We start from the raw sequence: 127,473 nt of genomic DNA on the forward strand, positions 1-127,473 counted from the left end.
GCCCCTAAAACTAGAGAGGTAGATAGATTCTCTCCTTCACTCACTCATTTGTTCATTCATTCAATATACTGTACCTGACTACAACCATACCACCCTGAATGCACCCGATCTTGTCAATATACTATACCTTATTCTCCACCAGAAACTCTTCTTAAAAAGGATTTCAGCAACAAATTAGACCAAGGAAATAGATGAGACCAGGCTATACAGTCGGGGCTTTCTTCTGTCAGCAACAGGGAGAGGATGGCTTCTGAGAAGGCAGATTGCCCCTCCCCACTGAGGTACCCCCTGTCCCCCAGGGCAGGGAGGGTCATTGTTCTCATTTCAGGGAGCATTCTGCCACAGGCAGCAGTTTCTTAGAAGCAAATTGGTGTTGAGTAAACCTCTACCTTCTGCCATCATTTGTTCTCTCGAGCCCACAGTATCTGGAACTCTTGGGGAACAAGGAAGCAGATTTCCTAGTGGCAGAAAGAACACTCCACCCACTGTGGCTGCAATCCCCCTGCACTGTGAGCTAAGTGAGAGCAGGGAGCTCTCCTGTTCACCCTGGATCCCCACTGAGCCTAGCACAGTGCCTGGCCATAGGAGGTGCTCAATTAAGATTGGTAGAATGAATGAATATTTAAAGAGAGAGAAAGGGAAATATGAGGAAACTTATGTCCAAGATCTGAAGGCCACTCTGTGACCTCAATGAAGAGGAGTTGGCCATATACTTGAATCCTTTCCTACTGATTCAGGGTCTCAAAGGGCCTTGGCTTACTCAAATATCCCGGGGAAAAGAACTGGAAAGAGGAAAGGAGAAAGGAGTTACTATTCCTTCAATATTAGCGCACGGTAGGCTTTCCATTTGTTATCTCTTTTAATTGTCCTGACAACCCTGAGAAGTTGATGGCCTTCCTCTATTTGGGAGAAAACAAGACTCAGAAGGGGGAAAGGGAGCTTGTTCTAGGTCTCTAGCTAGTAAATGCAGGCCTGGAGTTTAGAATCAGGGCTCTTTCCAAAGACACTGCATCTGAAGATGTCAGAGGCATTCTAACCAGAGTGACTCCATCTTGAATAGAGGCTGGATAAAACGAAGCTGAGACCTGGCTGGGATGCATTCCCACAAGGTGAAACATTCTTAGTCACAAAATGTTTACAGTTAAGAGTTAAGGGAACAGGTTAATAATTTACTAAACAGACATTTCTTTACTTCTCTAATAAACTTGCTTTTACTTTATTCTGCAGATTTGCCCCGAATTCTTTCTTGTGTGAGATGCAAGAACTCTCTCTTGGGGTCTGGAATGGGACCCCTTTCTGGTAACAAAGACACCATGGACCAAGGGCATAAAAAGAAGGGATGCCTAAGACTTGCTGGTTCTATGGCAGGCAGAGGCAGAAAGAGCCCCACTATCATTCCCAGCAAATGGGAAAAGTTCCCAGTTGCAGATATTAGGGGTGGGATGGGGTGGGGGTAGTCAGCATCCATAGACTTAGACCCTGAAGAGGCAAAAAAGGAGGGCCATGTTCTTGGGTCAGCAGAGCTTCTACTCAGCTTCTTCAGCCTCTAGCTCTTTCCTGGTGCTAGTAGCACATTCTCTAGTGGAGGCATCCAGATGGCAGGGAGGGTCCAGGAAACAGCTGAACATGCTGAGCAGGCCTCCCTTGTCCCCGCTCCCCATGGCCCCATGGATCATCCGGTGCTGCAGCTCATCTCATTGGCTGGCTTCTGGTTACTCATCTCTCCTCTTCTCCATCTTCCCAGCCTGTGGTTGCCGTGGAAACATAGAACAGTGACCTCACCATAGGATGAGGGCTGGGGAGATGCTGTTCTTGGCAGGCGCTGGTCTTGCTGCCTGCCAGATGTTATATCCACATCTGGATCTGCCAAGGGCAAGACAGAGGAGTACAAAAAGGGACAGGGCTCACATTCTTCCCCAAATGTAGTCAGCATAACAGAGGAAGAGGATGCAGGTAACTCAGAGGGATGAGGAGAGAACTGTACATACTTAGAAGGGAGAAGGGTGTAAACCAGGAGGAAAGGAGATGGGGTGTGGCTTATGGGTTAACCTCGGTGACCCAGGTCTGAGCACCATGGCGAGGTGAGGGAAGGGCAGTGAGGGTAGTTGGTCTGAGGTTTGTCGAGTAGAGCTCCTCAAAGCCCCGTGCTGCTCAATTTGGACAGGCCCAAGAGAGGGAGCAAATGGATTTTCTGGCAGTGACCCCACCCCAACCCATTCTGAAAAACCTCTATAGCCCCTTTTTCACAGTTGAAGCCGTTTCTAATCCTGTCCCAGAAATAATAAAACTGAGGATTAAAGAAGCAAAGCAATCTGCCTCGGGTAACTAACTCAGTAGGTAGTGGCAGAGCTCAGACTAGGTCTTAGGTGTCTGCACTATCCCTGGAGACAATAACAATAGCAGCAGGAGGAGCAGCAGCAGTGAACTTTCGTAAGTCAACCATGCTTAGCATTTAAATGTATTATCTCGGGCCAGGTGTCGTGGCTCGCCAGGTGTCGTGGCTCACACCTGTAGTCTCAGCACTTTGGAAGCCGAGGCAAGCAGAATGCTTGAGGCCAGGAGTCCAAGACCAGCCTGGGCAACACGGCAAAACCCTGTCTCTACCAAAAAAATGCACAAAAAATTAGCTAGGCATGGTGCCATGCACCTGTAGTCCTAACTACTCAGGAGGCTGAAGTGGGAGGATCCCTTGAGTCTGGGAGGTCAAGGCTGCCATGAGCTGAGATCATGCCACTACACTCCAGCCTGAGGGACAGAGTGAGACTCTCTCCAAATAAATAAATAGGCCAGGCGTGGTGGCTCATGCCTGTAATCCCAGCACTTTGGGAGGCCGAGGCAGGCGGATCACTTGAGGTCAGGAGTTCAAGGCCAGCCTGGCCAATGTGGTGAAACCCCGTCTCTACTAAAAATATAAAAATTAGCCAGGCGTGGTGGCCTGCGCCTGTAGTCCCAGCTACTTGGGAGGCTGAGGCAGGAGAATCACTTGAACCTGGGAGGCTGAGGCAGGAGAATCACTTGAACCTGGGAGGCAGAGGTTGCAGTGAGCTGAGATAACAAGATTGCACTCCAGCCTGGGCGACAGAGTGCAAGACTCCATCTCCAAAAAAAAAATCCCTTCATTTTAAAGATGAAACTGAAGCTGGCGTGGTGGCTCATGCCTATAATCCCAGAACTTTAGGAGGTCCAGGTGGGCAGATCACCTGAGGTCAGGAGTTTAAGACCAGCCTGGCCAACATGGTGAAACCCCGTCTCTACTAAAAATACAAAAATTATCCAGGTGTGGTGGCAGTTGCCTGTAATCCCAGCTACTCGGGAGGCTGAGGCAGGAGAATTGCTTGAACCCAGGAGGTGGAGGTTGCAGTGAGCCAAGATCACACCACTGCACTTCAGCCTGGGCAATGAGACTCCTTCTCAAAAAAAAAAAAAAAAAGGGAGACTCAGAATGGCTTAAGTGAATTGCCCAAGGCCACACAGCTAGTACCCAACAAAATTCAGATCAGAACGCAGATCTGCCAGCAGCCATTAGCCCAACCCCAGCTCTCCATCATTGCATTATAAGGGCCACATAAGGAGTCAGTTCTAGTTCCTGGCCACACAGTCCTTGAGAGGAGGCCCTATGTGTGAGGGCTGCGACCTTGAGTCAAAAATCATCTTTTCCCCCTCCTCCTCTCCCGGCACCTGTTCCAACAGTGAGATCACCAACGCTCCATGCCCAGCCCTGAGGCCTGTCCCTATAGCTTTGGCAGAAATGAGCCTCTGAGTCTTCTGGCAACTGGACCGTCCAAATGAATCAAGATCTTAGGGTGGGGAGAGGGCTCTTCCTCCCTGGCCTTGTTCTCAGAACAGTCCAGGGAAGGGAGGCAGGGTTTGCACATGGAGAAACAGAGTCCCAGGAAGGAGGGCCTGCCATACTCTACGCACGTGGCAGGCCTCAGGGCTCCTGTGTTGGCTCCTGCAGGCCCACCCTGGACAGACTGCTGCTGGCTGAAATTCAGTTCGGCACTACTCCTTGGTGTGCAGGGCCTCCTGCCATCCCTCAGAAACTCATTTATACCTCACTCCCTTTGAGAAGTCTACATTGGGCCCTCAGGTCAGGACAGGACAGGACTCCCTTTAGAGTCACCACGCTAGTTTTGTGTCTGGCTGCCCAGAGGTGAATATGTGTCTTGTTCCCTGTTGTCTCTCTCCAAAGCAGGGCCTGGCACAAAGTAGGTGCTTTATTAACTGCTGAATTAATGAGTGAGCTCCTCAGAGCTTCAACTTGTTCACCTTTTTAAAAAGAGAAAATAATACAGTAACACCTACTTCATGGATTTTGCTTTAAAAGTTCAATGAGGCCAGGTGTGGTGGCATGTGCCTATAGTCCCAGCTGCTGGGGAGGCTAAGGTAGGAGCATCCCTTGAGCCCCGGAGTTTGAGGCTGCAGTGAGCTATGATGGCGTCACAGTACTCCAGCCTGGGAGACACAGCGAGAGACTTTGTCTCTAAAAAATAATAATAAAATAAAAAGTTCAATGAAACAATACACCTAAAGCCCTCAGCATGCAATAAATAGCAAGACAAGGCAGGTCTTATTTTTACTGAAAGTGCTTAGTAAACTATACAGTGACAAACCACCGCACAACAGGCTCTCGAAAGGAGGCAGCAAATTACCCAAAAGTGCAGGCGGCTTGCTAGTGTGCACAGGTCAAAGAAAGGGCGGCAGGTGGGGAAGGCAGCCATGGGCCTTGAAGAGCTGACCGAATTGGCAGAATTTCTGAAGGAGGGGAGCTGGGAACGACCTGAGCTAAAGCTCGGAGCTGTGCGAAGAAACCGGAAAAGCCCGGAGCACTTGCAGGGGCGGGTGGGGAGCTAGATGGTGGGGTGGGGTGGGGACGGAGGAGGGCCAGCAGGAGACATTCCGCAGGGAGGGGCAAGCACGTGTGAGGCGGGCGGGGCGCGAAGGGTCAGGCTTTTGCTCAAAACAGGCAGAGGACAAGGTCAGCTCAGCCGCAGACCGAGCCGCTGGTGACTGTCTCCGCCACCAGGCAGTGAGAGTGAAGGGAGAGCGCGAGCTCTGAAGCCCGCTAGACTAAGCTTGCAATCTGAGCTCCATTCACCCCCTCCTATTTCTTGAGACCTTGTCAGTTCCCCTCTGAGCCTCGGACTCCTCACTTGTAAAACGAGGACAGATGCCCGTGCCAGAAGTCAACCAGAGCTTTCCCCGGCGTGGGCACCAGCCCAAGGGCGTTTTACTTTTCTAGTCTCATCTCTGCTCTGACGCTAAGCTCAAAGAGGGACTGGGGGACGGAAGATATCCACCATGGCATGCGCCCTAGCTCTCGGGCTGGTGTCGGCTGCTTCCTTCTCAGATTCCAGAGTGCCTAGAGGCCAGGAAAGGGAGAAGGTCCTGCCAGCCTGGGGTAGGGACTCGGGGGCCAGGCACTGGCGCTGACGCAGGCTAGCAGGGCGCCACTGGCTGGTCCCCACCCACCTCGGTGGGTTGGGGGATGGGCGGACCAGCCCCTCCTGGGTGAGCCCTAGCCTGGGGCTTCCTATTTCGGGAGCCGGGGGCGTGGGCCACGTCTCCTCATGTGATGCGAGGGCTATTTAAAGCGGCAGCCCGGGCAGGGAGCCGCCGTCGGAGCCCTTGCACGCCTGCTCTCTCGTAGCTTCTCTCAGCCTAGCCCAGCATCACTATGGTGGACGCTTTCCTGGGCACCTGGAAGCTAGTGGACAGCAAGAATTTCGATGACTACATGAAGTCACTCGGTGAGCAAGCCGCGGGGCTCAGGATGCTGGCTTGGGGACTGGCTGGTGGCGTGCCTAGCCCCACGCAGCACTCCTGCCGCATCCCTCCTGGTTAAGACTGGGGAATAGGGGAGCGCAGAGATGGCAGCCTGGCCTAGAGCAGGTGGGGCCTGTTCGGAGGGGGCTTTGGTGGTCCAAATCTGGTTAGAGACCACGGTAGGGAGGTGGTGGAAGGAGGCAGCTGTGTGGGAGGCTCTTTCCAGGAAGAGGGATATGTGATTTGGAGGTAGGAGGAGGGTTTGGATAAAGAACACTGATCACAGGAAGGGGAGTCTAGCCAGGGGAGAAAAAGAACAAGGGCATGGGTAGTTTAGAAATTGGAGGAGACTGAACCCAGAAAGGGAATGGGGCAGCCAGGGAGTGTACTATGACGTAAACAAGTAGGAAATACGTAGGAGGAAAAAGATTAGTGGGGAAAAAACTGTGGATCAGTGAATCAGATATGAGAAGGACGTAAGACAAGAACCTGCAGTAAGCAGCAATCCCCATCTCTCCATGTTGGTTAGGGAAGAGAATTCTTGCTGGAGAATGCCCTTTCTCACCAGCCAGTCTGACCTTGTCCTGCAGTCTATGTATCCAGGCCTTCATCACTGTCTGTGAGCCTCGTGGTAGGGTGGGGCAAGAGGCCCATGATCAGCTGGGCCTTTCCTGCAACCCAAGGCTCACCTATCTGTGCGAGGGGTAGGCAGAGAAAGCCATTGGACTTCTGATGTGCAGTAGAGGGTCCCAAGGCAAGGTCAAGACCTAGGAGGGAGGATCACTGGTTTAGGAGGATGTGGAGAACTGCTGTGGTGTTGGGATGGAGAAGAATCAGGATTCAAAGAATCTCACAGGTGAGGAACTTGGAGGTTCAACAGGGAAACTGAAACCAGGAGAGTAGAAATGTATTATAACAATTCCACAGCAGAGCCAATATGAAAACCTAAGGTTTCTAGATCTGTAACCCAGAGCTCTTCCCACTACCCTACAGGCCCTGCGAGTGGGAGGAAAAGTAGAAACTGCTTAGCTAATGATTGACCTCAGCCCTTCTTCTACTGCTTTGGGCTTAGATGGAGAGGTCAAAGCTCTCAACGGCCTCTACCCTATCTTGGGCGCTATGCCCAGTAATTCCAGGCAGGCAGTCATTCTTAGAGGAGCACCCCCCAGCCCCCACGAACACAGCCCAGCAGCTATTGGGAAGTTGGAATGCCCAGATTTAGTTCCTCCTTCCAAAGCTGGGCCAGAGCTGAGTCTTGAACTGAGCTGCAACAACTTTACCATTCTTGTTCCCTTATTCTGCCCCGAGTTGGGTCGGCGGGCTGGTCTCCCTGAAGTCCTGTTATCTTTCAGCAGCTTATGTTAAGGCAGCCAGCATTCTCATCGTAGGAATGGAAAGCCTGGGAAAATACCCTCCTCAGCTCTCAGTAAGTAGTGCTGGCTTCATTTCTAAGTAGAACCCAGATCTTCCTGAGTCTCCTAAATTCTGTCAGCTCAATATTCTTAGTTTCTCTTGATTCAGACCCTCACTCATCCCGCAGTGGTTTCCTTTTCAAACACTCCATACCTCTGGGTAGATCCTAAGTGAACAGAGCTCCCAGTGCCGTGACAAGGTCCTGCTCTGTGCAGGGGAGTGTGATTGGCCTGACTCATCCTGATACCAAGGGGCAATGCCAAGTTCCTCACTGGCCAAGCAAGGGTGGGCTGATAGCATAATGGCAGAGGCAGCCCCTGCCCCTCCTGCTGTAGACCTAGGGCTCTCAAGGGGCAAAGAGGTCCAGTCTAGTACCAGTGACCACAGGCACAACTGCTGGCCTGGATTGAGTATGTGCTGGACAGAATCGCCCAGTGAAAATAGTCAACAGTTTTGGAGCCGAGGTTCAAATCTATGTCAGTAGTTTATTCTCTTTGAATTTAGAGAAGACACTTCGCACTCTTCATTGTAAACTGGGGATAATCTATGCTTCAAGGCTGTTACAAGCATTAAGTAAAACAACCCATGTAGGGCATGTGCAGAGTACCTAGCTTCCAGCAAGCACTATGTAGCCAGGTACATTTGGAGACTTTACACACACCACCTCACTACACTGGGCTGCCTCCTGCCTCACCTTTGCCTTGGAGGACAGTTCAACGTTAAGCTGCTGGGGGGAGAGGGGGCAGTCATGATTAGTTCTTTGTTCTTTACTTGGTTGCAGGACACTTAGGACTTTGCCCAGTACCCAAGGAAGCCATGCTTGGGTCAGGAAGAGAGTCTCCGTAAAGCCTTAGACTGGGAGTCAGGAGACGGGTTTGAGTCTAACTCATTGTTGCTACCGCTTTAGGCTCCTCCTGAATCTGTACAATAGGACAAATACTTCCTTTGTACCTAACTCCTAGATCATAGATAACAGGCTTTGAAAGTGATGGGTTGCCATGTATAAGGGACAAGAGCACTAACACTTCTTAGTTTCAGGGTAAAAACTTCCAAAGTTGGAAAACTCTTATGCCTAAGGCTTTGGAAGGGAAAGTCTATGTTTCTCTTCTTTCCTCAGCCTTATTCCTAAGGCTTTGAGAGCTTTTCAGGTGCCCTGGAAGGCAGCCTTATGCTCCAGCCTTGGGAGGTAGTATAGCTGAGCACTTAAGCAAGCCCTGGACTCAGACAATTCTGGGCTTCAATCTCAGATTTGTGACCCTGGGCTTTACCTCTGTTTTTGCATCTGTAACGTGGAAACAGTCTTCAGAAGAACAGGAAGAACTAAATGAGATAACATGTACAGTTCTTACTACACAAAAAGCTCATAGTACTTAATAGTAGCTTTTTTTTTTGAGATGGAATCTCACTCTGTTGGCCAGGCTGGAGTGCAGTGGCACAATCTCGACTCACTGCAACCTCCACCTCCTAAGTTCAAGCAATTCTCAGCCTCAGCCTCCTGAGTAGCTGGGATTACAGGCACATACCACCACATCTGGCTAATTTTTTGTATTTTTAGTAGAGACGGGTTTCACCATATTGGCCAGGCTGGTCTTAAACTCTTGGCCTCATGTGATCCGCCTGCCTTGGCCTCCCAAAGTGTTGTGATTACAGGCGTGAGCCACCACACTCAGCCCAATAGTAGCTTATTCTAATCCCAGCTCTGCCACTGACTTGCTATGGCACTGCTGTTCCTTAAGTATCTCTCATCTAATGGGATCAGTAATCTGTGTTCACCAAACAGAACTAAGCACAAGACTGAATTTTAAAATTCCCATGCAAAGGCTTTGAAAGATACAGTCCTCCACCTCCCCATACCCAGGCTTGAGAGTTATTCATTGAATTTCTTGTACACTGCTTCTCTACCCCAGCTCGTATACTCATAACCTTCCCCCTATCCTCAGGTGTGGGTTTTGCTACCAGGCAGGTGGCCAGCATGACCAAGCCTACCACAATCATCGAAAAGAATGGGGACATTCTCACCCTAAAAACACACAGCACCTTCAAGAACACAGAGATCAGCTTTAAGTTGGGGGTGGAGTTCGATGAGACAACAGCAGATGACAGGAAGGTCAAGGTAAGTCAGGGAAACAGGGGTGGGGAATGGAGAGTGCTGAGACTCTAAAAGAGAATAGGCTGGTAGTCTTGGCTCCCTGGTATTGCACCCTGAGGGGCAGACTATCATGGGGAATTTAAATGAAACAAGATTCATAAAGCCTGTGTAGTGCTGGAATGCCACTGATGCTAAATACATGTCAGTTCTGTCCTCTTGTTTTCTTCCCTCCCTTCTTGGGATTCATCTATTGTCTGCCTCGGAATGGGCAGCACAGAGCCAGGATGTTCTTCTGACCTCAGTATCTACTCCAGCTCCAGCTGGGTGACCCTGTGCAAGGTATGCAGTAGCTTTAGGTTTCTTTCCCCTTCCATAGATGGTGGAGTTATGTGGCCAGGGCTGTGACCTGAAGTGCTTTAGGAATGATGCCCGGAAGTCAGGGCCCTCCACTGAGTGAGGTCATTGTGACCTCCAGCAGCAAAAAAGGCAGCCAGGAACTAGAAGCACTTACTCAGATGCCGCTTCAACTTCTAACTCCCAGACATGGCCAATGACCCTGACAAACTATTTCCAGTGTTGCCAGCTGACAGGCAGGAAGAGCTATGTTCCGTGATAGGGCATTCACCTTGTCATGAATGTGTATGCAGTGTCTTCCCACCAAGCCTTAGCCCCTCCTCCCAGGGTTCTATCACCCTGCAGTGGCTGTCTTGGCAGCTTGCCTCAGCCTTCCAGGCCAGGCATGGGAGCGAGAGAACTTAGGGGCTTTGACCTCTATAGGGTGTCCCTATAGCAGTGTTCTATCATGACACTATCATTCAGCCCCATCAGCTGTTTCCTCTTCCTCATAGCTGTCCCCAGAAAGAACAGGATCACACAGGTGGCTGGCAGCAGAGCTGGGTATGGTGCCCAAAGATGGCAGTCTACCTTGGATAAAGGTGGCTGCCCCACCACCTGCTCATACCTCCTTGGACTTGCCTACTTTCTCAAGGGGCAAGAACCCCAATTAAACACAATAGCCCTGTGGAATGCCTAGGGCAAAAATATCTACTGTGAGTAGGCAAAAAAACTAGGGGAATGAGAACAAGGAATAAGGTAAGGATAAAAAAAGAGCACACTAAGAGACAGGCCTCATACTCCTTATCACCTAAACAATACACAGAACCTTCTCAGATTCTCCTACTGAACCACCTTGCTCATCAGGATCCCTTAGCCTGGCCTTGTGACCCCCAAACTCCTAGGAAAGAGACCTGGAAGAGCTGCCAAATGAGAACCAGCTGATGTATGTATGCTGGCAGCACCCAGAGCTGAGGAACACTTCAAGGGCATCCAGTCACAGGACTTTGTGGTTGCTGCCCTCTTGTCGGCTAAAGAGGTCACATGATGTGGACCAAGAAAAGGTGTAGGAATACAGGGCAGGAAGTCTAATTATCCAATACTTCCTATCACTAAGGGTCTTTTAGACATTATGTGGACTAACCACAAGGCTGGAGAAAGATTCTCAGTACTCCTCCTCCTCCTCAGTCAGTCTTTCCCAGGGATAGACTAGTAAATCTCACCTGTATCTGAGGGGACCAGGCTATGGGAATCACCTAGAGTACAGATAAGTGTCTGTCTTGAAGGCTTGTGGTACTTCTCAGAGCCAGGCTCTCTGGCTCCACCATACTGCCTGCCTCTCCCTCCTTGCCTAATATCTGAAGGCCTCTTCCCCAGCAAGGCAGTAGTGGAGCAGAGGCTGGAGGTGAACTAGATGTCCTGCAGGGATAGCTGGGAGGCGGACTGCCTGAGCTCTTGTCCTCACACCATCACTAGTTTGGGTCAAAGGCTGTGTCCTCTGTGGCCCAGTGTCCAGACCCCACCCTGCCCCTCAATTCCTAAGATCACAGCTCAGGCCTCTACCCTCTTTCCACAGTCCATTGTGACACTGGATGGAGGGAAACTTGTTCACCTGCAGAAATGGGACGGGCAAGAGACCACACTTGTGCGGGAGCTAATTGATGGAAAACTCATCCTGGTAAGATGGGCAACTTTGGAGCTGTATCTGATTGGTTATTACTACTGCTCTTTCAGCCAAGCCTGTTCTAAAAAGCCAAGTCCTCCCCTGAGAGCCGTAGAAGCTGGGACAAGAGAGTGGTTGTGGGTCAGGGTGGTATCAGGTGGGAATTTTCTGTGTAGTGGCTTTGGACTCACACAGGCCGGAACTCAAATCTTACCTTATAGGCTACATGACTGTGGGCAAATCACCTTCTCCAAGTGCAACTGTAAAACGGGTATTAATAATACCAACCTTGTAGGGCTGCTGGGAAGCCTGTAAGAGACAGTGTATGCACAGCACAAAGCATCACTGATTGAGGAACACAGCAGGTGCTCCATGTCCTTTGTTTGCTCTTCCTGTGTTTCTACCTTGCCTCACCTCAGGAAGAAGTAGAAAACAGGGCCAAATCTGATCCCAGGCCCTCTAGGAGGGGCTCCCATTGCCTATCTCAGCATTGCCTTTCCTCTCCTCCCTAGGACTGCATTGTCACTTGCAGGGACAGGCTCTTGACTGGTGGGGACACTGAATGACAGTACAGTCCTTTCTTCCCCATTCTAGTCCTACCCCATTTTCATGCTTTCTATGTCTGGCCTACTGAAACTACTTGACTACTGCTTGGGTAGGAAGTACCACAGCCAGGCTGGCAGATCTGTTCAAGCTTGGGGACTTCACTTGGAGAATCTAGCCTTGACTGAATTCCCCCCAGACCCAGGGAGAGCAGCCAACTGTGGATTCTGCCTAACCACAGGGCCTCAGGTTTTCACCTAGGCATCTTCACTGCACACCTTCTTGGGTCAGCATAACCTGTTAACTGCATTCTTGTACTCATGTGGGACAGGGGTCCCCTTGAAGTTTGGAATGAGGTGCCTAGCTTTGGTGGGGATGTGATATGCAGGACCAAATTCTCAGTGGCAGCTGAACTATGGTGAGGCCATGGGTCTGGGTCTATGATGCCAGACCGGATAGTGGGAGGTACAGGGCTCTGGCCCTGGCACTACCCTAAGTTAGGGAAGGATTGGAGTTAGTAGCCAAACACAGTCGTTTCCTGAGTCTCTGGATATTTTTCCTATTTGTCAACTATATGCCAGGCACCATCTTAGACACTAAGGATGAAGGAAGCCAAATGGTATAAGGGAAGGAAAAACACTCAGGATCTTGACCAAATTACTTCCTCTCTACAGGCTCGTTTTTTCCAAATCTCTAAAATAAGAATTACAATGCCTGTCTTAAGGATTTGCTGTACATATCAGAAAAAAAAAATTATATATGTATACACACACACACATACATATAGCCGGCACATAGTAGGTACTCAAGTGACAATTATCAGGAGGAAGGGAGGGTAGAATGCTCGCAATGGCCTTCCTGGCTCCACCCCCCATCTCACTCTGTCTTTCCTTCCAGACACTCACCCATGGCACTGCAGTTTGCACTCGCACTTATGAGAAAGAGGCATGACCTGACTGCACTGTTGCTGACTACTACTCTGCCAATCGGCTACCCCTCGACTCAGCACCACATTGCCTCATTTCTTCCTCTGCATTTTGTACAAATCCACGAATTCTTCTGGGGTCAGGTGCCACTGACCGGGATCCAGTTCCAGTTCCCATGGTGTATGTGGGTTTTTTTGTTTTTTTTTTTTAACTGCACTCATAGGGTGCTCTGAGGTCAATAAAGCAGAGCCAAGGCCACCCAGTTGCCTTTTTGCCTTTGGTAACATAACTCTGGGAGTCTTGGTTTATCCTGTGTGTCAGAGAGTGGGCAGAAATAACGGCCCAAAGGTTACTGAGGAAGAAGCACTGGATGGGAGACTGAAATGGACAGTCTCGGAGCCTGTTAATCAGCTGATCACCTTACACATTTAATAATAAAACAGCTGTACCTACACGTTGCCTTTACACTGCCCCCCCCCCCATGGTCAAATGACCTAGTTCAGTCAGTGATGGGGCTTCCCCAGGTTTGGCTATTGAACTGTCACTTCAGGCCCCTCCTACACTGAAAGCTCTTGGGTCTGGCTGTTCTCTGTGAAATGCTGTAGTCTCTCCCTTTCCAGAATTCAGGTTCAGGGCACAGAACCCAGGCTTGTACCATGGTGGTGGGAGAAAATGACCACTGGCCAAGAGGACTGCTGACCTGTGCACCAGGCTAGTACTTATGACTACAAATTCTTACTGCTTCTCTAATCAACTCTGACGGCAGAGGGCATCTGATCATTACAAAAGGGAGGGCTTATAAGTGATCTCCCAAGAAGGCAGTGATCTGCTAGTGCCTTTGGCTCTGTACCTCTGCTGGGCATCTCTCCAAGGTCTAAGGTAACATATTAAATGTTTTTGTCAGCTAATGCAGGCTCAGTGACTTTAAGTCTGTAAGTTACCCAGGAAGAAGGATTATAGGAAAAATAACTCAGTAAGTTTAAAACCAAACACATTTCCATTTAGTGACAGGAATTTAAGCAAGGACCTGAAGTAGAATCAACTGATTCACACAGTAGTAAATACAAAGTAGAACAATGATCTTGGCTTCGCTGTCTGGTTCAGTGGTCTGCTGGAATGCAATACACAAGTTAAGTCACACTGCAGACTGTTTTCTAGCTGTGGCCGCTGGATGCCACTTCTAGCATAGTAGAACTATGTTAGGAGGAATGGGAAAAGTGAGCACCACTTCTCACCATGTTCCCCCCTCCTGCTGCCAGTCTCTCTGCTCCCATGTTGGATGCAGCAGAGATCACCCACCAGTTGGCCCAGGACAGACCAATAGGAAGGGTCCAATCACTCTAACTACAGCCGAACTCACCTCCACAACAGTCTCTGTGGCTCTAGCCTGGACTCCTTTACAGGAATCCAGCTCTGGCAGTGGCAGCTGGAGAGGGTAATAGGACCTCCTGCTAAATGAAGGAAGTTGGGTGAATGAATGGGTGAGCTGCAGGGTTCACTTGCAAAGGGACCAGGAGTGATAAGGAAACAACAACTCATTCAGGCAGCTGCTTTTGACCTCTAACTCCCAAACCTGCCTGTTGCATGAGGGGAAGCCATCTCCCATGGGAGCGAAGTTAATGGGGTGGGAGGCTATATTCTCACTATTGAGTCTTTCCAGGAGTCTCAAGGCACAAGGCTCCTGGTTTCTTACTCTCAACCACCCCCTACACTCTTTATACTCTCACTCCTTGTGCTTCTTCTTGTGCTTCTTCTTCTTTTTCTTCTTCTTTGCTGCCTTGCTGTCTTTTGATGTGTGCCTTGCCCTCTTGCCTGTATCACTCTCAGAGTCTGAGCTGTCAGAGTCAGATGACTTCCTATCTCTATGTTTCTTTTTCTTCTTCTCCTGAAAAGAAAATTTTAAAAATCAACATTGTATGTGTATATTTGCTTTTAACAATCATAGCACATAATTGGCCAGGTGCAGTGGCTCACACCTGTAATCCTAGTACTTTGGGAAGCCGAGGTGGGAGGAATGCTTGAGGCCAGGAGTTCAAGATCAACCTGGCTAACATAGCGAGATCTCATCTCTAAAAAGAGAAAAAAAGAAAAATTATAGCACACAATCAATAGGGGACCACTTAATTTTCTTTTAGACAGTCTCGCTCTGTTGCCCAGGCTAGAGTGCAGTGCAGTGGCACGATCACAGCTCACTGCAACCTCAACCTCTTGGGCTCAAGCAATCCTCCCACCTCAGCCTCCCAAGTAGCTGGGACCACAGGTATGCACCACCACACCCTGCTAATTTTTATGGAGTTGGGTTTCTCCATGTTGCCCAGGCTGGCCTCAAACTCCTAAGCTCAAGCAATCTGCCCACCTTGGCCTCCCGAAGTGCTGTGATTACAGGTGTGAGACACCATGTCCAGCCAACACTTAATAAAGTATAAGACGTTGTGGCCAGGCACGGTGGCTCACGCCTGTAATCCCAGCACTTTGGGAGGCCAAGGCAGGTGGATCACGAGGTCAGGAGATCGAGACCATCCTGGCTAACATGGTGAAACCCCGTCTCTACTAAAAATACAAAATATTAGCCAGGCGTGGTGGCAGGCGCTTGTAGTCCCAGCTACTCGGGAGGCTGAGACAGGAGAACGGTGTGAACCCAGGAGGCAGAGCTTGCAGTGAGCTAAGATTGTGCCACTGCACTCCAGCCTTGGCGACAGAGCGAGACTCCGTCTCAAAAAAAAAAAAAAGTATAAGACATTGAAAACAATAAAGTAAATCTTTAAGTACCAACAAGAAAAAAACAGCTAAAACATGTTAAGTAAAAGAACCAAGACATAATATGTATTGTAGGTTCCAGTGTGTATAACATATACATGTGTATTTATATATACATGCACATGATATAAAGTGTGTATGTTACACATACTTGTGTATATTTAGTATACACAGAGAACACTGAAAAGGATACATCAAACTGGTAATAAGTGTTACACATTGGGAATGAACTGAATGGGGGAAAGGATATGGGTCTTTCACTTTTTCCTTCAAATACTTCTGTCCAATTTGATTTTTTTTAAACAAGTATCTTATTACTTTCATTTTTTAAAGTGCAGGATATTAAAGCTGAAAGGGGCCCCTAAAGACTAGCCAGTCTATCTAGAAACAGTGACTCACATATCCAAGGTCAAAGAATAGGAGTAAAAGATTTAGAACTCCTGACTGCTATTCTGGTTTCTATTAGATCCTGGTGCCAGGGGAAATAACTGCCATCAAATAATAAGCCTGTCCTTGCTACCCTTGAATATTCATCATCTCTAACTTTACAGCCACCTCACAAGATTATACTCATAAAGAAAAGAGCTGAGAAAGAACATTCCCAAAACTATACTCACCACACCATGCTACCAAAGTAACAGTACAAACCCATACAAAAGACGAGAGGCAGATTCCCAGGTGTCTAATGGGGCAGTACGAGCAGATTTTAAGCACGGCATAAATCTCTTCTTTGAATTTCAAATACCTATATTGCCTCTGTAAGGTTTCTAAGAAGAGGGAGAAAGTATGGGAGGAGAAAGAGAGCAGAAAAGGATGCCAGCTTCCAACCAGCACCCTCAGAACTATAAATCTAACTGAATGATACACCAGGTCTTAGAAGCTGGCTGTGAAAAATGGTGGAAAGAACACTGAAGCAGGTGTTAGATAGACCTGGACCTGAGTTCTGGCTCTGCCATTTACTATTCTGCATCCGTGGGCAAGTCATCTGAACTCACTGAGGCCTGTTCCCTTCAAATGTAAACTGGAGATAAGAATAACATCTACTGGCTGGGCGCGGTGGCTCATGCCTGTAATCCCAGCACTCTGGGAGGCCAAGGCAGGTGGATCATGAGGTCAGGAGATCGAGACCATCCTGGCCAACATGGTGAAACCCTGTCTCTACTAAAAATACAAAAATTGGCCGGGTGTGGTCACGCGGGCCTGTAGTCCCAGCTACTCAGGAAGCTGAGGTGGGAGGATCACTTGAGCCCAAGAGCTGGAAGTTGCAGTGAGCCATAATCCTGCCACTGCACTCCAGGCTGGGCAACTGAGCAAGACCTTGTCTCAAAATAAATAAATAAATAAATAATCTCCCCCTCCCCCCCCAAAAAAACACCTATGGTGACAAGTTAATGAGATAGTATCTAAGGCTTGGACAAGTTGAAAGCCACTTGTCCCAGATCGCATAGGCGCAGTTGGGATCTTCATGTAGATCATATGAATGGAAATCTCCGGAGTTTTCCTATGTAGCACATGGCCCCTCTTTCTGTATAGTAACAGGAGGCCTCATGGTATGGTCATTAGAACAACAAATTTTGGGATAGAATTAAGTTCAAATTCTAGCTCTGCAACTTAACTCACTATGTGACTTAGAACAAGGGATTTAACTTTTTTGAACCTCAGTTTTCTTTTCAGTAAACTGGAAATAATAAGTACCTATTTCAAAGGATGCTATGAGGTTTAAACAAGATAAGCACTAACTATAGTGCCTGACACATTATAGGCACTTAGTGGGAGCTATATGTATTTTTCTCTCATTAACTCCCAGGATGTTCTGACAGCCTGGCCAAGCATCTACAGGAGACAAGTCAAAGTTTTAAGAGAAGATAAAATAACAATTCTTCCTTGGCATCTCCAATGGAGTAGAGAGAAGGCAACAATGCTTCTTAGACCCACATTACCAAGCTATAACAACCATGGCTGGGAGGAGCTGAGAGTTGGCAAATCAATAGTTTAGCTATGTTGCTGAACCTTCCTGGATGGCAAGACCATGGAAGTCCATCACAAGATATTATGGGGTCAGGAGCCTCACTGGGTTCTGCCCCTCACATAGGTGAATATCCTGGGAAAGTAAAAATGAAAATACAGAGTCTGGCACCAGTTCCCTGCAAGCCTGGTCCAGCCTGGATAAAGAAGTGAGGAGAGTAATAATACTGCCTTACACCTAAACAGTGCTTTAGTTTATCAAGCTTTTTGCATCCTTATCTTACAATAATAGTCTGTAGAGTCAAAATTCATGAGTTATTATTCCCATTTTACAGATGGAAAAACTGCAACTCAGAAATGTAAAGTGAGTCGACCAAGGCTAAAGCGGCAAAACCACTATACTTTATAACACAGAGTTTGGCACTGTTTCCACTTTGTTCTCTCTCAAAGATGAAGGCTCAGGAGGAGGGAAGATAAAAACAAATCACTAGAGTCCTGGCATGCTGGAACATGGACTCTAGCTAGCAAGAAGGGCTCAAGGAGGTGGCCTTCTCCTAGACCTCAACTTTGATGCAAAAGCTGTTTTGCAGCCTGAACAAAGACAATCCAATCCTCCAGCAAATGGCGTCATTTTCCCTATGTGTCTAGCCTTGAGCTACAGAACAAAAGAACAATCACATCCGAAGTTGCAGTTCGCCCGGTTGCGGTGGCTCACGCCTGTGATCCCAGCACTTTGGGAGGCCAAGGTGAGTGGATCACCTGAGGTCGGGAGGTCGAGACTAGCCTGACCAACATGAAGAAACCCCATCTCTACTAAAAATACAAAATTAGCTGGGCGTGGTGGCACATGCCTGTAATCCCAGCTACTCGGGAGGCTGAGGCAGGAGAATCGCTTGAGCGTGGGAGGCGGAGGTTTTGGTGAGCCAAGATCGTGCCACTGCACTCCAGCCTGGGCAACAAGAGCGAAACTCTGTCTCAAAAAAAACAAAACAAAACATGCACACACAAAAACAAAATTAGCCGGGCGTGGTGGCGCATGCCTGTAATCCCAGCTACTCGGGAGGCTGAGGCAGGAGAATTGCTTGAACCTGGAGGCAGAGGTTGGGGTGAGCCAAGATTGTGCCATTGCACTCCAGCCTGGGCAACAAGATGGAAACTCCGTCTCAAAAAAAAAAAAAAAAAAAAGGTTGTAGTTCAAAAGCAAAGTTGGGAGTTGGGGTGGGGGAAGACTGAGAGCCAGAAGATGAACCAAGCTTCTGCTCTCGCAACTTCATTCAAGTGAGAAGGGAAACAGAAGATAATGGGTTAAAAAAAAATGACATGGATTCAAGTATCAGATGGAAATAGAAAATTAAAAATAAAAAAGTTTTTAAACGGCATAGGAGTGTGAGCCCATGGCGCAGGTCAAGGGGGCACTGGAAAGAAGCCACTGCTCAAACATCTCAAAGACTGCTCTCTAGGAAAAGCACATATCCCTTGCTAGAGCAACTAGTCTACCCATTTTCACTATAGTTCTGAAACAGGATAGCAGCAGCCCAGTGTGACAGAAAAACAAAAATAAAAGCAAAAACTGAAAAAAGAGAATACAGCAGTGAACATTTATCGAGTACTTAATTTTCTATTTTATTTATTTACTTATTTTTAGGATGGAGTCTTGCTTTGTCACTCAGGCTGGAGTGCAGTGGTGTGATCTTGGCTCACTGGAGCATCTGGCTCCTGGGTTCAGGCAATTCTCCTTGAATCGCTTGTAGTCCCAAGTAGCTGGGACTACAGGCGCATGCCACCACATCCGGCTAAGTTTTGTATTTTTTTTTAACTAGAGTCGGGGTTTCACCATATGAGCCAGGCTGGTCTCAAACTCCTGACCTCAAGTGATCCACCTGCCTCATCCTCCCAAAGTGCTGGGATTACAGGCATGAGCCACCACACCCAGCCAGTACTTAACTTTCTGAAGGCAGGTGGATCTCTTGAGCCTAGGAGTTCAAGACCAGCCTGGAAAACATAGTGAGACCCTGTCTCTACAAAAACAAACAAACAAAATTACCAGTAACCTCCACGTGGCCAAATCTAGTGGTCAATTATTGGGTCTTATTTACTTGGTCAGTCAAGATGGATACAGACCATCTTACCTAGAACACATTCCTCATGTTATTTCTACCACATTCTCTTACTTTTCTACAAACTTCCTTGGCTGTTGCTTTCCTGTCTTCTTTGTTAGTTCATCCTCATCTCCATAACCTCTAAGTGTTGAGCACTCTGGGGCTCAGTCTCTTCCCTATATTTACTCTGCAGGTGATCTCATGAACATAAATACCATCTATATGTAGATGACTCCCAAATTTATATATCTTACCTGGGCCTCTCCCTTGAACTCCAAACTATATATCCACTGTCTACTCTATGGTCTACTTGAATATCTGATAGGCAACTCCATTTCTATGCCCCGCCCCCTCCCAAACCTAGACTCTCCCAGCTATCTTTCCATCTGTGTAGACAGCAACTCAAACTAAACTCCTGACTGCTCCCTACTCCCACACTTACTTCTCCTGCATTCCTTCTCTTAACTCAAATCTTCCAGTTACACAGTCCAAAAATTTTGATGCCATCCTCACCTGCTCTTATATCTTCAAAATATATACACGCTTCAACTCCTTTCTCATCATTTTTGCCACTGTCATTCTAGTCCAAGCCACCATCATCTGGATTATCTATCAACTCACTGCTTCTACTCTTGCTTTCTGACCATCTAAGTTTCTACATAGCAGCCAGAATGATTCTCTTAAAAGGAAGTCAGATCATGTCATTCCTCTGCTCAAAACCTCTAATAACATCCATCTCACTCAAGTGAAAGAGGAAATCCTCCCAATCACCTATAAGGCCCCAGTGATCTGGGTTCCTTCTGATCTAACTTCCTCTCCTACCACTCTCTATTCATTCATTTCACTGTAGCCACACTGGCGTCCTTAATGTTCTTTAATCATGCCACACTCTTTCTCAACATCAGCTGTTACATTTGCTGAAATGCTCTCTCTCCACTTACCTGAATAGCTTGTGTCCTCACTTCCTTCTGATATCCACTCAAACAACACTTTATGAGAAAGGCCTGGCCTAGGCCAGGCGTGGTGGCTCACGCCTGTAATCCCAGCATTTTGGGAGGCCGAGGTGGGTGGATCACCCGAAGTCGGGAGTTCAAGACCAGCCTGAACAACATGGAGAAACCCGTCTCTACTAAAAATAGAAAATCAGCTGGGCATGGTGGTGCATGCCTGTAATCCCAGCTACTCGGGAGGCTGAGGCAGAAGAATTGCTTGAACCCAGGAGGCAGAGGTTGCAGTGAGCTGAGATCGCACCATTGCACTCCAGCCTGGGCAACAAGAGTGAAACTCCGTCTCAAAAAAAAAAAAAAAAAAAAGCCTGGCCTTACCATCCTATCTAAAATGAAAGTCACCTGCTCCCCACATCCTCATTCTAGGACTCCCTATATCCCTTAATCAAATTAATTTTTCTCTATAGCACTTATCACTACTTGATACATTATTTTTACTATTTTGTATTTGTTTACCAGTTTATTATCTGTGTCAATCAACCCCATCCATTAGAATCTAAGTGCCATGAAGATAGGGATTTTACCTGTTTTGTTCACTACTTTACCTGCAATGGCCAGAACAGAGCTTAGCACATAGTAGAAGCTCTATTAATGAATGAAGCTGGAGTATAGTGTGTGGGAAGAGACTGGTGGGAAATGATGCTAGGAAGCTGGGCAGATTGTGAAGAGTCTTAAAGGAACTTAGACTTTATGTCATAGAAGAAAGCGAACCACTGAAGGCTTCTGAGTAGGCAACACTGGGCAACGCTCTCTGCTGTATCTGAATAGGCAGAGAATGTGTCCCTGAGTGGGCTCAGGACTGGCAACCTTTCTCTATATAGGCACCAGAAGAAGTTCTCTGAACAGTAGGACAGAGCCAACACTGCAGCCAAAGAATGACATTCCTATTTCTTGTTCTTCTATATATGGTACAGCAGAAAATCATACGGTAAAATCAAAAGAAAATTATAATCTGAATCAAGTATATCTAAAGTTTACTATAATCAGTGGGCAGCTTGGTCCCCAAGGCACTTACTTCTTCATAACATAACACTGATTCAGAAAGACCTACGATGGCATATGATTAATGAAAGAGGCCAGTAAAGCACAGACCACAAGTTCATCAGAAGATTATCCAGGGATTCACTACAAAACCTCCATTCCTATTTTACCAACCACTTCATAGCCCATTTTCAATTGCAACACACAGTTTCCTTTTATCCTAATTATGCCCAACAAAAATTACTTATAACATTCAGTCACTGGGACAAAAATTGTTCATGGTGCCAGATGCACACAACTAAATCAATGCATCCTGGACTTGTGGGAAAAGGCATTCAATACATGTATGTTTTAATGAAAAGAGGTGGGAAGGCTCAAGGTTAGGAAGATCTGTTATTCTTACTCCTGCCCCTGCTCCTTTCATTATCGCCCACTGCCAGCAGCAGGAGTCAATACCTATTACTCTGCAATCTGAGGGCAGGTTTCACTGAGTGAAGACACCCAAGGAATGACAGAGAGCACAGACTATGAAGTCTATCTATTCACAGGTAGTTAGTGCATGTATTCCTATTAAGCACCAGGCATTATTTGTAAAAGGTGACATCCTTTCCTTATCCTGGGCTATTTCTGGTGGTTCCTCAACAGGTCTACCATTTTCTGTCTTAGAGGCTTTGCATTGTCTTCCACTAGACTATAAAAAGTGAGGTAATGAAACAGACTTGTGAAGAAACGGAGATGAGAACCTAATGAGACTTTCCAGTTCTAGTCCTAGGTGGCCTGACTACACTGCATTTCCTGTCCTTGGACGTCCATAAAATCAAATAACCTCCTTGGAATGTGTTTCTATCCTTTACCACCACACATAGCTTGGCTGCTTATCTTTCTCCTTATATGATTAGCCGCTTGAGTGTAGGTACCATATGATCTTTATTTCATGAGTTACTTTTTTAACTGTTAGAAATGCATTAACTGAACTTACATGAGTTACTATCATATATGCCCTTCCACACGCCAGGCATTCCTACTCTCCACTGTCCAACTCAGGAGCATGGACTGCTAAAGGCATGTTCCTTCACAAATCTACTCAGTTCCATATTTGGCTCCCAGAGCTGACTAGTCCTGAAACAAGTGTCCAAATCTGCCATTCACACACCAAAAAAGCCATCTCAGACAGATTTTACTGTTAAGGAAAACCAACCTCCTGCTGGAATCCAAGATTTAGAAGGTAAAAGGAAACAGGAGGGCTGGAATCTTGACTTACAGTTGTGAGCAGAAACAAATCAATAGATAACATCACATGATGGCTAACGGTAGCTGGGAACAAAACAAAAACCCACCAAAAACTGACTTGATGAGTCCTGATATGTCAAGTACCTAACACAATGCTAGATACCTATGAAGCAGATAATACATATTTGTTCAGTAAATGAATAATTGAAGAGTTAAATAAATGGTTGAAGTGTGATATACAGAAAAGAATATTGTTAGTAATCTGAAGACATGGGTTATTTTTTCAGCATTATCTCTTATATTTGTGTGACTTCCGGGGAGTTACGTCAATTTCTCTGAAGCTCCATTTTACTCATGTGTAAAATGGTGGGATAATAATTCCTGTTCTGGCTATCTCATAGCATTGTATAATGATAAAAAGAAACAAAAACAGGAATGTATTTTATAAACTGTAAGCACTAAACAAATATGAGGCATAAAAGATAATGACGGGATTAACAATGAGGTGAAAAGACAACGATGCTAAATACTATCTTGGTAGAAATAGTGGACATCAAGAGGTAAGTTTTACCCTTCTACACTCCCTAGAAAACTTTTTAATCAAAGAGGACTCATGAGTTAGAAGTTCATATACACAAAGATACTTTTTTTTTTTTTTTAATTGAGATGGAGTCTCACTCTGTCGCCCAGGCTGGAGTGCAGTGGCGCAATCTCGGCTCACTGCACCCTCCGCCTCCTGGGTTCAAGCAATTCTCCTGCCTCAGCCTCCCAAGTAGCTAGGATTACAGGCCCTCGCCACCACGCCTGGCTAATTTCTGTATTTTTAGTAGAGACGGGGTTTTGCCACGTTGGCCAGGCTGGTCTCAAACTCCTGATCTCAAGTGATCCACCCGCCTTGGCCTCCCAAAGTGCTGGGATTACAGGCATGAGCCACCGTGCCCGGCCAAAGATACTTTTAAGAAATAATAATGTATAATGATTATTACTGCCATTGTTCATCAGACCATTCCTCTACTAAGTGAAAGGCAATGGAGGGCTGGGTAGTAGGTTGACTAAGCAGGTCATAAAAAGCCTCATACCTAGCAGATAAAGCCTCAGTAATTGGTTTTGTGAACTGAAATACATATCTCAAAGCAGCTTTAGAAACAAAGGAATAACAAATTATACTCAATATATTCAGCAAAAAGAACTCAACCAAAGACCCACAGAAGTGAGATATCCATATAACCACTTTAGGAATGTAACAAGTACCATTTACCTCTAAAAGGTTAAAAGAGAAAGAATAATGCTTGGAACATACAAATAGAATCACAGTTAAAAATCTAGATCTGGCTTGAGCCCAGGACGTCAAGGCAGCAGTGAGCCACGATCATGTGACTGTACTCCAGCCTGGGTGATACAGCAAGACTCTGCCTCAAAAGAAAAAAAAAACTAAATCTGCAAGAAAATTATTTCTGTTTACAGATGGCATGATCTTCTATGTAGAAAACCCTAAAGATTCCACAAAAAAATCCTGTTAGAACGAATAAGTGAATTTAGCAAAGTTGCAGAATACAAAACGAACATGCTAAAATCAGTTGTGTTTCTATACAGTAGCAAGGAGCAATCAGAAAAAAAATTAAGAAAACAATTCACACAGTAGCATCAAAAAGAATAAAATACTTAGGAAGAAACTTAACCAAGGAGATGAAAGACATGTATACAGAAAATTATAAAATGTTGCTGAAATTAAAGAAGATACAAATAGATATCCAATTTTCATGGATTGGAAGATTTAATACAGTTGAAATGTCCATACTATCCAAAGCAATCTACAGATTAAATGCAATCTCTATCAGAATTTGCAAAAATATAAAAATCTATCTTAAAATTCATATGAAATCTTTCAAAGGACCCCAAATAGCCCAAACAATCTTGAAAAAGAACAAAGCTGGAGGATCCACAATTCCCAACTTCAAAGCTTACTAAAAAGCTACAGTAGTCAAAACAGTGTGGTACTGACATAAAGACATATAGACCAGTGATAGAATAAATCCTCACTTATTTGGTCAAATGATTTTCAACAGGGTGCCAAGACCATTCAGTGGGGAAAAGGACAGTCTTTTCAACCTATGGTGTTTTAAAAACTAGAGATCTACATGCAAAGAAATTTTGGACCCTTTCTGTACACCATATACAAAAATAAACTCAAAATGGATCAAAGACCTAAACGTAAGAGCTAAAGCTATAAAACTCTTAGAAAAATATAAGGGAAAAGCTTCATGACATTGGATTTGGCAATGATTTCTTGAGTATGACATTAAAAGCATCAGCAATAAGGGAAAAAAAGGTAAGTTTAACTTAACCAAGATTAAAATTTTTTTGTGCAATGAATACTATCATGAACATACTCAACATTACTGAACTGTACACTTAAAAATAGTTAAGATGGTAAATGTTATATGTTCTTTACCACTATTTTAAAAAGTCTAAATCTGATAGGGAAAAAAGGGACACTATCAACAGAGTAAAAAGACAATCCACAGATTAGAAGAAAATATTTGCAAACCATATATCTGATGGGATTGATATCCAGAACATATAAAAAATTCCTACATATCAACAACAACAACAAAATAAACAAGCTTATGCAAAATAGGCAAAGAACTTAAATAGCCATTTCTCCAAGGAAAATATACATATGGCCAATAAGCACATGAAAAGATATTCAATATCACTAATCATTAGGGAAATGCAAATCAAAACCACAATGAGATGTCACTTTACATGCATTAGGATGGCTACTCTCCAAAAAACACAAAACCCAGAAAATAAGTGTTGGCAAGGATGTAGTGACACTGGAACCCTTGTGCATTATTGATGGGAATGTACAATGGGAAACAGAGTGCTTCCTCAAAATATTAAAAACAGAATATATGATCCAGCAATTCTACTATTAGGTATATACCAAAAAGAAAGAAGAGTGGGATCTCAGAGATATTTATACATCCATGTTCACAGCAGCATTATTTATAATAGCCAGAATATGGAAGCAGCCCAAGTGTTCACCAAAAATAAATGGATAAGCAAAATGTGGTATATACATAAAATGGGGCTCGATGTGGTGGCTCATGCCTGTAATCCCAGCACTTTAGGAGGCCAAGGTGGGAAGACTGCTTGAGGCCAGGAGTTCAAGATCAGCCTGAGCAACATAGCAAGACTCCATCTCTACAAAAACTAAATTAGCTGGGTGTGGTGGCACACTCCTGGATCACTTGAGCCCAGGAGGTTGAGGCTGCAGTGAGACATAATTGTGCCACTGCACTCCAGCCTGGGCAACAGCACAAGACCCTGCTTCAAAAAATAAATACATAGAACAGAATATTATTTGGGCTTAAAAAGGAAGAAAATTCTAACATATGCTATGATGCAGATGAACTTTAAGGACATTATGCTAAGTGAAATAAGCCAGTCACAAAAACAAATACCACATGGTTTCAAGACAGAAAGTAGAACAGTGGTTGCAAGTGCAGAGGGGAGGGGTGAATGGGGGGCGTTATTGTTTAATGAGTATAGAGAGTTCTCGAGATCAAAGACAGTGATGGTTGTACAACAATATGAATGTATTTAATGCCAATGAACAGTACACTTCTATAATGGTAAATTTTATGTTATGTGTATTTTACCATAAAGACAAACAAAAAATACTATACAAAAAGGCTGCAGATTTTGGCTTATCAAATGGGTCAATGAGTTCCAATCACTGAGACAGGGCCAAATGTGGAAAGAACAGCTTTGGCTAGGAAAATTAAGTTTTGGAGGTATGTTAAACTTGATGCTAACTAGACAACCAGATGTAGACGTCAAGTAGGCAGTCTATTAACTAAATTTGGAGTTCCAGAGAAAAAGTCAAGAATAGCAATGCAGATTTGGATAAAATACAGACACAAGCACTTAATTTGGGGGTTATGAGTACAGGGATGATATTTAAAACCATAGGACAGGATGAGATTCCCTTGGAACACTCCAACATTCAGAGTTAAAGCATAGGGTGAGAAATCAACAATGAACAGAAGTGGGCAGTGACATAAAGTAGGTGGTTTTGTTGTTGTCGTTTTGAGGCAGGGTCTCGCTCTGTTGCCCGGACAGGAGCGCAGTGGCATAATCACAGCTCACTGCTGCCTTGACCCCTGGGCCCAAGCGATCCTCCCACCTCAGCCTCCTGAGTAGCTGAGACCACAGTCCATGCCCCACCATGCCCAGCTAATTTTCTCTATGTTTTATAGAGACAGGGTCTCCCTATGTTGCTTAGGTTGGTCTCAAACTCCTGGACTTGGGCTATCCTCCAGCCTCAGCTGGGATTACAGGCATGAGCCACCATGCCCAGCCAAAAAAGGTGCTTTAAAAAAAAAATAAAATGCCCAGACCTAGGCCCTGTAAACATGGTACCTAAGAGGTAGAGGGCAAATATGTCTTTTTTAAAACTCCCTAGGCTACAGCGTTCAATAGTCTGACTGTAAGAGAAGTGAGGGGATAAACTGTACAGTAGCAGTGGGAATGGGAATGGGATAAACAATTTTGAGATATGCACTTAAAAGGCACCACTGCCAGGACTTGGTGACTGACTAGATGTGGGATGGAAAAGGAGAGGAAAATAAATGACATTGGTTTCTTTCTTGGGAGACTGGGAGAGTATTGCTGCCATTAATAGGTAATATATGATAGAAAGGTAGAAACAAGGGTTTTGGTGGTACTGGTGATGGTGGTAGTGTGTGTGTGTATGTTTAGGAAGGAGGACTAAAAAAGATAATTAGGGCTGTCACAACAGCCAACGCTAATTAGGAACTTACTTGTCAGTGCTTTATATCTTATTTTTGGGAGTCAGGCATCCCTCTGCAAGAACATTGTCATCAAAGATCACAAGAATCCCACTTTGAAAATGAAAAAACAGAAGTTTGCCAGGCGCGGAGGCTCACGCCTGTAATCCCAACACTTTGGGAGGCCAAGGCAGGCGGATCACTTGAGGTCAGGAGTTTGAGACCACCCTGGCCAACATGGTGAAACCCTGTCTCTACTAAAAAAATTCAAAAATTAGCCGGGCATGGTGGCTTGCGCCTGTAGTCCCAGCTACTCAGGAGGCTGAGGCAGGAGAATTGCTGGAACCCGGGAGGCGGAAGCTGCAGTGAGCCGAGATCACACCACTGCACTCCAGCTTGGGAGACAGAATGACACTCCATCTCAAAAAACAAAAAGAAAATCAAAAATAAAGCCCCAAATTAACAGCTAGTAAATAGCGCAGAAGAGCCTCAAGTCTGGATTTGACTGATTCCAGCCAAAGTTTGAGGTACCCATGGCATCCTAGTTAAGGATGTGGAAGTCAATAATGCAGCTAAAATCTCAGGAGGGATCGGATCACCGAGAAAGAGAATATATAGATTGGGAAATTATTATTCATATACTTGGCTAATTCTTGTAATGGTATAGAGAACTTTTCCTCACCCAGAAAATTAAGATAGTACTTAATCTATAGATAATAACCACTGAGGGCAAGGACCTCATCAGTTTTTGTATTCCTAGAGTTACAATGCCTGGTACAAAATGACCCCTCAACAAAAGTTTGCCAAAGATTTAAAAATGAAACAAAAGTCAATATACTGGCCATAGTTAGAAAAATCCTACACGATAGAAGAAATATTTCCTGATCAACCTACAGAATAGTTTTTATTGTCTGTGTAGCATGCTACAAATGCACTTTCTTTCTGGACCACAATAATATCTGTTTTATGAATTGCTCTGCCATAAGTAGTAGATATAGGAGATGGAATTCAGTGAGACAGGTGCTCTGATACACTGCTAGGGACAGATAAGTATTTTCTGGAAGGCAATTTGATAAAATGTATCAAGAGCGTTAAAGCCCTAACTCAGTAATCTTACTTAGGAATTTATCCAAGAAAACAATAAGAGATGTGGCCATAAATTTAGGTTGGAAGTAATAAAAAAATCCAGTAATATGAAAATAATTAAATATATCATCATACAGCCATAGGGTAGAATATTATGTTGCTCTTAAATCAAGTTTTTGAACACTTAAGGATACTAGGAAATGCTTTTGATAAGTGAAATGAAAAAAAGGTATAAACTATACCTAGTATGACCACAATTTTGTATTTACATGTATGTGTAGCTATATATATCTGTATTTATTATTACCTAGAAAAAAGTGGACGGGTGTCGTGGCTCATGCCTGTAATCCCAGCACTTTCAGAGGCCGAGGTGGGTAGATCACTTGAGGCCAGGAGTTTGAGATCAGCCTGGCCCACAAGGCAAAACCCCCATCTCTACTAAAAATACAAAAATTAGCCGGGCATGGTGGCGCATGCCTGTAGTTCCAGCTACTCAGGTGGCTGAGGCGTGAGAATCGCTTGAACCTGGGAGGCAGAGGTTACAGTGAGCCAAGATCATACCACTGCAAGAGACCCTGTCTCGAAAAAAGAAAAAAGATTAGAATATACCACAAAATGCTAATAAGAGTCTCTTTGGGTAGAAAGGTTACAGAAGATCTTGGTTTGCTTCATTATGTTTTTCAGTATTTCTAAAATTTCTGCAAAAAGCACATTTTCATTTTTCTTTTTTTTTTAACAAAAAAAAATTTCTTTTTAGAGATTGGGTCTCACTATGTTGTTCAGAGTGGAATGCAGTGGCTATTCACAGGCATAATCATAGCGCACCGCAGCCTTAAACTTCTGGCCTCGAGCAATCCTCCCACCTTACCCTCCCAAGTAGCTGGGACTACAGGTGTGTACTGCTGCATGAGGCTTTTCAGATTTTCATCTTAAGACTTGAAAAAGACATGATAAAATAAAAGCAAAGTAGCATTCACCTTCTTTCTTTTTCTAGAAGGATTCCTTGTAGGGTCAGGCTTCTCAAACTCTGCTGACTTTGCCTCTTCCTTTTCCTCTTCCTCATCAGGTATCAGAGAGTATTTGGTCCCACCTGGTTGCATGAAACAATCTTTTGCAAAGTGGCCTGCAGAAGAAAAGTAGCAAAGGTATAGAAAAAGGAAGTAGTCTCTCTTCTCAGCAAGTGAATCTTTCCCCAAGTCTCCTGAAATGGGCTAGCTGGCTCAGGAAATATTGTTGAGTTCATTCAAAGCAGCTGTTTGATTCAGGGTAGATTTTCTACCACCTCAACATGACACTGCTCACTCAACCACAGCCAGACTAGCAGCTGGTCTCAGGGCTGTGGGGAACACTGGTACTGTTCTCGAAATGGCAAAGGATATGAGGATGCAGGTTTTTACTGCCCTCCATTAGCAATGGGGCTTATTAATTTTTTAAGATCTATTTTGGAACATATTCCTGACAATCAAAGACTGCTCCAGAGAGCAGGATGTTTAGCAGAAGGAGCTGAGTGGCAGGCCAAGCCCTAAAGGAAGATAGCTTGTAGGCAGCTGGTAGCAAGTGGGCACTCACATCTAAGCTAACACAGAGAGAAATAGGCACAGTCACCTAGGGGCACTGAACATTTACAGACTGTCAGGTCTGGCAAGCACCTTAGAGATCATTAAATCCATCCTACATTTGTAGAAGATGAAAGCCCAGATTTGAGAAGTAGCTCAAGGTCATATAGACAGAAGCAGAGTTCAAACTTATCCTGGGTCTCATGCCTCCCTGCCCTGTGCTTTCTGCTGCACCAAAACCAACTACCTTTGACCTGACCTTTACTAACTGGGACAAAAAATCCACCTCCCATTATTCTTCTCTTCTTTATGTAATGCCTGTTGGACACGGTTAAGGTTAAAAGACCCCCACCTTCACTGAGCCTATAGTGGTATTGAGGGGCCCTTTAACAGATGCAATGCTCTACACTGCTAGCTGTGTCTGAGTTTGTGGTAGATCCTGTCTTAGGGGCACAGAGGAATTGTATGAGATAATCAAAAAGCTATGTGTGGGCTGGGCACAGTGGCTTATGCCTGTAATCTCAGTACTTTGGGAGGCTGAGGCAGGAGGATCACTGGAGCCCAGGGAGACCAGCCTGGGCAGCACAGGGAAACCCCGTCTCTACAAAAAATTTTTAAAAATTAGCTGGACATGATGATACACACCTGTGGTCCCAGCTACTCAGGAGGCTGAGGTAGGATTGCTTGAGCCCAGGAGGTCAAAGATGCAGTGAGCCAAGATCATAACACTACACTCCAGCCTGGGTGACCCTACCTTAAAAACAACAAAAAAAGCTATCTGTAAAGTACTCTGTACCTCTGGGTCCAACAGCTGGGTGGCACCTGGCAGGGAAATATAGCAGAGTTTTCCAAATACCTGGAATGTTCCCACAGTTTTCCTGAGGAGGTATTCTTTCTCTCAATTTTATTTTTTCCTTCTCCCCTCTATGCTAATGATAAATAGGGGCTTAAAACCCCACAACTTCAACCAGGGCACAAATCTGCTACCAGTTATTGTAGAAAAATCACACAGTAGGGTACACGGAAGACTAGGGAGAAGGGGTGACAATTGAGGTCACCCTGAAAATGAGAAGCTGGCAATCTCTCTCATTATAGCTCCAACTAGGGATCAGGCTGAAAGACCTTTTAATATTTGAGTAAGAGTAGAGGAAACCTGAGGAAATAGAGCTAAAAAGAAGTGACTATCCTGTATCCTTTATTCAATATCCTGTAAAAGGATATTGTATTCAGAACTCTGACATTAAAGAGATAAAGATGATCACGCCTGTAATCCCAGCACTTTGGGAGGCCGAGGCGGGCGGATCACGAGGTCAGGAGATCGAGACCATCCTGGCTAACACGGTGAAACCCCGTCTCTACTAAAAATACAAAAAATTAGCCGGGCGTGGTAGCGGGCGCCTGTAGTCCCAGCTACTCGGGAGGCTGAGGCAGGAGAATGGCGTGAACCCGGGAGGCGGAGCTTGCAGTGAGCCGAGATCGCGCCACTGCACTCCAGCCTGGGCGACAGAGCGAGACTCCGTCTCAAAAAAAAAAAAAAAAAAAAAAAGAGATAAAGATGAGAGTCTGACTTGGATCTTTAAGTTATATATGTCTAAGTTGCTTAATTTTTGCAGAATCATCATCCTTGGAGATAAAATTAGAGTGTTAATCATAATCCAACACTCTTACTCCTCCTGGCATAGTTCATGGGGGTCTTGCCCAGACAAGGCATATGCTGTGGGTGGGGTGGGAGGAGTGGTGGTAGTGGTATAGTATCTGGTAGGGCCAGCACTCAGAAAAGAAAACAGAAAATGTATCACCCCATGAACTCTGATGTGAGTCTGGTGGAAAAAACAGCAAAGGCCATCACTTGGCTAAAAAACAGGGTAAACTAAACTCACACTGGGCTGCCTCCTTCTTCCAGAAAAGGGTCCATCCACAAGGAGAGAAACGTGGAAAGGGCAGAGGCTTCACCCTACCTTTACAGCCACACTTCTTGCAGGTAGTGTTCAAGACAGCCTCAAGGGTGATCTTCTGCCCAGTGTAATCCTGGAAGGATCGCCTCCGCCTCTCTTCTTGCCTATAATGAAAAAGATACCGACTGCCTGCCCCCTTAAGAGATATGGCCAGAGATACTACAAGGTAAGGTTGTATGTTGGTTTTTTGTTTTTGGCAGGGAAAGGGGAGAAAGAAAGAAAGTTTTTGGCAGAACGAGACAGGCAGTAAATGCAATGATGTGAAATAGCCCTAAATTAACAATTACGAATGAGACTAACCTTCATCTCACTAATGCACAGAGGATGAAAATATATAATTACTCAACATGCTAAACACCCTACAACCCTTACCAGGTCACTCATAGGTTTAAAAGACCTTCAAAGGCTTTCTAGAAAATCAGCTCCAAATTCTTTACCTTGGCATTCAAGGTCTTTCACAGTCTGTCTCTAAACTACTTTTCCAGCCTCATCTTTACTCACACAATATGCTCTGGCCAAAGAAGTCTATTTTCTCTTATCCATGTGGCTCAGTGCTTTTGCTCAGGCAGTTCTTCCCCTCTCTGAAATGCTCTGTTTCCCCATTTGACTCTCACCTCACCACTTCACTATACCTAGACATTTCATGGCTCAGTTCAGTTACTAGCTCTCCTTCTATCAAGTCTTTTCCTCTGAGCTCCTCAGACAGAATTAATCTCTTTGTTGCATTTCTTATAGCCTTTTAAAACATTTTTAAACTTCTTACCAAAATATAATATATATGTTGATGTGATTTGGCTCTGTGTTCCCCCACACACAAAAATCTCATGTTACATTGTAATTCCCAGTGTTGGGGGAAGGACCTTGTGGGAGGTGATTGGATAATGGGGTCAGATTTCCCCCATGTGATAGTGAGGGAGTTCTCATGAGATCTGATGGTTTAAAAGTGTGTGGCACTTTCCCCTTTGCTCTCTCTCTCTTTCTCTCCTGCCGCCATATGAAGATATGCTTGCTTCCCCCTTCACCCTTCAGCCATGACTGTAAGTTTCCTGAGGCCTTCCCAGCCATGCCTCCTATACAGGCAGTGGAACTATAAGTCAATTAAACCTCTTTTCTTTATAAATTACCCAGTCTCAGGTAGTTCTTATAGCAGTGTGAGAACAAACTAATATATATATATATATATATATATAATATATATAAACGTCTGTCATAAGTATACAGCTCACTTGATTTTTCATAATTTGAACATACCAAAGTAACCAGTACTCAGATCAAAAAACAGAACATTAAGGCCGGGTGTGGTGGCTTATGCCTGTAATCCCAGCACTTTGGGAGGCCAAGGCGGGTGGATCATAAGGTCAGGAGATCGAGACCATCCTGGCTAACACAGTGAAACCCTGTCTCTACTAAAAATACAAAAAATTAGCCGGGCGAGGTGGCGGGCGCCTGTAGTCCCAGCTACTCGGGAGGCTGAGGCAGGAGAATGGCATGAACCTGGGAAGCAGAGCTTGCAGTGAGCCGAGATTGCGCCACTGCACTCCAGCCTGGGTGACAGAGCAAGACTCTGTCTCAAAACAAACAAACAAACAAACAAACAGAACATTGCCAGCATCTCAGAAGCCCATCTCATGCTCCCTTCTAGTCACCTGCCTCCCCCAAGGGTAATCACAATTCTAATTTCTAACAGTACAGATTCCTTTTACTTAAAAAAAAAAAAAAAAAAAAAAATAGCCAGGCATGGTGGCTTGTGTTTGTAGTCCCAGCAACTCGAGAGGCTGAGGCAGGAGGATCACTTAAGCCTGCAAGATTGAGGTTGCAGTGAGCAGACTGCACCACTGTACTCCAGCCTGGGTGACAGAGCAAGACCCTGTCTCCAAAACAAACAAACAAACAACAAAAAAAAAACCCATAACAAAGGCAGAAACTTGAGGACATAACTCAAGGAACTCACAAACATGGTTTTTGCTTTCACCTATCTATTTGTAGAGATGGGTTTCAAGTGGCTGTGAGTTGCAGCTTAAGCAACCCCCATGACAATCAGTTCCAATACTCTGTGGCTTCTAACAGACTACAAACCAAATCATACTTCCCACTTAACACTCAATTCAACAAATGTGTCAGTCACCCACATCTCTCTTTTTGTCCTCATTGCCATCATTCTAGTTTAGGCTCCCATCATGTTTCATCTAGAGTAATAACTCCCTCACTGGTCTCCCTGCCTCCAGTTTTCTTCCTCCAATCCATCCCAGCACAGATTCTGAGATTAATCTCATTTTTTCAGTACAGCTAGTAAGTGGATAACGCCAGTGCTAATACTAGTGATAGTAATAATTATGTATACCAAAACGAACAAAACATGATTCTTTTCTGGAATGAACTAATAGTCTGGCAATGGAGGGAGACATACAAATGAAAAATTTTAACACAGTTAAGTCATATGTGCTTTTTCTAAAGACTACCCTATGGACCAGGAGTTGTGGCTCACACCTATAATCTCTCAGCACTTTGGAAGGCCAAGGTGGGAGTATCACTTGAGACCAGGAGTTCAAGATCAGCCTGGGCAACACAGCAAGACGTCATCTCTACAAAAAATTTAAAAATTAGGCCAGGCATGGTGGCTCATGTCTGTAATCCTAGCACTTTGGGAGGCCGAGACAGGAAGATCACCCGAAGTTAGGAGTTCAAGACCAACCTGACCAACATGGAGAAACCCCGTCTCTACTAAAAAAACAAAAATTAGCCGAGCATAGTGGTACATGCCTGTAATCCCAGCTACTCGGGAGGCTGAGGCAGGAGAATTGCTTGAACCCAGGAGGTGGAGGTTGCAGTGAGCCGAGATCGTGCCACTGCCTCCAGCCTGGGCAACAAGAGTGAAACTCTTGTCTCAAAAAAAAAAAAAAATTAGTGGGGCATGCTGGCATGGACCTATAGTCTTGGCTACTTGGGAGGCTGAGGGAGGAGGATCACTTGAGCCCAGGAATTTGAGGTTGCAGTGAGCTATGATCACTACACTCCAGCCTGGGAGACAAAGACCCTGTCTCAAAAAAAAAAAAAAAATTATATACTACACTCAATTCTGATCTTGATCATAATAAAAAAGAAAAAGACTGTACTTTGCGGGCTACGCCTAATTGGAAACTGCTTTTAGCCCCTTTCCATTTACAGAGTCACTTATTAGATTATCTCATTAACACTTTGGGACCTGAGGGGATGAATATAAGAGTTAGATTTTTATGGAAAATGAAAGGTGGCTGACAAACTATGGATGGCTGAAGACAGGATGAGAATACTGAGCATAACAGGGCAAGGCCAGACAATGGGATTCCTGGGGAGGTTAATCTGACGAGAAGCCTCTCTGTCCAAAGGCTTTTTTAAAAAAATTCATGGGCTGGGTGCGATGGCTCACGCCTGCAATCCCAGCACTTTGGGAGGCCAAGGCAGGCGGATTACTTGAGGCCAGGAGTTCAAGACCAGCCTGGCCAACATGGTGAAACCCCGTCTCTACTAAAAATACAAAAATTAGCCGGGCGCAGTAGTGGGCACCTGTAATCCCAGCTACTCAGGAGGCTGAGGCAGGAGAATTGCTTGAACCTGGGAGGCGGAGATCATGCCACTGTACTCCAGCCTGGGTAACACAGCAAGAGTCTATCTCAAAAAATAAATAAATAAAAATTCATATTCTTTAACTGATATTCATGGCTCTCCACAATCTGACCCTAAATTATCTTTCAAGCCTTCCATTCTAGTACTTGACCATATCCTCTTCTTTCCTTAAACAAGGTTCCCAAATGTACTATGTGCTTTCCTGCCTCATTCCTTTCCTCAAACCATTTCTTTTGCCTGAAATACCATTCCTTCCCCTGCTGTCTGACAAGATCTTATCTGTTCTTCAAAACCTAACTCAAATACCACCTATTCTCTGACCATCAAGGCCTGAAGTAAACTATTCCTCCTCAAGTAAATTCCTAGAACCCTTTCTTTAAACAGGGAGTCCCTAACCCCCAGGCCACAGACTGCTACTGGTCCATGGCCTGTTAGGAACCAAGCTGCATAGCAGGAGGTGAGCAGCAGGTGAAGGAGCATTACCACCTGAGCTCCGCCTCCTATCAGATCAGCAGCAGCATTACATTCTCATAGGAGTGCAAACCCTATTGTGACCTGCACATGTGAGGGATCTAGGTTGCGCACCCTCTATGAGAATTTAATGCCTGATGATCTAAGGTGGAACAGTTTCATCCCAAAACCATTCCAGCCCCCTATCCATGGAAAAATTGGTCTTCCACAAAAGTAGTCCTTGGTGACAAAAAGGTCGGGGACAACTGCTTTAAACTACGCTTTTAGTATTTATTACAAGTTGCCTTATATTTGTTGAACAAATGAGTAAATGAAAGTACTAACTAGGGCCGAGCGGTAGTGGCTCATGCCTGTAATCCCAGCACTTTGGGAGGCTGAGGCGGGGGATCATTTGAGGTCAGGAGTTTGACACCTGCCTGGTCAACATGGTGAAACCCCGTCTCTACTAAAAATACAAAAATTAGCCAGGCATGATGGCCTATGCCTGTAATCCCAGCTACTCGGGAGGCTGAGGAATGAGAATTGCTTGAACCCAGGAGGCAGAGTTGCAGTGAGCCACGATTGTACCACTACACTCCAGCCTGGGTAACAGAGTGAGACTCCATCTCAAAAAAACTAAATGAATACTATGGATGCTATACATCAGGCACAATGGCAGACAAGTCATGGTCTCTGTTTTTGTGGGTCTTACACACACATTCTTTCAAAAGCAAAGGTGTGGTTCCATACACCATAGTATGAGGAAAAAAGAAAAGGTGCTATAATCTCAGATATTAGAGGATAAAACAAAGCGGCATTTAAAACAATAACTACAAGTAGCTACATATATGTCTACCATAGACTAGACATGAAGCTGGCTCCTTACAAATAAGATTTTACTTAAATCACTCAAGCATTCCTTAGATATATGTTACTGTCTCCTTTTATAGTAAAGAAGCTAAGATTCAGATAGACTAATTAATCTGCTCAAAGTCATATATTAGTTTGGAGCAGAACCAGTACTCTTTCTGATTCAAGTCTAGCTCTAAATCCTCTAATCATTCCATTATGCCATGCTTCCTTCCTGGATGCAGCTATAGACATAATTTACAACAAAAGTTACTGTTTCAGCCACTTGATTATTACTAAAAATAGTTCTACACAGAGACAGCCCAAAACCAGGGAGCCCTTTCCCTTCCCTACCCATTTTCTGAGAAACAGGGTTAGCTCTTTTATCTTACATGTTTTATATTTTATCACTGTAAGGGTGGCTTTGGGAAATTTCACTACTTTTTAATGAGTCCATATAGCATTGGATTTTTTGGAGCAGAAGCAATTTATTACAATGCAATCATCAGAATTTTTTCTTTTTTCTTTTCCAAACACTAACTTGAACCACAGCCAGATTTAAACACTTCTGCACTCTGAGTTATAAAAGATTCCTACTATTACTGACAGTATTTTGTCAATAATCAGCCTTACAAACATGTTAATATTTAGAGACTAAACTACAGAAATATGAAAAGTTCTGTAAGTCACATGCAAGAGTGAGAAGCATTATGTGGTGAAAAGGGCATTAGCTTTAAGGTCAGAGAGACCGAGTTTTGAGTCCCTGATAATTTGCTATGTAACCACAGGTAAGTTACTTATCACCAGGCACCAAGCTATAAAGTAGGAATATAAGGTAAAATGGAGATAACGTCCACTTTGCAGGTTGTTATGTACCCAAGAATGTACATAAAATGCCTGGCACTGCAGTATGTATTCAATATCATTTCCCTTACTTCCAGATAAAATTCCTTCAAATTCAAAGTGATTTTGCTCAGAACTATAAACATAAGGCTTTCCAAACTTTTCACCAATAAGATCCCACTCAAATAACATTCTATCATTTTTCTTGTCTTTTAAATTCATCAATGACATAACTGTCATTGAGCATACCTAATTAACATAAGACAAACAATGTGATATTTTATCATCAAAAGCAACAAAATAACAGCATGGTTAACCTGAGGACACACATAGAATTTTGGATGGCTTTCTAAAACACTAAAAACAGTTAATAAACCCTCCAAGGGCCGGGCACGGTGGCTCACGCCTGTAATCCCAGCACTTTGGGAGGCCGAGACGGGCAGATCACCTGAGGTCGGGAGTTCAAGACCAGCCCGACCAACATAGAGAAACCTCATCTCTACTAAAAATACAAAATTAGCCGGGCATGGTGGCACATGCCTGTAATCCCAGCTACTGTGGAGGCTGAGGCAGGAGAATCACTTGAACCTGGGAGGCGGAGGTTGCGGTGAGCCGAGATTGTGCCATTGCACTCCAGCCTGGGCAATAAGAGCGAAACTTGTCTCAAAAAAAAAAAAAAAACCCTCCAAGATCCCCCTTTAAGAGACTTTAGGGATCCAAGAACCTCCGATGAGAAATTTAAGAAAGAAGCCGGGGCATGGTGGCTAACAACTGTAATCCCAGCACTTTGGAGACCAAGGTGGGAGGATCGCTTGAGCCTAGGTGTCCAAGAACAACCTGGGCAACATAGGGAGACCCTGTCTCTACAAAATAAAAATTAGGTGTGGTGGCGCATGCCTGTAGTCCCAGCTACTCGGTAGGCTGAGGTGGGAGGATAGCTTGGGCTTGGGAGGTCAAGACTGCAGTAAGCTGTGATTATGGCACTGCACTCCAACCTGGGCAACCCCATCTCAAAAAAAAAAAAAAAAGAAAGAAATCCAAGAAAGACTTGAGACAGATAGAACATTCCTTGTATTGCCAGACATTGTCCTACATAGATAATTTCCCATTCCTAAATGAAAGGTCAGAAGAGCCAACGAAAGTAAGATGTTGTTTTCAGAGCACAGTGTATCCCAAGATGTGGGAGTCTAAACCCCGCTGGAGTTGTTCCTGGATTACTCTACCCTTCCACGTGGTCTCTATGTGGAAGAGACCCACGTAACCCCACTGCAGAAATCACTGAGAGAGAGGTAAAGAATAGTTCTTCATGAATGCTTATTAGCTAACTCGTTAAAGGGCAGAATCAGAAAGAGGTTAAGGGAAAGGAAACAAAACCATTGATGGAGCACTCCAATGCCAGGAGCTTGGTACGTTAACGTTTCATCTTAGAACTCTATGCAGCAAGGTGTTAACTATTTTTATTTTATTACTTTATTTTATTTTTTGAGACCGAGTCTCACTCTGTCATCCAGGCTGGAGTGCAGTGGCATGATCTCAGCTCACTGCAACCTCTGCCTCCTGGGTTCAAGAGACTCTAGTGCATGACTCAGTCTCCCAGGTAGCTGGGACTAGAGGCACGCACAACCACATCCAGCAAATTTCCAGTTTTGTATTTTTAGTAGAGACGGGGTTTCGCCATGTTGGCCAGGCTGGTCTCAAACTCCTGACCTCTTAGGTGATCCGCCCACCTCAGCTTCCCAAAGTGTTGGGATTACAGGCGTGAGCCACCACGCCTGGTCTAACTTCATTTTACATTTCTAAAAACCAAAGATTGCAAAGGTTACGTAACTCATCAATATCACAAAGTCCATAAATGGTAGAGTTACCAGTTCAGTCTGATTTACTAAACCATTTTATGCTTTGGGAGGCAGAAGAATTTTCACCTTTCCAAACCTTTTACTTACTCAATGATAACGTTGTTGGGATCAAGGTCTTTCCCAGTCCCTTGATTGACAACCTTCATGGAGAGGGATACTTTTATTCTATCATTTTTCATCTGAAAGAGACCAAAAAAAGTCACCGAAAACTTTAAATACATCATTTAGATGGCCAGTCTAAAATTAAGAGTCAACATTTTCATCATAACATTGAGCTTCTTTAATGGACCAGGTACTGTGCTAGGAACATTGCAGATACAAATACGCCTAACAGGTAGACCCTGTGGCAGAAGAATTTTAGGAAACAGTCTTAATCTCATTCTTGTCCCTCCGAGGGAAAGACAAAAATGGTAGCTCAAAAAATCCATGGCTTGTGGAAGTAACCAGGCAGAAAATAAAAGTTTTTCTTCCAGGTAAGTTCAGCATAGTGATTTGTTCAGATATCCCTAAGTCCAGAATAGGTTTTTGAACACTTCAAGAGACTAGATCTCCTTCTGGACTTGGTCTAGAGCTTCTTTAAGCATGAAGACATTTGTCACATTGGTCTTCTTTTGCTTCCCGCAGCACATGAAGCATTTCTTCACTTCAGGGTCTTTGCATCAGTTATTCTCTCTGCCTGGAATGTTCCTATCCCAAGTCTTCCATGACTAGTTCCTTTTCTTTAAGGTCTCAGCTCATATTCTATCTCCTCAAAGAGTCCTTTCCTGACAACTAGAAATCTTCCAATAGTGTTTGAACCCAATATAGCACTTAATATAACTTGCAATTATTTTATGTATATTTGTCTTGGTCAGGCATGGAAATTCATGCCTGTAATTCCAGCACTTGGGGAGGCAAACGCAGGAGGATCACTTGAGCCCAGGAGTTTGAACCAGCCTGGGTAGTAACACAGTGAGACCCCATCTTGACAAAAAAATTAAAAAAAAAAAAAAAAAAAAAAGGCCAGGTTTAGTGGTGCGTGCCTGTAGTCCCAGATACTCAGGAGGCTGAGGTGGCAAGATCAGTTGAGCCCAGGAGGCTGAGGTTGCAGTGAGCCGTGATGGCACCACTGCACTCCAGCCTGGGTGACAAAGAGAGACCCTGTCTCAAAAAAGAAAGAAAAATTGTCTCTACTTATATTCTATATTAACTCCATAATAGCTGGGATCATTTTTGTCTGGTTCGCTCTTATATCTCCCAAACCTAGCACATATTAAGCACTTAAATATTGTTGAATAATAGTTCTTTCATGCCTATCTCCCGTGCTGTCTCTGGTAGAACAGGACTCAGCGTATGCTCTTATTTCTCCTGTGGTCGGCCCACACCCACAGCCCTCATACCCTCAAGTGAGTAACAGGGTCCTTCAGATTTTTTTCACTTTCTGCACATTGCATGGTGCCAGATATTAGGGAAAATGACTGTAAACTATCTGTGTTCTTTTTGTTTTGTCCCAAATTGAAGTGTATCTGGCAGGTATTCTTTGAAGTCTGTGATAAACACTTGTCCCATAGGTCAACTTTCCTTCTCTCTTTTTGGTTCTTTTTTTTCTCTTCCAGCCCACCCTATGGGTAAACTTCAGGGAGGGAAGTTTTACAAACGTGCACTTATTGCACCACACTTTTATAGCTCATATCATTCCTTCTGAGTTTGCAGGACAGTCTACCAGAAGGTTTGAATTCAGAATAGATTCTAATGGCAGGATTTAAAAATAAGATTATCAGCACAATTAACAAAATTTACACACTCACTATCATAAAATATCAAAAATCCCAGCTCTTCCTAATCCTTTCTAACCACAAGGGAGCCGCACAGAACTTTACCTCTCGGCCAATAAGCTTCACCCACACTTTATCTCCAACATCTACTATCTCAGAGGGCTTATCCACCCGACAGGATGACATATGAGTTCGATGGACCAGACCTGGGCACAAGAAGAAGAAATAACGTAAAGCAGAGGGCATATCTGGTATTTATACTCTAAACTGGATAAGAAGGTAAGAGTTGGGGAATGCAAGGGAAAAATGAAAATTTTTACTGAAAAGCGTGAAACTTAAAACTGCAAATTGAGACTGCTTTTTATACCCAATCAACCAACAAACATTCTTAAAATAATGCTCAAAGTGGCCAGGCACAGTGGCTCATGCCTGTAATCCCAGAACTTTGGAAGGCTGAGGCGGGCAGATTGCCTGAGCTCAGGAGTTCAAGACCAGCCTGGGAAACATGCCAAAACCCAGTCTCTACAAAAAATACAAAAAAAAAAAAAACCTGGCCAGGCATGGTGGCACGTGACTAGCTCTAGCTACTTAGGAGGCTGAGATGGGAGGATCGCATGAGCCCAGGAGGCTGAAACTGCAGTGAGCTGCAACTGCACCACTGCACTCCAGCCCAGGTGACAGAGTGAGACCTTGGTTCAAAAAAATAAGTAAATAAAATAGGCCAGGCACAGTGGCTCACGCCTGTAATCCCAACACTTTGCAAGGCCAAGATGGGAGAATACCTTGAGGCAAGGAGTTTGAGACCAGCCTGGTCAACATAACGAGACCCCATCTCTATTTTTCAAATATTGTAAATCTTATTTTAAAAATAAAAAACAAAAAATTAAAAAAACGTAATGCTCCATATTAGGAAAGATGGGATAAAATATCTGTAGTTACACAATACTGATAGAAATATAAGTTGGTAAAATTATTTGAAAGCAAAAAGATAAAGATGTTTATCTTTGATGCAAGAATATCATCAATAGAATTTTTTCAAAGGAAAAACTCACAGGGGCAAAAAAACTTACAGAGCTGAAATAACTTGCAGTCTAGCCTGGGCAACATGATAAAACCCCATCTCTACCAAAAATACAAAAATTACCTGGGCGTGGTGGTGCAAACCTGTGATCCTAGCTACTCAAGAGGCTGAGGTGGGAGCACTGCTTGAGCCCAGGAGGCAGAGGTTGGAGTGAGCTGAGATTGCGCCACTGCACTCCAGCCTGGGTGACAGAGCAAGACCCCCATCTCACAAATAAATACATACATACATACATACATAAATACATAAATAACCTGCAGTATTATTACCTACAGAGGTTAAAAAATATATAAGAACCATAAAACAACCCTAATGAACAATAACTGGAAAACAGCATGGCAAACACAGTAAATCTGTGGAATAAAAAAGTAAACAGCCATTTAAATTAATTACAAAAAATATTTATGATAGACGTTAAGTTAAAAAAGGAAATATAAACAAGCTACTATTTTTAATCCATTAAATTAGCAAAGTATTTGGAAAATAATATTCAATGTGGTGAAAGGATAGTAAAATAAGAACTATTACTAAGGCTAGAATAAACTTTTGGAAGTCACTATCAATGGCTATCAAGAATGATAAAATACTAATAAACTATTACACATTTAATAAAAATAATTTAAAATGAAATAATTGCTGGGCATGGAAGCTCAGGCCTGTAATCCCAGCACTTTGGGAGGACTGCTTGAGCCCAGGTATTCAGGACTAGTCTGGGCAATACAGTGAGACCCCATCTCTAGAAAAATTACAGAAAAATTAATAGGATGTGGTGGTGCATGCTTGTAGTCCTAGATACTCAGGAGGCTGAGGTGGGAGGATGGCTTGAGCCCAGGAAGTCAAGGCTACAGTAAGCTGTGATGGCACCACTGCACTCCAGCCTAGGTGACAGAGCGAGACTTTGTCTCAAAAATAAATCAAATCAAATAATAATTTAATAACATTTACTAAAACACTTATAGCAGACATCCTTTTCCTGTCTGTCCAAAATCCTTTCCTTGGGAGAACCACCTTGCTTATTACATTTTACATATACAAATCAGGATTGTAAACTACAAAAAATTGCCAATGCCAATCTTTACCACCAGATGGCAAGAGTCTGCCAGAGAAAAGCAAAGAAGAGCACTGGTAAACAAGAAACAAAGCCCTGGGAGTATAAACTGAGCACCCAATACAGCAAAGGCTGAAGTCCCAGCAATAGAGGAAAGAGACAAGGGGCAGAAACATAACTGAGAAACATAACTGAGAGTTATCCTGGAAGCCCCTGACAAGATTGGCCAAAATGTTTCCCAATTAAGTTTCTGCCCCTTGCAACCAAGAGTTCTAATACTTTATTTGACCCCAATTGCTTCTGGGAACCTGTCCTAAGAAAATAACTTTATACATAGGAAAAACTATATGCTTCAGGAAAAGTGATTTACATCAAAATATTCTATGTATTTTTAAGACAGGAAAATTTAGAAACAACAAAGGGTAACAATTAGGTCAATTATGGTATAGTCGCTTGATGGTCCATTCAAAAGATTTTTAAGCAAGTCAATAATTCCTTCTTTAGTAAATAGTTATTGAGTGCCTATTATGTATCAAGTACTGTAGGTATCTAGCATTTTCCCATACTAAATAACAAAAGCATAATGCAAAATTATACACTATGATTACAAATGCTTTAAAAACATTTTAAAAATTAGAAAGAAATGACTTGAAATGCCAACAATGGTTATAGTATTACAAGTTAACCTTTTCATTTATTTTCGATAATAAATAATAATAGAGGATTACTTCGATTCTGGAGAAAATGAACATAAATAATTACTCTGAATGAATAAAAATCAGTCATCCTGTCTAAAATAACTGCCCTCCCTAAAGTTGCTTGGGAAATTTATCCACCTCTATTCTCATTCTCCCACTCTCTCTTTCACACACCCACCCACCCACCCACACACACACACACACACACACACACACACACACACAGAGAGAGAGAGAGATGCACATGGATGCCTGCACATGCCTGAAACTCAAAGTACCTGCCCTTTCTGTTTAGAGCTCCTACTGGGAGCCACTAGTTTCTCTATCCATCATCACTACATCCCTCATACCTACATAAGCTGATTCTGGAGGTTGATAGCCTACCTACTACCTATCTAAACAACTCTGGGGCCTCTAAAATGTTTTATATACATTATGTTTTTAATTTTACATCAACACATAATCTCCAAATTTGGTGAAATTCATGCAAATGGGGTTTATTTTTTTCCCCTATGATGTAATGAGCCAACTAGCCTAATTTTAAAGTTTGAAGAGGAAATTCAGATCCCATAAAGGGGAAGCCCTTCATCTTGACTTGTTTTTGGCTGCAACTGTCCTCTACTGGTTAAAATTCATCTCTTTCCTCTATTGCTAATGAAAGTTATGAAGGAAATTAATGTTGAACCTAATATACTTGAGAGAACACTATTCTTCTTCCCTAAAACAGAAAGTCTATTTACTGGAGTACCACATAGAAATAATGGCATCAAAACTTGTCCTTCTCTCACCTGATTCCATATAACCAGTGAAAAAATGACAAAAGATTTCAAATGAACTTTTTTTGTCTTTAAGTAGCTTAAGCAAGTTAATTTGAAATATTTTGCTCTTTTATGCTATAAATGTATTTATTTTATGCTACAACTGAATTTCCATGGGTGTTCAGAGTATATGTAAGAGTTAGTGAGAGTAAACTATATATATACACACACATACACACACACATATGTATTTTATTTTATTTTTTATTTTTTTGAGATGGAGTCTCACTCTGTCACCCAGGCTGGAGTGCAGTGGCACAATCTCTGCTCACTGCAACCTCCACCTCCTGGGTTCAAGTGATTCTCCTGCCTCAGCCTCCCGAGTAGCTGCGATTACAGGTGCCTGCCACCACGCCCGGCTAATTTTTTGTATTTTTAGTAGAGACAGGGTTTCACTATGTTGGCCAGGCTGGTCTTGAACTCCTGATCTCGTGATCCACCCGCCCTGGCCTCCCAAAGTGCTGGGATTACAGGTGTGAGCCACTGCACCCGGCATTTTTTTTTATTCTATTTTATTATTTTATTGTACTTATTTTATTTTATTTTTGGTACAGGTAGCTCTCTCCTGGATAAACATGACCAGTCTAGAAGCGTTAGCAGTGAAAAACTGGAAACAACTTAAAATGATTATGTGGTACATCTGAATGACAGAATAAAGCCATTAAATGTTTATAGAAAATATTTTTTTAATGGGGAAATGTTTAAGGTCCATTACGTGCAAAAAACTACAAATTTTAAATATACAGTATAATCTTAATCTCAACATATTAAATTGTGTACACATATGTGAATATACAGAAATACACCAAAATGTTGGCCAAGCGTGGTGGCTCATGCTTGTGATCCCAGCACCTTCGGAGGCTGAGCCGGGCGGATCACTTGAGGTCAGGAGTTCAAGACCAGCCTGGCCAACATGGTGAAACTCCATCTCTACTAAAAATACAAAAATTAGCCAGGTGTGGTGGCAGGAGTCTCAGCTACTTGGGAGGCTAAGGCAGGAGAATCGCCTGAACCCAGGATCGTGCCACTACACTCCAGCCTGGTGACAAAGCAAGACTCCATCTCAAAAAAAAAAAGAAATACACCAAAATGTTAACAGTGCCTATCTCTGTATGGTAGTAACAGCACATAATGATCATTTTCCATTGTGTGTTTTTCCCTCTATTTTTCTATGATGAGCATGCATTATTTCCAATCATAAAAATTTATATATTTTTATAATTAAATAATATATACACTATGAAATAATGTGAAACTATGTCTCATATGGACATAGACCAAAAGGAAACATAAAAATAGTTATAACGGGGTACAGGATTATTAAAGTTGAGACATTAATGGCTTATTACCAAAAGGCCTTAGCTTATGCAGTGAATTAAACAAAAGACACGGTCTAGCCCTCGCCCTCGATCTTGAATGCAAATGTCAGGTAGGCAGTTGCATATCCAAGTCTGTAGCTCAAGGGAAAGGTATGAACTGTAGATATAAGTGCAGGAGTCTTTAGCATGCAGATGCTTATATACTAAAATACATTAACCAGATTGTCAGTTTAGTGACGGTTCAGAGAGAGACACACACCAGTTTATTAATTTACAATACAAGATATACTTTCCTTATACCTGGAAGGTTCTCAGTCCTCATCTAGGTAAACTAGCTGCTGCCTTCAGATTAAATACCTGAACAATTACATTAGTGATCAGAAATTGCTTCCACATGGAATCAGAACAAAAGGGAGACAACTATTTTGAGATACTTTTTTTGTCCATGAAGGTTTAGTGTACTATCACTTCCTCATTAAAAAATCCATCTCGGCCGGGCGTGGTGGCTTACGCTTGTAATCCCAGCACTTTGGGAGGCTGAGGCAGGCGGATCAGGAGGTCAAGAGATCGAGAGCATCCTGCCCAACATGGTGAAACCCCATCTCTACTAAAAATACAAAAATTAGTTGGGCATGGTGGTGCACACCTGTAGTCCCAGCTATTCGGGAGGCTAAGGCAGGAGAATTGCCTGAACCCGGGAGGCAGAGGTTGCAGTGACCCGAGATCGAGCCATTGCATTCCAGCCCGGCAACAGAGCGAGACTCCGTCTCAAAGAAAAAAAAAAAAATCCATCTCTACAGTTCCTATCATTAGATTCATTTCTGCCCTAAATAAGGCAAGATAAACTCTGCCAACTTCAAGCACTCAGCCTGTCTTTTACTATGTTTACCATGTTTTAAGCTGACAACCCCCTGCTTGTTCCCATAATCTCTCCCTCAGTAGAATATTATGATACAGGACGGGCACGGTGGCTCACGCCTGTAATCCCAGCACTTTGGGAGGCTGAGGTGGGCAGATCACTTGAAGTCAGGAGTTCTAGACCAGCCTGACCAACATGGTGAAACCCCGTCTCTACTAAAAAAAAAATACAAAAATTAGCCAGGCATGGTGGCACTTGCCTGTAGTCCCAACTACTAGGGAGGCTGAGGCACAAGAATCACTTGAACCGGAGACGGAGGTTGCAGTGAGCTGATAATCGTGCAAATGCACTCCAGCCAGGGCGACAGAGCAAGACTCCGTCTCAAGAGAAAAAAAAAAAAAAGAATATTATGATACAATCAACTAGATTTCAGTCTCCTAAATTACAATTTCATTCCAATCCCTTTTCCCTGGAATTACACCCAGATTATCTTGTTTGCATCTTGAGTGCTCCCATCTCTTCAGTCTGTTTTATAGGCAATTACCTGGTTTATTTCTATCTATGGCTGAAACTATACTCTGTATGGGAGGGATTCATGACTAGATTCATTCTCAGAAAGCAGTCTGAATTCTTGGGAGAGACTTCATTGTTAACATGGACACACCACCAAAAGTCAGATGACGTGTATGCAGTAGAGGACACCATATAAAATATTTGAGGCCCCTTCCCTTTGTGCTGAGTACCTCACTATATATACTACATCCATCCATTCATTTAATCCTCTTTGACAAAGGTACATGGGAAAAAATCATCTAGAAATCATATAAATTATCCAGGATCACAAGGCTGATAAATAACAGAAGTGCAATTCAAATATGAGTTTATCAGGTCTCCTACATCATACCAATATTTTCCCCATTTTTATTATTAATCTATATTATCCTTACAATTAAAAAAAGGAGAAAGATGAACTTACCTACAAATAGAGGAAAGTACATCTAATTCTGTTCTAGCATATGCTCCAAAATCAAACAGAAACAAACAAAAATGCTTTGCTTGCCACGCCACACCAAAGGGAGCTCTTCAGAGCAATCTGTGCATGGATTTCTGACATCAAGCCATAAATAAATGCCCAAGAGGCATATCAAGTCCATCATCAAGTTCAATAAACCCAACATGACACTTAAACAGAATTAGTCCCATCTGAGTGTCTGCTGGTAAAAACAGGAAAAAAACCAAACCTGACAACTTGGAAAGGGCTAGCTCCTCAATCACCACATGAGAGTAACAGAGTGAGCCCATTATAGTCCCCTTAAAACCGTTACCCCAACTGCGTTAGGTTCAACATTAATTTCTTCCACAACTTCCACTGGCAATAAAGGAAAGAAGTGAAAATCTCAAATCATTAGAGGACAGCTGCAGCCAAAAAAATGTCAAAACAAAAGGTCACTGTTACCCTTGGGTAATCTTAATTCCCTCTCCACAGTTTAAGTCAATTCATCTCCCAATCAATGGTATATGACAATAATATAAGCACATTCGTGAAAGTGTTTTAAACACCCTTTATTCTTGTTGGGATTAAGGATTCACTAAAACATTTACTAAACGCTTAAACTATATTATAGGCAAAAATATATCCAAGCGTTAATGAAACATGGTCCTCCCAGTCAAAACAACTCAAGACCCTAAAATATGCACATCATTCCCATTTCAGGGATAAGGAAATTAAGGCTCAAAGACTAGGAGACTTGCCAAGAAGCCAGTTAATGGTAGAACTGAGGCTATAATTCATTCATTCATTCAGTGAGATTTACTGAACACCCACCCACTATACCTCAGGTATTGTACTATGCCCTGACTCATCCAAACAGCCTAACTGTTCCACAATTCCATGGACTAAGTGCAACAACACTCATTTTTATTACACGCCACTCTAATTTGTTTACATCACTAGACTGTAAGCAATCTGAGGGCAGCAAGGGATTATGTTTCTCTTACCTCTGTGTTCCCACCAAAAAAGCTAATCAGAAAATAGAACTCAATAATTATTTGCTAAACTGAATCCACTGCTAAATATATTTGAGCTTCTATCATAAGCAAGAAACTCTGAAAGTATAATGTTGAAAAATCTGTTCTCAAAATTTCATAGTTTAGTGCTGGACGGCAGAAGACAGTAGGAAAAAAAAAAGAACTTTATAATTGTATAGGGTTGCACTGCCTAATAAGATAGTCACTAGTCATGTAGCTGTTTTAAGTTTCAATTTCAATTAGTTGAAATAAATAAAATGAAAAAGTCATGTATCAGCACAGATGTAGTATAATACAAAAATACATTTGTCCATTTTCCTGTCAAAGAACTTCTAAAACTCCTGGGATTTACTAAGCGATAGGAGTGTATTCTGTTATTCATAGTAAGCCCCTTTTGATTATACCTGAGTTTATGTTAATGAGGTGACAGAGTGGGATCCCTAGATAGCCTCAGGATGGACTAGTCACCAGAAAGACCAAGCGATCAGAGGGCTGGAACTTTTTCTATTTTGAGACAGGATCTTGCCATATTGCCCAGGCTGGACTCAAACTCCTGGACGGCTCAACTGATCCCCGTCTCAGTCTCCCAAGCAGCTGGAACTACAGGTGCTCACCACCATGCTGGCTTAGAGGACTGGAATTTTCAATCCCACCCACCAATCTCCTACTTCTAGGAAGAAAGAGGAGGGTTGGGAGCTAGAGACTGAGCTCTATAAAAACTCCCATACATGAGATTTGTAGTTTCTGGGTTGGCAAACACATCCTAGTGCTGGGAGGGTGGCATACCAGAGAGCATGAAAGCTCCCCACCACACCTTACCCGATCCCACTCCACTCCAGCCATATCCTACCCCATGTATCTCTTCAATTATTTGGCTGTTCCTAAGTTGTATCCTTTATAATAAACTGGCAAAGAATAGTACCGAATCCTATACATACTATGTTTTTCCTATACATACACACCTAAGATAAAGTTTAATTTTTATTTATTTATTTATTTATTTTTTTGAGACAGGGTCTTGTTCTGTCACCCAGGCTGGAGTGCAGTGGCATGATCTCGGCTCACTGCAACCTCTGCCTCCCAGGCTCAAACAACCCCCTCGGCCCCCTCAAGTAGCTTGGACTACAGGCACACACCACCATGACCAGTACATTTTTGTATTTTTGTAGAGATGGGGTTTCACCATGTTACCCAGGCTGGTCTCAAACTCCTGAGCTCAAGCGATCCACCCACCTCGCCTCCCAAAGTGCTGAAATTACATGCGTGAGCCACCATGCCTGGCTGTGAAGCTTAATTTATAAATTAAGCACAGAAATAGATTAACAATAATAACATAACAACATACTGTAAGAACAGTTATCACACACTGTTGCTGTAACTTTTGCAGTTAGAAATTCGACAGCAAAACTAGTATGAATTTTTCCTTCTTCACAATTTCACACACAGAAGATTCATTCTTAGGGTAGATCTTAGCAACCACAGGATAGGATTACGTTTTCTTTCCTTAATCTTTTTTTTAACCTTTATTTTAGATTCTGGGGGTACATATGTTCAAGTTTCTTATCTGTGTACACTGCATGATGCTGAGGTTTGGGATATTAATCATCCCGTTACAGAAGTACTGAGCATAGTACTCAAAGTTAAATTTTTCAACCATTCTCCCCCTTCCTCAGTCCCCCCTCTAGGGGTCCCTGTTTTTCCCTTATTAAGTCGAGAACTTTTACCTTTTGACTTAAAGGAAGCCCTTTATGGCTTCTCTCTGGCATATCAAAATTGCCAGCATCAGTATTACACTTTGGGGCCATTAAGTAAAATAAGGGTTACTTGGAACACAAGCACTGCAACAGCAGTCGATCTGATCACTGAGAAGGCTACTAAGGGACTAATGGGTGGGTAGCGTACACAGTGTGGATGGACAAAGGGATGATTCACGTCCCAGATGGAATGCGGCAAGACAGCACAAGATTTCATCACACTGCAACTGCAACTTAAAGCTTATGAATTGTTTCTAGAATTTTCCCTTTAATATTTTCAAACCTCAGTTGACCTAGGGTAACTGAAACCGTGGAAAGTAAAGGCACAGATGAGTGGGGACTACTGTAAAGTGTTTTCCTGACTTCTGTAAGCCATTCTGGCAAAGTCTCAAACCTAAGTAGGTGGTCATGGAACCCCTGTTTACAGCTGATTGGTCAGAAGTACAAGTGGCCCAGGACTTGCAGCTGGCATCTGAAATGGGGGAAATTTTGTGGGACTGAGTCCCTTAAATTTGTGAGATCTAACACAAGCTCCAGATAAATAATGTCAGAATTGAACTGAGTCATTGGACACCCAGTTGGTGTCCAGAGAATTGGGGAGTTGGTTGATGTCAGGAAACAAATCAGAGAACATAAGGAATATTTTCATCATCACAGAAAGTTATATTGGATAATACTATGAGAGGGGAAAGAAAATCTAGCTTAGGTTTGAATAGTAGGAAGGGGTCTTCAACTCAGTGGTGGCTGAAGTATTCTGAGAACATGACATCTGGGAAACCAGCTCAAATTAGAATCTATCTACCTGAGCCAAAGATGTTAAGACCTGATCAGACCAGAGTTATTTTCTAACTCAGTCCTTTCAGGCTGAGACTTAATAATCTTCCCTCTTTATGGGCAGAGAAACTAAGATACACTGTAAGGAAGTCAATTGCTCAAGTTATCCAATAAACCTATAGATCTCAGGATTAAAACTCACAGAGTTTCCACCTAATTATTTGGCTCCCTGAGCTTTCCCTCTGAGGCTTGCCTCAGCCCAGCTGTCAGACTGACAGATTCACTTGTAAGCTGTCAGCCACAATCAGAGGCATCACCTGACAGGGTATGGATAAAATGAGTTGAAGATTGACTGCTGGAAGGTCACAGGCCTTTAATCCCACACAGTCCCCAAAGTGTCACATATGCCCAAATTAGAATGGGACTTTCAGGCACTGGCAGCTATGGCAAGTATACTAACAAGAAAACCTGTGCTCAGACAGAAAGAGATGAATGTCCTATGGGGTGGGGAAGAGTTCGATGTCATTAAATCCCAGACAACATAAAATGAGAAACTTAATTACAGACTGCTGACTGCCAGCTTGAAAACTGCTGGTAAACCATTTCTTAAGCAAAGATGCAAGTTGCAGAATAGTAGTCTACAAGGTTAGAGGTATGGATTTATTATCCAAAGATCACCTCTTGGATTTTTTTTTAACAGAAAAAACTTAAAAAAAATTTCCAGAAGTCAAAGTCCCTCTTCCATGTACATCCCTTCCTTAGCAAAACCAACTCCCCAGAAGTGACCATTGTTAATCTGTTGAATATTCCTCCAGCCTTTCTTCTAAACATAGGCAGTAAACTATATAAAGAAAAAAGATATATAAAGGCATATGCACACTTGCTTTAAAAGGGGAAGAGAGATGCTATACAAAGTCTTCTGCAACATGTTTTTAAATTTTATTATCTTAGACTTCTTTCCATGTCAGATTTTTTCTGTTGTTTTTTTTTTTTAAGGGACAGGGTCTCACTCTTACCCAGGCTGGGGTGCGGTGGCACAATCATAGCTCACTGCAGCCTCTAACTTCTGGGCCCAAGTGATCCTCCTGCCACCACACCCAGCTAACTTTTTTGTAAAGATGGTGTCACAAGATTCTTCAGGTGTCACTTTTCCAGCCAGAAGCTGCTGTGGCCAGCAGCACCTTTGCCCGAGTTTTGCTTGGACCTGCTGGGCTCGTTCTGCCCACTTGGCCTGGCAGGCTGCATTCAGCTTTGCTTGGGGCCACTAGGCCTGTTCCATCCACTTGGTCTAATGGGCTGCGCTTGGCTCATGCTGCCGTCCCAGATCCCACACCTGCCAAGGGTGAGCCAGGCTTGGAGTGGCGAGGGGTGCATGAGTGAGTGAGCATGGGGTCCAGCCACTGTGCACAGCCAGGCACACTGGCTGCTGTGGTTGGGCAGGCAGCTCCAGGTGCTGGCACAGGCACCAGCTCCATGTGAGGCTGTGGATGGACCAGGCATACCACAAGCGGCTTCCACTGTGAACTCTGGGGAACATGGTGGTGCCCAGAAGCTTGGAGATGCCAGGAACCATAAAGCCCCAAAGAGGTGTCACAGCTCTGGCTCAGGGAGCCCTTGGATCTGTTACAGCTCTTTCAGTCCCGCCATTCAACGGGTCCCAAGTTCTTGTCTTGCATCCAGGAAGAATGAGGTATGCAAACAACTGGAGGGTAAGCAAGGCAAAGAGTTGCTTTATTGAGTGATGGTACAGCTCTCAGGAGACCCAAAGTAGGTAGCTCCTTTCCACAGGCAGGTCAACCTGTTGAGTGCAGCTCTTAGCAGAGAGGAGACCCAGAATGGGCAGCTCTTATCTGCAGGCAGGTCATCCCAACATCTGCAGCCCTCGACGGAGAGGAGACCCAGTGTGGGTAACCCATTTCCACAGGCAAGTCCTCCCAGTGTCTGCCCAAGTCTGGCTGAGTCCAGGGTTTTTACAGTCTCCAGAAGTGTGTGCTGACTGGTCCGTGGGCAGGCCCAGGAAAAGCACCTTAAGTTCTCACTCTGGGCCACAGACTCCACCTGGAACTGACAGCCTGGCCCCTATGCTTCAGGCCATCCCTGGCTTGAAGGTGCGGCTTCACCGAGACCTGCCCCTTTCCACCCAGGAGCCTGTCTGCCTCTTGTCACCATCAATCATGTTGTCCATGACGCCCAGTTGTTCTGTGCCCGGGGGCACCTGCAGGCCCATGCTGAGCCACCCTCAGCACCCCTTTGGCCTCCCTCCTGTGCTCACTGGCACCCAAAGTCCAGAAGGGGCCAAGGTGGTAGGAAGCTGGCATGTCAGCACCACCCCAAGGTGTGCAAACCCAGCCAGGTTGCAATAGAGCCCAGGCTCAGCTTCGACTTTGCTCCAAAATCAGAGCAGGAGCCGGGAGCTGGGAGAGTCCAGGCAGTGGGAGCAGGCACTTCTGAGACTGTGGGGGAAAGGGGTCTTCCCGGACCTCCAAGAGTGCAGGGATGCCTGGGTCTGCAGCCAGGGCTGGGTGGCGGCAGCTGCACCCATGAGGGTGGGCTCCCACCCCACTAACTCATAAGGGGGCAGGGCTCCTGCCAGCTCCATGGAACATGCAGCCCTGGCCGCACAGCCCCCACTATGGCTGGCATCTTTGCAGCAGCCACTCTAGACAGGCCTCCATCGCCATCAGTGGGGTCTTGCTATGTTGCCCAGCCTGGCCTCGAACTCTTGGCCTCAAGTGATCTTACTACTTCAGCCTCCCAAGTAGCTGGAATTACAGGTGCATGCCACCACTCCTGGCTCATGTCAGTAAACTGACATTTATTGTGTTTCATTGATTCTAAGATGCACTTTCTTTTCCTCTCACTTTAATATCTCTGAAATTGGAGTGCTTCTCATAATCAATGATGTTTTACAACTGTTATCAGTCAGGTAGCAGTGTGATGGAATTGTATGAAAACCTTCCATGGCATCTTTCTGGTAAGATGAGGCATAATTATGTCTTAGAAATACAGTCATTCTTTTAATCATCTGCATAGTCTACAAAACAGATGCACATAATTTATGTAATTCTCTACTTACACTAAATTCTTCAAAGAATTTCTGGATTAAAGGGTAATAAGCACATTAAAGATGTTAATAGGCACTGCCAAAGTCTGTGAAATTATGCTCCTGATAGAGAGTAAAAGTATCCATTTCTAACACTGGGTATTAACAGCAATCTTTTAAAATATTTGTTAATCTCAAAGATTTTAGGAGTGTTTTAAATCGTTTTTTAAAAATATGTGATAACTTTGCTGCCCTATGTGAAAAAAAAATTTTTGAGATAATTGTACATTCATCTGCACTCAAAAGAAATAATACAGAGGTCTAGGCCGGGCTTGGTGGCTCACGCCTGGAATCCCAGCACTTTGGGAGGCTGAGGCAGGCAGATCACGAGGTCAGGAGATGGAGACCATCCTGGCTAACACAGTGAAACCCTGTCTCTACTAAAAATACAAAAAAATAGCCAGGCATGGTGGCGGGTGCCTGTAGTCCCAGCTACTTGGGAGGCTGAGACAGGAGAATGGCGTGAACCCAGGAGGCGGAGCTTGCAGTGAGCCGAGATTGTGCCACTGCACTCCAGCCTGGGCAACAGAGCGAGACTCCGTCTCAAAAAAAAAAAAAAGAAAGAAAGAATACAGAGGTTTTATGTACACTTTATCCAGTTTTCTCCAATGGTGACATTTTGGAAAACTATAGTACACTAACACAACCAGGATGCTGGCATTGATACTGTGGTATAAGAAATACATATTCGATCTTTGTCCCTAGTTCCTGGCAGAGTTCCTAAAACCCTTGGACTATTCTGAGTGATAGAAGTGTCTTTTGTTATTCATTAAGTCCCTTAATGAGGTGACTACTGTGGGTCCCTAGATAGCTTCAGAAACAGAGAAATCAACGATGTGATTAGATAGGGTTAGAAATTTCAGCCTGGGCTGGGCATGGTGGCTCACACCTGTAATCCCAGCACTTTGGGAGGCCAAGACGGGCAGGTCACAAGGAAAGGAGTTTGAGACCATCCTAGCCAACATAGTGAAACCCCTTCTCTACCAAAAATACAAAAATTAGCCAGGCATGGTGGTGCACACCTGTAGTCCCAGCTACTCGGGAGGCTGAGGCAGGAGAAATGCTTGAACCCGGAAGGCAGAGGTTGCCGTGAGCTGATATTGCACCACTGCACTCCAGCCTGGGCAACAGAGCTAGATTCCCTCTCAAAAAAAAAAAGAAATTTCAGCCCTACCCTCTGACTTCCGGGAAGGGGAGAGGGGCTGGAGACTGAGCTCTATCACTGAAGGCCAAAAATTTAATCAACCATGTCTATATAACAGATCCTCCATATAAACCCCTAAGCAATGGAGTTTGGAGAGTTGGTGAACACATCCATGTGCCAAGAGGGTGACACACCCCAACTCCATGGGGACAGAGGCTTTGTACTCGGAACACTTTGGGTCTCACCCTGTGTACTTCTTCATCTGACTGCTCATTTTTATCCTTTAAAATAAACTAATAGTAACTATAGCATTTTTCTGAGTTCTGTGAGTCACTCTAGCAAATTACCAACTTTGGGGGGAAGTGCTGGGAATCCCAAAAATTGTAGCCAAGTGAGACAAAAGTGTAGGTAATCTGAGGATTCAATATTGGGGCTGGCATCTGAAGTGAGGGTAGTCATGTGGGACTGAGCCCTTAAGTATGTGGAATCTGACACTAATTCCCAGGTAGTTAGTGTCAGAATTGAACTGAATTGTTGGGACATCCAGTTGATGTTAGAGAATCAGAGAACTGGAGAATTGGTTGGTGTAGGGAAAAATATCTCAGATAAAATCGACTGGCTCTTGTTCAGATTTCCCCAGTTTTACCTGTACTCATTTGTGTTTCTGTATGTGTATGTATTTAGTTCCATGTAATTTTACCACATGTGTAGATTCATGTATACACTGCCACAGTTAAGATACAGAACAGGTCCCTCACCACAAGGATCCTTCATATTGCTACTTCCTTCCCCTTCTTAATCCTTGTGAATCATTAAATAATTTGTTCTCCATTTAAATAACTTTGTCATTTCAAGTATGTTACATAAAAATCTTTGCAAATCATATATTTGATATGGGACTAGTATCCAGAACATATGAGAAACACCTAACTCAACAATAAAAACAAAAATAACCCTATTTTTAAAAGGGAAAAAGCAGGTGTGGTGGCTCACACCTTTAATCCCAGCACTCTGGGAAGCTGAGGAGGGCAGATTACTGGAGGACAGGAGTTCAAGACCAGTCTGGCCAACATGGCAAAACCCTGCCTCTACTAAAAATTAGCCGGGTGTGGTGGCACATGCCTGTAATCCCAGCTACTCAGGAAGCTGAGGCATGAAAATCACTTGAACTCAGGAGGCAGAGGTTGCAGTGAGCCAAGATTGCACCATTGCACTCTAGCCTGGGCAACAGAGCAACTCTGTCTCAAAAAAAGAAAAGGATTTTATATTAGTCTGTTCTTACACTGCTAATAAAGACATACGAGACTGGGTAATTTACCAAGGAAAGAGATTTAACTGACTCACAGTTCAGCATGGCTGGGGAAGCCTCAAGAAACTTAACAACCATGGGGAAAGGGGAAGCAAACACATCCTTCTTCACAGGGCAGCAGGAAGGAGAATAAGTGCCCAGCGAATGATGGTTTTATAAGGGAAGCCCCTTATAAAACCATCAGATCTTGTGTTACTATGATGAGAACAGGATGGGGCAAACCACCCCCATGATTCAATTATCTCCACCTGGTCCCTACCACAACACATGGGGATTATGAGAACTACAATTCAAGATGAGATTTGGGTGAGGACACAGCCAAAATATATCAGATTTGAATAGACATTTCCCCAAAAAAGATATACAAATGGCCAATAAACCCAAGAAAAGAGACTTAACATCATTAGCTATTAGGGAAATTCAAACCACAATGAGATGTCCGGGCACATCCATTAGGATGGCCATACCCAGAAAGATAATAACAAGTGTTAACAAAGATGTAAAGAAAATAGAACCCTCATACATTGCTGGTAGGAATGTAAAATGGCGTGGTCACTTTGGAAAAACAGTTTGGCAGTTTCTCAAAAAGTTGAACATAGAGTTATCATATGACCCAGTATTTCCACTCATAGGTATATACCCAATGAAAGCAAATATCCACACAAAAAGTTGTACACAAATATTTATAGCAACATTATTCATAATACTAAAGAAGTGGAAACAACCCAAATATCCATCAACTGATGGAATTGCAATAAATTTGTAATGGCAATAAAAAAGAATTAAGTACATATCATAAAACAGATGAACCTTGAAAACGTGCTAAGTGAAAGAAGTCAGTCACAAAAGACTATATACTGCATTATTCCATTTACAAAAAATGTACAAAATAAGCAACTATACAGAGACAAAGTAGAATAATGATTGCCTAAAGCTGGGGGCATAGAGAGAATCTGGAGTGATGGCTAATAGGTACAGGGTTTCTTTTTGGGGTGACAACAATGTTCTCAAAGTAGATCGTGGTGATGGTCACAAAACTCTGAATATACCAAAGAAACCACTGAATTGTACACTTTAAGCAGGTGAAATGTGTGGTATGTGAATCATATCTCAAGTAAAACATAAGAATGTTATATAAATGGAATCATAAAGTGTATAACCTTTTGAGATTAGCTTTTTTCACTCAGTATAATTTCTGGAGAGGGATGATCCAGGTTGCTGCATGTATGAATATTTTATTCTCATTCCTTTGTATTGTTGAGTAATATCCCATTATATGAATCTACCAGTCTAAGTTACTTTTTAGTCATACGGAGAATGAGTATCTTTTACTATAGTACCAAGTAATATTTTTTTATCCTGTGAGTTGTTTTTTCATATCCTTGGCACCTTTTCCTAATACCCCCTTTGTATTAGCTCTTTATCATATGTACTACAAATTCTTTTTCCAAACTTAACTCTGATTACAATGATTTTTGCAGTTAAGTTTTTAATTTTCATGTAGTGAAATATTCTTCTAGATTTTCTTCTAGTATTCTTATGGTTGCCTTTTTTAAAAATGTTAAAATCTTTAATTAAACCTTATTTTAGCATAAGAAGTTAGCAAGTTGAATCTTTGGATCCACCAGCAGTGTGATATAGTAGAAAGATCCAGGGGCTAGGAATCAGAAGGATTGGGTTCTAGTCTTGGCTATGCCACTACCTAGCCAAATCACTCTGGGCAGACAACCGGTCTGTGGAACCTGCCTTTTCGGCTTAACATAGTTTTGGTAAATAAATAAGATTATAGACTTATAACAGGATTCTCAAAAAAATGTTCAACAGATGCCTCTTTATGAAAAAAACTTAAAATATTATATATATTATATATGTTTGTATCACTTGCAATACTAATCCCATTTCATGCGCTATCTACTAGAAAACTCACACTGTCAGCCTCAGACAGAGGTAGCTTGCCCTCCCGCAAATCCTGTGTCTAAAGAAGTCAAGTGATTTGCCTAGGGTCACAGGTGAAGTCTAAGGAGGAGCTGGTTTCAGAAGTAAACCCAATTAGCTATACCCCAGTCTTCCTCCTGAGTCAGAGACCACAATTCTCTGCCCACTAAAAATGAACTGTCATCTTGTATTCATATCTATACATTAAAAAGAAAACAAAGGAATGAAAAACTACTGTCTGAAAAATGTACAGCCTATAATTAGGAGGTGGTGGGGTGTTAGCAGAGAGTAGAATCAGAGGGCTGAATTTCAAGTTATAAACTCCTACCTTGCTTCCGACAGCCTGGGATTTTGATAAAGGCCCCATAGTCTGTCACCATAGCAACCTATAAAGATGGGGGAAAAAAATCAATGTCACATACATGAGAATCTTTCTTCTGTAGCATTTAACCTAGTCTCCCCAAATTTGTACTTCATATTGACTGCCTCTGTATGCTACAAAACTGCCTAAAAATGATGCTCTGTCAAACATTCTTTCTGGGTTTTTTTTGAAATTTAGACTGACAGGTATGTGTGTACACATTAAAAACACTGGGAGATCAGAGTGTTATCACACGGTGTGATGATACTGAGGAATACCCAAATCCTATACCTAGTAAAATCACCAACAGAGTTTCATGAACAAAGGGAACATATTGATATTACCAGAGGAGTTTCATGAACAAAAGGAACAAAAAGCAAAAAACCAGGTAATAAAGTTATACTTTATATTAGCTAGGACTGAGGCCTCCAAACCCAATACAGAGAACTTTAATAAATTTGGGATGGATCACGCAGGGCATTCCTCCCCTCATACCTGAACTTCAAATCAAACCAGAGCATACAGCCTGTTACATTTAACTCCAAGTCTGAGTCTTGGGTTTCATCAAGACAACTAGATAAAAAGCCAATACATACACATCTGACAGAACCTGAAAAGATCTAATCAGAGAGAAAGAGTTGTCCCCTCAGTCTTCTGCAGAGTTGTCTAAGATGAAGTTAGAGGCTTGATGGGTCTATGTAATAGGCAACCAATAAATGTTAGTGATGAAAGGCCCAGAACCCTTGCCAGATAAATCATTAACCTAGGCTCTAGCTCTCTCTTCCCCCTGTAGCCTACCCCATCCCCCAACCTGTGGATCGAGGGTAATGTTGTCACTATATGCTGAATTTAACACTAAATGATTATTTGTAAAATATTCAATATAATCTTACATACATAAACTTTATTCTTTTCAGTGTCTTCAATTAGCTGCTTCATCTTGAGCACTGTTTCAGCTTCACCATAACTAAAACAAGGGGAGTAAATAAAACAATCCTGACTGCACTGCTATTTACTAATATATACTGAATACTCACTATATGCAAAATAATATTCAAAATGCTTTGCATAATCCTTATGTCACTGTACGGAGTTGGTACTATTATTCCTATCCAATAGATGACAAAAAGATGCATGAAGAGATTAAGTAACATATCGGAGGTCCAAAGCTAAATAAGTAGCAGAGCTGAGATTTGAATCCGGAGTCTTAATTACACTAGAGCTGCTCATAGGTCCCCTCTAACTATAAAATTCTAATGGCCAAAAGCAATGTGGTATCTGATATCCTATCTATTCCTAGCAACAATCCTAGAAAGCATATACAGTAGATCCTTATGTTGCAAATGAAGTGGAATAGTATAGGTGTATCTGGGTGCTGTGCCACGTGCCTGTAGTCCTAGCTACTCCAGAGGCTGAGGCTGGAGGGTGGCCTGAGGCCAGGAGTTGAATCCAGCCTGGATAACATAGCAAGACCCCATCTCTAAAAAAGCTTTAAAAAAAAAAAAAAAAACAGTATAGGTATAGAAAGTGAACATGCTTTGGAGTGAAAGATGTGGCTTCTAATCCTAGCTCTGCCATTTCCCACCTGTAGGATCTTGCACACAACTTGCCTTTCAGGGCCTAAGTTCCCATTTGTTCTCACTTTGCTGCTGCAGATAATAAATGATGTACATAAAGTGACTGACATAGGTATGTGGCACATAATGGACATTCAACAAAGTGTAGCTTTTCAATAATTTACAGTCTAAGACACTGAAGCACAAAAAGATTAGTGACTGGTAGGAAGGCACACAACTACTTGAGAGTTAGGGAGGCCAGGCACAGAGGCTCATGCCTGTAATCCTAGCACTTTGAAAGGGCAAGGCAGGTGGATCACCTGAGGTCAGGAGTTCAAGACCAGCCTGGCCAACATGGTGAAACCCCGTCTCTAATAAAAATACAAAAATTAGCTGGGTCTGGTGGTGGGCGTCTGTAATCCCAGCTACTCGGGAGGCTGAGACAGAAAAATCACTTGAACCTGGGAAGCAGAGGTTGCAGTGAGCCAAGATGGCGCCATTGTACTCCAGCCTGGGCAACAAGAATGATACTTCATCTCAAAAAAAAAAAAAAGAAAAAGAAAAAAAGTTAGGGATAGAACCTCGGTCCCTTGACTCCCTAGTCCAGTGCCTTATACTTAACCAAATATCATCATTACTCACTTCAATGTTAGGATGGAAATAGATAAAAACTTCCATTCTCATTTTTTAATGGAGACATCGGACGGAGCACTTGAATTAACTCTCCAAGACAAAACATGAAGAATGGGTTATGAACCAAAAGTTCTAAACTCATGTTCTATACTAATGAACATGTTATGCTGGGTTAGGAACCAGAGAGTCCCAAAGAAACAGTACAATCACACAGATGCTTAAAATTAAGGCAAGGTAGAGCCAACGAAATGACTTTAGAGATTAGCTGGTCCAGTTCTACCATGTTTCAAATGAGGAATGTAGAGATCAGAGATACAAAGTGCTTACCTGAGTTTACAAAGCAATTTGTTCTTTGTAAAAGAGGGCCACATAATAAAGATAAGTCTCCCAATTTTTAATTGAAATAAAAGCAAATCACTTCTTTCTGGACCAAGTGAAGGCACTTGGCTTTTGTTCCACAGTTCTAGAAAGAGGGCTGAAAAGTCTCATACTGTGTAACAACATTATTAAAGAGCATAATCATCCAACAAACTTAAAAGTAGCATCTGGGTCAGGCGCAGTGACTCACACCTATAATCCCAGCACTTTGGGAGGCTGAGGCAGGTGGATCACTTGAGGCCAGGAGTTCGAGACCAGCCTGGCCAACATGGTGAAACCCCATCTCTACTAAAAATACAAAATTTAGCTGGGCATGGCGGCACATGCCTGTAATCCCAGCTACTTGGGTAGCTGAGGCACGAAAATCGTTTGAACACAGGAGGTCACGGTTGCAGTGAGCCAAGATCATGCTACCGCACTCCAGCCTGGGTGACAGAGCAAGATTCTGTCAATAAATAAATAAATAAGTGAATAAATAAATAAATAAATCTGGAAGTTAGAGCCAAATTCACCTCACTGCTATAAATTAAGACAATCTCACTTTTCAATCCTGAAGCTCCAGTGTCACATTATGGTCTTTAGAGGTAATATAATAGACCTTAATTTGGCCTCTCCCAAAAGGAAAGGTTAATATGCTCCAGAATGGATGCACTCAACTGTTTAGGCATTGTTTCAGATTTCTAGCACCAGGTGTTTTCATCACTGTGTCTCCTAGGGTGCAATCACACCTGCCACAGATGATCACGCAGTCTGCCTGGTGTCCCAAGAATAATTAGTCAAATAGCTCAGGGGAAAAAATTCAGTAACTATCTCAACTGAATTCATTAGAGCTTGGGTAAAGTAAATTTCCCATCTTCAGATTATAGGTGGCAAATGGCCTTGAAACTTGTTATCACCATAATGTAAATGAAGAATTTGAGGCTCAGGGGCATAAGTTACTTGTTAAAAGTCACAAAGTTAGATAGTAGCACAGCCAAGTACAACACAGACTTTTTTTTTACTTCTAATCCAATGCTATTTCGACCTTACCAACATGAATCTCCCCTCAGCATTTCTTGGGCTATGGCAAGCCTAAGCCAAATCCCAAGTCTCATTGCTATGCTCGTACCCCCTACCATGTATTAATATAATGCACTCTGCTACCAACATGCTTCTCAGAGGATGACAGGATGAATATTGGCTTCTCAGCTATTTAATTACTAGGTCCCAAATCCCTGCTAAGTTCACCAAGAGAAGAGCTGGGACATGGGCTGAAACACCACCTTCTTCAAGGACAACTAGTCCTGTGAGTCTTGGGCTCCATTTTAAGCACCTATCTACTATGTACAAGATACCATGTCAGGTACTGTGAAATAAAGACAACTTTAAAAAAGGGATGCCCAGTCATTTTAAATAAATTTGAAGTAGTTACCAAGACATATGAGACAATCATGGCCTCTGCTCTACAGTCACTCACGATCTAGTAGTGGAGAGAGACACATACAAGTAATAGTAATACAAGACAGACCAGGATAAATGCTGTAACAGAGTTGTACCAACAAATGACTGTAGAACCACCAAATTTATCTATATTCCTCCTATAACTCAATTCAGTCAAAAGAATTCTCTTGGCTGGGTGCGGTGGCTCACATCTATAATCCCAGCACTTTGGGAGGCCAAGGCAGATGGATCACTTGAGGTCAGGAGTTCGAGACCAGCCTGGTCAACATGGTGAAAACCCATCTCTACTAAAAATACAAAAATTAGCCAGGTGTGGTGGCACGCGCCTGTAATCCCAGCTATTCAGGAGGTTGAGGCATGAGAATCGCTTGAACCCACTGCACTCCAGCCTGAGCGACAGAGGAAGACTCCATCTTAAAAAAAAAAAAGTATTCTCATGGGTCTTTTGGTTCCTCCACACATTTATGTACAATTGCACAACCCCAGCTGCAGTTTAGCAGAAAGTAAACTTGGAAAGAGGACCTGATTTAGAATCCTAGCTTTGCCATTTATTAATCCCTGGGCGATTACTTAACTTCTGAGAAGAGTCTCCTTATCTATCAAATAGAGTTAACAATTTCTTTGGAGAGATTCAATAAGACAGAATGTGTGAAAGTGCTAGCATAGATTAGGCTTACACCTTTTTTTTTTTCAATTTTAATGTAACTCCTCTTCTTTGTAAATATTGGGTACTCATTAAATGTTTATTGGATGAATATTCTGAAAAGTTTCTTCTTTCCAATTTATCATATTTCTCTTTCCCTAACTCCAAGTCACTTCTAAACCATCCCTTTTCAAAATATGCTGCTGAAATAGTAAGTTAGAACCATAAAGTTCTCTCTGAACATTCCTAAAGACCATCCATCCTTGATAGTAATATATAAAACCTACACTAATTCAAGCTCCATCTCATATAAGAAAGGTGTAGGTGGCCAGGCACAGTGGCTCACACCTGTAATCCCAGCACTTTGGGAGGCCGAGGTGGGCGGATCACCTGAGGTCAGGAGTTTGAAGTCAGCCTGGCCAACATGGCGAAACTCTGTCTCTACTAAAAATACAAAAAATTAGCCGGGCGTGGTGGCTGATGCCTCTAGTCCCTGCTACTCTGGAGGCTTAGGCAGCAGAATCACTTGAACCCGGAGGCGGAGGTTGCAGTGAGCCGAGATTGCACCACTGCACTCCAGCCTGAGTGACAGAGCGAGACTTTGTCCAAAAAAAAAAAAAAAGAGAAAGAAGAGAAGAGAAGAGAAAAGAAAAGAGCGAGCTGTAGGTTAGGATCCACTTTAGAAATCCGAGTTATTCTGTGGAGGGCAGAGTGTTCTTCCCTTTCTTTTGGGCAGCACCTGATGAGTGAGGGCTTCATGATCAGAAAAATCAGTTTCACCTCCAGTGCTACACTTCCTTCTTCTGAGCTCCGGTACCTTACTAACCTTTGGGGATACCATGAGCCATAAAGAAAAAGGACAGAGGCTTTAAAGAGCAGAGCTGTTTGCTATGTGTTAAAATGGTATTATACTTTGTATCTTGACTGTTATATTACAAGTTGGGATCAACTTAACAGAAGTCAAGAGCCACAATTACCTATAACTGACTGATAGTCACAAAGTCTGCCCTCCAAGACCTCACATTATTAGGATGTAAAACTTTTGTCAACCATATAAAGCAAGTATGAATGCCAAGTATGAATATCAAGTATAAATGATACCATTAAAATACTATAGGCTCAGGCCAGGTGCGATGGCTCACGCCTGATCCCAGCACTTTGGGAGGCTGAGGTGGGCAGATCACTTGAGCTCAGGAGTTCAAAAGACCAGCCTGGGCAACATAGTGAGACCTTGTCTCTGCAGAAAAATTAGCCAGGTGTTGTGGTGTGTGCCTGTAGTCCCAGCTACCTCGGGGGCTGAGTGGGACTCCGATCACTTAAAACCCAGGAGGTGGAAGTTGCAATTAGCCAAATCACACCATTGCAGTCCAGCCTGGGCAACAGAGTGAGATCTTGTCTCAAAAAAAGAAAAAAAAAAAAAAAAAAGAGGCCCAGTGTGGTGGCTCACACCTGTAATCCCAGCACTTTGGGAGGCCGAGGCGGGTGGATCACCTGAGGTCAGGAGACTAGCCTGGCCAACATGGTGAAACCTTGTCTCTACTAAAAGTACAAAATTTAGCTGGGTGTGGTGGTGGGCGCCTGTAATCCCAGCTACTTAGGAGGCTGAGGCAGGAGAATTGCTTGAACCTGGGAGGTGGAGGTTGCAGTGAGCAGTTGCAGTGAGCTGAGATCACACCATTGCACTCCAACCTGGGCAACAAGAGCAAAACTCCGTCTCAAACAAACAAACAAGCAAACTACATGCTCTTGTAAGACACTGAAAACAATTTTTTGGCTTTACTTTCACTTCAAGAGGAGGGAGCCAACATTAATTAATTCCTACTATGTCTCAGGCATTGTATTCTTATAGATGATAGCTTATTTAACCATCACAGTAATTCTATGGAAGAGAATTACTGTGAATAAATGGAACCTCCATTTAACAAATAAGAAAACTGAGGTTCAAAGAGATTAAGTGACACCCTAAAGGCTCACATAGCAAGCAAAAGAGCTGGGACTAGAATCCCGATTTTGTCTGGTTTCAAAGCCTCTGCTCTTGAAACAAATATGCCTTCTCTACCAAAGGTTGATAATTCATTCGGTCATCAAAAATGTATCAAGCACTTACTATTTTCTACCCATCCACCTAAGACTGAGATATACAACAAAACAGACAGAACTCAGCCCTCATGGAGCTTAGTGTCTTGTGAGGAAGATAGACATTAAACAAGTATATAATTAAATACAGTGTGAACCTATTTATTTATGATGGGTAAAAAAAATTCTGAGGAGACATTAGGGCTGAGACCTAAAGGATGAATACAAGATGATGGGAAAGTGGGTAGTTAAAAGGAAGAGTGTCTTAGTCTGTTTGTGCTGCTATAACAAAATACCATAGAAATTTATTTCTCACAATTCTGGAGGCTGGGAAGTTCAAGATCAAGGTGCCAGCAGATTTTGTGTTTGATAAGGGCTCACTGTCTGCTTCCAAGATGGCACCTTATTCCTGTGTCCTTTGGAGGTGACAAATGCTGTGTCTTCACACAGCAGAAGGAATGGAGGGGCCAGGCAGCTCCCTGTAGCCTCTTCTATAAGGGCATTAATCACATTTACAAGGGTAGAGCCTTCATGACTTAACCACTTCCCAAGTGATTAATACTTCTTAATACCACCTCTTAATACCCCCACATGGGGGACTAAAGTTCAACATGAACTTTGGTATTTCTCCAATATTCACTTTGAAGCCTAATCCCCAATTCAATGGTATCAAGAGGTGGGGCCCTTAGGCCCCTCATGAATGGATGAGTGCCTCATAAAAGGGCTCGAAAGGGTGAGTTCGCTCCTTCTGTCCCTTCCGTCATGTGAGGACACAGCATTTCTTCCCTCCAGAGGATGCAGCAGGAAGGTGCCATCTTGGAAACAGAGTAGTCTTCACTAGACACCAAATCTGCTGACAACTTGATCTTAGATTTCCCAGCCTCCAGAACTGTGAGAAATAAATTTCTGTTCTTTATAAATTACCCAATCTCAGGTATTTTGTTATAGCAGCACAGACTAAAAAGAAAACAGCATGTGCAAAAATCCTAAAGAGAGAGCAAGAACTCAGACTGTTCAAAGCTATTAAGGAGGCCAGTGTGTCTTGACTACGAGCACGGTAGAACAAACAACATTGTGAGAGCACCCAGCGGCAAGCTGTGGAAGGTCCATGTCTGTATTCAATTGTAATGAGAAGCTTCTGAAGAGCCGTGAGAAAGCAACATGTCCAACCTACTTTAAAAATCTTATTCTAGGCCAAGCACAGTGGCTCATGCCTGTAACCCCAGGACTTTGGGAGGCTGAAGTGGGAGTATCACTTAAGCCCAGGAGTTTGAGACCAGCCTGGGCAACATAGTGAGACCCCAGCTCAATTTTTAAAAAAGAATTAAAAAACAAAAACAAAAACAAAAATCTTATGCTAGCTACAATGTGAAGAACAGACTGGAGAGGAGCTACGATGAAGCAGGGATCCCAGTAAAGACCAGGCAAGAGATAGTGAGTTTTAACTAATAGGGTGTCAAGGGGATAAAGAAGTACATAGACCAGAGATATAATTAGGACTTGCAAATAGACTGGAGTGGGAGGGAAAATCAAAATCAAATCAAGAAGAGAAATCAAGGATGATGGCCAGATGCGTAGTCTGGCAACCTGCAGGATAGTGGTTCTATTCGTTGAGGTGAAAACATCTAGAAGAGAAACAATTTTTTGAGTGTCTCAGTATGTTCTGTGTTACTTTAACAGAATACCAGAGACTGGATAATTTATAAAGAAATGAAATTTATTTGGCTCATAGTTCTGGAGGTTGGAAAGTCCAAGAGCAAGGTGCCAGCATCTGGCAAGAATCTTCTTGTTGTGTCATCCCATGGTGGAAGGTAAGAGGGTAAGAAGGAGAGAAAGAGATCAAACTCACAGCCTCAAGCCTTTCAATAATTGGCATTAATCCATTCAGGAGGGTGGAGCCCTCAAGAACTAAATACCTCCTACTAGGCCCTACCTCCCAACGTTGATGCACTGGAGATTAAGTTTCCAAAACATGCTTTTTAGGGGACACATTCAAACCACAGCAGTGAAAAAATAAATTTATTTTAAAACATAAATTACACATGCTGGTATTCCAATGACGATGTCAACTACGCACTTAAATATCTGGAGCTTAGAGAAGGCACATGTGATTGCCAGATGTTCCGCTGGCCCTTCCCATTTAAGCTGTAATGCTCAAGACAGACTTAAGTGGACAGGAACAACAAACCCAGTTGTCACCCTTAATCTATTTTAACATAAATGGTGGGTTTTCAAAGCACAAAAGAATATACCTCTCCTTGGAAAATAGTGTAGAGAGCAGGCAAGTTTTCCATGGTCTCAGGCCTTCCTGAATTCATCCTTAATATTCTATGGCTCCTCCATTTCTCTTCTATTAAAGCTAATACAAGTGTCCTGTCATAAAGAAATCAGACACCAATTAGAGAGATATCTGCGTTAAAGAAATGAATATGCAGACAATCCACAGCTATTCTCTACAGAATAATACCACTAGATTTAACACCATATACTTTTATCCAAATCTCTTTTGTTTATTCTAATTGTGGGGAGTTTTGGAAACCTTGATCCTATTTCTCAACAATTTGTTACTTACCCAAGGCCATTAGGCTACTAATTTTGTTGTGTTTGGTTTTTTTAAATTGCTATTTTTGCTATTTTTTTGCCGGGGAAGAATTTTGGGGGAGGGTGGGAAAAGATGTTAAGTATGTTTGACCGGATCTCGAAAAAATGGAATAACAGAAATAAAAACATTAATGCAGCACTTACTATGTCCAGGCACTGTGCTAAGCACTAGACATGCAATCTCATTTAATTCTCAAAACTCAGGCTGGGTATGGTGGCTCACACCTGTAATCCCAGCACTGTGGGAGCTGAGGTTGGACGATCTCAGGATCAGGAGTTCGTGATCCTGTTGGCCAGCCTGGCCAACATGGCGAAATCCCATCTCTACTAAAAATACAAAAATTAGCCAGGCATACTGGCAGGAGCCTGTAAGTCCCAGCTACTTGGGAGGCTGAGGGAGGAGAATCACTTGAACCTGGGAGGCAGAGGCTGCAGTGAGAGATCACACCACTGCACCCCAGACTAAGGAACAGAGCGAACTCCATCTCAAAAACAAAACAAAACAATTCTCAAAACTCTTAAAATGTAAGTTCTATTACTATTATATTATACAGATGAGAGAACAAAGGCTTCCAGAAGTCAAATTACTAAGCATGTCAAAAAGCCAGGAAATGGGGAGTCAAACTGGCTGACTCCAGAGTCCATTCTCTTAACTACTATGCTAGGTATTAAATCTGAAGTGACTTCAAAGAGAAAAGGGCTTACTTTTTTTTTCTTGATAAAATTAAAACACATACACACTGTGAAAGTTCAGATAATAAAAAAATTCAGATAATACATTAATAATAAAGAAAATGAAATCACCTGTAATTCAATTTGATCTATATTCTTACAGTTTTTTTATATGTAGAAGTGGTTTTTTAATGGAATCATGAAATCATTTTCTTATTACAGCAATTCATACGCATACACAACTTTTTGTTAACACGCACCTAATAATCCATTGTTGGATGTACCAAATTCATTTAACTATTTCTGAATTATGTGAAAATGCAGATTGCAGTTCAGTAGGTCTGAGGTGTTACCCGAGATAATGCATTTTCAACCAGCTACTAGGTGACACTGATGCTGCCTAAGTAGCAAAACTTACAGCTTTGGATACTTACCTTAGAGATAATCTTGCTCAGCCTCCTGATCTTAAACAGAGGGGAAACCAGCAATCTAGCGGCTCTTAAACATGCCTCTTTACTCTGTTGGATAAATCACTGCCAAGATAAATCTAATGGTACTATCCTCAGTTCTCTTTCCTCCCAATTATATTTGACACCAGTAAGACCTGAAATTATTTTTCTTGTGTTTTCACAGGTAAATACTTTCTTCTCTCCTCAACCCCCACTGCTTCCTTTCACTTTCAGAGGATGACTTGATGTCCTGATTTTGGTAAGTATTCCTGATTTACAATGACCATCCATTAAATTGACAGCTTCACTTGAAACAGAAATGAAAGAAAATCCTTTCAGGACATCCAAATCCTTGTTCTAGTATTATCCCACAGCTCAGGAGCATCCCTGTCCTCAAGCTCCCTAAGATAATCTTATATCCTTATAATAAACTTGCCCTTTTCTGCTTCGGTCAGCCAAAGTGTCTTTTTATTACTGTACTAAAAGTACACAGAGCTAATACAGGCAGATTTGTCAGTTCTCAAGACATAGCTCATAAACAGGTTAATTCCAAGTTTTACATTCTGGTTAAATCCTGCCTCTTCCATTTCATAGCAATACAATCTCATCTCTAGCCTGTCCTTTCCCTCTGTCCAGTATCCCTCACCTCACATGCTAGAACAGGAGTTACTAATCTATCAGGTTCTATCAGGAGACTTTTATTATCCCTCCAACACTTGAAACGTATTAGTGAGGTACAGAATCCATAGGGGCACCAGCAGCTGAAACATCTAAATTAACTTCAAACATCTTAATCTATCATCTGTTACTCTACACACAAAGGTCATAGGCCAGGTGCAGTGGCTCATGCCTGTAATCCCAGCACTTTGGGAGGCCAAGGCGGGTGGATCATCTGAGGTCAGGAGTTCGAGACCAGCCTGGCCAACACGGTGAAACCCCATCTCTACTAAAATACAAAAAATGAGCCGGGCATGGTGGTGCACACCTGTGGTCCCAACTACTTGGGAGGCTGAGGCAGGGGAATTGCTTGAACCCAGGAGGCAGAGGTTGCAGTGAGCCGAGATTGAGCCACTGCACTCCAGCCTGATGACACAGTGAGACTCCGTCTCCAAAAAAAAAAAACAACAAAAATCAGCCAGGCGTGATGGCAGGCGCCTGTAATCCCAGCTACTCTGGAGGCAGGAGAATCGCTTGAACTGGTGAGGTAGAGGCTGCAGTGGGCCGAGATCAGGCCACTGCACTCCAGCCTGGGCAACAGAGCAAGATTCCATCTCAAAAAAAAAAAAAAAAAAAGTCTAAAGCAGAAATGAATTTACATTGTTGCTTACAGACTTCTGCTGTGATAAGCATATAAAAAGCTAGGTTTAATGCTCCCAGATTTATACCTCCTGTAGAACAGTGGCCTAAGAAACCCCATGCAATTCTTCAAGAAGGAAACTGGGGCCAGGTGCAGTGGCTCACGACTGTAATCGTGGGAAGCTAAGGCGGGAGGATCACTTGAGGCCAGGAGTTCAAGGCCAGCCTGGACAACACAGTGAGACTCTATCTCTACTTAAAAAAAAAAAAAAATCAGCCAGGCACAGTGGCTCACGCCTGTAATCCCAGTGCTTTGGGAGGCCGAGGCGGGCGGATCACAAGGTCAAGAGTTCGAGACCATCCCGGCCAACATAGTGAAACCCCATCTCTACTAAAAATACAAAAATTAGCTAGGCGTGGTGGTGCGCACCTGTAGTCCCAGCTACTTGGGAGGCTGAGGCAGGAGAATTGCTTGAACCCGGGAGGCGGAGACTGCAGTGAGCCGAGATCGCCCCACTACAGTCTAGCCTGGTGACAGAGCGAGACTCCGTCTCAAAAAAAAAAAAAAAAGAAAAAAAGAAAAAAAATCAGCCAGGTGTGGTGACACCAGCCTATAATCCCAGCTACTTGGGAGGCTGAAGCAAGAGGATCGCTTGAGCCAAGGAGATCAAGGCTGCAGTGAGGTACGATCATGCCAATGCAATCCAGCCTGGGCGACACAGTGAGACCTTATCTCAAAAAAAAACTGGCATGCATTTTTGAGGGAAAGCCTGAAATATAACAGTACAGTAGTCCTCCCATCCACAGTTGTACTTTCCACAGTTGCAGTTACTCACAGTCTACCACAGTCCAAAAACACCAAATGAAAAATTCCAGAAATAAACAATTCATAAGCTTAAAACTGTTATGTTGTTCTTATTAGTGTGATGAAATCTTGTGCCATCCCACTCTGTTCCATCTGGGATATGAATCATCCCCTTTATCCAGCGTATCCATGCTGCATACACTAGTCACTCAGTGTATATTAAGTGCCCATTAGTCACATAGTAGCCATCTTGGTTATCAGACTGACTGTTGAAGTATCTCTGCTTGTGTTCAAATAATTCTTTCTTTACTTAATAATGGCCACGAAGCAGAGTAGTAATGCTGGCAATTTTGGTATGCCAAAGAGAAGCTGTAAACTGCTTCCTTTAAGTGAAAGGGTGAAAGTTCTCAAGGGGAAAAAAAAATTGTATGCTAAGGTTGCTAAGATCTATAGTAAGAATGAATCTTCGATGTCTGAAATTGTGAGGAAGAAAAAAACATTCATGTTAGTTTTGCTGTTGCACCTCAAACTGCTAAAGTTATAGCCACAGTGTATGATAAGTGCTTAGTTAAGATGGAGAAGGCATTAAATTTGTGGGTAGAAAATACAAACAGAAACGTCTTCCAATTGATAGCAACTTGGTTCAGCAGTGCCCACAATTTTAGGGATCCAATGGGGGTCTTGGAATGTATCCCCCATGAACAAGGGAGTATGACTATAACAGGTTTACAATTTCAGGAAAGTAAATGGTTGTCATTTTTTAAACATGGAATATAAAACTTTTTTTCAAATTCTGTAGAAACTGAGGGTTCTATTGCGGTTACTCAGAGGCTCCTTAGTTAATCCAAATTTATTTTTAAAAAGTCAACTTCCAGGCCAGGTACAGTAGCTCACACCTGTAATTCCAGCACTTTGGAAGGCGGAGGTGGAAGGAATGCTTAAGCCCAGAAGTTCGAGGCCAGCCTGGGCAACACAGCGACACCCCATCTCCACAAAATATTTTTTAAAAAAAAGAAAAGAAAATTATGGCTGGGCATGGTGGCTCACGCCTGTATCCCAGCACTTTGGAAGGCCAAGGTGGGTGGATCGCTTGAGGTCAGGAGTTCAAGACCAGCCTGGACAACACGGTAAAACCCTATCTCTACTAAAAATACAAAAAATAAAATAAATTAGCTCGGCATAGTGGCACCTGCCTATTGTCCCAGCTACTCAGGAGGCTGAGGCAGGAGGATCACTTGAGCCCAAGAGATGGAGAGTGCACTGAGCCGTGATCATACCACTGCACTCCAGCCTAGAAGACAAAATGAAACCCTGTCTCAAAAAAAAGAAATTAAAAAAAAAAGTCAACTCTGAAATATCTAGGTCACCACAAGGTCCCAGACCAGTGAGGCTGCCTCTAAGTCAACCAACCAGAGGTGAGCCTCCATACCAAAGGCTGAGGGAGTAGAACCCCCAAAAAAACTAGAGCTGGGAGAAGTCCCACTCAGAGCAGTTGGGTAGAAGCCTCTCCTCAGTAATTAGGCAAGGTCAATTATTACTGATTCACAGTTAATCTCCCAACCTTATGGTGGGCCACAGTGAAAGGGGGAGTGAGTGAGAATTACTGCAAGGGTGCCTACTGTAACAACGTATTCTGCTTTGATCCAGTTTACATATTAAAATTCTGTGTAAGATTTCACTTGGAAAAAAAAAGAGTTCTGCTACTTTTAAAGAGTATACAGCTGTGCGCGGTGGCTCACGCCTGTAATCCCAGCACTTTGGGAGGCTGAGGCAGGTGGATCACGAGGTCAGGAGATCAAGACCATCCTGGCTAACACAGTGAAACTCCATCTCTACTAAAAATACAAATAATTAGCCGGGCGTGGCAGCGGGCACCTGTAATCCCAGCTACTTGGCAGGCTGAGGCAGGAGAATGGCGTGAACCTGGGAGGTGGAGCTTGCAGTGAACCAAGATCGTACCATTGTACTCCAGCCTGGGCGACAGAGCGAGAGTCCGTCTAAAAAAAAAAATAAGAGTATATAACATTGAGCCAGGCACGGTGGCTCACACCTGTTAATACCAGCACTTTGGGAGGCCATGGCGGGTGGATCACTAGAGTCCAGGAGTTCGAGAACAGCCTGGGCAACACGATGAAACCCCACCTCTACTAAAAATACGAAAATTAGCTGGGCATTGTGGTGGGCACCTGTAATCCCAGCTACTCAGGAGACTGAGACAGGAGAACCACTTGAACATGGGAGGTGGAGGTTGCAGCGAGCCGAGATCATGCCACTGCACTCCACCCTGGGCAACTCCACCCTGGGCAACAGAGACTCTGTCTCAGAAAGAAAAAAAAAAAGAGTATATAACATTAAGATAGATACAGTCAGTCAGACAGGACCACATTCATACACTTAAAAGAGCCAGTAAGTTGACAAGGATTGAGGTACACCATTTGGAGTTGCCTTGCAATAGCTCTGAATGCAGAACAAAGCATTTTGCTTGCATGTTTTAAACAACTGTGTTACATAGGGAAGCAACAGGGGACCAATTACTAGCCACTCTCTTTCCAAAACAAGGGACAGAGAAAGGAAAGTATGGGATGGAAGTAAAGGATACAGGAGAAGAAATGGTGGCCCAGAGTGAGGTCAGAGTCTATGCTGGGTGAGGAGGAAATCTACAAAGAGAACTGCAATATAGGGAAGAGTAGGGTGATGAAGGCACACACTGGAGCAGCCCAGAATGGGTAGTCAGAGCTCGAACATCAAGAGGTGGGGCCTGAGGATCAAAGAAGTAATGCAATGTTAATTTCATAATGTTGGTAATTACACTGTGGCTATAGAGGAGAATGTCCTTGTTTGTAGGAAAAAAAGTTTTCAGGGCTGTTGGGGTATTGGGTCAGCAATTTAACTCAAATAATTCAGAAAAATGTTATCTGTACATGCTTCCATAATTTTGTGATAGTTTCAAAAAAAAATTTTTAAGTACACATGCAACTGGGAAAAAAACCCTACACATCCTGTCCTCCTATCCCCCAAGCAATGAAAAGTTTAAAGAACAATATTAAATTGGCCAGACATTTTATAGCCTTTTTGGAACTTCATTTAATGTGTCACCTTACTGACCTGGTCAAGATTTTTGTTATCATTTTCCAGCTTGTTTGGATTTAGATTTTTTTGTTACTTGAGTACTAATTGACTAGAACCCTAAGAATTTGAAGGAATTTTAGTTTATCTTTAAGCTGTGCTGGAATTGTGAGCAAAGTAAGCTAACTAAAACTACTAGGATATGAACAGAGACAGAATAATGACTCCAGAGCCTGCACTGTTTGCTTTGTTTTTTGTTTTGAGGCAGGGTCTCACTCTGTTGTCCAGGCTGGAGTACAATGGTCCAAACATGGCTCCCTGCAGCCTTGACCTCCTGGGCTCAAGCTATCCTCCCGCCCCAGCCTCCCAAGTAGCTGGGACAGAAACACACCAACGAGCTTGGCTGATTTTTTTTTTGGCGGGGGGGGCTAGAGACTGGATCTCATTATGTTGCCCAGTCTGGTCTTGAACTCCTGGCTCAAGCAATCCTCCTACCTCAGCCTCCCAAAGTGCTGAGATTACAGGCATGAGCCATGGCACCCGGCCAAGAGCCTGCATTCTTAAGCACTATACCTCAAAAAGAATTCACAATCGAATATGGTTTGGCTTTGTGTCCTCACCCAAATTTCATCTTGAACTGTAATCCCCACATGTTGGGGGAGGGACCTAGTGGGAGGTGACTGGATCATGGCGGTTTCCCACAGTCTGTTCTCATGATAGTGAGGGAGTTTTCACGAGATCTGATGGTTTAAATGTGGCAGTTTCTCTTGCTCTCTCTCTCTCTCCTCTGACACCACTTAAGACGTGCCTTGCTTCCCCTTCACCTTCTGCCATGAGTTATAAGTTTCCTGAGGACTCCCCAGCAATTCAGAACTGTGAGTCAATTAAACCTTTCTCCTTTATAATTACCCAGTCTCAGGGAGTTCTTTAGAGCAGTGTGAAAATGGGCTAATACACGGTCTAAATCTAAACTTTGTAGAGTATAGCTCTAACACTAACTAGGTCCCAACATCAGAGGAATCAATGTGGATATCATTCATGGAAGAGCTAGGATGAACAAGGTCTGGATCCATTCATTCAAACATGAAACCAAGGACCATTTCTTATTTGATTTTGTGTTCCTCGGGTCTGGTATACTACAAGTACTGAGTTTTTTTTAAATGAGTGAACTGAGCCTCACTATATGCCAAGCACAGGTAGAGAAAGAGGGGGGAACACGTTCTGGTCTAAAGGATATAGAAGAAGAAGGAGCTAGGTCCCATTTAATATGTTGGACAGATCAACAGATGGAACACTTTATTTTTTATTTTTTATTTTTTTTTAAGATGGAGTCTCACTCTGTTGCCCAGGCTGGAGTGCAGTGGTGCGATCTCGACTCACTGCAACCTCTGCTTCCCGGGTTCAAGTGATTCTCTCACCTCTGCCTCCCAAGTAGCTGGGACTACAGGCATGCAACACCATGCCCAGCTAATTTGTGTACTTTTAGTAGAGACATGGTTTCACCATGTTGGCCAGGTTGGTCTCAAACTCCTGACCTCAAGTGATCTGCTCGCCTCGGCCTCCCAAAGTGTTAGGATTACAGGTGTGAACCACCGCACCCAGCCGGGACACTTTCAAATGTCAAACTGGCGGTCCAACTTTCCTCCCTCCCACCAATTTCTAGAGTGACCATGTAAGATAGATGCTTCTCGCTTTCAAATTCCAGTCATGGACCTGTTGAGAAAATAGCCAAAAGCAGGAAAGAGGAATAGTAAAATGCCAGGAAAAACACAAAAGGTGAACTCAGAAAATGTAAAAACTTAAAGGAATTATGGAAATAATTAAACCTATTACTTTTATGCCACTGAAAATGAAGCCAAGTGATGTGACAAAGGCTGCTCACAGTTAGCAACATTGGTACAAGACCCCAGGATCAGCACTTATTCTACCACTCGACACTACACTTTCAGTCAATTATTCCTAAGATCCCTTCAAAGTCTTATAATAGCTAATATTTGAGTGCTTCATATCTGCCACGTATTAATCTAAGAGCTTTACTTCTCTTAACTAATTTTTCTTTTTAAAATTTTATCTTCATGACATTCAATAATTCTCTTCTTGACTATCCCATAAAACAGGCAATTATCATTGCCATTTTAAAAATGAGGACACAAGAGAAGCTAAGTAAACTCGCTCAAGATTGCAAAATATGAATGCTGGAGATGGGATTCAAATCATTTTTAGGGACATTTTTTTCCTCCCTTTGTAGAATGTGGAATTCTTGTAAGCATGCCTTTGTCTTGCACATCATCATATACTTCCTCCCCAAATCTCCAGTGCCTAGCACAGTGTAACACACATGGAAATTGTCTACTAAAATAGTGAAGTATTTAATTTTACCCCATTTAAATTGTTAATTCATCAATTCAGTATGCTATTGATTGATGTTTATATATAAGGTACTTTATAAACCTGCTTTCAATCCTTAAAACTCCTCTACAAAGCAAGTAATCCTATTTTACAAGAATGAAATAACTTGTCCAAAACCACATAGCAAGAAAGAGACAAATCTTAGGCCACTCCAAGGGCCACACACACTTGCCACTAAACCACTCTTTTTTTTCTTTTTTTTTTTTTGAGACAGAATTTCGTTCTTGTCACCCAGGCTAGAGTGCAATGGCGCGATCTTAGCTCACTGCAACCTCCTCCCAGGTTCAAGCGATTCTCCTGCCTCAGCCTCCCGAGTAGCTGGGATTACAGGCACACACCACCATGCCCAGCTAATTTTTGTATTTTTAGTAGAGACAGGGTTTCACCATGTTGGTCAGGATGGTCTCGAACTCCTGACCTCAGGTGATCCACCTGCCTCGGCCTCCCAAAGTGCTGGGATTATAGGAGTGAGCCACGGCACCCAGCCTAAACCACCCTTTTCAACACAGTCCCTGTTCTCAAAGACCTCCTATCTGATAGGTATATCAGATATCATCATTCCAACAACACTCTAAACTCCCTTTAACTCTGTCTTTATATTTAACTATCTGGCAGTACGTCTAACCTAGCCCGGGACAGTTGCAGACAACAGAACCCACTTAAGCAGAAAGGGATGTATTGCAATAACGGACTTTGGCGGAACTTCCAGGAACAACACGTAACCCACAAAATAACACCAATTACACTGCAATGTGATAAGTGCTAAAGCAGAAGCTTGGGGGCCAGGCATGGTGGCTTATGCCTATAATCGTAGCAATTTGGGAGACCAAGGCAGCAAGATCGCTTGAGGCCAGGAGTTTGAGACCAGCCTGGACAACATGGCAAGACCTTATCTCTATAAAAAATACAATTAGCCAGGCATGGTGGCACATACCTGTTGTCTCACCTACTGGAGAGGCTGAGGTGGGAAGATCACTGGAGCCTGGGAGGTCGAGACTACAGTGAGCCATAATCATGCCACTGCAATCAGCCTGGGCAACAGAGTAAGACTCTCTCTCAAAACAAACAAACAAAAGTAGTAGCTAGGAAGAGAAAGAGAGTCTGGGGGAAGTAGAGAAGTTAAACAGATAACTGAGTAAGCCTTTTAGGATAAACAGAAATCCTCTAGCAGAGAATACTGTTCTTTGACCTCATTAGAACCCTGATTTATTGGCCTCTATTTTCTTCCAATCTATCAGCCCTCCGCTTTTTCTTCAGTTTTCTTCCAATCCAGCTTAGATTCCATAGCCCATCATTCCAACAACACCCTAAACTCCCTTTAACTCTGTCTTTATATTTAACTCTCTGGCAGTACCTCTAACCTGGTCAGGGACAGTTGCAGACAACAGAACCCACTTAAGCAGTAACGGATGTATTGCAATAAAAGACTTTGGCAGAACTTCCAGGAACAACACCTAACCCACAAAATAATACCACCTTTGCCACAATCCAGGAAAGTTATGGCTATCACTGCAGCAAGCCACCAAACCAGGGAGCTATTGACTGGAGAAATTTACTGCCATGACTGGCAGCAAAACTGGATGACTCACACCCTCCTTCTTTCCACATTTAACTCAGTTCCAAATTCAATTTTCACCTTAGGTGCAAGGGAGTCAAGAAAATGGTTTTTAGTTTTCCAGATTTTTCAGTAAGAGAAGACATATTAGAGGTTAGAATGTGTCTTGAGCAAGCGATGTCCTTGCCATACCCAGAAAGGTTTTCTCCATGCATGCACTAAACCGCCGGATATGCTGGAAAAAAATTTTTTTTTTCCTTGCATCCTACATTTCTCTAGTAACCTCATTCTCCCACACTCCACAGTGACTTTCAAATCTTCTACAATATTCTCAAATTTCTCACAACTGGATCCTCAACTGGATCCTGGATAATCCCTTATCCCCATCGGTTAGCACATCCTCTCCTCCTCTTTACAATCATATCTATGAAAAATACTGTGTAGGTTCACTACCTACATTTTCTTGTCCAAATTCTTGCCTCATATCTGGCTTTTGGCCCAATCACACCAACAAAATAACTCTTGCTAAGGTTACTGTGACCTCCATGATGATAAAAGCCAAAATATGTTTTTCAATCTTCATGTTATTTAAATTCTAGAAATTTCTATCACAAATCATTCTTTTGCTTCTGAGACATTCTTCCAGTCCTCCTTCCTTCCTTCTGTATCTCCTGTAGGTTAATTCACCTGTTCTTCACCATTAAATGTTGGAACTAGTCAAGGTTCTGACTTAGCTGACCTTACCCACACCTATGGCTCAATTCATGTATATACAAATTATGCCCAATTTTATATTCCCAACACAAATCTCTCTTCTGAGCACAAAGCTGTATTTCAAACTGCCTCTTGGATGTCATGAATGACCCCACACAATCAATCAATCAATCAATCAATCAAAACTGGTCTCAGCTGGGAGCAGTGGCTCAGGCCTGTAATCCCAGAATTTTGGGAGGCTGAGGCAGGTGGATCACTTGAGGCCAGGAGTTGGAGACCAGCCTGGCCAATATGGTGGAACCCCATCTCCACCAAAAATACAAAAATTGGCCGGGCACAGTGGAGGCGCCTGTAATCCCAGCTACTGGGGAGGCTAAGGCAGGAGAATTGCTTGAACCTGGGAGGTGGAGGTTGCAGTGAGCCAAGATTGCACCACCACACTCCAGCCTGGACGACAGAGCAAGAACCTGTCTCAAAAAAAAAAAAAAAAAAAACTGGTCTCTAATCATCTTCTAGTGTTCCCTATCCAGCTTGAGGGATTCCGTGATAGTGAGTGAATGGTACCACCATCTATTCAACTACATAAGCCAGAAACCTAGGAGTTACCTTTGATTCCTCTCTTCACCCCCTAAAATCAACCCATCACCAAGTCCCACCCATTTTACCTCCTATATACCTCTAGAATCTGTCCAATTCTCTGCAGTTCCACCCATATCTCAGTCCTCACTGACATCTCTGACCAGGATTACTGCATATCCCAAGTGGTCCACATACATCCACTAGGGCTTCCCCAACCCCAGTCTGTTCACACCACTGTGCCTGAGGGATCAAGCCCCCTCCTCCACCACACCCCACTGGGGGAAGACGGCTCAGTGGTATCTCATCCGTTTTAAAATAAAAGCTACAAATTCCTGCAAGGTCTGACCGCTATCACGTACAGCTTCATCTTGTACCATACTCCCTTCATTCTCTTTGTACCAGCCACACTGGCTCTTTGTGCTTTTAGTCATTTTCCTCCCAAGTGCCTCAGGGCTCTGAACAAGTAGTTCTCTATGGAAGGTTCTGCCTTCACCTCTTCACCTAATTAATTACAATACTTCCTGCAGCTACCAGCGCAGGCATCTTTTCCTCTGAAAAACCTTCCTGCTTATTTCAGGCACTCATAGCATCAGGCAGCAGTAGGAGGCATTTCCATGTATTAGTGAGGTCATTGTTTAACGTTTTCCCCACCAGAGTTAAACGCCCTGAGAGTAGGGACCGTGTCCGGTTCACAACATACCCCCAACGCGCTGCTAAATAAATATCAGCAGAACGACTGAGGCAATGACCACGTTCATGGGCACGAGTCTCAAATTTCTCAACAAGACTGTGCTCTGGAGAAGGAGTCGGACATTTCCTTCATCACTGTCTCTCTCAGGGGGGCATACAGTAGGCCCTGATCAAAAACTGCAAAATCAGTGGCAGAAACAAGTCAGCCTCCTCGGCCAAGTGGGGCACCGGAGGAGGCTGGGACGCAGGCCTTTCTCCCTGGGAATGCCCGGCACAGGACTGGCCACGATGGGCGCTCTTGAAGAAGGGAGCCGCAGGGGCTGGGTCTTGCCGACAGAGACCCCAAGGCTCCGCTCCTGCCCCGAAAGGGAGCCCAGGCTACTACTTACCACAGCTGGGGACTCGGGGCCCGCCTCCCACCCCTTGCTATCAGCACCCTCAGCTGAGAAGGGCAGGTTCAGACTGCGCAACCGAGGCGTCGCCTCCAGACTCAGGCAGCCACCCACCCCGTTCTTCCTCATACGTACTAGGCGTCAGCTCCAGGTCCCCGAGTCGCGGCGCTGAACTAAACGCCGACCCCAGTCAGCCAGCGCGTTTCCACCCACAAGACCCAGCGCGCCTAGGGCGGTCGCCAGCTCCGTCCACCAATCCTGGTATCGCACTCTCATGACGTCAGAAAGATATGCCCAATAACAAGAGACTATCCGAGGGCGGTGCAAATGGGAATATTGAAAGCCGATTGGTTCTTCCAAGCTGGAAGTTGTGGAGGAAGGACTAAGTTGGAACCAATTGCGTGGCGCCTGAGAGCGGCCCCGCGGTCAGTGGCGGCGCTGAAGAGACCGGTTGCCGCCATGATAGAACAGCAGAAGCGTAAGGGCCCAGAGTTGCCGCTGGTTCCAGTTAAGCGGCAGCGGCATGAGTTGCTGTTGGGAGCGGGGTCTGGCCCAGGAGCCGGGCAGCAGCAGGCGACGCCGGGAGCTTTGCTGCAAGCGGTAAGTGAAGAAGCAGGCGGCCTTTGGCCCTCAACTCATCTTCCTCCCCTCAGAGCGCTGATCCCCGACACTTTCCCGCATTGCGGGGGCAGAACGAGAGTTTCTACGCAGAGTTAAAGCACATAAACACTGTAAAAGCTCCCCATAGCCTGCGAATGCTGCATACGTGTTCCCCCGTTTGGCGCCCGTTTTCAGCCTCTCGACTGCCCTGAGATAGCATTAGAATTAGAGTTGAGGACCTTGGGCTCAAAACCCTGACCCGGGTTTAAGCATCCTGACTCTAACATGGATCTGGCATAGAATAAAAATTCCGAAGAGTTTGTAGAATGAATGAATGAGGGAGGGAAGAAAAAAGGGAAATGATTTGTGTTGGCTCGTTTTGGGACTTTGGGCAAGTTGCTTTTCCCTTTATTTCTCTGCAGTAGTATTATTAGCAACTAAATAGCAGCTAACATTCATTGACTCTTGTACTAAAGTGTTTCGTATATGAAATTTCCATTGATCTTGGTAGCAGCTTGTTAGGAACGTTATTAACCCATTTTGCAGATGGAAAAACAGACTTACCAAGTACGTGATAGAAGCAGATTTCGAACTGAGAAACCATGCTCCTAACTACATTTTTTGTAAGATAGAAATAGTGATCACACTTCTAATGTCCTGTTTAGGCTCAGACGAGGAAATACGAGTGTCCTCACATCTCCTCAATAAATCCTGCTGGCACCGTCCTCAAAATAGGTCTAGAATTGCTACTTCTACCATCTCCATCATTGCCTCATGGCCTAAGCCATTATTATCTCATCTGGCATTTTTGTAGTGGGACCCTAACTGGTCTTCCACTTTCTGCCTTTGTATCAGCGCCTGTTACCAAGCCAATAACCAGAGGAATCCTTCTAAACATCAGATCACATTACACTCTGCAGAAAACTTTCTGGTGGCTTTGTACTTCATCCAGAGTAAAAACCAAAATTCTTGTAATTATTTGCCCTCTTTCCCTTTACCTCTCTGACCAATTTCTTATTGCTCACCTGGCTTCAGTTACACTCTCTTCCAAGCCTCTGCCTCAGGACCTTTGCATTTGCTGTCCTCTCTGTGGGATTGCTCTTCACAAATGTTTACATGGTTTACTATTCAGCTCCTGTGAATATTTGCCCAAATGTAATTTTTTCAGTGAGGATTTTCCTGACCACCCTATTTTAAATTGCAGTACCACATACTGTGGAACCCACATTGCTTCTCTCTCTCTCTCTTTTTTTGTTTTTTTGTTTTTAGACAATCTCTCTGTGTTGACCACTGGCTCAGTGCAGCCTCCACCACCTGGGCTCAAGTGATCCTCCTGCCTCAGCCTCCTGAGTAGCTGGGACCACAGACACACACCACCACATCTAACTAATTGTATTTTTTTGTAGAGACAGGATTTCACTCCTGAGCTCAAGCAATCCGCACACCTTGGCCTCCCAAAATGCTGAGATTACAGGCATGAGCCACCGTGCCCATCCCTTCTTTTGCTCTATAGCACATGACACCACATAAATAGTTTGCTTGTTTTCTCTCACCTTCCCTTCTCCCTTCCCCCTTTCCCACTGGAACAGCGAGCTCCATTGTTTATTTTGTTCATTGCTGTTTGCCCAGTGCCTAGCACGTAACTTCTTTTTTTTTTTTTAAGATGGAATTTTGCTCTTGTCGCCCAGGCTGGAGTGGAGTGGCGCAATCTCGGTGCACCACAACCTCCGCCTCCCGGGTTCAAGCGATTCTCCTGCCTCAGCCTCCTGAGTGGCTGGAATTACAGGCGCCCGCCACCATGCCTGGCTAATTTTTGTATATTTTTAGTAGAGACGGAGTTTCACCATGTTGGTCAGGCTGGTCTCAAACTCTTGACCTCAAGTGATCCGCCCACCTCAGCCTCCCAAAGTGCTGGGATTACAGGTGTGAGCCACCGCGCCCAGCCTGCACATAACATTTTTTAAAACTAAATGAATGTGGCCAGGCTTGGTGGTGGGTGCCTGTAATCCCAGCTACTCGGGAGGCTGATGCAGGAGAATCGCTTGAACCCAGGAGGCGGAGTTTGCGATGAGACGAGATCACGCCATTGTACTCCAGCCTGGGCAACAGAGCAAGACTCCTTCCCAAAAAATAAATAAATAAATATGAAAATGCTGGAAAGTACTGAAGAGATTTGGGGATTATGGGTAGTATACTTCTCCCATTTGACAAGTGAGCATATCAGCCCATGTTTAGATGAATTGCCCAAGTGTCATCTTGGTGTCCAAGACCATAATCAAAACTACTTCACCCATGCTGAGGATCCCTTTGCTATGAAAAAATAAGAAATAAAAATAGGCCAGGTGCAGTGGCTCATGCCTATAATCCCAGCACTCTGGGAGGCCAAGGCAGACAGATCACATGAGGCCAGGAGTTTGAGACCAGCCTGGCCAACATGGTGAAACCCCATCTCTACTAAAAATACAAAAATTAGCCAGGCGTGGTTGTGCATGCCTGTAATCTTGGCTGCTCAGGAGGCTGAGGCACCAGATCCCTTGAACCCAGAAAGCATAGGTTGCAGTGAGCCGAGATCACACCACTGCACTCCAGCCTGGGTGACAGAGCAAAACTCTGTCTCAAAACACACAAAAAAAATTTAAAATAAAACAAAACTATTTCACCCAGTACTCCATACCAAGCAGAGTTGTTGGGAAAGTCAGTTCCATCATTTGTTAAATGAGCCAGGCCAAATGTGGTGGCTCATTCCTATAATCTTAGTGCTTTGGGAGGCCAAGGAGGGAGGCCAGGAGTTTGAGACCAGCCTAGGCAACGTAGCAAGACCTCATCTCCACAAAAACTAAAAAAATTAGCATGGCATGCTAGTTCATGCCTGTAGTCCTGGCTACTCAGGAGGCTGAGGCAGGAGGATCACTTGAGCCAAGGAGTTTGAAGCTGCAGTGAACCATGATCACACTACTGCAGTCCAGCCTAGGTGACAGAGTGAGACCCTATCTCCAAAAAAAAGTTGGTCGTACAACAAGAGCTGAGAGAGTGAACAAGAGAGTCATTATAACAGGTAGATAATGGAAAGTTTCAGAGAGTATCAAGTTGGAGGCATTCATGTGAGAAGAGCTGCCATTCTGTAAGTCAGATGAAACCCACTTAATCATTGTTTTCTTGGTCTTTTCCCTCCACTCCCCACCCCCTAATTTTGTAGCCTCCTTTGCCTGTATGCAGTAGTTACCTTGTGCTTCTCTTTTGTTTAGGGACCTCCAAGGTGTTCCTCCCTTCAAGCCCCAATCATGCTGCTCTCTGGACATGAAGGGGAAGTATACTGCTGCAAGTTCCACCCCAACGGATCCACCTTAGCATCTGCAGGATTTGACCGACTGATATGTGAGGCATAGTTTTTGAATCTGGAATAATTTTTCCTGCCAGATACTGATTTTTTTTTTAAATCTTGGGTGCCACAGAAGGTATCACTCTATGATGGCAACATAACAGGCTACATGGCTAATATGCTAAAATTGGGGCATGAACATGCTGAATGATCTTGGGTGTAGAACCTGGAGTCCATGGGGTAAATACAGAAGCCATTATTTTACTAGTTGGAAAGTGAGTTGTTCTGGTTTGAGAATGTCTTCCTCATAGAGGCAAATCTCCAGCTAATTTACCAAGGCACTTAGCAATCTAGACATAACAGGTTAATGGCAGTAATGAGGAGAGAAATAACTTTTATTTTCCCAAAGGTATAAGGTCCTCTTAATTCACACCCAGAATCCTAGCTAGCATATGGGAAGGAAGGAATCCTAAAGTGGTAACTCCCTTAAATAATCTACCTGTACATCATTAGGATCTACTACCAGATTTCCATTTTTGAGAAATAAGAATTTCTCATACCCATTTTTGAGAAGTAAGTAGAAAAAGTCATTTTATTTATACTCCAGCAAATGAAGCCAGAAGGAAAAAAAATCAGATACTTCTGTTGCTACTCTCTTGCCAGATTATGAGATGAAATGAGTTATTTGGCTCTTTTCTGTTAACTCTTTTCCTCGGTGCCGGGTGGATGATACCCGTCTTCACTGCCCATTTTGATTTGGATGTTCCGGCTCTATGATGCTTAAGCTTACTAGTGGCCAAACGTCTGGATTGCTTAGGGATCTTTGCAGAACATATACGAATTATTGATAGGCTTAATTTCATCAGACAAACTACATAGTTTTTTTTGTTTGGTTGGTCGGTTGGTTTTTTAGAGACAGAGTCTCACTCTGTCACCCAGGTTGGAGTGTGGTGGCGTGATCTCGGCTCACTGCATCCTCCGTCTCCTGGGTTCAAGTGATTCTCCTGCCTCAGTCTCCCAAGAGCTGGGATTGTAGGCGTCTGCCACTACACCCGGCTGATTTTTTTATTTTTAGTAGAGATGGGGTTTCGCCGTATCAGCCATGCTGGTCTCGAACTCCTGACCTCAAGTGATCCACCCACCTCGGCCTCCCAAAGTGCTGGGATTACAGGTGTGAGCCACCGTGCCTGGCCTGAGAACTGTTGTTCTGATAAATTTATAAGTACCCTTTGCCTAGTAATGCTCACAGAACCCGTCTCCCTAACAGTACTGTGGAATGTCTATGGTGACTGTGATAACTATGCCACACTGAAGGGACACAGTGGAGCAGTGATGGAATTGCATTACAACACAGATGGCAGGTGAGTATTCTGCATAATGGAATGACAGCTTCTTATACTAATTCTTCTTGGCGTCCTTTCACCTTTCATCCTTTCTCAGGAGACCCTGCTATCAAAAACTACTAATTTTGGGTAGCTACTTTAGTATCCGATTTATCACTGTCACCCCAAGTGAGGTGTTTATAGTCTGTGTATGCAAATATAAAGATGTTATATCTGTCATTTCAACAACCCAGACAAATTTTTCTTTTTTTAAGACATAAAATAAATGTGATTTTTATGTGTAGGCTGGAGTGCAGTGACACAAACATGGCTCACTGCAGCCTCAACCTCCTGCTCGAGGGATCCTCCCACTTCATCCTCCCAAATAGCTGGGGCCACAAGCCCACGCCTCCATGCCCAGCTAATTTTTAAAAATCATTTGTGGAGACATGGTCTTGCTATATTGCTCCTGAGCTCAAGCAGTCCACCTGCCTTAGCCTCCCAAAAATGCTGTGATTACAATAATTAACCACCACGCCTGGCCTGAAATCAGCTATTTCTATTATAAAAATCATTTCTTTTGAGAAACCAAAAAAAGCAGAAAGATGAAAAAATAGTCTATATTTCTACCACTCCAAAGATAATCAGTGTTATTTTTTTTTTTTTTTTTTTTAATTTGAGACGGAATTTCACTCTTGTAGCCCAGGCTGGAGTGCAATGGCACGATCTCGGCTCACTGCAACCTCCGCCTCCCAGGTTCACGTGATTCTCTTGCCTCAGCCTCCAGAGTAGCTGGGATTACAGGGATGCATCACCATGCCTGGCTAATTTTGTATTTTTTGTAGAGACTGGGTTTCTCCATGTTGGTCAGGCTGGTCTTGAACTCCCAACCTCAGGTGATCCGCCCACCTCAGCCTCCCAAAGTGCTGGGATTACAGGCATGAGCCACCGCGCCTGGCCAATCACTGTTAATTTTATACATTTTTCTAATGCCTTTTTTTCTACTCAGAACTGTTTAGTTTTTGCATATTTGTTAGAACTATGTGTACAATCTTTTTTATTTATTTATTTTATTTTATTTTTTTGAGACGGAGTCTTGCTCTGTCGCCCAGGCTGGAGTGCAGTGGTGCGATCTCAGCTCACTGCAAGCTCCGTCTCCTGGGTTTACACCATTCTCCTGCCTCAGCCTCCTGAGTAGCTGGGATTACAGGTGCCCGCCACCACGCCCGGCTAATTTTTTTGTATTTTTAATAGAGATGGGGTTTCACCGTGTTAGCCAGGATGGTCTCGATCTCCTGACCTTGTGATCCGCCCGCCTTGGCCTCCCAAAATGCTGGGATTACAAGCGTGAGCCACCACACCTGGCCAGAACTGTGTGTACAATCTTATTTGCTGCTTTTTTCTCTTAACATTGCTCAGCCAACATCTGATGTCATAAACGTTATTTTAATGACTATATTATTTTAGAATATATTATAGATAATATAGAAATCTGGCTATACAAAAGTAATTACATTGTTAGGTAGTCTGGTAAACATTCATTGTTTTACATTTCTGACCTCTAAAATCTTAGGGTGCTCCATCAATTGATACATAGCATTGTATACATTTTAAATAAAGCATTAGAAAGCTGGGCCCGGTGGCATGTGCTTATAATCCCAGCTATTTGGGAGGCTGAGGCAGGAGGATTCCTGGAGCCCAAGAGTTCAAAACCAGCCTGGGCAACACAGTGAGACTCCATCTCAAAAAAATGAAAAAAGAAAGCATTACAAGATCAGTTATAACCTAGAAAGCATCCTCAGAGGCTGGGCGTGGTTGCTTACGCCTGTAACCCTAGCACTGTAGGAGGCTGAGGCAGGAAGATTGCTTGAGCCCAGTTCAAGACCAGCCTGGGCAACATAGTGAGACCTTGCCTCTACAAATGATTTTTAAAAATTAACTGAGCATGGTGGCACAGACCTGTGGTCCCAGCTACTCAGGAGGCTGAGGTGGGAGGATCACTTGAGCCCAGGAGGTCAAGGCTGCAGTGAGCCATGATTCCAACCCGGGTGACAGAGCAAGATCTCATCTCAAAAAAAAAATGAAAGAAAGAAATTGTCCTCAGAGACAAAAGAAAAACTTTGGTAAAGAGAAAAGATTGGAGTCACTCAGCTGTCAGGTCGGTACCACAGTCTGTCTGATCTCTGCAGCACCAGGGAGTTATTAAACATTTCCAAGTGAGAGGGTGTCTTATGTTTAAAATGTTACCTATCACAAAAGAGGAAAAGATAGAGCAAACTGCTACATTAGATGTATGTCATGGGGACTCAAAGAAGGGGAATTTTTTAAACTTCACAGGGGTAGATCTTTTATCTGGGCCATCTGGGCCTAGAGCACAAATAGGATTTTGGTAGGGTGAGGCATTCCAGCATCATGGGCAAACTGGCGTAGCACAACAGGTCAGTGATCTTGAAAAATTTGGCACCTTTTGGCAAGTAGGAAAGATAGATTGTTACCGTTTATCTTCACTTATTTCTTTTTTATTCTTTCTCTTACTTTCTAGTATGCTTTTCTCAGCATCCACAGATAAAACCGTGGCTGTGTGGGATAGTGAAACAGGTGAGAGGGTTAAAAGGCTAAAGGGACATACTTCCTTTGTGAATTCCTGTTACCCAGCCAGGAGAGGCCCTCAGCTTGTCTGCACTGGCAGTGACGATGGCACAGTTAAGGTGGGTATTGTCTCTCCGTGTTCCAGTTTCTGAGGTGATGTGATGTGAACCTTATCTTGCCTTGCCACTGGTACTCTAGCTTCCTGTGCAAAACTTAATTTTAGCAGTCATTTCCCATAACACACTTGAAATTTTTCCCCATTTAAAATAAAACATTTAATACATGTTTTAATTACCCTACAGAATAATAATAGAACCATAGAATAAATTGTTACTTGAAATAGGCCGGGCGCTGTGGCTCACGCCTGTAATCCCAGCACTTTGGGAGGCCGAGGCGAGTGGATCACGAGGTCAGGAGATCAAGACCATCCTGGCTAACACGGTGAAACCCCGTCTCTACTAAAAATACAAAAAATAAGCCGGGCGTGATGGCGGGCACCTGTAGTTCCAGTTGCTCGGGAGGCTGAGGCAGGAGAATGGTGTGAACCCGGGAGGCGGAGCTTGCAGAGATCGCACCACTGCACTCCAGCCTGGGCGACAGAGCAAGACTCCGTCTCAAAAAAAGAAAAGAACTGTGACAGTAATATACGTGTCTTTCAAGGCTGTTATGAGTATCCCCACCAACAGGGAGGCAGCAAAAAAAAAAAAAAAAAAGAAAGGCTGTTCTGAGATTATAGACAATATATAAAAAGTTCAGTGAATAGTTTTAGTATGGCACAAGATGGGAACTTAAACATCGTTTAGTCAGATGGTTGCCAGCCTATCTTTATATCATCATCACCTGAAGAACCTGTTAAAAATACCCAAAGAATCTGGTTCAGTGGATCTGCAATGGGAATCAGATATTTTAATGTGTCCTTCAAGTGATTCAGTGTAGCCAGTCTCACATTCTGGGAGCCACTGATCTCACTGAGCATCCTCATTTTATAAATAAGGAAACTGAGGCCTAGAAATAATAATTTATCTCAGAGGCACACAAGGACACAGTACATCATAGTACCAACCATTTGATTCTCTCTTTGACACGAATTTTGGACTCTGGTTTATATTTTAATTGTTAAACAGTGAGGGACTTCAAAAGAGTACATCTGGGAAACTACACCCCCATACTTCTTATTGCTTTTTAAATGAATTAATGAATTTGCTTTTTTTTTTTTCTTTGAGACAGGGTCTTGCTCTATCGCCCAGGCTGGAGTGCAGTGGCACAATCTTGGCTCACTGTAACCTCCACCTCCCAGGTTCAAGTGATTCCCCAGCCTCAGCCTCTTGAGTAGCTGGGATTACAGGTGCGCACCACCATACCTGCCTAATTTTTGTATTTTTGGTAGAGATGGGGTTTCACCATGTTGCCCAGGCTGGAGTGCAGTGGCGCAATCTGGGTTCAAGCAGTTCCCCTGCCTCAGCCTCCCTAGTAGCTGAGACTACAGGGACCCATACCACGCCCAGCTAGTTTTTGTATTTTCAGTAGAGGCAGGGGTTCATCATATTGGCCAGGCTGGTCTCAAACTCCTGACCTTGTGATCCACCCCCCTCAGCCTCCCAAAGTGCTGGGATTACGGGCGTGAGCCACCACACTTGGCTGAGACGTTTTTCTACTGAGTGGTTTTCTTATACCTAATCACTTGGGGCCCCTTGATGGTTGGATGGGAGGAGAGTCTGTGGTTTAAGATTGGTTTCTAAACCAGAGCTCTGACCTAGATGTCACTGTAGTTGGAGAGTCTTAACAGTAGCTGATTTACTAATTGTCATTTCACAAGATAGTAAGAGGTGGAAATGCCCCAGTGAATTTTGTTAACATTATTATTGAGGGCCTGCTGTAATAAACATCTAGAAACTATTTAGGTAGTAGAAAAAGAGTATATGTCCTTTCTGTCTTCCTTTTGGTTTTTTGCTTCTCTTCTGCCTTAATTAAACATGATTTGGAATAGTTATTTTTACCTTATTACTCAAGTTAATACTTTTTTTAATGAGCAGTATGTCACATCACCTAAAGATGACTGCTTTTTAACCAGCTCCGATTTTTAATGTCAGTATATTTATATTTAAGGCATCATTAAACAGCTTTTTGCAATGTACTTTTCAGTTACTTGTGAAGTTGGAATGCTTTGTGTTATTGTATTTTTGTTACTAGGTTGCAAGTACAGGAATTGAATAACTTCAGTTTAAGAGGGAAAAAAGTCATGTTGCTTTTTACATGTCAGAGTTCTTAACAGAAAGCAAGGGTTTCCAACAGCACTTGCATTTTTAGTCTAAAAGCATTCTGGGCATTATTCATACAGATCGTTTTCAAACTTTTTATCAAGTGCATTCTTCTAATAAAATTAAGTGAAATACTGCTGTATGTGTGTATGTACTCATATATATATAAATTTCCCTTTCATGAGCAGTTCAGTCCTAAAGCCAGTTATATAGGCCAAAGCAGGGAAGGTGCTCTAGTTAGAGATGGGCCAAGGTGGCCCAGAGTAGGGTGTCAGAGCACAAGTGTGGTAAGGAGAGCATCCACACTGGGCAGGGCAGTACATTGTAGGGAGTAGTCAGAGAGTGAGGAAGGCATCCATACAACACAGGGTAGGTAACCAGTGTGGGGAATTTGAGGGTGAGGGAGGGGCAGCAGCCCAACAGTGCCCTAATGGGGTCAAAGGGTCGCCTGTACATGAAGCAGTACGGGGAGAATGTGGATGTCAAAGCCTGAACTGAGGGCATCCACACAGGGTAGAAATGATTTGGTGTAGGGAGTCTGAGACTGAGCAAGATGATGACAGCATGCTTGGAGAAGTGCAGACTGGAAAAGAGCCGTAGCAGAGTGATGAGGGTGTTCACACAGAGGAATGACCCAAGTTGGTTAAGGAGGAGTCACACATGGCTTCAACCAAGAATGGGAATCACAATTCAAGTAGGGAAAGGAGGAAAATTATCCAGGGGAAGGGTGGAAGAGAATATGGGAAACTGGTTGCATGCAGGAAGCGTAATCAAATATATTGAATTTAATGGGAGGCTGATTTCTCTGTCCAAGAACAGAGTTACCAGTACAAAAGAGAAGACTAAAATGAATCTTGTGTGAGGTATAAGTGTGAACTCACAATATTCAATATAGAAACATATAGAAAAAATAGACATAAATGTGTGAGTGTGTGTGTGTGTACCTAAATGTACATATATTGCCTGACTGTCCACTGAAAAGGTTTAGGAGCAACAAGACCCCAATAGCAATAGCACCCCTTACTGCACAGGTACTGTTTTCCATTAAAAGGAACCAGGGCTCCTATTTCAGCCCGGGGTCAGTGAAAGTACAAGATAAGCCTTGTACTTGTCAAGGCTTATTTTGTCAAAAGAACATCCTAACTAAATTATCAAATCGACCTAATTAGTAATGGGACAAGACAACATCATGAGCCATTTGCTAGGATACAACAAAGATGCAGCATCATTTCTGTGATATTCCTACCAAAGATGTATAACTTAAATCTAATCAAGAGGAAACATAAGACAAACCTAAATTGGGGATGATGACTGTCCTGTAACTTTCAGAAGTGTTGAGTTCATAAAACTCAAGAAAAGTTTGAGAGAGTCTTGCAGGCTGGAGTCTAAATTTAACATATGATTCCAGACTGAATCCTTGTGCAATAAGACATTTGGGATAACTGGTAAAACTTGAGTGGGATTTGAGGATAAAATGGTGATAGTGTATCTGTATTTCTTGATTTTGATGGTTATGTTGAGATGATGTAGGAGAACATCTTTGTAGGACAGACACTATTTAGGAGTGATAAGGGGCCAGGTGCAGTGGCTTATGCCTGTAATCCTAGCACTTTGGGAGGCCTAGGCAGGTGGATCACTTGAGGTCAGGAGTTCGAAACCAGCCTGGCCAACTTGAAGAAACCCTGTCTCTACTAAAAATACAAAAAAGCCGGGCATGGTGGCAGATGCCTGTAATACCAGCTACTCAGGAGGCTGAGGCAGAATTGCTTGAACCCGGGAGGTGGAGGTTGCAGTGAGCGGAGATCACGCCACTGCACTCCAGCATGGGCAACAGACAGAGTGAGACTCCCATCTCAAAAAAAAAAAAAAAAAAATGTGATAAGGCATTGGGTAAGCAACTTACTCTCAAATGATTTAGACCAAAAAAAGTGTTCTTTTTACTTCCAAGTTTTCTATAAATTTATGATTGCTTCAAAGTAATTATTAAAAGTGGTAGTTATCTGGAACTAAAATTCTAAATTATTTTAAACAAACTTTGACTACCATGACTTTTAGGAGAAAGACAAAGATAGATTTGACCTGAGTGAAGTATCTATTGAGACAAAGATTATAGTACAGTTTATAAAAGATATAGGATCTAAATTATTAAGGCCTTGAATTCCAGGTTAAGAAGTTTGGACTTGATTCTGTAACCACAGGAGTTGGGGGAGTGGGAGATGTTGGGCATGTAGGAGAGGAGTGAAGCGTTCTTTTTGGACCATTTATCTGAGTAATGAACTAATTTTTAGTTCGTATTTACATGAACAAAGAAGAAACTACTTTTCATCCTAAACCATGAGAATTGGGAGGAAGAGGCATCTTGGCACAGATGCTACTCAGACTCTCCTTGTTGACTACAGGATTGAAGTTAAGCCTATGACCTTCCCTAAAGTTCCGTGGCTGATTCCTTTCTTTTTGATGCCAGCCCTTTAAAACTTGGAACAGTCACCCCAAAGTCTCTTTCTTCTGAATGAAACGACCCATACTCTTAAAACATTTACTTGTGGTTCATCTTCTCAAGTGTGTCATTCATTTATTGAAACATCTCTGAGCCCTCTCTGTGTTATCCATGCTTTAAAAATGTAGAGCTATAAGGGTTTGTTTGTTTAAGAGATGGGGTCTTGGCCGGGTGCAGTGGCTCACGCCTGTAATCCCACCACTTTGGGAGGCCGAGGTGGGTGGATCACTGGAGGTCAGGAGTTCGAGACCAGCCGGGCCAACATGGTGAAACCCCCGTCTCTACTAAAAATACAAAAATGAGCTGGGCGTGGTGGCGCATGCCTGTAATCCCAGCTATCCAGGAGGGTGAAGCAGGAGAATTGCTGGAACACGGAAGCAGAGGTTGCAGTGAGCCGAGATGCCGGCACTCAACCAGGCTGGAGTACAGATCCGCAATCACGGCTCACTGCAGCCTCAACCTTTCTGGCCCAAGCGATCCTCCCATCTCAGCCTCCCAAGTAGCTGGGACTATAGGCATATACCACCACACCGAACTTTTTGTTTTTATTTTGTAGAAACGAGGAATCACCATGTTGCTCAGGCTGGTCGCTAACTCTGGGCTAAAGCCATCCTCCTGGCCTCGGCCTCCGAAAGTGCTGGGGTTACAGGCATGAGCCACCACACCTGGCCCTCTAAGAATTTTATAGTTTTAGCTCTTACATTTAGGTCCTTGATCCATGTTGAATTAATTTTTGTGTATCATGTTAGGCAGGGGCTTACCTTCATTCTTTGGCATGTGGTTAGCCAGTTGTCTTAGCACAATTTGTTGAGAAGACTACTTTTTCCTTCTATATGGACCATAGTTACTTGCTTCTTTGCATGCCTTGTATTTTGTTGAAAACTAGGCATTTAAATATTATAGCGTGGTGACTCTGGAAATTAGGTCCCCAGAGCTGCTTATTGTAGTTGTTTGTTTAGTGACTTTCTGTGGGTTGGGGTACGGTGAGGGTGGTTGGTTGGGTGGTTTTTGAGACAAAGTCTCGCTCTGTAGCCCAGGCTGGAGTGCAGTAGTGTGATCTTGGCTCACTGCAACCTCCACCCCCCGGGTTCAAGTGATTCTTGCACCTCAGCTTCCTGACTAGCTGGGGTTACAGGGGCACACCACCATGACCAGCTAATTTTTGTATTTTTAGTAGAAACAAGGTTTTACCATGTTAGCCACGCTGGTCTTGAACTCCTGACCTCAAGTGATCCATCCACCTCGGCCTCCCAAAATGCTGGGATTACAGGCGTGAGCCACCATGCCCGGCCTGTTTAGTGAATTTTTGAACTAATTTTGTAAAGTTTGTATTCTTTGTCCTGTGTGACCACTGAATTCTTTTTTTCGTTAGCTTAGTGGTCAGCTAGTGAATGACAGAAGTTTCCTAAATTACCTACAACAACAAGAACAAAAATTCTCCCAGTCTTTGCAGATTGTCTTTTTGTATGTTGGAGCCTGCCTTCAACTCCTTGCCATGCAGTTTACATCTCTCCTTAGCTTTCACTTCCTGCTTGTGCAGAGCCTGAAGGTCAACCAGAGAGCTTACGGCCTTCTCAGATCTTTTCTAAGTATGTGCCCAGCCCTGGACATGCAAGTGGTCTAGATTGCCAGGGGTGGGCCAGGCGTGGTGGCTCATACCTGTAATCTTAGCACTTTGGGAGGGCGAGGCAGACAGATCACTTGAGGCCAGGAGTTTGAGACCAGCCTGGTCAACATGGCGAAACCCTGTCTCTACTAAAAATACAAAAATTAGCTGGGCATAGCTACTCGGGAGGCTGAGACATGAGAATTGCTTGAGCCCGTGAGGTGGAGGTTGCAGTGAGCCAAGATCGCACCACCGCACTCCGGCCTGGGTGACAGAGGGAGAGTCTGTCCCTAGATAGATAGATAGAGAGAGAGAGATAGATAGATTAGATAGATAGATAGATAGATAGATAGATAGATAGATAGATAGATAGATAGAGATGATAGAAAGATAGATAGATAGATAGATAGATAGATAGATAGATAGCCTAGGCGACAGAGGGAGAGTCTGTCCCCAGATTAGATAGATAGATAGATAGATAGATAGATAGATAGATAGATAGCCTAGGCGACAGAGGGAGAGTCTGTCCCCAGATTAGATAGATAGATAGATAGATAGATAGATAGATAGATAGATAGATAGATCGATCCCCAAATTGTCTCCTTCCCCAGCCCTTCCTCCCAAGGTTTTTGGTTTGTATTTTTGCCCCAACTGTTTTTCCTTGCGCCCAGGAACCAGAGGCTAATAATGTCCTTTCCTTTAAATGTTTTCAAGAGAAGTTCCAAGTTAGGCAAAATAAATGTAAGTCCTTTGGGCTCATCCTTCAGGGAGCCACCAGACAGGTAAAAATAAACAATTTTTATTGTTTGTTCTTTGACAATAAGAAATAGGCCCCCTTTGCTTCCTCAGTACTAGGAAACCATACTGGGAATATGGGTTATCTTCAAAGCTGTTGCTGAGCAGGAGACAGAGCCAGCACAAGTTAAAACACTACAAAGCCCTTTTACTGGGACTCAGGGAGTTTTTTGTTTCCTTTTTCCTCATTAAGGGTTTGCCGGGTTACTATAAACTTTTGATTAGTTTTGAGAGTTCCAACAGTTGATTCTGACAGATTTTGCTGGTTAATTTGCTGCTTTCGTGGAGGGACAAGCTTTTGTCATTGTTTATTATACTATTTTCACTGACATACCCTCTATTTTTTTAAATGTGGGTTGCAGCCTACTAATGAATTAGTCTCTACGGTTTGAAAAAATTGTCTGATATCCTTGTTGTTCTAAAAAATATATGAACTAAGTAGTTAGGGGAATTCCATTCTAAGAGTATGTTGATTTAACTCTGTTCACTTTAACAAAGAAGTCTGAAAATATAACCGAAGTTTTGTTTCACCAGCCTTCAAATGTCTTGGCAAAATTGAGGACACTGCTTACCATGTGTGTTATTAGGATATCCAGGAGTTAGTGATATAGGATCCCAATTATAGATGTGTTCATGTCCACAAAGTCCTCGTACTTAAGGGATATTTGTACTGTGCAATTGCTTCTTAGAATGATGTTGCTGATAGACTGTCTTGTCCTTTGCTTCAGCTTTGGGACATCCGGAAGAAAGCAGCCATCCAGACATTTCAGAACACGTACCAGGTGTTAGCTGTGACCTTCAATGACACAAGTGATCAGATTATTTCTGGTGGAATAGACAATGATATCAAGGTATGTTTATGTTTATGATATATTTCCATTTCATCTGTCTGCACTTAGAAACGAATTTTTTCAAACTTCTGAGATTGTGGTAGCTTTGCACTTAATACCAACTGAAAGGAAAATAGTAACTTGGAACTTATTTTCTTTTTCTCCTGTCTTCATTGACTTCCTAAATTAAAGGTTGCATTGCAGATCTTAAATGCTGTCAGGGACCAGGCACTTAATGTGAAGTGTGAAGTCTCTGTAGGGGGACTATGTAAAAAATAAAGAGTGCATTTCCTTTTAAAGACATTCAAAATCTTTTTTTAACCATCTTGGTTTAAAGAGAGCAGTGAATCAGTTTGTGATTCTGTATCCTCATCTCTCACTGTGTTTTTCTTTTTGACGCTATGGAAAGAGAGTTTTCTAAGTTTCTCTAAGAATGAGAGAAGGTAATGATATTAAAGAGGCAATAGACCATATGGCAGTACAGTGTAGCTCAAACTTTCAAGTAATTGACTTGGGTTCTAATCCCAGTTTCACCATTTTCTAGTTTTGTGACTTCAAGCACCTTCTTTAAGCCTCTTTTTCTTGTGTGAATGGTGAGGGGGTAATGATAAAAAAAAAAAACAGTAGCATCTACCACATACCATTGTGGGGATTAAATGAGCCTGATTCATTAGAGCACTTAGCAGAATTCCTGGACATAACAAGTGCCAGGAAATGTATTATTTTGGGCCTGCACAGCTTCTGTCTTCCTTTCCTATTGGCTTCCTTGGGATCTTAACGACTTTGACCTTACCTTCTGCTTTATAGTAAGAAGAGTAACTGTCAGATAAATACTCAGCTTTCTGTGTTGTCCTTACCTAGAAGTTGTACTGTATTTCCATCCCTCGTTGTTTACTTTGCTGTTACTTTGGATGAAATATCCTTGCTTTTGGCCAGGTGTGGTGGCTCACACCTGTAATCCCTGCACTTTGGGAGGCCGAGGCGGGTGGATCACAAGGTCAGGAGACCGAGACCATCCTGGCCAATGTGGTGAAACCTCGTCTCTACTGAAAATACAAAAATTAGCTGGGTGTGGTGGTGGTGTGCCTGTAATCCCAGCTACTCAGGAGGCTAAGGCAGGAGATTACTTGAACCTGGGAGTCAGAAGTTGCGGTGAGCTGAGATCACGCCACTGCACTCCAGCCTGGCCACGGAGCAAGACTCCATCTCCAAAAAAAAAGAAAGGAATATCCTTGCTTTTGTCTAAAGGTAGTCTTTTTTTTTGAGTCAGAGTCTTGCTCTGTAGCCCAGGCTGGAGTGCAGTGGTGCTATCTCAGCTCACTGCAACCTCTGCCTCCTGGGTCCCAGTTCAAGCAATTCTCCTGCCTCAGCCTCCTGAGTAGCTGGGATTACAGGCATGTGCCACCATGCCCAGCTAATTTTTGTATTTTTTAGTAGAGACAAGGTTTCACCATGTTGGGCAGGCTTATCTCAAACTCCTGACCTTGTGATCCACCTGCCTCGGCCTCCCAAAGTGCTGGGATTACAGGTATGAGCCACCGTGCCCGGCCTAAAGGTAGTCCTTTAAATGTGAGGGTTTCAATCCTTCGTCACTTCTTTCAACCTCTTCTTTTCTACTTTTCTTTTTTTTGAGACAGAGTCTCACTCTGTCGCCCAGACTTGAATGCAGTGGCGTGATCTTGGCTCACTGCAACTTCTGCCTCCTGGGTTCAAGCAATTCTCTTGCCTTAGCCTCCTGAGTAGCTGGGACTACAGGCATGTGCCACCATGCCTGGCTAGTTTTGTATTTTTGGTAGAGACAGGGTTTCTCCATGTTGTTCAGGCTGGTCTCGAACTCCTGACCTCAGGTGATCCACCCGCCTTGGCCTCCCAAAGTGGGATTACAGGCATGAGCCACCAAGCCTGGCCCAAAACTTCTTAAAAAGGATGATGATGGTGGTGGTGATAATATTGTTATCATCATTATCTAACACATAGTGCTTACTTTCTGCCAGTTGTTGTTCTCAGAGCTTTACATCATTAATTCATTTAAGCTTCGCTATTGACCTCCTCACGGATCTTAAAGACTTTGACTTTACAACCTCATGAAATAAATCCTACTGATGCGATTGTACAGATGAGGAAACTGAGCTAAAAGAGGCACAACAGCTTAAACCCAGGTTACACAGCTAATACGTGATGGAACCTCAGTTCAAATCCCAGAGTTTCATTCTAGAGTTATACTCTTAATACTTAGAGGAATCCCCTGGAGATTTTTCTGCACTCACTGTCTTCAGTTCTTCACATACCATTCATTCTTCATTCCTAATAGTCTGTTTTTTTTTTTTTTTTTTTTTGTATGTGTTTTTGTTTTTTAACATAATCGCTCTGTACCATAGACCTGGTCTTCTCTCTTCCGTGAGTTCTGTGACAACAAACTGTCCTATCCATCTGGTAGTTTCTTCTCCTTCTCTACATACCATTATGAGCTACTCTGTCTGTGGAGTCTTTAAACATCATTATTCGCCAAGGGCCTTTGCTTTTCTCACTGTGTACATTCCCCAAGACAGATCTCGTCTACTTCCACAACTCCATCATCCCTCTGCCGAAGACAGTTTTCCCACCCCAGATCTTAAGCATCAGGTCCTTGTGTACAACTAGCTGTACAGTATCCCCCATTTGAATGTCTCATAGGTACCTAAGAATTCAGGTTTTCCAAAATTGAACTTCCCATCCCTTTTCCATCATATAAATACTTGGAGAATGAAGAATTAGAACATGGAAACTTAGATCAACTTTAATAGCTATGCACAATATTTCCCAGAATGGAGTTGGGAGCTCACTGGCGTCAGAATCACTAGAAGCCGTCTTGTACACATGAAAATAGATTAATGTCATCAAGCTATGATAACTTTTATACTTTTCAAGACATGTAAATTTACGTACAGTGAAATAAACATTCTTGGTGTACAGTTATAAGAATTTTAATGTTTGCATAGATTCACTACCACCAACAGAGTACCAAATTTGATTGATGCCCTCGTCTCCTCTGTGGGGATAGACTAACCTAACAATAATACTCTTGTGCTAGTAAAGTCTTCTTACTACCAATAGTATGGCTTACTTTGGGCTCTTTATCTGGACTGTTCCTGGGCCTTCTAAAGACAATAGTGCTATATAGCACAAATTCTCACAGCTTAAATAAAAGAAGCTAGCCTCAAAAGGTTTTATATATATATATATATATATATAGGATTCCTTATATTCTCAAAAAAAATCATAGGGCAAAGAAGAGATCAATAATCAGCAAGTGTTAGGGATGAAGAGGTTTGACACAAAGGAGAAAAATTAGGAAATTTTTGGGGTGATGAAAATTGTTCAGTACTCTGTTGGTGACAGTAAACTAAAAAGTGTTTGCTGGGCGTGCTGGCTCACGCCTGTAATCCCAACACTTTGAGAGGCCAAGGCAGGCGGATCACTTAAGGTCAGGAGTTCTAGACCAGCCTGGCCAACATGGCGAAACCCCGTCTCTACTAAAAATACAAAAATTAACCAGGCATGGTGGCATGCGCCTGTAATCCCAGCTACTCAAGAGGCTGAGGCACGAGACTGGCTTGAACCAGGGTGGCGGGGATTGTGGTGAGCCAAGATCGTGCCACTGCACCCCAGCCTAGGCGACAGAGAGAGACCCTGTCTCAAAGCATTAAAAAAAAGCTAAAAAGCGTTTAATCCGTCCACAAACATTCAAATTTTTCTGCCAATGCTTCATTTTCGGGGAATTTTTTAAATTAGAAGTGCACCCAGCACTGAGACAGTCCCCTTGTTTGTGTACTGTATATATTGTATTCTCTTTTCTAAACAAAAAATCAGTATAGGCTTTTCCTAATTTGTCTACTTATTTACCTTAAATGTTTTATGCAGATATAAAATTTGCATTCAAATATATGTTTAACAAATCAACTTTATTGGGAATAACATTATTAACAATTAATTACAATTAAAATAGATTTAGTAATAAAAGTGATACTTTGTATATTAAAGTGCAGAAAATGTAAAAGAATTATAAAAATAGATAAGTCACTGTAGTTTCATCATCCAAATTCAGTCAGTCTTACTATTTCACAGTGTACTTCCTTCAAGTCTTTTCTGTACTACAGTGTTTTGTATGTAAACATTATAATATTCATTCTTTAGATAATGCTTTTTTTTTTTTCAAGAGAGAGTCTCGCTCTGCCGAGGCTGGAGTGCAGTGGTGCAATCATGGCTCACTGCTGCCATGACCTTCTGGGCTCAAGCAATTCTCTCACCTCAGCCTCCCAAGTAGCTGGGACTATAGGTACATGCCACTATGCCCAGCTAAATTTTTTTTTTTGAGACGGAGTTTCACTCTTGTTGCCCAGGCTGGAGCGCAATGGCACGATCTCAGCTCACTACAACCTCCACCTTCCGGACTCAAGTGATTCTCCTGCCTCAGCCTCCCGAGTAGCTGGGATTACAGGCACCCGCCACCATGTCCTGCTAATATTTTGTATTTTTAGTAGAGACATGGTTTCACCATGTTGACCAGACTGTTCTAGAACTCCTGACCTCAGGTGATCCGCCCACCTCAGCCTCCCAAAGTGCTGGGATTACAGGCGTGAGCCACCACGCCTGGCCAGTTTGGTTCGTTTTCGTTTTTGTTTTTTTAGAAATGGGTTCTCAACACATTGCCCAGGCTGGTCTCGAACTCCTGGCCTCAAGCAGTCCTCCCTCCTTGGCCTCCCAAAGTGTTGGGATTACAGGCATGAGCCACTGTGCCCAGCCATGATCTCTTTTCACTTATTATCACATAGCTGCTCCTTTGTCAGGAATCCCCCACCCCCACCTTTGATGCATTGCTGTGACTTGCCTCTTATCTTCAGATCACAGCATAGATATCTCTTCTGGAAAGTATATCCTAAACTAAGCCCACCTCTAGTTGCTCTCTATCAAATCATTCTTATTTTCTTAGAATTGTAGTTAGAATCATTTTCCTTTCCATTTTTTTGCTTTATTTTGAGGCCTCACTCGTGTTGCCCAGGCTGCAATGTGGTGGTGGAATCATAGCTCACTGTAACCTTGAATTCCTGTGCTTAAGCGAAGTTGGGATCATTTTGCAATTTGCCACTTAATTGTTAGCTTTGTGATCTTAAGAAAGTTGTTTTAACCTCATCGTCTCCATTTCTTATGTCTAAATGGGAATTGTCAGCTCACCTCATATAATTGTTACATTAATTAAATGAAGTAAGGATATAATATTCCTAGCACCGTGGCAGGGACATAGTGTGTTCAATATATGTCAGCTGCCATTATCATCATCATTTTTTTTATTATTACAGTATTAAATAGCTTAGTGACAACCATGTCATTGGACATTTAGGCTGTTTCATGTGAATCATTATCACAGATTATGCTGCTATGGACATATTTGTGCATGAAACTTTTTCTGTATTTGTTTTCTTAGAATAGATTTCCAGATGAAAATTAATGTGTTTTAATAAGTATAAGGATGTTTCATATTTGGGATACAGGCTGCCATATTGTTTTCTGGCAGGAGCAGTTAATACAATGTTTGAAACCAGGTTGCTAGAATTATTTATTTTTGCTCTTGTATAACAGAGATGGACTGGAGAGAGTTGTATATGTGTTAGAATTTAGTTAGAAGGTAGTCTTTTCCCTATTAAAAATACCCTGCTGATGGCCAGGCACGGTGGCTCATGCCTGTAATCCTAGTACTTTGGGAGGCCAAGGCGGGCAGATCACTTGAGGCCAGGAGTTTCAGACCAGCCTGGCCAATGTGGCGAAACCCCGTCTCTACTAAAAATACAAAAATTAGCTGAGTGTGGTGGCACACACCTGTAGTCCCAGCTACTTGGGAGCCTGAGGCACGAGAATCGCTTGAACCCGGGAGGTGGAGGTTGCAGCTAGCCAAGATTGCACCACTGCACTCCAGCCTGGATGACAGAGTGAGACTCTGTCCTGATTAGAAATAATAAAAAAAAAATACCCTGTTGTTACATGCAGAGGGGAGAGTAATTGCTCTCTCGAACTCAGGAAGACTCTTAGTTGTCCTAAAAGACCTCATAAATTTCTTTAAACATGCAAAAGAGAGGCTCCTTTTCAATCAGAAAGACTCAGGAAATGTCAAACCTGAAAAGAACCTTAGACATCACCTCCATCCCTCACTTTATAGGTGACTGAAGTGAGGCCCTAAGAGGTTAAGTGATCTGGCCAAGATCAAATAGTCATCACTCAGTCAGTGGTAGAGACAGGACCAGAGCTCTATCTCTAGAGGGCTAATAGTCTTGCCACTCTGTCTTGTTACCTCTAGTCAATTAACAAGTACCTATTAAGCACCTAGAGGCTTACCAGTCTTGAGCCCTTGTGTGACAAATCACCATACTGCCTCACTATATTAGGAGATGCTCCTCAGAGAGCCTGGTTTTTGTTTGTTTCTCAGTCTATCTTAGGTAGCACTGCCTGTTCTAAGAAAGAGAAACAAATAAGGAGTGGGAACCCTTTTTAAAATCTGAGGTAAACAAATTCTGTGTATATTTGTGAGCAGATAATGCTGTTCCCACCAATCTCTTGGAACTTCCTACCTGGTAATAGGATTGGGGAGTCAGAGGAAAATGAAGAAAGAAGAAAATGTGTCACTTGGGAGCCTGATGGTCTGGCTGGCAATCTGGCATTTCTTGTAATCCTGAACTCTAGTTAGGATGGGAGTTCAGTTTGGGTTGTTTTTTTTTTTTTTTTTTTAATGTAATGGTTAAAAGGATAGATTAGGCCAGGTGTAGTGGCTCATGTTTGTAATCCCTGCACTTTAGGAGGTCTCATCCCTTCAGTTATTAAATATATGGGCCAGGCCAGGCGTGGTGACTCACGCCTGTAATCCCAGCACTTCGGGAGGCTGAGGTGGGCGGATCACAAGGTCAAGAGATCGAGACCATCCTGGCCATGACCAACATGGTGAAACCCCGTCTCTGCTGAAAATACAAAAATTAGCTGGGTGTGGTGGTGCGCGCCTGTAGTCCCAGCTACTCTGGAGGCTGAGGGAGGAGAATCACTTGAACCCGGGAGGCAGAGGTTGCAGTGAGCCGAGATTGCACCACTGCACTCCAGCCTGGCAACAGAGGGAGACTCGGTCTCAATCAATCAGTTAATCAGTGGGTCAGAAGGATCTTTCCAGAATATACAACTGAATGTCTCATTTTTCTATTTTGAACCCTTCTTTGACTCCCCAGTGAAGGAAATAAAGTGCAAGCCAGGCATTCAAAACCTTTCATGAGCTGGCCTCTGCCTGTCTACCTGATCATCTGCTGCCTCTGGGTGCCTAATCTCCTACAATCCAACAGTGTTTTTCATGCCCCTCTACTTCCATAAATTATCTTGTCCTAGTAAATACCCTTCCACTTTGTCTAAGTTAAAAAACAACAAAAAAAAAACTTCCTTCTTCCAGACCCTGCTCAGGTGCTTCATTTTCTGTGAAAGCTTCCCTTTCTCACTCTCATCTCTGTTCTACCAGAGCTAAACCCTCTGACCCGTATACAACTGTACCTTGCATAGGCCTGTCATTACTTGTTTAAACGTCTTAAGTTTTCCTTGTTATACTGAACACTCCTTGTGAGCAGGGCCATGTCTTTTTTTAATCTCCAGCAGTACCTGCCACTAATCAGATGCCCAGATTTTCACTGAACAGCTGAGTAGGATACTTGCAAAATGTTTTGCTTAAATTCCTGCTGTAGATTTTTTTTTTTGAGACAGAGTTTTGTTCTTGTTGCCCAGGCTGGAATGCAGTTGTGTGATCTCGGCTCACTGCAGCCTCCACCTCCCAGGTTCAAGTGATTCTTCTGCCTCAGCCTCCCGAGTAGCTGGGATTACAGGTGTGCAGCACCATGCCCGGCTAATTTTTTGTATTTTTAGTAGAGACGGGGTTTCACCATGGCCAGGCTGGTCTTGAACTCCTGACCTCAGGTGATCCAACCACCTTGGCCTCCCAAAGTGCTGGGATTACAGGAGTGAGCCATCCCTGCTGTAGATTTTTTTTGTGACAAATTCTGGATACTTTTTGGCCCTGCACAAACAAGGTGTACAGACCTCAAGGGGGAAGTTTGGAAATAACACACAAGTTCTGTGAGGGGTTGGCAAAATGCATTCTCTCCTAGTTGTTACAAAGCTAGATTTCAACAGTGCCTTCTCAGAAGAGAAGGAACAACAGCTTGAACAAAATGTCAGATATTTCAGGCTTTCCTGATTACTGAAGCAGCAAACATCTTGATATGAAAAAATGATCGTATAGAAAATGTGTTGGGCTCCACACGTGAGTGAGTTACTGATGGAGAAAGTGGAGTTGTCTGCCCTATGTATTGCTCTGCTGTGTAACACCTAACTCATTTCTAGATAAGGAAAAGTGTCTTGATTTAAGGAACAGCAAAAGTTTTATTCACTTAGAAAAAAACTACATTGCAATATGAAATAAAATTGGGGGAAAATTTGTATTTTATGTAATACCAGTGACCTTAACAAAATTACTGTTCTTTTTGCCATGTGACTTTCCAGACTATTTCTGTTAGCTTGAAAATATTTATTTTACATAACTGTAGTCTGTGTAAAGATAAATACTGTTTTGTATTTTCCTTTTTTGCTTAATAGCTTATTATGTAAATATTTTTACATTTGGTCTTCTGAGTTATTTTTAGGAACTGCTTAACAATAGCTACACATTATTGAGGACCTGTCTTGTGCCCGGCATATGCTAAGCATTCTTATAATCTTTACAACAGCCGTAAGAAGTAGCTATTGTTATCCCTAATCTTACAGACCAAGAAACAGGCCCAGAAAGAACTAGTGACCCAATGACACATAACTCTTAAGTGGCAAGGAACAGTTTATTCTTACCCTAAGTCACCACTCTTTCTACTCTGTCATGCTATCTCCTGTATGAGAATTCAGTTTTGCAATGTGCTTATGAACCATAATTTAATAAACCACCTATTTTTCCTGCTTGACATTTAGGTTATTTTCTGTATCTTACCTTTCCTATACAAGCAATAGTGAACCTATAATTTATTTTTATTTTAATAAATGTACTTTTCCATAGTGTATGTGCATGTACATATCCATACATGTACATATATATACATTTATTGTCACATATTGTTACATTAAATGAAAAATTTTAAGCATCTGTATTTTTCATATTGTTACACAAACATGTAATCATAATGCCTTTTTTAAATGACATGTTCGTTTTATGTATTTATAATAATTTTAATGGCTAAGAATCATAGTTTAAGCATTTTAAGCACTCTTTAGTTTTTTTCTATAATAGTTTTTCTTTGCTATGATTTGAAAATAACCTTTCTGAATTCTATTTTTTTGTGTGTAAAACTTTATCTTAACATTTGATATGCATTTGTTTATATTTATCTAGTCAAACGTGGTAACCTGAGCTACCTTTTTAGAAAGACAGAGATTGGCCAGGCATAGTGGCTCATGCCTGTTAATCCAAATACTGAGAGGATGAGGTGGGAGGATCGCGTGAGCCCGGGAGTTCAAGACTAGCCTGGGCAACATGGTGAAACCTGTCTCTTCAGAAAAATTAGCTGGGTATAGTAGCATGCTCCTGTAGTCCCAGCTACTGGGGAGGCTTAGATGGGAGAATCACCTGAGCCCGGGAAGTCAAGGCTACAGCGAGCCATGATAATGCCACTGCACTGGGCAACAGAGTGAGACCCTGTCTCAAAAAAAAAAAATTAAAATTAAAAAAAGGTGTTTTTCTCTTTGACAGAAATCCTGTGTTTTATAGTAGAGTAATATCAGTGTCTCTGGGCAATTGACTCTTGTCTCTTGTGTCATTCTCTTTCTCTGCTTTTATTAATTTGATTTCTGGGGGCACCTTTCTGTTTTTGCAGGTCTGGGACCTGCGCCAGAACAAGCTAACCTACACCATGAGAGGCCATGCAGATTCAGTGACTGGCCTGAGTTTAAGTTCTGAAGGCTCTTATCTTTTGTCCAATGCAATGGACAATACAGGTAACTTTGGAAAGGAAATCTCCCCCAGGATCCAAGGAAAAAGTCAAAGATTGCTCACAGATTCCATCAGACGATTAGAATGTGTTGTAATGGGGAAAGCTTTCGGTGAGATAGTCAAGAATCTAGGACTGTAGTCTCAGATCTCTGTCTTGTCCCTGAACAGCTTCGCACACAGCATTTCTTCTCTCTAGGCATCAGTTTCTACATTGATAAGAAGACTGGACTTTAAGACCCATCTCAGCTCTGGTATGCTGTGTATCCAACAGGATATTAGAAACTCTAGGTGATGAGTTTAATGAAAAAGATGTGAATCTAGAAGTCTATTCAAGGCAGTTCTTGTGCGTTTTCAGAGAGCACCAAGCTTGGATGATCTCTTCTGCTCTTTCCTGCCAGTCTGTCTTCCCTCCCCACTCTGAAAGCATTGGTGTGGGAAGAGGTCTTCATTAAAACATTCTGGATTTACACGAACACACTCTTGCTCTTTCTCTTTACTTGTTTTTGAGTTGTAGGCTGGGAGGATGGGTTACTACAGAAAAAAAGTAAGGTGACTTGCTGGATTATATGCTTAATGTTGAGGGAGTTTGGAAATGGCCCTGGTATACAAAATTATAGGCTTGTCAGGAACTAAAATGTATTCCCTGACATTTTATAACAAAAACAATACCTGACATTCATTGAGTACTTAATAAATATTTGTTGAATTAATGGACATCTTTACCTTTTAACTATGTTCTCAATGGCAAACTTTCATGCATAGCTTTGCCTTTTTATGCCTGTCTGACTCCAAGGATTGATAATACTTTTTTCATACTCAAATAAAATGACATCACTGAAATTCCACTATAGGTATAGCTTCAGTTACAACAGCTATAGCTACTGCTTACAATAGATGTTTATACACATTTAATCTAGCATTAAAAAAATATTTTTTCCTTAATTTTTTTGATAAGACAGGATCTTGCTGTGTTGCCCAGGCTGGTCTCAAACTCCTGGGCCCATGCAAGCCTCCCAAGTACCATGCCTAGCTAATTCTAGCATTCTTTATAATGAGGAACAATGAGGTTTCCTAGATTGATACTAAAATAAGGAAAAAATAATAGAATAATTTCTTGTGGCTGCATAATACAATTATAAATTCTTTATTTTTGTTTGTTGCCTACAAATTTTAGAACCTTTGCACATATATCATCTCATTGGATCTTTAAAATAGTGTTATTGGCTGGGCAGGGTAGATCACCTGAGGTCAGGAGTTTGAGACCAGCCTGGCCAATGTGGTGAAACCCCATCTCTACTAAAAATACAAAAATTAGCCAGGTGTGGTGGTGGGCACCTGTAATCCCAGCTACTTGGGAGGCTGAGGCAGGAGAATCACTTGAATCTGGGAGGCGGAGGTTGCAGTGAGCCGAGATCGCGCCACTGCACTCCAGGCTGAGCAACAAGAGCGAAACTCCATCTCAATCATATCAGTCAATAATATTATTTTAAAAAGAAGACAGATAGTTTTCTCTTCATTTTACAGAACAGGAAAACCAAGACACAAACAATCTCACTGTTTACCTGACATCACCCAAATATGTAACAGAGTTAGAATCAATGTTTACTTTTTCTGATTTTTGGTATGGTACAGTGCTCTTTTGATTTATTTGACCTTTTATATATTTTATATATATCTGACCTTGTTCAGTCTTAGACTATCAGGTGCCCATATGAGGGAAATTAGGAAAGGGCGATGTAAGTTTGGCTTTTATAAGTTCATTGTCACAGTAGTTCCTGGTATTTAGTTTGTCACATTGAAGCTTTGCTGGATGTGACTAAGCTGGCAGAGAAATCTTGCAAAATATCTTTTTGAAATTAGTATCACACCCAACTGCATTCTGTTGCAAATTACCAACATTGCGTGTGACATTTTTCCTTCCTGCCCCCTCAGCTAGCCCCAGTTATTGGGATTTAGATGTGTTTTCCTGCTTGAAAAAGAAAAGAGCCTTAACAGGTAGCAGTATGTCATGTTGGACTTCGCCCACCGAGGAAACAGCATCTGCCATTGATTGACATGATACTAATTTCAGCTGGGTGCCCAGGAGGCCTCTGGCCGATAGTTGTTTTGGTTGGTTTGTTTATTTGGATTTGTTTTGCAGTTCGTGTCTGGGATGTCCGGCCATTTGCCCCCAAAGAGAGGTGTGTAAAGATATTTCAAGGAAATGTGCACAACTTTGAAAAGGTGAGTTCTGCATGGCAGAGGAGTTTTACTGTTCATTTACTTCAGAGAAACATTTAAGGTGGTACTAAGGATAGAGAGCAGTAGCTCTGCTAAGAATGGACTTCATTCCAATAACACTGCTCTTAATTAAAACTTGTTGCCAAAAATAAAACGGATAGAAATAATAGTGACTGGGGAGAAGCCGGTCACATAGCCCAAAAGGAATGGAGCCAGCCCTCAAACTGAGGGCATCTGACTTGACACCACCCTCAACAAGAGACTCCTGGCCTTTTAATTACTTGGGAATTTTACCCTCCTAAATCAGTTTTCCATATGGAACCCAAGGTCCCATAGCTGTAACCTGGATGGTCTCCCTACCTGCCTCCGCATCCCGTGACCATGTGTGTTAGAACCCTAAGAATACATCTCTTCCCTCAGTAACTACCATGGCCCAAGTTCTGAGAGAGAAAATTTTTTTCAAAGCCTCAAATTTCAAGGTCAGCTCTATTGAAAGAAGCTTTTCCCCTCAGAGGATTTGTTAATAGAGATTTTTTTTTTTTTGAGAGCTCATTGAGATTCAGTTTCACTGTATAAATCAAATTTTGTTTTTTAGACCTGGCATGGTGGCTCACAGCTGTAATCCCAGCACTTTGGGAAGCTAAGGTGGGAGGCCAGGAGTTAGAGACCAGCCAGGGCAACATAGTAAGACCCTGTCTCTACAAAAGATAAAAAATCTGGGTGTGGTGGCATGTGCCTGCAGTCTCAGCTGCTTGGGAGGCTGAAGTGGGAGGATCACTTGGGCCCAGGAGGTCAAAACTACAGTGAGCTATGATTGTGCCACTGTACTCCAGCTTGGACAAGAGAGCGAGATCCTGTCTCAAAAAAAAAAAAACCCAAAATTTATTATTTGTTGGGTTTGCGTGTATTTTTCTTCAAGATAAATAGGAAAAAAAAATGAGTATCAAGATAAATGGAGCAAAGGGAGCCTCCATTTATAAGTAGAACAAAATTTTGTTGCCAGGTTCAATCTAATTAACTGTAAGTTAAGTATTTTCTACAGTTTTTATATGGTGTAAAATAACAAAGTATGCTGTTTTGGGCCATAGAATATAAGATAATTACAGACCATCTTCCTGCAAAGAGTAATTAAAACTCTAGTTAGGAAATTTAAAGCCTCTTAGTGATTCAGTAGCCTTGCAAAGAGGAGTTTGGTATATTACTATTCAGTGGATTCTTGTTTATCATAGAACCTTCTGAGATGTTCTTGGTCACCTGATGGAAGCAAAATAGCAGCTGGCTCAGCCGACAGGTAAGGATTAGTGGGTGCAAAGTAAAGAATGATGTAGCTGGCTGGATGAGGTGGCTCGTGCCTGCAATCCCAGCACTTTGGGAGGCCGAGGCGGGCAGATCACCTGAGGTCAGTTCGAGACCAGCCTGACCAACATGGAGAAACCCCATCTCTACTAAAAATACAAAATTAGCCGGGTGTGGTGGCACATGCCTGTAATCCCAGCTACTCAGGAGGCTTAGGCAAGAAAATCACTTGAACCTGGGAGGCGGAGGTTGCGGTGAGCCGAGATCACGCCGTTGCACTGCTCCAGCCCGGGCAGCAAGAGCGAGACTCCATCTCCAAAAAAAAGAATGATATAGCTATGCAGGATGTCTTCTTGTGTTTTATACATAAAGCATGGATATGGAGCTAGAGCAGACATAGAGTTATGACTGTGCTTGAAGATGAAGCTCTGTGCAGTATGAAGGGTTTCAAAACCGTGTTCGACAAACAGATCATTTCTACCCACTTCGGAGACATTTTAGACCTAGAGGATCAACAATTTGTTTGATTCTGTTGGGTTCCCTTTGCCATCAGAATAAAATTCAGTCTCATAATCTGTCTCTAGTTTCCCTCACCACATTTCTTATTCCATGCTTCAGTTCATTTGAATACATATTAAATACCCACCTCCCCCACCATCACCACAATGCTGCTCACATGGAATTTTCATATTCTAACCTCCTTTTGCATTCTCACCTCTAGGTTCTCTCTCACATTCCCTCTTCATTATCTAAACTCCTATATCTCTCTAGTAACCACCTCTATGTTACATCCATAAACTGTCCCTGGTCCCCTCTCTCTATTACCTCTTGGAGATAACTAATTGTTCTTTGTGCTGTAATCCCATTTCATACATCTAAACTTTGGTAGCATTTATTACATCTTACAATCAGACAGACAAAGTGAGGTACCTCCACTAAGTTATTTCCTCCTAGAGATTAGGGAATGAATCTTAGTCATTTCTGTGAACCCATGGCACTGTTGTCAGTGCTTGAGCTTTTCTAACCAATTAGTTTATATTACATGAATGAATTCCTAGCTGAAGAATGGCAGTCCAATTTTACCCTGCTTAGCAGCTCAGCTATTGGTAATGCCTGCCTGTGTTGGAGATGATTCAGAGCTGTGTCTGGGTTAGTGGGAAGTGCAATGATTGCTAGGTGCAGGGTGTAACAAAATGTGAACTAGGTATTTTCCACCCCATGCTGAATTAATCAGCTAAGGCTTTATGAAATACGAATCTAAACTGGCTCAGGCATTATGTGCTGAATGAGAAACAGAAGGGAGAGAATTCTTCTGTCAGATGCTGTTGTATTTGGCATGTCTGTGGTAACCTGTGCTTGGGGGAGAATCAGAGGTTGAATAGGGATGTCCAGGTGTCGAGTCTGATGGGCTGCAAATGAGGCCTGGTAAAGAATGATAAGACCCTCTGACAGCAAATCCTGTGTTTAGCTCTCATTGGGCAGTGTCTTGACCCTTTTTAGCTTAATCCTATCCTCCCCTTTAGAATTTCTCTTTCAATCCTACTGAAACAAGCACCATCCTATAAATAGGAAGGCTTTCTTGGGCTAGCCAGGGCTTTCAGCATATTCCAGGGTTTTCCCCTATTTGGGGCCCTAAAGCTGCCACACACAAGCTGCACTGTGGTCTGTCCCATACCTTTCTATTAATGAGTAATACTGAACATATTTAAATTCCAGAGTCTACTTTTTTTTTTCTTGACAAGTTTAATGCCAAGAAAAATGGACAAGTATTCAGGTTTTTTTTGGAGGAAAAAGAAAGGGTCCAGGTGAAAGTGTCACATTGATCACTTGAGTGCAAGTGGTTTAGAGAGCTGCCTAGAAGAGGGAAATCTAAAGAATTTTAAGTTGTCAAGTTGCTAGAGAAGACTTAAAGAAACAGACTAAGGTGTCTCATATTCTGATATAGTAAGAACTATCCTAAGTATTTTTACATAATTTTCTGCAGAAAGAGTGTATCTTTTGTAATTAAATTTTTTTGTTTGTTTTTGAGATGTAGTCTCACTCTGTCGCCCAGGCTGGAGTGCAGTGGTGCAATCTCTGCTCACTACAAGCTCCACCTCCTGGGTTTACACCATTCTCCTGCCTCAGACTCCCGAGTAGCTGGGACTCCAGGTACCCGCTACCACGCCTGGCTAGTTTTTTGTATTTTTAGTAGAGATGGAGTTTCACTGTGTTAGCCAGAATGATCTCAATCTCCTGACCTCATGATCCGCCTGCCTCGGCCTCCCAAAGTGCTGGGATTACAGTCGTGAACCACCGCACCCAGCTGTAATTAAATTTTTTAATTATATTTACATACTTTTTTTTTCTGATGAGCAGTTTGTTTCTGGCATTGGCCCTTTCTGAATTGCAATGTCCTTTTTTTCTCTTTCCCTCTCCACTGTTCCTTTAAACTTTACATGTGGTCGATGGTGCACACCTTTAATCCCAACACTCTGAGAGGCCAAGGTGGAAGGGTGGCTTGAACCCAAGAGTTCAAGACCAGCCTGGGCAAGATGGCAGGACCCTGTCTCTATAAAAAAAATATTTAAAAAATTAGCCAGGCATAGTAGTGTGCACCTGTAGTCCCAGCTACTTGGTAGGCTGAGGCAGAAGGATCCCTTGAGCCCAGGAGTTCGAGGATATAGTGAGCTGCAATCATGCCACTGCTCTCCAGCCTGGGCAACAGAGCAAGACCCCATCTCTTTAAAAAAAAAAAAAATCACATGTGAAAGCGTGGTATGAGGAAAGCCTATCCCTCTCTACCTGCTGGGGGTTGGCAAGATTTGACAGGCCACCTCACCAATTGGCCCCAAGTCAAGAAGCAGCTCTGTTACATAAGGCTCCTGGTTCCTGCCAAATGTTGCCATGCCAAAGTAAGGAGAGGGCAAGGAACCCCTCTAAATTTAGCATCTAATTGGCAGCCATCAAGAGTGAGACCTTGAAGTGTAAACCCTTGGAGATCTGGGATTCTGTCTTTTATGTGCCTGGGAAATGTATCCTCAGAAAACTGCTTTTCAGCTTGGCCTGGATTTGGCAAATTTCTCCTTTCTACTAACTAATAACTTACAGATCACCTCCTCATATTCAAACTTGAAACTCTAAATAGTCCTATAGACTACGGGAAGGCTGACCAGTCTCTCGGCCAAGAGTGATTTATTCAGCCCATTGACTACATGAGATTCTGGTTTGATGATGAGTGTACTTATAATAACAATAGCTATAATTAATTCTGTGTGCCAGGCACTTTGCATATATTACCTCATTATTTTTCTCAACAAAGTTATGAGATCAGTATTTTCTCCATCATTGTAACTAAGCAGCTTAGAGAAGTTAAATGATCTGCAATTATTTAACTTCTCTGAGCTAAGCTTACTTAGCTAGTAAATAGCTGCACTGAAACTTGAACCCCAGTCTTCCTGACTCCAGAGCTCATACTCTTTCACTATGCCATACTGCCCTTTATTGAATTAATGAGGACCAGCTTTTTGTGCATGACAAGAAAGAAGACAGTAGGAAGGGCATGAGTATCAGAGCCATGGAGTCTAGACAGATGGAGTTCCTGCTTCTCTTCCATCTTGTTCAGAACTTATTTTCTATGGAGCCTAGCTGATGACAGCTAAATAGTATAATTAAGAAGCTCTTGTTTATTTGCATTTTTGACCAAAAGTGTAAGTTGGATTAGAACTAGGCATTTTATAATCCAGTACTGGTGAATATACCATTTTTATGATCAAGTACTGGTGAGTTGTTGATTGCACAAAACAAAATATGTAAATAATTTTAAATACCTGCTTCAAAACTACCAGCCCTTTATATTTACCAACAGATGAATTTTACATCATCAGATTAAGATAATAGCTCTATACTTTACCCTTTAATGACTTAAGCAAGGTTGAGGGTCAAAGGAACTTTTTTTTTTTTTTTTTAGCCAGTATATTTATGGAGGGTAAGTGAAAGTAAAATACGAGAGTATATTAAGAGCTCCAGAGTCTTGGGTTCAGCTCTGTAGTTTCTGTGGCTACTGAAGAGGTGGTCAGGAACATAGGAACCCCCTTCTGGGCTCCTGGTCACTTCTGTCTGCTCCATAGCAGGAAACCTTCAGCACAGGACATCAAGGCAAGCTTGAATAAGAAAAACAATTTCTTCTTCCTAAGCCATATCATATCAGTTATACAGAAGTACTACTTTGGGAAACAGTCTTCAGGAGAGCCTAGATGAGCTCATAAAATCTCAGCAGTTCACTCAACTTGCCCTTCAAGTTTTACTTCAGTTTGATAAGGCTACAAAGTCATCATTGGCTCAGAGGATTAGGAACAGAGTTGATTTCAGGGGCTCTCTAAATACATACAGATTCTGCCATATGCCATGCATGGTGGCTCATGCCCGTCATCCCAGCACCTTGGGAGGTGAAGGCAGGAGGATCGCTTGACGCGAGGAGTTCAAGACCAGCCTCAACAACATAGGAAGACACTGTCTCTACAAAAAAAAAAAAAAATTAATTTAGAAAAACAAAAAGATTCTGTGATAATATGTAGACTTTTGTATTCAATGATATTGAATTCCAAAAGGTGATAGAACTTATTAAAGTGGATGAAGTGAAAATTATGGCCTGTGATGATAAAAATACTGGCTCTAATACTATAGAATGAATAAGAAAAAAATCACATTTTTATGACATCTTCTGTTATTATTCATCACTTTTGAAGAGAAATGTAGAAGTTTTTTTTATTCTAGCATTGCAGAAAGTACATTGTGTTATTTCAGTAATTCAGTAGTATTTCAGTAGTATTCAGAGTATTTCAGTAGAAAGAAGCTTAAAACTCTGTAGCCTCTTACATTACCTTTATTATACAGCATGAAAAAAACATAATTTTTTTTTTCTTGAGACAGGATCTCACTCTGTCACCCAGGCTGGGGTGCAGTGGTGCCATCTCAGCTCACTGCAGCCTCTATGTGCTGGACTCAATCAGTCCTCCCACCTTGGTCTCCCAAGTAGCTGGGACCACAGGCATGCACCACTACACCTGGCTAATTTTTTTGTAGAGATGGGGTTTTACCATGTTGTCCAAGCTGGTCTCAAACTCCTGAGCTCAAGCCTTGGCCCCCGCCAAAGTGCTAGGATTACAGATGGGAGCCACCATGCCCAGCCTCATAATTTTTTTTAATGACAAATAAAAATTTTGTCTTCCTAAGAACATTCTCTAATAAGCTCTTTTTTTTTTTTTAAGAGTTCTAATTTTAGTTATGCCGTTGATGAACTATATTGCCTTGGAAACGTCACTGTGCCCCAGTTTTCTTATCTCTAAAATAAGGAGTTTAGAGAAGCTGATTTCTTTTTTCTCCTCATTTCTTTTTTTTTTTTTTTTTTTTGGAGATGGAGTCTCACTCTGTCACCCAGGCTAGAGGGCAGTGCCACGGTCTCAGCTCACTGCAACCTCCACCTCCCAGGTTCAGGCAATTCTCCTGCCTCAGCCTCCCGAGTAGTTGGGATTACAGGCACACGCTACCACTCCTGACTAATTTTTTGTATTTTTAGTAGAGACTGGGTTTCACCTTGTTGGCCAGGCTGGTCTCAAACTCCAGACCTAAGACGATCCACGCACCTCGGCCTCCCAAAGTGTTGGGAGTACAGGCATGAGCCACCACTCCCAGCCTAGACAAGCTGATTTCTCTTGGCCCCTTCCCATTCTAGAATTCAGTATTCCTTCTGCCTGTTAATTCAATGGAAAAGTTGGCTCAAGTGAGTATTAGGTTAGCAAACACTATAAATATTTTATATACCAGACACTTCCTGTCCCTTCTCAGGGCTCTGTTTGAATACAGTACTAAAAAGTTCATCTGGATCAGCAGCCTAGGCTCCCACCCTGCCATGAGTTGGGTTACCTTTCAGATTTCCTGGATGAGTATGAAGTTAACTGTAGCCTAATTATACTAGACACTCTGAAAAAGGTTTTTGTGTGATGTCTGCAGGAAAAACTTTCTTTTCTTCCCTGTGGTGTTTCCCATTTCAGAAGCTTGTATTCAAACATGCCAGTCATGCTTATATTTTTAGTTATTCTTATTTCTCCACCCCATTGCTCAAGAGGTGAGTCCATGTCTTATTCAAACTCTGTATTCCTAGTTTCTAAAAGCCAGAACATGGTTCAGTAAATGTAAGGTAAGTAAATAATTGTCGCTTCCATTTCCTTTAAAAAGCCATGCCTCTGTCCTACCCCCAGCTTTAAGAGGCCTTACCCTTGCTTTTCATGATACCTTACAGGTTTGTTTATGTGTGGGATACCACAAGCAGGAGAATATTGTATAAGCTGCCCGGCCATGCTGGCTCTATCAATGAAGTGGCTTTCCACCCTGATGAGCCCATCAGTAAGTCTGTCCCAACGAGGGGGAAAGGGAAACTGGAAATCTCCCCGTAGGGATCCTGGGAATACAGAGTCAAAAGCGTGTATCTGTTTTATGCGAATTTCCATGCAAACAGCCTTTGGGTGTTTTTGTTGTTGTTGTTGTTGGTTTTTTTGTTGTTGGGTTTTGTTTTGTTTTGTTTTGTTTTTGAGACAGTGCCTCGCTGTTCTGCCCAGGTTGGAGCAATGGTGCAATCTTGGCTCACTGCAACGTCTGCCTCCTGGGTTCAAGCAGTTCTCCTGCCTCAGCCTCCCAAGCAGCTGGGATTACAGGCACCCACCACCATGCCCAGCTAATTTTTTTTTTTTTTTTTTTTGTATTTTTAGTAGAGACGGGGTTTCACCGCATTGGTCAGGGTGGTCACGAACTCCTGACCTCCAGTAATCCACCCGCCTCAGCCTCCCAAAGTGCTGGGATTACAGGCGTGAGCCACTGTGCCCAGCTGCAAACAGTCTTTATGTGGGTATCAATGACAGTCTCACCATTGCTCATAAGTGGTGAGAGTAAGAGCAATGCTCCATTTTCTTCTTGATCTCAAAGGGAAGTTGGTAAGTCTAATTTTTTTTTTAATTTACTTCCATCAAGTCTGTTTCAATGATGTATTTGATTAAAAGAATGATACTTTTTTTTTTTTTTTTGAGACAGAGTCTCGCTCTTGTCGCCCAGGCTGGAGTGCAGTGGCACGATCTCGGCTCACTGCAACCTCTGCCTTCCCAGGTTCAAGCGATTCTCCTGCCTCAGCCTCCCAAGTAGCTGGGACTACAGGCACCCACCACCACACCTGCCTAATTTTTGTGTTTTTAGTAGAGACGAGGTTTCACCATGTTGGCCAGGCTGGTCTCAAACTCCTGACCTCTGGTAATCCACCCGCCTCAGCTTCCCAAAGTGCTGGGATTACAGATGTGAGCCACTGTGCCCGGCCAAGAATGATACTTTTTAATATTTAGATATAAATTTCAGCTTAAAATTTTTTGGCTGGCTAAACCAAATAATTTAAGCCTTGAATTAAAGGAGAAACTGTAACTTTCTCCAGGGCTAAGTATAACAAGCAGAAGCACATTTACAAAATGACTGGCACAGCCATAGATTCCTCTCTTCTAGAATGACTGGGAAAGTCTTTTTCTTGGGGTTTGACTGAAAAGGGATGTCAGTATTTAGTGTCTGATAATGTATTTCCCATAGTACAGTCATCCTCATGATATTAGAGGACTTGGATTGAAAAGCCAGGCTACAATTTCCTGTGGATGGTGTTTAGGAGGGGAATTTAAGCTAAGTCCAATTGCTCTTTTATACCAAAATTGGCTCTTGACACAAGAGCCCTTGAGCACCAAGTCTCCTTGAGCCTTCATTATTTCTAGTTATCTTATCTGTTCTTTTTACCTCAGTTATCTCAGCATCGAGTGACAAGAGACTGTATATGGGAGAGATTCAGTGAAGATATGGACTGGAAGACTCCAAGGCCGCTTGTCTTTGAGACCTCAGACTGCATAAGTGACGCCAAATGTTGGATGTCCAGGCTAGCACCCTCCCTTCAGATGACCATTGCTAGCAAGAAACAGGAGGCGGTGGCCATATTCCAAAAACCACTTCTGTCCCATTTCACCAGGATGACTAAGGCAAGCTCCCTGTGGCCTCTAAAAACCACCTGCCAGATTTCAGGGACTGTTTTATTTTTTTCTTTTTCTTTTTTCCTGTTTTCTAATGCAGGCCCAATGTGACAAATTTGTTGGTTGGGATTTTTTTTTTTTTTTTTTTTTTTGTAACTGGCTTGTATGATATTTTCTTTCTGTATTTCTCTAAATCATTTTGTATTAAAAGCCAAATAGATGCCTTTTTACAAGAGCCATGTGGATTGGATTTATTGCTGTCTTTTTTTTGAGGCTTGATTGCTATAAATCAGAATAGAGCATGATGTGGCCACAGAATACAATTCATTTAAACTTCCAAGAAGCTGCTCACTTGTTTTTTTTCTTCCCCCTTTTCTGTGTTTTTAGGTTTACTTACTTCCATGAAAATGACAAAGAATAATTATCAGTAACAATACTTTTTTCCTACTAGAAGGTTAGCAGCCAGGAGGTGATAAATAAGTTCTAAAAGAACCTGGTTTTGCCAGACGCGGTGGCTCATGCCTGTAATCCCAGCACTTTGGGAGGCCAAGGCGGGCGGATCACCTGAGGTCAGGAGTTCAAGACCAGCCTGGCCAACATGATGAAACCCCGTCTGTACTAAAAACACAAAAATTAGCTGGGTGTGGTGATGCACATCTGTAATCCCAGCTACTCGGGAGGCTGAGGCAAGAGACTCGCTTGAACCTGGGAGGCGGAGGTTGCAGTGAGCTGAGATTGCGCCACTGTACTCCATCCTGGGCGACAGAGCAAGACTCTGTCTCAAAAAAAAAAAAAAAGAACCTGGTTTTGTGTACTTGCACCTGATCTTTAATGAACAGAGCCTGTGTTTACTCTGCCTCCTGCCAAAAGAACTTTTCTGAGCAGCATTCTCTATTCTCAGGCTCCTGAAAGTGGGCAGATTTGGGGCAGTCTTAGCTGGTAGAAATGACATTGCCCAGAATGCTGCATCAAACTAACTCAAATGGAATGTGAGAATGTTTGGGTGCAACTTAACTGTGACATTATGAGACACGTAACTGAGACATCTTTATGATTCTGTTTACTTGTCTGGCTTTGCATAAACAGACAGGGACATTAAGAAATGCTATTACTTTCCTTCTACCACTAAGACAGGTTACTGTCTCCCTGGATCACTGGGTGACAACACCCAGCACACAGATAGACACTAGTGAATCTCATCTGGCACTGGGGAGTAGAATGTGTTTTTTCTGAATCTCTTATCTCAGAACAAAGAGATCTTCACAGTTCTAACCTGTTCTGAGCATGTTTGGTTGTATACTTTTGGCTCACAAACCTGAATCATCTATTTATCTTAAGTTAGAGAGAGGATATCTACCCTGGGTTTGGGGCATCATCATTCAACAAACACATCAACCCCTATTATGTGGCAGGCATGACCATTGTTGCCGAAGACAGAGATAAATAAGGTACTGTCCTTGCCATCTTGAGAAGTGCACACACCAGTAGAAAAAACCATCTCAAATTCATTACTTTTTTAAGTGAGCACATGCCAAAGATTTATACAACTCACCAATGAAGGAACCAGCAGGATGGTAAAGCTTTCAAACCAATTACTTTTAATACAGTGAATAACGTTTGAATAAAGTGCACTGGAAACACAGGAGTAAACAATTTATTTTGCCTTGGAGCATTTAGGAAGTTTCACAGATTATGTGATTATGCTTAGATTGGGACTTGGAGGATGAGTAGGGCTTGCCAGGTGGACAAAGAACATGTGCCTTTCAGGAAACAGCAGGCACAAGCTTGAAAGTGTGGCACATTTTATAAACCAGAACAACTTGAGGATGATTAGAGTTGGGGAGCAGCAAACAGTAAAGTTACAGAACTAAAAGCCAAATCTGAGAAAGCTTGTACTTCATGTACGTGATCCATAGGTTGAGGTTTCCCAAAGTGCATTAAACAGAACACTGTTTTTCAGATAGTTTGTTAGATATTTTGGGGCATAAAGATCCCATGCTCAAGACCAGGTTAAATAAAGTGAAGCCAGTTTATTTACTGCAGGACTGTTTAGAGCCTTTAATATACATAGTATGGTAGAATCTCCAAAGGGAATAGTGACTTTCAGATTTCTGGTCTGAGCAATATATATGTATGGTTATGCCTTTAACCGGGAGAAATTTGGACAAAGATAGTATGCAAGCTGCTTTTCACACCTCCAGCAGTATCACTGAACACTCCCTAATAATCCTTTTTAAGCACCAGGTCCACATACAGGTAGAACATCTGTCTTGGTCCATTTTACATTGCTACAAAGAAACATCTGAGGCTGAGTAACTTAGAAGTTTATTGAGCTCACAGTTCTGCAGGCTGTACAAAAAGGGTGGCACTAGCATCTGTTTCTGGTGAGGACCTCAGGAAGTTTCCAGTCATAGTGGAAGGCAGAGGGGGAGCAGATGTATCACATGGCAAGAGAAGGAGCAAGAGAGGAGGAGATGTGCCATGCACTTATAAATAACCCATGAAAACTCTACCACAAGGAGGGCACCAAGCCATTCATGAGGAATACACCCCCTTGACCCAAATACCTCCACCTAGGCCCTGCCTCCAACATCAGGCTCAAATTTCAGCATGAGATTTGGAGGGAGTTTGGATAGTTATCCAAACTATATCAGCATCCCTAATCCAAAATCCTAAATGCTCCAGAATTTAAACTTTGAGGGCCCATATGATGCCACAAGTGGAAGATCCCACACGTAATCTCATGTGACAGGTCGCAGTCAAAACTTAGTTTCAGCTGGACACTGGCTCACACCTATAATCCCAACACTTTGGAAGGTTGAGGTGGGAGGTTCACTTGAGCCCAGGAGTTTGAGACCAGCCTGGGCAATATAGCAAGACCTCATCTCTACAAATAATTTAAAAGTTAGCCAGGTGTGGTGGCACACACCTGTGGTCCCAGCTACTTGGAAGATTGAGGTGAGAATCGCTTGACCCCAGGGGATCAAGGCTGCAGTGAGCTATGACCATGCCACTGCACTCCAGCATGGGTGACAGAGTGAGACCCCATCTCCAAAAAAAAAATAATATTAACTTGGTTTCATGCACAAACTATTTAAAATATTTTACAAAATTATCAGGCTATGTGTATATGAAACAAATGAATTTTGTGTTTAGACTTGGGTCCCAAGATATCTTATTATATATATGCAAGTATTCCGAAATTGGGTGCAATGAGTCATGCCTGTAATCCCAGCACTTTGGGACGCCAAGGCAAGAAGATTGCTTGAGCCCAGGATTGCTTGAGATCAGCCTGGACAACATGGCAAAACCCTGTCTTTACAAAAAATGCAAAAATTATCCAGGTGTGGTGGCATGCACCTATAGTCTCAGCTACCTGGGAGGCTGAGGTGGAAAGATTGCTTGAGCACAGTGGGTGGAGGCTGTAGTGACCCAAGATCCTGCCATTGCACTCCAGCCTGGGTGAGAGTGAGATCCTGTCTCAAAAAAAATAGTAAAATCCAAAATCTATAACACTTATGGTCTCAAGTATTTTGGATAAGGGATATTCAACCTGTACTTGAAAACCGGTCCAGTCCCTTCCACCCACCCTCATCTTTTCTTGGGTTGGAATACAACAGGGCTTCAACCTTGACACTGCCCTTTTAAAAGCCTACCAATCCCTTGAGAAGTTGGCAGTGATTGGGAAGAGCCAAGACCCTGGAGACTGTGAGGGCTTTCCTCTAACCTCAGCTTCTTCAGTCCCCCCTCAGGTGCCTTCTTCAAGAGGCTGGGTAGAAGCCATTAGCAGGAAATAGCACCATTTAGAATTTGAAGAAAATAGAAGCCCCAGCCTGGGGAATAAGGATTTGCGTATAAAAGATCCCCAGAGGGTGCAGATTGTATTCTCACTTTGGGAGAGATAGATTGCTCCCGAATGAGTAATGGCATCCCTGATTTTCAGTTAATTTCCCTTTATGACTTCCACAATCTCTAGCACTTAGTACTGTTGGCACTTAAAGAGCCAAATTTCTTTTTTGCTGCGTGGCTGAGTTTTGTGGGTTGAATTTTCAGGGAGGCAGATTTTCAGGTTATTTTTCCTTTTTTTTTTTTTTTTTTTTTGGCCTCCCTGATATAATAACTACCTTTTCTCCTAGTCAGTAGCCCTAATCCCGTTCAGTCCCAACCCCCTAAACAGTTTATTTACGGGCCAGCCCATCAGAACAAAAATTGGTACTGTCTTCCCTCACCTGCTTCCCCTGGTTGTTCAGGGATGGTCGATCCCTTTTCAGGTTAGAGAAGCTAATCCCTGAAGACCTTCATGGGCCTAGTGAAGTTATGCAAGGATGAGTCCTGTAGGGAAGCAGATCCAAGCCTCCAGACGTTGTCTTCTATTTCAAGTAAATAGGTAATAGGCAGAGTTGCTGGTTTCAAAGACAAGAACAATCTTTTTCAGGGATTGGATCTAGTTAGCTAGAAAGAACAGGTAAAGGCTTATCAGAGTTGCTTCTTCACAACAAAACTAGAGTATTTGCTTCTTACTAATAGACTAGAGTCTGCCGCTTACTAACATCTCAAAGTAGAAGAATGGGAAACTGAGGTAAGAGAGTTCTGAGCAATTTGGAGCTGTAGGCAGTTGAGCCTTAAAGAAAGGTTGTCAGGCCATTTGGGTTAGGACAGGATTGCTTTTTCCAAGAGTCTTTGGGGCTTGACAGCTGATGTCCCAGGAAAGAGGGAGGGGCCTGACTTAAAATGGACAGCCCTGTTCCTGTGGAACCAAATGATGCCAGGTCTGAGCTCTTAGCCTGCCCTTTGATCAATTGTCTGTGAACCCCAGACACATAATGATGCTCCTCTGAAAGAAGCCTGCATGGATGGCCATCCTCCGCATCAAGCCTGGGGATGTTCCAAACTCTTTCTTCTAGGCTTCAATTTCTTTTCTTCAATTGACACTGCAACCCACCTAGACTCTTGCGTTCTTTTTTAACTTAGATCTTCTAGAGCAGTGCTTCTCAATCTTAGGCAATTTTGCCTCCCAGGGAACAATTTGACAATGTCTGGAGCTATCTAGAGGGGTGCTACAGACATATAAGTGGGTAGAGGCCAGAGATGCTCAAAGAATTAACTGCTTTAGGATGTCATGAGTGATGCTTTTGAGAAATCCTGCTCTAGAGCAGTGATTCTCAAAGTGGGGTCCTGGATCAACAGCATCCACAACTTGAGAACTTCCTGGAAGTACAGTTTCTAGTGCCCCACCAAGGCCTGCCAATTAAATCAGAATCTCTGGCCGGGCGCGGTGGCTCACGCCTGTAATCCCAGCACTTTGGGAGGCTGAGGCGGGCGGATCACGAGGTCAGGAGATAGAGACCATCCTGGCTAACACGGTGAAACCCCGTCTCTATTAAAAAATACAAAAAATTAGCCGGGTGTGGTGGCGGGTGCCTGTAGTCCCAGCTACTCGGGAGGCTGAGGCAGGAGAATGGCATGAACCTGGGAGGCGGAGCTTGCAGTGAGCCGAGATTGCGCCACTGCACTCCAGCCTGGGTGACACAGCAAGACTCTGTCTCAAAAAAAAAAAAAAAAAAAAAAACCATCCTGGCTAACACGGTGAAACCCTGTCTCTACTAAAAATACAAAAAAATTAGCCGGGCGCGGTGGCAGGCGCCTGTAGTCCCAGCTACTCGGGAGGCTGAGGCAGGAGAATGGCATGAACCTGGGAGTGGGGCTTGCAGTGAGCCAAGATCGTGCCACTGCACTCCAGCCTGGGCGACAGAGCCAGACTCCGTCTCAAAAAAAAAGTTAATTAAAATAAATAAAAAAAATAAATCAGAATCTCTGAGGTGGACATCAGATTTTAAAGCCTCCTTAGGTGATTCCAGTGTGCAGTCAAGGCTGAGAACACTGGTGCTGGCCATGGCTAGAACTATAGTCAGGAGGGCAGCATAAAGCCAAGTTAACTTCTCCTTCAAGAAATTTTGGGGGAGTAAAGTGTTCAGTAGCCTGTGTTTTAGCAAGCCATCTGGGAGATTCTGGTGCAAGTTTGAGAACCACTGTTCTACAGGCTCGGAAAGTTTTAATCTTTCCTAGGAGAGTGCTAGAGCCTTGTCCTGTTTAGTTATTAATAGTTGTCCTTGGCCAGGCACGGTGGTTCACCCCTGTAATCCCCGCACTTTGGGAGGCTGAGGCGGGTGGATCACCTGAGGTCGGGAGTTTGAGACCACCCTGACCAACATGGAGAAACCCCATCTCTACTAAAAATACAGAATTAGCCAGGCATGGTGGCAGATGCCTGTAATCCCGCTACTCGAGAGGCTGAGGCAGGAGAGTTGCTTGAACCGGGAGGCAAAGGTTGCAGTGAGCCGAGATTGCGCCATTGCACTCCAGCCTGGGCAACAAGAGCGAAACTCTGTCTCAAAAAAAAAAAAAAAAAGACAAAAAAAAAAGTTGTCCTTGGCCAGGCCCCAGTGGCTCACACCTGTAATCTTAGCACTTTGCAAGGCCAAAGTGGGAGGATCGCTTGAGCCGAGGAGTTCAAGACCAGCCTGGGCAACAAAGCAAGACCCCCATCTCTACAAAAAAATTTAAAAAAATTAGCTGAACGTGGTGGCATGCACCTGTAGCCCCAGCTGCTTGGGAGCTGAGGTGGGAGAATCACCTGAGCCCAGGAGGTTGAGGTTGCAGTGACCCGTGTTTGCGCTACTACACTCCAGCCTGGATGATAGAACGAGATAGTCTCAAAAAAATTATTTGTAATTTTTAATTTTTTTAAAAAGAAATTTTACCTTGAATCTCTGATCCTCCAACTTTTTACTTTAAAAATTTTGAAATACAGGCCAGGCACAGTGGCTCACGCCTGTAATCCCAGCACTTTGGGAGGCTGAGGCAGGCAGATCACAAGGTCAGGAGATCGAGACCACGGTGAAACCCTGTCTCTACTAAAAATACAAAAATTAGCCAGGCGCGGTGGCGGGCACCTGTAGTCCCAGCTACTCGGGAGGCTGAGGCAGGAGAATGGCGTGAACCCAGCAGGCGGAGCTTGCAGTGAGCTGAGATTGCGCCACTGTACTCCAGCCTGTGTGACAGAGCGAGACTCCTTCTCAAAAAAAAAAAAAAATTCAAATATAAAAATTGAGAGACTAATGTACTGAACATCTGTATGCCACCTAGATTCAATAATTCAAAATCTTTTCACTGTCACACACATGTATGTACACACATACATATTTGACTTTCACTGGCCATTGAAAGTAAGATGCAGACGTACTCCATAATAATTTTCTTTTCTTTTCTTTTCTTTTTTTTTTTGAGATGGAGTTTCACTCTTGTTGCCCAGGCTGGAGTGCAGTGGTGCAATCTTGGCTCATTGCAACCTCCGCCTCCCATGTTCAAGCGATTCCCCCGCCTCAGCCTCCCGAGTAGATGGGACTACAGGCACGTGCCACCACGCCCAGCTGATTTTTTGTATTTTAGTAGAGATGGGGTTTCACCATGTTGGCCAGGATGGTCTTGATCTCCTGATATTGTGATCCACCCACCTCAGCCTCCCAAAGTGCTGGGATTACAGGTGAAAGCCACTGCGCCCGACCCTAATTTTCTTTTTTTTTAAGATGGGGTCTTGCTTTGTTGCCCAGACTGGACTTGAACTCTTGGGATCAAGCAAGTCTCCCATCTCAACCTCCTTAGTACCTGAGGCTACAGGTGAACACCACCACACTGAGCTCAAACATCATAATTCTTTACTCCCAAATATTCTTAAATTAATATATTATATATATGTTATATATATAGTGTATATATGTTATATATATATTGTGTATATATGTTATATATATTGTGTATATATATGTTATATATATATTGTGTATATATGTTATATATATATAGTGTATATATATGTTATATATATAGTGTGTGTGTATATATATATATTCCAGTAAGCATCTCCTAGGAATGTTCTCTATTACCATACCTCAGAAGATTAAAAACAATTTCCTAATACCATCTATTGATCATACCAGCACCAAAAATGTCTTATAGCTATTTTTCAATCAAAGATCTATCAAGTTTTATATTTTGGCTATTCTTTCTAGTGTCTCAATCTGGAACAGTCCCCTGACCTTTTTTCCCAGTGAAATTGACTATTTAAAAGTATGTGGACCAGGCGCGGTGGCTCACGCCTGTAATCTTAGCACTTTGGGAGGCCAAGGCAGGTGGATCATTTGAGGTCAGGAGTTCGTGACCAGCCTGGCCAACATGGTGAAACCCCGTCTCTACTAAAAATACAAAAATTAGACAGGCGTGGTGGCATGCACCTGTAATCCCAGCTACTCTGGAGACTGAGGCAGGAGAATTGCTTGAACCTGGAAGGCGGAGGTTGCCGTGAGCCAAGATCATGCCACTGCA

General features: G+C 43.0%; 3 protein-coding genes across 10 annotated transcripts; 2 read left to right on the top strand and 1 right to left on the bottom strand.

The window, feature by feature from the left end:
• The first annotated feature begins 1,858 nt into the window (after positions 1-1,858).
• FABP3 (fatty acid binding protein 3) lies at positions 1,859-18,834 on the top strand. Of its 3 annotated transcripts, none has more exons than XM_014344239.5 (4): positions 1,859-5,750; positions 9,120-9,292; positions 11,178-11,279; positions 17,791-18,834. In XM_014344239.5, exons 1-4 carry the CDS (start codon positions 5,678-5,680, stop codon positions 17,821-17,823), a joined length of 381 nt encoding a protein of 126 aa, XP_014199725.1. In that variant the 5' UTR covers positions 1,859-5,677; the 3' UTR covers positions 17,824-18,834. The 3 variants fall into 3 exon arrangements, with proteins under 3 accessions (XP_014199725.1, XP_003828171.1, XP_063449425.1); XM_003828123.5 differs by lacking the exon at positions 17,791-18,834 and adding an exon at positions 12,705-12,991; XM_063593355.1 differs by lacking the exon at positions 17,791-18,834 and having other exon boundaries at positions 11,178-12,698.
• On the bottom strand, positions 13,712-81,966 carry ZCCHC17 (zinc finger CCHC-type containing 17). 6 transcript variants are annotated; one of them, XM_003828119.6, is made up of 8 exons: positions 81,841-81,966; positions 68,730-68,850; positions 59,719-59,776; positions 41,626-41,726; positions 39,854-39,945; positions 32,169-32,269; positions 29,632-29,777; positions 13,712-14,618 (listed from the first exon to the last, which is right to left on the bottom strand). In XM_003828119.6, the coding sequence occupies exons 2-8, from the start codon at positions 68,793-68,795 to the stop codon at positions 14,457-14,459; spliced, it is 726 nt and encodes a 241-aa protein (XP_003828167.2). In that variant the 5' UTR covers positions 68,796-68,850; positions 81,841-81,966; the 3' UTR covers positions 13,712-14,456. The 6 variants fall into 6 exon arrangements, with proteins under 6 accessions (XP_003828167.2, XP_008951711.2, XP_054959358.1 ...); XM_008953463.5 differs by having other exon boundaries at positions 81,703-81,885; XM_055103383.2 differs by lacking the exon at positions 81,841-81,966 and adding an exon at positions 60,649-60,718.
• A 198-nt stretch (positions 81,967-82,164) lies between these two features.
• On the top strand, positions 82,165-119,326 carry SNRNP40 (small nuclear ribonucleoprotein U5 subunit 40). The gene is made up of 10 exons (XM_003828118.4): positions 82,165-82,305; positions 85,551-85,680; positions 86,892-86,985; positions 89,489-89,654; positions 97,420-97,542; positions 107,433-107,553; positions 109,689-109,771; positions 110,998-111,059; positions 117,345-117,448; positions 118,870-119,326. The coding sequence occupies exons 1-10, from the start codon at positions 82,165-82,167 to the stop codon at positions 118,917-118,919; spliced, it is 1,074 nt and encodes a 357-aa protein (XP_003828166.1). The 3' UTR covers positions 118,920-119,326.
• The last annotated feature ends 8,147 nt before the right edge of the window (positions 119,327-127,473 follow it).

The sequence above is a fragment of the Pan paniscus genome, chromosome 1, assembly GCF_029289425.2.
Source record: "Pan paniscus chromosome 1, NHGRI_mPanPan1-v2.0_pri, whole genome shotgun sequence".
NCBI classification, from domain to species: Eukaryota; Metazoa; Chordata; class Mammalia; order Primates; family Hominidae; genus Pan; species Pan paniscus.

Coding starts and splice junctions, on each gene's coding strand:
- FABP3 (XM_063593355.1), top strand. CDS start 5,678: ATGGTGGACGCTTTCCTGGGCACCTGGAAGCTAGTGGACAGCAAGAAT. Junction 5,751..9,119: donor TGACTACATGAAGTCACTCG/GTGAGCAAGCCG, acceptor CCCTATCCTCAG/GTGTGGGTTTTGCTACCAGG. Junction 9,293..11,177: donor CAGATGACAGGAAGGTCAAG/GTAAGTCAGGGA, acceptor CTCTTTCCACAG/TCCATTGTGACACTGGATGG.
- ZCCHC17 (XM_055103391.2), bottom strand. CDS start 81,834: ATGAGGAAGAACGGGGTGGGTGGCTGCCTGAGTCTGGAGGCGACGCCT. Junction 39,946..41,625: donor TGAAGCTTATTGGCCGAGAG/GTAAAGTTCTGT, acceptor GGTCTCTTTCAG/ATGAAAAATGATAGAATAAA. Junction 29,778..32,168: donor CAAGAAGTGTGGCTGTAAAG/GTAGGGTGAAGC, acceptor TTTCTTCTGCAG/GCCACTTTGCAAAAGATTGT.
- SNRNP40 (XM_003828118.4), top strand. CDS start 82,165: ATGATAGAACAGCAGAAGCGTAAGGGCCCAGAGTTGCCGCTGGTTCCA. Junction 107,554..109,688: donor CAATGCAATGGACAATACAG/GTAACTTTGGAA, acceptor TTTGTTTTGCAG/TTCGTGTCTGGGATGTCCGG. Junction 109,772..110,997: donor ATGTGCACAACTTTGAAAAG/GTGAGTTCTGCA, acceptor TGTTTATCATAG/AACCTTCTGAGATGTTCTTG.